At 37.0% G+C, this 121,032-nt stretch overlaps 5 protein-coding genes across 10 annotated transcripts in view; 3 read left to right on the plus strand and 2 right to left on the minus strand.

Moving 5' to 3' along the window:
* The window catches only part of LOC140332767 (survival motor neuron protein 1-like), a 6,919-nt gene extending 6,252 nt beyond the window's left edge, over positions 1-667 (minus strand). Inside the window, exon 1 of the mRNA XM_072413961.1 lies at positions 530-667. Coding sequence (XP_072270062.1) covers positions 530-652 — 123 coding nt within the window. The 5' untranslated portion in view covers positions 653-667. The remainder of the gene's footprint in view (positions 1-529) is intronic.
* A 3,037-nt stretch (positions 668-3,704) lies between these two features.
* SERF1B (small EDRK-rich factor 1B) lies at positions 3,705-6,754 on the minus strand. Of its 2 annotated transcripts, none has more exons than XM_072416232.1 (3): positions 6,626-6,754; positions 4,849-4,957; positions 3,705-3,977 (listed from the first exon to the last, which is right to left on the minus strand). In XM_072416232.1, exons 1-3 carry the CDS (start codon positions 6,630-6,632, stop codon positions 3,905-3,907), a joined length of 189 nt encoding a protein of 62 aa, XP_072272333.1. In that variant the 5' UTR covers positions 6,633-6,754; the 3' UTR covers positions 3,705-3,904. The 2 variants fall into 2 exon arrangements, with proteins under 2 accessions (XP_072272333.1, XP_072272332.1); XM_072416231.1 differs by lacking the exon at positions 6,626-6,754 and adding an exon at positions 6,089-6,252.
* A 2,836-nt stretch (positions 6,755-9,590) lies between these two features.
* On the plus strand, positions 9,591-56,615 carry BDP1 (BDP1 general transcription factor IIIB subunit). Of its 5 annotated transcripts, none has more exons than XM_072416233.1 (44): positions 9,591-9,837; positions 12,628-13,204; positions 15,812-15,921; positions 16,998-17,057; positions 17,819-17,944; positions 20,286-20,416; positions 20,537-20,631; positions 21,943-21,997; positions 22,443-22,583; positions 24,547-24,810; positions 25,990-26,184; positions 26,436-26,598; positions 27,243-27,363; positions 27,938-28,005; positions 28,425-28,656; positions 29,860-30,020; positions 30,952-31,096; positions 31,568-31,635; positions 31,963-32,173; positions 32,774-33,121; positions 33,310-33,434; positions 33,859-34,048; positions 34,188-34,330; positions 34,707-34,911; positions 35,339-35,523; positions 36,743-36,947; positions 37,582-37,718; positions 38,671-38,812; positions 39,447-39,538; positions 40,578-40,740; positions 41,894-42,060; positions 42,599-42,944; positions 43,590-43,682; positions 43,801-43,834; positions 44,592-44,666; positions 44,966-45,095; positions 45,763-45,907; positions 46,126-46,180; positions 46,677-46,848; positions 47,721-47,892; positions 47,983-48,010; positions 49,365-49,608; positions 49,876-50,119; positions 51,060-56,615. In XM_072416233.1, the coding sequence occupies exons 1-44, from the start codon at positions 9,632-9,634 to the stop codon at positions 51,210-51,212; spliced, it is 7,122 nt and encodes a 2,373-aa protein (XP_072272334.1). In that variant the 5' UTR covers positions 9,591-9,631; the 3' UTR covers positions 51,213-56,615. The 5 variants fall into 5 exon arrangements, with proteins under 5 accessions (XP_072272334.1, XP_072272335.1, XP_072272336.1 ...); XM_072416234.1 differs by having other exon boundaries at positions 44,969-45,095; XM_072416235.1 differs by having other exon boundaries at positions 40,578-40,731.
* A 3,420-nt stretch (positions 56,616-60,035) lies between these two features.
* On the plus strand, positions 60,036-92,041 carry MCCC2 (methylcrotonyl-CoA carboxylase subunit 2). Its single transcript, XM_072416238.1, has 17 exons — positions 60,036-60,257; positions 62,303-62,369; positions 63,979-64,063; positions 64,779-64,880; positions 65,510-65,637; positions 66,503-66,615; positions 67,009-67,122; positions 72,252-72,316; positions 75,241-75,340; positions 75,963-76,058; positions 78,278-78,350; positions 78,446-78,522; positions 80,709-80,775; positions 84,584-84,740; positions 85,193-85,307; positions 88,706-88,791; positions 91,830-92,041. The coding sequence occupies exons 1-17, from the start codon at positions 60,129-60,131 to the stop codon at positions 91,945-91,947; spliced, it is 1,692 nt and encodes a 563-aa protein (XP_072272339.1). The 5' UTR covers positions 60,036-60,128; the 3' UTR covers positions 91,948-92,041.
* Positions 92,042-97,460: 5,419 nt separating this feature from the next.
* Positions 97,461-101,295, plus strand: CARTPT (CART prepropeptide). Its single transcript, XM_072413793.1, has 3 exons — positions 97,461-97,617; positions 98,710-98,793; positions 101,048-101,295. The coding sequence occupies exons 1-3, from the start codon at positions 97,465-97,467 to the stop codon at positions 101,153-101,155; spliced, it is 345 nt and encodes a 114-aa protein (XP_072269894.1). The 5' UTR covers positions 97,461-97,464; the 3' UTR covers positions 101,156-101,295.
* Positions 101,296-121,032: the final 19,737 nt, after the last annotated feature.

Genomic DNA, 121,032 nt, shown 5'->3' on the forward strand with positions numbered 1-121,032 from the left:
GAGAGGGAGATCGACGGAGGACGACGCTGGAACACGAACACGACGCTGGATGAGCACAGCGGGACCAGGTAAGTGGGGATTTTAATGTAGGGAAAATCTCGGGGTTAACCAAAATAGCACTTTTTTTTAGCCCGTACCAAGGTCGGGCTTAACAGTCGGGAGGTTAATGAATTAAAAAATTATTATTGTATTGTTTGCACCTGAAAAGTCTGGGGCAGTCACATCATTGGTTGCTATCCAGTAGTGTAAGAGGATAACTGTGGACCCAGGAGTCAGCCATGTAGTCTTTAGTTGTGAAGATGGCAGCTGGGATGCAGCAATGGTAAAATCAGAGATCTGTCATTGCTGTAAAGTGCCTACATATATGTAAGTCTAATCCAAAATCGGCAGTCAGCTGTGCATTCCTGCTATTTGTGGCAGAAGATCACCGCCCACCAATGAGTACAGCTCCACTTTAATAATCAGAAAGTTATGAGCAGCTTATGTAAGATTCCATTTAATATAAAAAAAATCTGAGAAAAGATCAAACCTTAAATGAAGACACTGCTTTGTCATAGGCTTTTATCAAAGCTGTATCATCCCAGATGTCCGAATCATCACTCTGGAATAAAAGAGAAACATTAATACACAGATGAGTGGATACCTTGATCATATTTACCCTGTGAGATGATACTATAGGTATACTGCAAGTGACCTGATTGGCTCTATGAATTGCCTCCATTCATCTGATCTCAAAGCATATACTATTCTGCTGGAATCTCTCTTGCTATTGTGTTATACTTCCCCCACCTCTTAGATTGTAAGCTCTTCTGAGCAGGGTGCTCTCCTCCTCCTGTGACACTGTATCTGTCTGTCATTTGCAATATGTTGGCGCTATATAAATCCTGTTTAATTATAAATAATAATAATCTGAATGGATTGGCTCTGATGTCTAAGAGGTAAATAATGATCTGCACACTTGTCACAGCATTGTCACTGGAACCAATATTTACCATGTAACATGTGTAAGGTTCTGCAAAAGCTTACATTGCATACAATAAAACTGCTCACAGCAGATAAACAGAGCAGTGGGGAAAGCAAAACCAAGTGGACTGTGAGAGGGGTGACAGTGATCAGCATGGGACTTTTGTCTACAAGGCTTTGTTGGCTTCAGATAGATTTTGCATTCTAGTACAAGTCTACGGGGATGCAAAACCTGCTTGAAGGTCAACTGTCTCTGTCAATGAATTCTGAATCACATCAGAAGCATCTGAAACTAATACTATGAAAAGAGACCACTGTACACAATCACTACACAAACGACCATTTCAGAATATATGTATCCTGATATACGCATGTGATTTTTGGGCTCATCTTGACAAGCTGTCATGAACATTAAAAATCAGCGCAATACAAGTGTACGAAAATGTAATCCCAGCTTGAGGGAGATCAATTATTTCTAATAAATCTTAGAAGAAACTAATATCATGGACATTGTGTGTGTGTTGTATAGTGTGCATATATATATATATATACACAGGTAGTTACTGAGTAAAGGACATCCAACATATAGATGTCTCCTAGATACTCATGTGCAGGAGGCTTGATGTGGGGAGGGAGGGAAGTTTGCATGACTTGCAGAAGAAATCTTTTGCTAAACCCAGCCGAGGTTGTGGGTGATCTTAGGGTTGAGCTCTTTCTGCAGCCAACTCTTTAATGACCAAGTTGTTTCTTTTTGCATATCATAGCACAGCTTACTCCAGAAGTTAATGAATGTCCAGGCTCCACACAGTTTTATTTTTGCTTTGTTTGTGATTAGCTCACAATGAGGATTTTATACAGTAACTTACACCACGCTGCCTAATAATATGTTGAGACAAACATCTGTCCTAATTGCATAATTAAAATAATGTACCTGTTCCGACTTACATACAAATTCAATTTAAGAACAAACCTACAGTCCCTATCTTGTATTTAACCCGGGGACTACCTGTATCTCTCCCTAAAAATTGATCTTAGATTACATTAATGACATATGACTATGGTAGGGACATTAGATTGTGAGCTCCTGTGAGGGACAGTTAGTGACATGACTATGGACTTTGTACAGCGCTGCGTAATATGATGGCATTATATAAATACTGTGAAATAATAATAAGAATAATTGGAATGTGTTTTGTATACTGAATTGCAGTCTTATATTAAGGATATGGTCTTTTTCAGTAGTAAGAGTCAACCAAAAAAGTTTGACTAAATGCCTAGAAATTGGTGTTAGAGAAAATTTACTGCTTTGCATTATTTCCTAAGCTTAAAAGATGTAGCTTAAAAAGCTGTTTTTAACTAAAAAAGGTGTAATTTGGCCCTTCTGCCTCCAAGAACTGGTGCTGTAAAAGTTAGAAACCTGGAGCTGTGCACACTGGTAGAGTTGAGCGTAGGTTGGTAATATTTACTTATTTGGGGATATTTTTCTTCTTACCTCTGTGATGATTAAATAGCATTAATTACATAGGAAATGCAAATTGCTCAGCTAGGGTGTGAGATGGCAGATGTGTGTGTATATGCATTCTGGCCTTAGCAAAAGTCACATTGATAAGCTATTTAAACTACAGTGTACATTACCACAGATAAGGAAAAACAACCTAACACTTTCCCATATATTGTTGCACCACAATAAACTGTTCAAGCATAGGCACTTCTTACTTTATTGGTGTGTGCACAGTGCTTGTTCTTCATGGATCCCTCGCCGTCAATCTGAATGGAAGGGGAGAGAGCACAGCAAGGTGCCACTCCGTCATTCTCCTGTCTCTATAGAGCAAAATTGCGCCGTACCTACATGTACTTTCATGCATCGTGCAGTCTTTTGTTGTAGGAAATGATCATGAAAGATCCTTTCCATCAACAATTATTGAACGTGTGTTCATAGACAAACTCTGAGAATCTGCTCTCCAGCAAGGGTTAATGACCCTGTAGTAACTGCACCCTGCATAGCCAGCCTGCTTCTCACAAACATTGCAGGACGCCAAACTTTGAGAGCTGTGCCCATGGCATATTAACACTTAAGACCCAGGCTGCTGTGTTATGTAGACAGAGGAACAGCTCTCCAGCATGGTGATAGTACAAAGTATTTGACACTTGATGCAGAACTTTAAGAGCGTGTACAAGGAGTTTGGTGGTCTCAGGGGACAGGTAGGGGCGGACTTTTGTATTCTCCCTTCCTAACCAGGAGCTGTAGTCAAATAACCTAGACATTGTTAGTGAAAAAGTATGAACAGAAAACACTGCATTAACATAACTGAGCCTTTACTCACAATTAGCGACAGGTTGGATGGCATTCTTGACCAATGTCAAAAACACTTTAATGATTACAAAATCAGGGAGGTCATTATTGCAGAAAGGCACAGACACCTCTACAGTAATCCCTACTATGACTGATTGCACTAGGTTTTTGGCAACACAGCTGAGCATACCCAGCATTACCTTTGGTTGCCAGGCACTCAGCATTCATGGCATCTTCTGCTTATACTGAAGCAAATGAACTGAGCACCAGCTGGGAGGTTGGCCTGGCTAATCACAGTGGCCAATGCCAGCACTGAGAAAGCAAAGAAGAATGGCAGTACCCTGCAAGGAAAATGGGAGAGGAAAAAAAAGGGGAGTTTAGTTCCACAATAATGCCCACATTTCACTACAGTAGGTGGTTCCATCTCATAAATAAAACACAAAGCCAATCATTTTCAGTGTTTTATTACATATGTACATTAGATAGCCATATCACTATTGGAAAATAAAACAGTCCTATACATATTAAAGTTTAACATAAACTGCTGCAAGATTACAATAAAAGGTTAAAAAAAAATATAAAAGTGATGAGTATTCTGGTGGTCCTTTAGTAACCGTTTATTCAGGGAGAGGTCCTTATGCCAACAGATCACCTGGACCCAACTTGCATGGATTTCTTTTGATCAGCCGCCCTTTGTTTCATTTGCATTATCTCAGAATCTCTGCAAAAGAGATGAATGAATAGATATGCATTATAATCTGAGCACCTGTTTAAACAACCACAAACATGCATCCTCATGGACTGGGATCTGTGTTAACCAAAAACTAAGCACTTTACCTACTCTAGTACCTAACCTAAAAAATTAAAACACATCATATACGACACCACCACCCCCTTAACCAAGGCATACCGCAACCCCATCCACCATATTTACTAAACCTAGTGGCTATGTATTGCACATTTGAGCTTCAGACTTCCAAGGCCACATTCCAAGTCCAGACACTGTACTTCTGGACATCACTGCCACAGCTCTCATTCACCTAGTGCTGCAGCAATATCCCCCACCTCCCTCTGCTTCTGGAGCTTTACCAGCCTCAATCTTCAGACTTCTTACTGAATAAACAAGAGTGAACAAAGGCAGAGCATGAACACAACTCTGGGTGTATGAAAGCTGAAACTCTAACCTGAAGTACAGCAGAAGCTGTACCAATTTGGATATTAACCCCCCCGACCACTGAACTGAATGTGTAGTTATTGTCCAAGGTAGATCGCTGCAGTTTCTGATTGGGGGTGATGATTTGCAGCACCTCCCGCTTACCTTCTTCCCCCTCACTCAAAACAAGCACTGCTGCCTGTACCACTTTAATTAATTCCCCCCCCATCACTGGAAACAATTTTTACCAGTAACTAGTCTAGTGTCTAGAACATTTCTTGGGCAATCCTGCTAAATTCCTGAAGCAATTAGCATGCAATGTATATCCATAAATACAACGCTGTAATTTCCTCTAAGCAGCAGTATGCTAGACATACAAAGATACAGATATTCTTGTATTGCTAGAAGACCCCTGATGTAATTACATGAAAATACCCACCTCTGCTTTCTCTGTGCTGCAGACAAGCTATCATCTCTGCGTTTACCCTTGTTTTGATCTTGTGTTTTCTTGAGGTTCTTCTGGCGAGAAAGTTCACGCTGGTTTCCTCCTACAATAAAATCAACAGGTATAATAGTTAACATTACAGAACTGAACTATGGTAAGACTGTTCTAGTATGTCAATATAGATGTTGTATCCACTACAGCAAACATCCCAGGCCTAAGCCTTAAGAGTAATGTTTGGAAGCAAAAGGCCAGGTCTGACCTTCCCAGCCTGGATTATGCCTGCAAAGTTTTCTATGGCAGATTACATTATGGGCAGCATGGTGGCTCAGAGGTCAACACTTTGCAGCACTAGGTCCCAGGTTCAAATCTCAGCCAGGCTATCTGCATGAAGTTTGAAGGTTCTCCCTGTGTTTGCATGGGTTTCTTCCGGGTACACTGGTTTAATCCATCCCAAAAACATGCAATTAGGTTAATTGGCTTCGCCACCCAAAAAATTGACCTTAGACTATTAAAGACATGACTGTGATAGGGATATTAGATTGTGAGCCCCTTTGAGGGACAGCTAGTGACATGACTATGGCCTTTGTACAGCGCTGCATAAGACTGCACTATAAAAATAATGTGTAATAATATAATAAAGTGAAATCAGTTCAAGGCTAAATAATTGATCCTACATTTGCATGACAGATGACCACACACCTAAAAATATGCTTGCTGCATCAAAAGCCCTGTGCAAGCCAACACAAGAATGTCAAGGGGGTGTGTTCATTTAAAAGGGCACCCAAACATGTACCACATGTTTAGAATTGTGTGTAGTCACTTCTAATGTGGTAGGGGTAACTTGGCCATATCATAGAAACGCCATCACACCAGGGAGAATATTACAACACCTATAGATAGATCTCCAGTAATAATAATAATGAGAAAGACAAACTTACACAAGTGTAGTGCACAAATCAAACAGCAGGTGGAGACATCCTCAATGTAGAATACTCAGTATTCACAGAGCCCAATTGTGCAGACTTAAGTTCTATAATAGTGCATTGTATACACACACACACAATAAATGTATGCAGAACACATGAACCATACATCACTCCATGTTATACACACAAGTAACATCCAAATCATGTGTTCTACATACATCTGTGTGTTATACCTTGTGATTTGTACACACTAGGGAGGAAGTTGTGTGATTAGAGCTGTGTATGCAGCCTGATCACACCATACATACCTGGCAGAGCATGGAACACAAGCACAGGCACCCGTAGCCTCCATTCTTCTGCAATGCCTCCGGTCCCCAACACCCCCCCAATATGTGTCCATGTATACATCATACTCCTCTATCACCCCAAATCATTCCCCACTACCTCACCCTTCAAATATTACCTCCATGATACCATAGCACCCACATACACCCCTCATTCCCCACCCCCTTCACAATACCACAGCACCCATATACACCACCCCACAATACCACAGCACCCATATACACCCCCTCATTCCTCCCCTCCATGATACCATAGCACACATACATGCCCCTCATTCCCCCCTCCCCCTCTATGATACCATAGCACCCATATACACCCCTCATATTGTGCCCCCCCATGATACCATAGCACCCATATACACCCCTCATATTGTGCCCCCCCATGATACCATAGCACCCATATACACCCCTCATATTGTGCCCCCCCATCCCCACAGATTTATCCCCACTTTCCATCACCCGCCACTAACATTTCCCCTCCCTGGCACGCAGGACACTTACGGGCCATCCCAGGCAGAACCAAACTATGCAGCTATCACTCCGCCACCCTTTCCCCGTACAAACACCCGCTAGAATATTCTAGCTACTGATCGGAGGGCGGAGACACGGCGTTAAAAAGGTTACGATCTAGTGACGTCACCAAACCACACCCTTAACTTGTAAAAAAGGGAGGAGTCACGTTTCCTATATGTAGAATGGGAGCGGATCATGACGTCACGGTTTGGCTGCTGTTACCATGGTGCAGGATTATTACACTGCCAGAAAGTTATTTAATATGTGAAAATATTAAAAAAAGTGTTTACATCTGCTTTAAGACATAATGAACTTTAATGTGACTGGCAAAATGTGTCTGAACAGGTTTTATATGAACGGTATTTAAAGTTCCCCATACTGCATACTTCAATGAGGAGTAACAGTAGAGGTGAATGAGCTTTCCTGCAAAAAAGTACTGATGCAGACTTTCAGTCCTTGTCCTTTGTCCTTGGGATCTTTGCTATAGGGAAGGGTCAGTATGAATAGGAAATTCTTCTCGTTAGAACAGATTATAAATGATAGGAACAATAACTTTATCAATGAACCGACTGATCGTATTATGGAATTGCAGGACAATCTTTTTGACTTTTGTGACACTTGCCCCTTGCTCTATTCTGCTTGTCATCCTGCCAAAGTATGTGTGGGGACTACAGCTTAATGTCTTTTAATGTAAGTTTTTTTTTGTATTGTATGGATTTGTGTCTATATATATTTGTAGATCATGTAATTTAATTGTCAATGAAAAAATGTTTTTAATTATAGAAATTCTTCTGATGAAGTGGATAAGATCCAGGAAATGCATTGAGGATGTAGCATGCATCTATTTGTGCATGTCTTGAAACGTTGCAATTTTGGAAAAATTCTAAAAAATCATTTTGTCAATGTATATTAATGTAAAAATAATGTAAATTAAAGTCAATGTAAGTTGTTTGAAATTTATACGTATTTTTTGCCTTGCTCCTTTTTTTGGTTAGGAAAATAAATCCTAATGAAACCCACCGATTATGTAACAGTATTTTTTGTAGAGTGGAAATCTTCAAGTGGGAACTCTTGTTCTGATAACAGCTGTCAGAGGATTTCTTACTTCCTGTTGTGTTTTCAGAACACAAAGTAAATGGAAATCTCTCCGATGAAACATAAATGGTCCCTGACAGGCTTTAAACTCCTCACTCTATCAAGAAGCAAATGCATTTTGGCCTTTAAATAAATATTTAATCACCGGTAATTATGAACTTCAAGCATTAAGTAAAGATGACCTTTTGAACATGGGGAACCCCTGAAATCATTCTCAGGACTTAGGCAGCTCCTTCTAAAAATACTTTACTATCCACAGCTCACAGTACATTAGTGTGGTGGTCAGTAGGAAGAATGACTCGCACATTGCTGGCCAGTGTGAAGAATGTCACAGATAGCCAAAAAGATCATTGGTGTCACTTAAACTGACCTGAGAGGCACAAACTGCTCATTGTAAAAGTGTAACTAAACCCAAAATTAAAAAAAAATCTCCGCAGGTTCGTCGGGAGCTTTCTTTGTTTAAATCCCACATCGTGCTGGTATCCGTCTTTGGCCCGGCGCAGAGGAAGGGAGCTTCTAGGTTCTACTTCAATATGTCACCCAATCTCACACTGCACAGACGCGAGATTAGGTGACATAAATGGGGGAAAAGGCTGCTGATCTCACTGCGCATGCATGAGATCGGCAATTTTTTTTTATATTATTCTCCCTGGTGGATTTTTTGAGCATTTTTACATGTCAAATCGGTACATTTGACATGTAAAATTACTTCAAATTTTTTTTTTCCGGCCGTTGCCCCCCCCCCCCCTAAATGCACGCATGCCGCCCGCACAGACGTCGCATACCCAGCTGGTATCTGCATTCTCTAGCCTCACATCTCCAACATTTACATGCCAGTATGCGAGGCAAGGGGACGCCGGGCATCACCACATGGACCTAGATGCCAGCATTGCTGGAGGATGCCGTGGGCTTGTGAGGACCAGGTAAGTCCTCAATTCCAGCCCGAGTGTGGTTCAGGGCTAATGCTTTCTGTAAAGAAACTTCACCCCGAGACACATTTGGGAATACCACCAGGGGGGTTAGGGAAAGAGCTCTTTCCGAACATTATTATTATTAATAAACAGGATTTATATAGCGCCAACATATTACTCACCGCTGTACATTAAATAAGGATTGCAAATGACAGACTAATACAGACAGTGATACAGGAGGAGAGGACCCTGCCACGAAGAGCTTACAATCTAGTAGGTGGGGGAATTTACACACAATAGGAGGGGGATATGTAATGGTGGGAAGTAGTGATGATTTCAAAAGACAGAAGAAGATGGGTAGGCAAGTTTGAAAAAGTGGGTTTTGAGCGCTCTTTTAAATGAGCAGAAAGTAGGAGCAAGTCAGGCATGCACAAAAAGAGCCCTTTCCAGCAGAACTTTGTTTGTTGTTGTTTGTTTTCAGGAGCAGCCAGGACCCCCTTTAGAATGTGTGATGTAGTTATCCTGGGAGACTTGATTGCCGTGGCAAAAGGGGAGGTGCTGCATTTTTTTTTAAAAGGGTGTTGCGCCAAAAATACAATTTTTTAAATAAAAATGTTGTCTACCCTTTAATACAATGTAAAAATTTTGAGTTTAGGTCCACTTTAAGAAAACCCAGGCAACCTCTGGAGGAACCTTGGTTGAGAAACATATCTGTCCACCTTGTAAAGTTTTCCTTTTAACTACTTGGCCATGTGGGTTACACATATACCTCCTATTGAAGCCTCAGGTAGTATAATTCCCACAGAGAATAAGGAGTTCTCTAGCAACAAAACTTCTATCACTCCTTAGAGGTAACATGCCATTGGCGTCGCGAGAAGATGACGTAATTGTCAGACCGCTCTACTCCAGTCCATGATTACATGCCCACGTGACCAGTAGTGGGCGCGTGCTGGAGTTCTGTGCTGGGGAGAGCAGAGCCGGGCGCACCATGATCCGCAGAGCCAGGCTCAGCTTCAAACCCAATGTCAGGCCGGGCGGCCGGAGTGTGGGGGGGAGCGCTGCCCGGAATGAAGGATCCCTATCCCAGCCGGAGGAGCCTTCCCAGCCCGGGGATAACACGGGCCTGGAGGAGAGGGACGGTGGTGGTGTGAGCTCGCTGGGTGTATCGGGAGAGGCGCAGGGAGGCCCTGACATGTGAGTGCAGGACACACATCCCATGTAGAGAATGTGTACACAGGAACTACCACAACACCCCCCATGCTGTACCAGTGGAGAATTGCCTCTGTTTCCTGTTATGCTCCTCTAAATTTTAGGGATTGCCCCTCCTATAAGACCTTCCTTCTGAGTTTTTATTTGCTGTCACTTTGTGTTTTTGTGACAGTAGTCATCAGTACAAATATTCGGGTCACTTTCCTTAATGGGACTATGATACTTTACAGGGGGTGATGTCTGATTAAACAATTTACAGGAAGTCAACCCAAAAAACCACCCAAAAATACACTTTCTTTCCATTACCCAGCGCAGTTGATCCATCTGGAGGTCTCTTCCATCAGGTCCTGGAATCCATCTTCAGGCCGCCATCTTCTCTTCTTCCTACGTCATCCAGCACAGGCGTAAAATCGGCTGACGTAGATGGGGGGGAAAAAAGTTGCCGATCTCACGGTGCATCCGTGAAATCAGCAATTTTCTTTACCTTTTGGCAAAAGGGCCCCTTCTGCGCATGCTTGAGATGCTTGAGCATGTGCAGATGGAGCACCCAAGAGCCTCCTGCAATGTGTGACGTAGGTATACCATAGGTATTGCGCTTCCATTCATAGGCGATCGAGAATTGAGACCGCGGTTGTCTACCCTTTTATGTAAAGTGAAATTTCTGAGTTTAAGTACGCTTTAAGGTAGATTTTCCCTCACTTCCTGTTTTGGTCACCACAGTGTCACTGGACCTGGAAGTACCAGATATACCGATGGCAATAACAGATTTTGACATGACATCAGTTATTTGTTGTGGTCTGTATTTTAAGGTTTCCCACATTTCCTGCACTGGTGGCAATGTCATCAGAACTGAAGGAAGAAGGAACAGTAAATCTCCCCAGCTGGGTCTCCCAGATTTACCCCCTGCTCTGCAATATCCAATACAAAAACACATGCTGGGTGGATGTTCATCATTCTGACAACCTTGGCTTCAGCATGGAGCAGGCTGGGTTTCTGTATTTCTTTTATGATCTTTGTTTTGGTGATAGTTTTGTGTCTGTGGAAGCGATTATGTTCACCACACACTGATGTTTGTGCACCTTCCTATTCCCCGATCTGATTGGTCCCAGTGATTGTTACACCAATTTTCTTTTGGTCTTAAGCTAGGTACATACACACGTGCAATAATTTTCGTTAGAAAACAAACGACTAACGAATATGTACAATTATTTTGAACATCGTTTTGTGCACAATTCTGTACGTGCTTTAACAATACGACCGTTCAAATATATTCCACCAATATTGTACATGCTAGATAGGATTGAACGATGCAGGAAGTGACATGTAAAGGAGAAAGTGTACTGCAGAACCATCCATGATCACCGAACGACCGTACACACAATAGATTCGCCCAATCAGATTCGCCGGGGGGGTCGTTTGTTTCCAGCGACAATCCTCCATCATCACCGTTGTGCACTTTTTTTGTGAACGAGTATTAGACAAGTGGTCGTTAGTCGTTCATTTCCACCCAAAAACAGCTGGGTACTGAAAAGTGCCGGTTAGTTCGCCCAGGTAAAAGGAGCTGGGGAGATCACTGCGTTTGTGACAGCAGCACATTTCTAAAGAGCTTCTCTTTTATTAGAATACATCAACTCCGTACTTAGTGATGCAACATCATAATAAAACTTTAATTATTATAAAGCACCAACATATTATACAACATTGTACAGATACAAACAATGACGTGGGGAGGAAAGTCCTCCAAAGAGCTTATGTGTTCACTGTCATTTGTGTCTTAGAAGGGCCATTCCCCATCTGGAATGGCCCTTTACTAGTTTATTACTTTACTAGTTTATTACTTATTAGATTCATAGAATGTGAACAACAGGAAAATTAATCAGCAGTAATGAAACATTCACCCATGTTCTTTTCACAATGTCTGTTTGTTAACAATAGAACCTGACTACAGCCTGTGTGTGTGTATTGAAGGCTGAATGCATACCTTCCGCAGGTTCTGTAACATCTTTTGAAGCACTTTGTGTACATCAGGTGTAGAGCAAATAGATGATAATACAGAAGCTGCTCTGATACATAATGCTCTGAGTATACTCCAGTATTCACTGAGATAAAGCATCAGAAAAAGCCTGGATGTGCCTTAAAGTACAGTGTCTCCCCCAGCCACTTGGGTGCTTCACCCGGCACTTTTCAGTAACAACCCGGCTGTTTTTAGGTGGTTGCTGAAAAGTTGGGTCAGATACAGGGGTTGAGACCCACATACAATTTCTTCCCACCTATCTTTAAAAAAAATCTGGGTTCAACACTGAAGTGTAACCGGAGTCATTTTATTTAATGTTTGATATAGTAGAAAAAATCCTGACATATATTCCTGTTCTGGTGGCAACTTACAATTTGGTGTACACCTCACTTTAACTACCGGTGGTGATGGACAGCAGGGCATATGGATTAGTGGATCTTCCTAATACTACAGACGTCCCGATAGTATTTGGGCCAAACCTTGCTGTGTGACATCCTCACTTCTGTGTAGTCACTATATACTGTCATACTTGGAGACGTTCTAAAGTCTGACAGATACTATGGAAAGTAATAGGGCCCTGACTAGCTGAGAGCATAGCACAAAACGTGATATATTTGTTTTTGTTTTTTATTTTAATCATTTTTTTGCAGCAGATCTTTGTTTGTTTCAGTACATTAGTCTCTTCCTAGCCCTTCCAAATACTTAAAATATTAAACATGAGAATAAATAAATGGGTATTCATTGTATTATTTTCTTAACAGACCTGAGAAGACTGATGTGGCCACGACCAGCTTAAAAGAACCAAGCAAGCCAGCCGCTGCACCTCCTCAAAGGAGGAAAAGAATTTCTACTTTGCCTAACCTTGCAAAACCGCGAATCTCCAGTTCTGCTCCGGCTACCCCTTCTCAAAAACCTCAGCAAGTAGAAAGCTCTGCAGCTTTACCTGTCAGTGGTGTCCCAAGTAAGAATGAAGTGTCTCCACCTGAGAAGGCCAAGGTACAAAGTTCTCCAAAATCACAAGGATCTAATAGTGCATCTCAGGTACAACAAGTGGCACTTCCTGAAAAGAGAACACCGATTCCTCAGGTTCCCCAGTTTTCTCCACACAAGAAAGCCTCCCTTAACCAGCCTGAAATAAATCCTGTAAAGAGTGTGGACTTCACACAGAAGGGAGAGTTCAGTCCTCTTAAAGAGAGGCCGTCACAGAAACCTTCCACCAATGGATTAAAAAAGATTACACCTAAAAAGCTTGTTGCCTCTGGTAACCTGGAGAAAGAACGCCTTCGAAGAGCTCAAAAATTAAGAGAGTTACTGAAAGAAGAGTTGCGGAAAGAACGAGTAAGTATATTTTATTCGTTGTGTTTCCCCCCCCAGCCCATTTTAGTCGGGTGCTCAACCCAGCACTTTTAAGTGACCACCTGGCTGTTTGTGGTTGAGTGGTTATTGAAAAGTTGGGTCACAATTCAGTTTTTTCCCACCCAGCTTAACCCCCCTGACGGTGATCCCCAGTGTGGCTGGGGGTGAATTTTATATACTAAAAGCGGTAACCCGGAGCCATACTCTGGGTAGGAAAAAAAAATCCTACCTGCTCCCCTCGATCCAGCGGCGTCCTCGGCGATCCACGACTGTGTTCTGCATCACATCCTCGATGTGATGCGTGAAGCGTCGGTACGCTGGGGTGGCATGGCCGGACGGTAAATTTAAAAGCAGATTACATTATAATCTACTTTTAAAACTTTGATCACAGTAAAAAAAAGTTATAAAAAAATAAATCCAAATAATAAATTATAAATCCAAAAGTTTATTCTATTATTGTTGTAGCCTTGTTTAGACAAATTTTTAAATTTTTTAATATTATTTTTTATAATTATTATTAATTTTAATTCATATTTTTTATATAATTAATATTTTAATTTATGATTTGTGTTTCAAACCTATCATACCCTAGAGTTATTCCTAAGAAATACAGGCCTAAAATATGAAACAACCAATTTCCATTCAAAAGAATGTACCGCTTTTGACTTAAAAATACGGACATATTCAGACCGCCAGGGAGGTTAAAAAAAAATTTCTGGGTAGAAGACTGAAGTGCCAGTATTTTGTCCATATTAGTACTGGGAATTTTTGAGTTTGTCACCCCCTGATCAACTACCTTCAGAAGGAATCACAACTTTTTTGATCCTTGGCCATAATTTCCAGATACACAAAACAAAGCCCACTCCTGTCTCCTACTGTGCGCTCCTCCAGTGATGAGAACTTGTCTACCACTGCCAATTCTTCCTGCAGCATTCTTTGTCTATTGGGCAGCTGCTGATGTCTCTATAGTCTATTTATATGCCAAGAGCCAGATTTTATGCCATTTTGTTCCAGAGGCCACCAAGAATTTTCTGCATGGCTTTCTTGCATTGTAAATCTTTTAATAAAAGACTTTTGTTTGACAAATGCAAATCAGGTCAAAAATTCTAAACATGTTGAGTCTTTTTTACCTGGTGTAGAATTTGTGGAATAATCAGAACGGATGTTCCCGCCTTCTTTATCTCCTTTATGTCAAATGATTCTTATCCAGTATTTGCCTCAGGACTGATATCAGACGAGTATCTGCTGTGTGTACAGCGCTCATTGTTCTGTTGTCCGTCCTGGTGGATCCACAGATGATGAATGAAAATGAATGGAATAGAGTGCAGCGGGGGGAAGCTCCACCGTTCACCCCTCTCCTTAGAGCAGAATAGTGTTTTATGTACAGCACTTGTTGATGCATCTTTCAGTCTTTTGTCATTGGAAAGGATTGTGAAAGATCCAACGACAATTATTGCATGTGTGTACCCAGCCTAAATGTTGGACATCTGAAATAATAACATTACAAAAATAACAATAGAATCTTGGGAGCTGTTACTTTTGACCTTGATTCTTTAATGGTGCTGGTTCTTTACTGGAATGCAGATTGACTTTTATTCTAACTAACTAGTCACTTACTTAAAGCAAGCGACAACAATGGAAAATATGAATACTCTGAATTCTAATCCTACATTCTTGTTGTTGATTACCAATTCACTAGATTAAAAATGCCTGGATCAAGGTGGCAGCTCAGGGCCGATGCTTTTTAAAAGCTTTAAATTCAACAAGAGCAGTTCCAGTCTTTTTTGTCCTCATTACACTTTAATGATTTACATGGCATTGTTCTCCCTGGTCCCTTTTAACTGGGCGCACCATGCGGCACTTTTCAGTAACCACCCGGCTGTTTTTGGTTGGTTACTAAAGAGTTGGGTCACAATACTGCCACCTGCCTATAATTTCTTCCCACCCTTTAAAAAATGCCTGGGTTGAACACTGCATGCCCATGACTAAATCTATCTTGTAATACATAGGTGGCATATTTATAAAGCACTAATAATGACAATAGTAGTACCAAACATTCACTGCAGGTTAAGGTTGCTTGTGACACTTTAATAGACAACAAAATATTCATTACCGATAAACACATTTGCCACGCAGTGTCCACAGACTGCTGTTAGGTTCTTGCTGAACAAAAGATGGGAAACAAAAATAGGGAATAGCAATCTCTGGTATGATTGTTGTTGGGATCTTAAAACTTAGAGTAGACTGAGTGATAGAAACTGTATGGAGCAGATGTAACAAACTTAATGTTAAGTATTGTTTACTACTAAAAGGTCCCTGATCTTCAGTTTCCCTGATATCATCATTACTTGTCAGTTTTAGATTGTTGACTTACCATTGCATCACTCCCAGTGCACTTGCAGTGTACATAAATCATGACTCCTATTGAAACAATGAACCTGATTTATTAAAGCTTGCCAAAAAGCTTTCAAATGTTACCTGTTACTAAAAGAAACCATCAGGCTATGCACTCCACCCATAGGTAATGTATGATACGTTTACTAAATATATTCTTAAAATATTTATATTGCTATTGATTGATGTTTGCAGAAAGAATGGAAGGCAAAACATCCAGTTATAGCCGACACAGGAAACGTAGAAAGATCCAAGATGATGATGAGAGACTTCATTTACTTCATTCCTGAAAACAACCCTATGACGTAAGCCTTTCGTCTTCTTTATTGCTTGATGAAGACAGCCTTGCTCTCTTGTATTCCGTATTAATTTCAGCAGTTTTTTCCATGTGCTCAGCACTAATCGACCTGTCAACGATGATTTGATTAAGGCTTGAAGATTTCGTGTGTTGGTGTCATGAGCAGAAGAAAAATTTGACGTGAATTTACAGTAAATTAAGGAAGCATGTCAATCAATCGTATTGTTATTTTTTTATGACTCGTTGGTTTTTCTGTACTTTGCCTAGTTGCAGAGTTATAGTATAGGACCTCTGGGTGTGCTGGATCATTCTTTTTTCTGTCTGCAACAGACCAGTTCCCGATCATTTGGCTTGCTTTGTTTTTTTGTTTCAAAATTTTTATTAAAATTTTAAAACAAAGTAAACAATAACATTACACAACAAGTTTGCATAGAATAACAGAAAAAGAAGAAGAGTGCCAACCAGTAACCAGACATTAGTAGAATAATCATATGAGATCAAACATAGTTCAACACCTCTTAGTTTACAAAGTCTAAATACAGAAGGCAATAAAGTAATTTTCCAATATTTCCAATGAAAAATATAATACAAATAAGTACAAAAGTACAAAAATAGTGTTATTCACAGATTTAAAACGTGAGGTATCGCCTTGCTTTGTTTACTCTTATTGAGACTGTAATTTTGGAACATTTAGGTTGCAAGCAGCCAAAGCTGTTATTTACACATTAAATAGTGGTTGGTGGAAGAGCAGCTAAAGGGAGCTGATAAATCATTCTACAGGGTCATTTTTATTTTTGTGAAAAGTTGTCATGGGGACAGGTGGGGAACATTTCTAAAAGACGAAATGTGTTCCAATAAAAATATTATAGATGGCTTTTACTCGTATTAGATAGGGGACACGGCAATTAAAAGTGGACCATGATCATGTGACCTGTGTACTGGCACAGTGCAACATTATCTAAACAAGTCTTAAGCCTTCTTTGCTGTGTCAAAAACATAGTTTTATATAAACGCTTTTTGTTTGATTTTATTATACCTATGCTTTTACTTTCTTAACACTATTTTTTTTTATTCCTTACAAAGAGCTTCGTTTTCAGAGACAAAAAGTAGTGAAAAGATTTCTACAGAATCTCAGCTGAGTGGGTGAGTTACACTCATGTATCTATAACTGTAACGTACATAGCTTTAGTAGACCATTCCAGAATTTTAACCTAATCCATTTATTACAAATCCTGGCAGATGCAGCAACTTAGGAGATGCAAGATGATTGTAACATTAGTGTACAGCTTTTCTCCTTCACTATTCACTTCCTGTAGTATCCCACATGGCATTTGTGTCTCTTTGTACTGCACTATTTTTATTTTTTTCTGTACATTCCTGCGCCTGTAAGATTTTCTCGGTTTTTATTGCTGGCTGCATTCCCATTAAAGAGATTGTTCTTGTTTTGGTGACCTTTGTTAATTTGACAGTAAATGAAAGAAAATTTTGCCAATGGAGGCACAGACAGAAAGTTTCCAATCTTTTCCTACTTAAAAGATTTTCTGTCCAATATTCGTTCCTAAAGAGAAATTGGAAATTATTAAAAGCCCCTTGTATACAAGTTAAAAATTTGTTTTAAAAAGCCTATTTAAAAATAAAATCTCACCTGTATCCTAACTTGTTATTCTTTTGGGTGTCTGTCATTTTGCCTCACTTTTGGGGAAGCTTTGAGCTCAAAATCCTCCAAGAATACCATGCAGCATGTCTCTAGACCACATTATAACATGGTTTTGAAATCTCAGCTCTTTAGGAAATCAACAGTGAAGCACAATAATGTCAACCACATTTCACCTCATTTCACCTCAACCTGTGGAATTACTGATGACTCTTTCCCCAATGTGTCTTATTATTTGTAACCCACACAGGACACCAGTAAAGAATATTAGTAATGATGAGGACGATGATTTGGATGAAGAGGATGACGATAGCCAGAGTTTGGCACCGCGTGTGAAAGTAGCAGAGGATGGCTCCATTATTCTTGATGAGGAGAGGTATAAATACATGGTGCATTTCTCAGTACATGACCTTTCAGGCCTGGTTTAGAAAATGGGAAAATGAAAAAAATCTTCTTTGCCCAAAGAAATAAAGTAAATGAGAGCTCCTATTTTGTATCCTTGTATGGGAAAAATAAGTGGTGGTACCTATGACTTCTACAGACTCATTTCATTCCTCTTCTGTTTGTTTGAAAATGGTTGATTGACAGGAGTTAGGTGTTTATGTATGCATGTTTTGTGTTACTTTAGTTTTTGTTAATTGTTTGGTAATTGGAATATATGTTTTTTGTATGTAATAGTTTGTGTATTTACGTTTACTTTTATGGTTTATATGTATGCTGATATTTAATGATCTGCTCTGTGCATACTTTCTCCATGCATCTCCTTGCTGGGAGAATAATGACTGTATATTCATTCTATCTATCCATTCTTTGAAGTTAGTAAAGACCTGTGTTTCTCAGCCCCTTCCTCTCCTCCCTAACAATTAAGGACACAGCCGCCAGCTTTGGCTATTGCTGGTTCTGGAGTTTAGGTCTCTGCAACTCGTTTATTAATGTCCACAGAGTAACAGACTGCACTTCCTGTTTTTCTAAGTACCTCTGGGCTAAATTTCTATTGATCTTGCAATTTGTTGGCACTTCCTTTTGATAGGGTGACAATAGTCTTCCTTCATCAGAGAAAAAGTCTTCTTAGAAATTGGCATCCTATCTCTATAGCCATACATAGTTTGGCCCAGAGCCCTTTATCTGCAGCATCTTGGGGAAATGTATGCGTACACATTAGATAATCATCTTCCAAAAATGAATGATCGCGATTGGCAAAATATGACCGCGCTAGGCGAAATATGATGTGTACACCTGTCCCGGTTGTTGTTCATCAGTCTGTCGTTGTGGTGATGAATGTCCTATCAGGATTTATTAATGTTCACTCCTATGTGAAGGAGAGGAGAGGAGAGGAGGAGAGCAGAGCAGGGTGCTGTTTGGGAAGTACATTAAGTCTAGGGAAATATTGCCCTATCCCAGCCACTTGCAACGGATTGTATTGGATAATCTGGGGTTTTCACCTGGACTGTTGTCTAATGGGTTCGGTACTCTCGGGGAGAAAGGCCTAACCAGAGCAAGGCATTTTATGTCTGGTGGGAAATGGTGTACACAGAGGGACTTGCAAAACCCTTCTCTCCCCTATGAGGTAGACTACTGGAAGCTGGCACAATTATCCTATTTTCTTAAATCAGTGGAAGAAGATATGGTCTATAGTAGGCAACTAACGATTTATGAAAAAATGTTTTCTGGTGACATGAACTCTAGACATGCTTTGTCAGCTATATATTCTATGCTTAATGTGATGCCTGAAGGTTATACTTCTACTTACTTGTAGGGATGGGAAGGGGAGTTGGAGATGTGTTTCTCCCAGGACCAAAAGGAACAAGTACTTGATATTGTCATAAAAGCTTCATCCATAGGATTCTCAAGAACCGGGATATAAGATTCTCACACGCTGCTATAAGACAGCAGAATATTTGCATTCTGTTTTTTTGTACTGAATCAGATATGCGATGGAGATGCGGTGAGGAAAAGGGCACAGTGTTACATATTTTTGGGTCAAGTAAATGGCTAGTGGGGTTCTGGCAAGGGATCAGGAAGATATGTCAAGAAATGTCGGTGAGGTCAATTCCTAATGACCCTGGTTTCTTTTTGCTCCATCTAAATGATTGGCCCCAGAAAGTATATAAAAAATCAGTGGTGAAATTTTTGTTAAATGTGGCCAAGGCATCCATACCTGGTTTGTGGAAAAAACAGATGGCCCCTTCATTGGGTATGTGGATACGACGGGTAAATGAGAATAAACTAATGGAAGACCTGACCTTGGATATCCATTAAAGAAATGAGAGATTTCTGGACACCTGGGCACCTTGGATAATGTTCCAAGAATCATCTGAATATAGGAATATGCTGGGAGAACGGAATGATGTATAAGTGGTTTAGGTGAATGGGAAACTGGCTAGGTTTGAGGGAATAGTTCTGGGAAGGAAGGGAAGAGGCACTTGATAATGGTTATCATGGGTCGGGAGGCCCTGGCACAGCAGGCCCTGTCTTATTTTCTATCTGGGTCCAGCTGTAAAGATTCTATGCCATTTGTTGTCAATATATGGTTTTTGTTTTATTTTTTTATTTATATTTTTTCTTTAAATTTACGCTACAAAACAAATCGTTAGTGATTGTAAAACTGGATTTACTGTGGGTTCTGTATGTTTGTTTTTTGTTTAGCTGAAAGTTTAAAAAAAAAAAATCAATAAAAATAAAATGTTTTAAAAAAGGTCAATTCTCTGTATTTTTAGTTTAACTGTGGAAGTATGCAGAAATAAAGCTCCGATAGTGGAAGGAAATGATCCAATATTTGAGCGAGGCTCTACAACTACGTACTCTAGCTTCCGAAAGAGCAGCTACTCAAAACCGTGGTCTGATGAAGGTCAGTATTTGGTATTTTACCAGTCTGCTGATGCTTACATTTAGAATTTTCCGACTTTTCCTAAATCTTAAAGCCTAGTATGTCTGGTATTTCAATCCTGCCTTTTTACTTGTCTTTCAGAAACGGATATGTTTTTTTTAGCAATAAGTATGGTGGGAACAGACTTTTCAATGATTGGTCAGCTTTTCCCTCACAGGGAGAGGATCGAGATCAAGGTAAACCAATGGATTTATTTCACCTACCCATTTTGCTAATTGTTTATTTTTATGTTGATATAAACTTTAAAAAATAAATTAAAATGTTAAATGTGATATATTGTTGCTGTTTATTGGGTGACATAGCATGGGTTATATTTTGTTAAGCACAACACACAACATCAGTAATGGGTTATAGTGCATGACCACCAAAGTATAAATTTTGTACTTCATGGAGATCAGCAGTCGTTACTACAGCTCATTTCTTGTCATTGTAATATCTAATGGAAATCCGTCAAATGAAGCATATTTATGTCATCCAACAAAAAACACAGCTTAGGGTTTTTAGTCAGCTTTGTCACAGAAGTAACAAATGAACAATACCTTAACCCCTTAAGGGTTAGATTTTACCCGCAAAAAGCGGTAATTTGCTCCGTCGGCGTCCTGCTGGTCTCGGCAGGTCCTTGAGAAACATCTTCCTCCTCCGATCTTCAGCCGCGAACTGCAGAGACCATATCCGGGGTTTCCCTGTGACGTCGGTGCATGCAGCAGTGCAGGCGGGAAATTTAAATAATTTTGTATTGCATTCAATACAAAATAGCTGTATTGAGTCCAATACAAACAAATCTTCATATAATGTATATAATTATATGATATATATTATACATGTGACTGTACAGTTATATTACGTTTCACTTTTTTTTGTTTTAACAGATTTTTGTGTTTTTGTTATATTTGAAGTTTATTAATAAGTTTATTAAATATTGGACATATTTTGGTGAGAAATTTAGGCTACAATGTTAAATAAATTTCAATGCAAAAAAAATGTACCACTTTTTGCATGGAAATACAAACAGAATTAGAATGCTAGGGAGGTTAATACTACAAAGAAACATTTAAACATTGAACATTTTTTTCATTTTAACAGATTTTTGTGTTTTGTTATTTAAAGTTTATTATTAAATTTATTAAATATCAGTGAGTTATGTCTAAGAATTACAGCCTACAATGAAAAACAATTAAAAACCATTAACATAGTTTGAAATTGTGTTAAACCTTTGTATCTGTCTGAACATGCTAAAATGAATAATTTAAATAAAACACGTAGATGTCTTTTGTGTTTTTAGTAAATTGACACAAGGGACCTTTTGAGGCTTGATTTTCTATGTTTAAGTGTTTACTATGCAAGCCACAGGCACTTCCCAAGTTTGGTTATAGCACATAATGGTTTCTGCGTCCAAGACATGTTCTGGTTTCTCCCTGACATGAAGTATAATTTTACAGTTGTTGCTTTGCACTTTGACATAGATGCCTATGTTTTATTTTTTTTAGAACAAGTTTAAGAGGGAAGAACGCGCAAATAGTTGGAGGATAGACAAAGCTTTCAGTAAGTCTTGTCATAAAATCTTAGATTGCATTAAAAATCAAAGTTTGGCTGTAAAAAATGGAAAACAATTATTATATAGGTTGTGCTTTTTTCATATTAATGTGTAACCAGTGCACTCATAACTGTGTATACATCATGAAATATTCCCATTTCACTTACTGGTTTAAATTTTTTTTTTTTTTTTTTACCAAACCAGTTAGTTGCTATCTCCTCTGAAGTCCTCTGACTTCATCAGAAGAGAAGAGACAAATTCTTTCTTTAGAACATTGTTCTTAAGAGCCATGGCAATAAGATAATAAAGATGTTGGTCTCCCGATAATCCTTCATCTTGGCATTCTTCACGTCACTTTCATGCTTAGTACAGAAATCTCCGTAGATTATTTTGGAAAGTCATAGCTGTGGATTAAGTCCAAATGTTTATTGATATTCATGGTTTTCCTACCAGGTGAGAAGCAGGCCTTTAACTTAGAATTTTTTAGTAATCGTCTTGAAAAAGCTCTTGAGAAGGCAAAGAATAAACGTATGATGCCAAAACTCAGACAGCCGCGTGAAAAGAAAGCGACAAAGCCTCGAAAGAAACCTAAAGGTAAAAAATTATTCTTTAAATGTGCCACGATACCCATAGATCATTGTTATGAACATCATCAGCTGTCAGAAGTTTTATCTGCATTAAAGATGTTTTACATATATTGTGATTTTTTTTCTGCCCATGCTTTCGTTGTTGGAAACCAGGTCTCCCTTCTAGTCTAGCTTCTGATCGAAGTTTGTGTTCTGTTGCTTTGTTGGGGAATGAGATTCTCATGTCCTTCAATTTATGATAAACAAAAGAAGATTTTTGTAAGAACTTACCATAAAATAACTTTGTCATTGGGAGACATAAGTGCATTTCCTCTGTGTTTATGGTTGTGCTCCTGCTGAACCAGGCTGTAAGTAGAGAGGGTTCTAGAGGCTGACCCGCCAGTTCTTTGTTCCTTTGGAAAATGGAGTACAATCACCTAGCAAACATGTACAATTGGAAACAAAAGTCAAAATTGACAACTTAAAGTAGTAGTCTCTGTGCCAAAAAGAAGAGTAATAAAAAATCTCAGAAATATATACTAAAATTCATAGTAAGAAGAAGGTAAGGTCAGAGAACAAAAACTGGGTTTTGAAAGGAATACCGACTATTTAGCAGAAATAATCTGAAAGACAAAATAGGATACCAAATCAAAACATAAGAAAGAAAGGTAGGGTAAAGTAAAGGGAGGGAGCGAGGGTCAAAAGGTGAAGGTCATTAATCTACTAAAATTGTAGTATGGTTACCACCTTAAGGTGGTAGCAAAACCCAATCATTTAGATTCCTTATAGCTTCTTAGAATTAATACACCATGTCAGATTTGTGTGTCATTTGTTGAAGTATATCACATTTAGTGTTCCAAAAGTCATCACCCTCTGTGGTGAGTATATGTCTTATTTTCTGACATCATATTGATCATACTTCAGTTTATGTAGCATGCTAATTTACACAAAACATGTCACATATAGCACCTGGTAGCTGCAGAAAAATATGATAATTTGCCTCTCCTGTAGCATCTTTGGATTATAATTTTATTTTTTATTTAGTGAACAGTCGTACGTACTGGTATTAAACATTAAAACATACAAATCACCAACTGTGTTATCATCTTCCGCATCACAATCATATTATGAACAAACAAGCAGAATGACTGAGCACAGGCAATTTTCAAAATATTAACAAAAATAACCAGAGAAAGAAATAGAGAAATAGAAGCAAAATTGATAAAGAGGGGGAGGGAGAGGAGGGGAAGGGGCACGGCATTCCAGGCCAGATTGAAGAAAGGCCAGATTTAACACAGTAGGGAACACATAGCAATAGTTCAATGATATCCTCTGCATTCAAAACAGATCGTCGGCATTATCAGCCTCACTGTATACTGAAAGGTACGCTTGAGTAGTGGTATACTGAACCAAGTATTTCGGAATTTATCCAGTCTACCATCCCGACTGGTAATAAGGTCTTCCATTGCATAATGTCATTCACTATTCTAAACCATTGTAACAAGGTGGAAGGAGAGGATTGTTTCAACAGGACTGGAAAACAGGCCTTAGCAGCATTTAAAAGGTGTTTGAGTAAAGAAGCATGGTATTTCTTTTTAGACCAATCATTCAAATGTAAAAGGGCTAGCTCCGGGCTGTTACGTATATCTACCTCTGTCAATTCTTCAATAACCACCGCCACCCCTGACCAGAAAGATTGCAACTTAGAGCACTCCCAGAATATATGAAACCGGCTGCCAGCCGCTTCACAACGCCATCATTTTGGCTAATACAGTCGGCAATTTATAGTTCATTTCCTGATAAGAGTTGCTGAGAGCGGCTTTTTGAGCCATGTACAGAAGATGATCCTGTTGTAGCATTTTAATTTGCTTCCTATTGAATATTAAAACAAGATGCAGTCCTCGGGCTGTGGACTAATGTTTGTAGAGTAGAGTAGAGTTTGTAGGGTTTAAAAGTTACTTGCTCTAAAATATGTGATTTCTTATTTACAGATAAAGCTGCGGCAGAAGTTCTTAGTGATGGGGAGACAGCTGTTCTGTCAGATGTTGAAGGAGCTGATGCAAGGACAGAAGAGAAAGAGAATGAAAGTTCTGTGAGCATAAAGGAATGTTTGCTGCCATCAGACAACATCCCTGGGAAGAAAAAAAGGGGCAGAAAGAAAAAGGACGCTAAAGAGCTTGAAGAGGAAACTCAGGAGTCCTTGTCTGAGGCTACCACTGCATTGCCAAAGAAGGCCAGGAAAAGTGAGATGTTCTGTTGGTATTGTGTTTTATCATTTGTGTTGACTAATACATACAAAAAAATCACCTTTAGAAAAATAACCGCCAAATGATCCTGCTGTTGATCTGTTGATTTGTATTCCAACCAACTTGCACTTCTGAGGCTGGTAGATTCCATGGCTACGTTTGTTGATTGAACAATATGCTAAGCTGTAGAAGAGGAGCCACTCTATCTACCAGGGGGAATACGTTTTCACAGGGTTTGTAAGTCTACAAAGGGATACAGAAGAAAAACCACATTATAGTAAAGTGAGGAAGAAATTGAACTTCTCACATTGTTCTTAATTCTTTTCTGCACCTATATCAACCACCAGATCTATTTCTTGTGTGGGGATTTCAAATGATGTTAAAGTCAGAGAAAAAAAACATAAGGGCAGTTTTCTTTTTACACTTGAAAACTGGTTGATGTTAGGCTTTAAAGAGAAGTAACAAATTGAAGAATGAAAATTGTCATGCTGCCTCAAGGCATTGTATTTCAATAAGCAATAAGTCATATTCATCTGGACTTACTGTGTTATGTTGAAGTTGTTTTTCCATGAAAGTCTGATAACATGTTTTTTTTTTTTTTTTTTTTTTTAAACTACTGGTTGCTATAACATGACCGAGTTAAAGGAGAACACCATGTGGTCTATTTGTTTCGTCCAAGCTTAAGAACTTCAGGTGCTACACATTTTCCTTAGTAGGGCAGCATATCAGTAGCCTCAGTGGTTCAGTAACAAAAAGTACTGATACCCAGACACACAAAGTTTGAGTGGAATTCCATTGTGTGTTGTGGTGTGGCAAAGTTTTGTCCACATGCACCTTGTATACTTATTTACTGCATTTCCTGTTTACTCCTGTTAAGTTTTCTTGGGAAACAAAAGTAGCTGTGATCTATTTACATATCTTTTGGTTTTGGTTTAGGTTTTGATATCATTATATAAGTTTTTTTTTTTTTTAACTTACTAAGTCTGCTTACTAAATGTTGTATGTGACCATGAAATAGTAACATACTTTTTATGGATTTAAGTGTAGACCTTCAAGGTTGGAGGCAATGCTGAAAAATCTCTGACTGCCAAAAGATATCACAATATTTTATCTGTTCTGTATCTGTGTAGGGTGTTTCATTGTACAGAGTTTCATTCTGTTGGTTATCTTTGTTTCTTGGTAATAAAGGTAGAGCAGCTAACCAAGTTAAAGACTCTGAGGTAGCAGTGAACGATGATAATCTTGAAGATGTTCAGCCAGCTCCAGACACCTTGCAAGAGAAAAAGAAAAAATCAAGAAAAAAGAAGTCAGCGGAAATAGAAGCTGAAAATATTGGTGATGGTGACATTGACTTACCCCAGGGAGACAGAGTTGAAGAAAAAGGTAAGGCCAGCCTAGAGCACCAAGATAAACATCTTTTAGCTGGCCATATATGATGCTGATTCCTGTTCTGCCCAGGAAACTCAATGGGGAACGGTTCTAGTTTTGTTTTAGCATTGTCAGTTGCAACTTAAACTGTCTTGGGGTTGGGTTATGTGGTTATTTTTAAAGCCTAATTGCTAATTTATTATGGTTCTGGAAATTTTATACATTGAGCTGATGTATAGTAATTCAATTCTTTTTATATTATATAGCTAAAAACTCTGCTTTACCAGATGATGCTGACTCACTAATGTCTAACGAACCTCCAGAACCTAGCTTCACACAATCTGAAAGTCTTACATGTGCAGAAGAGTCTTCCCTGGTTCTCTTCACTGAAGAAAGCGAGTGCGCTTCAGAGCCCGATGAGATTCATAGGTATGCCTCCTATTGTTTCATGGACATTAGGCAAAAGTTTTTACATTTGCATTGGCCATCTTGACTTGCCTTTAAAGTTGAAGCTCTTGATCTGATCTGCCTAGATAAAACTAAGCTGATTTCCTCTGCTGGTCTTACTGCTGAACCACAGCCATTGTCATTCTGTACAATTCCGGTGGCCCAGCAATGTATATGACACTGTCAAAGGCCTGCCTACCCTCTGCTAAGCTATTTCCTAGACCAAGCTATCATTAGAACCTTGCTATGTTGTGTGTGAAAAAAAAGTTTTGTGTTTTTTGTTTTTTCGTGTTGTTGGTTTTTTAATTTTACTTGCCATTTGTAAGTTTGTTGCATGGTCTGTTTTTTGTGGTAATTACAATTCATAATGGCTTACTTGCAAGAGAATAAGTGTTATTGGAATAATGTACAGCGCTGCGTAATATGTTGGCGCTATATAAATCCTGTTTATTAATAATAATAATAATAATAATAATAATAATAATAATAATATTAGTAATAATAATAAATTGTGGATCCTAAAACATATGAAATCAAAGAGGATTTTCGAGTATTTAAGGTTAAAGGAAATCCTACCCTTTTTTCACAGACTGAAATGCTTACTACATTTATTCTTTTGTATTTAGCTTACAGGAAAGTCTGAGTGTAATACCTGAATCGCAAACACTGGCAGATCATAATGACACCTTTGATGTTCTAGTAGAAAGCAGTCAAGAGGATTCTGTCTTCGAACCTAGTCCTCACCTGGTAAGTATGTAGTAAGTTATATAATGCTTGCTTATTACCATGGATTTTCCAGCATAGATGTCCCTCGAAGATTGGACCCCTTCCTCCATTACTAATGTAGCTTTTCAATGCATGATTAAAGAATGAAGTATGTGAAGTAATTACCTGAAAGTGGTACTCCAGGAGGAGGGGGGAAATTAAGAGGGTTGTTTTGCATGTTTTGCCCAGAAGATGATAAAAGTGGTGATACATTAATTTTATTCCTCGGTTCTGCAGGCCTCCTCCTTTTTATATGATTAGTCCCCTGAAACCTCTTTACTTTGCTAGCCAACTGATGGCATACTAATATATAAGCAAGATAAACAGTCCTGCTTTGTTTGATATGATTGTGCGAACCCTCCCACATTGCCCCTTATGCAAAATGAGTGGTTAACAGTCCCCCACCCCCTAAAAAAACTCCCACAATTCAGCTTTTATACTCTTTTCTGTGGTATATTAAATTTGGTTGAAGTTGCCCAGTTGGGGATGACGACTTAAGGTCTAATTGCGGTTGATAATATATTTCTAATTTGTTTTTGTTTATTTGATTTCTTAGACTTCTGCCAGTCCTAAAGACCTACCTCTGGAGGAAAACATGACTGGGAATAGTCACACAGGGGATAAGTAAGTGGAAAGAAGACTACCCAACTTTGTAAAATGTTTCAAAGGGGTTAAAAATATGTAAAAGATGAGGTTAAATGCTTTACTGTTTTCTTGAACTGGGTGCCTTTACCAGTTTGAATTGCCTTACAATAAGCTGTTGTTGGCTCTGCAGGGCCACTTTTCTTTTTAACATATCCTAAAAGAAAAGTGAAACTAGGAAAACGTTTTCATTTCAAGGGCTTTTTCTATTTTGCTTTATTGTAGCTTGTTGATAATAGGCATATTGGTGTTGGGTAATGTTCTGAATTTTTGTGATGAAGTAAGCTGTTTATACTTGTTTACATTATAATATATGATATATTCTTGCTTTTAAAGTATTTTGTTTTTTAATAGGCCATCCCTGCTTGTTCATTTAATTTTACTTAATACCTTTATTCCAGACTTGAAGGATCTGCTGAGTCTCCGAAAGAAGTGAAGGAATCTCCAGTTAGGCCTGCATCTTTCACAAGAAGTAGATTTCAGAGACCAAGGCCTAATATACCAGTGAGGACATCAGCCAGACAGGAGAAAGCTATGATTTCAAATAAAGATGATGTAAATGAGGAAAGAAATGAGGTTACTGCTGATAATTCTCTATTACAGAGCCACCAGGAGGGCAGTGTGACTGAAAATGTACGAAAACTCATTCTTAAAGCTGGACAATATCCTAAAAACTTAAACCTAAAAGTAAAAATGTAATATATATTTAGTCTCTCCAGTCTTTAGGCAGTTTTACACCTTCCTCTTCATTGTGCGACTTTTGCAAGACTCCCCGTGGCTGGCACCTTTGCACATACACTGTAGAGCTGGTTCAAAATGAACCAGCGTGCGAACATGTGACAGCGGTTAACAGTACTAGTTCCGCACACCCCGCTCATTCTCTACGTCTCGCAGAGTAGCAGCGTTTCTTGGCACAAGAAAGTGGTAAAAGCCCCACAACCTTGCTGCCTTTGTGAATTAGCTTGTTTTCCTTTTTTAGCTAAAACCCCACAATTTTCATAACTTATCTAAGTTTAAAACCAAGTAGGTTCTTCTCCAGGCATATCATAACTTTTGGGTGGAGCCAGCAGGGTGCTGTACATAGCTTTTTGAAAACATCATGGTACCTGGTTTAGGTATCCTTTTAAGATAACTTGGTGCTGATGCAAGCACTAGTCTGCCTCTTGGAGGTATTTGTTTAAATATGAAAGAGGAGGGGAGGACAGGGCTAGATGATGCTTGATGCTTCCAGCAAGGCAGTGAAATCTTAGTGGGCGGTTTCCATACAGGAGAGGAGCATGGACAGCTGAAGTTTAGCTTTAACAGGCAGTCGGCACCAAATATGAAAAATTATTTGTTTGACAGGAAGTTCTGGGGTTTCTGTCCTACTCTATTTAAAACATCCCCCAAAAAATTACTACTAAAGTAGTCTCTACTACTTCTTCCCACTATTTAAATTTTTTTAATACATTCAAAACTCTAGAATTTTGTTTGCCTTGCTTTTTGGGTTTAGACGAGTTTCTGTTAGAAATCGATAAACAATAAAGCTTTAAAACACAGAAATGTGATGACCGAAAATAGTTTATTCAATCTTGTTTTAATTAATTATATATCTGTTTGTCCCAATGACATGTAAGTTCACTTACTGTTGAATCAGTATCTCTGCTGGAGGCATCAACTACACTTACAGTAAAATAATTATGTCCTGGAAAGCAAGACCTGCTCTTGTAAGAATGTGGAATGGTCTGCTCATTAGTAATACATAGTTGCAGCTTGTTTGCTTTGAAATGATTAAACTAGTTTTGTCAATAAATTGTTCTAAAGTTGTTTTAACCAAGTTGTTTTTTTATCTTTTAGCTGGTCAATGAACCAATGAAGGTAACAGGAACAGAATCTCCCAGAAAAGATGAGGTTTCTTCTCTTTTCCCTAAAGATTCATCTTCAGATTTTTCACACATACAGTTGGGAGACCCTAATATTGTTTCACCAGAGTTAACAGCTGAAAAGGATGATCAAAAGTAAGTTTGTTTAGCATTATTGTAGTTTTCATTTAGTGTGTTGACCTCCCCCTTCACAGATACATTTGGCCAAGATTGTATTGCTATGGCTTCGATGTTTATTTAAATTCAGCGCTGTTCTGGTTGAAAACACTTTCTTTCTGGCAAAATCTACAGCTATTTTCTGTACTTGCTGGAAAATAAAACGAAAGAACCAAGTCCATCTAAGGACTGTGTCAATGGTAAGTTGACAATTATTCACGACAACTTGTGAGGTATAGTAAAAGAATCAAGGTTTTATTCACGCGTGGGAAACTCACAACAGACAAGGCAATAGAGGTTGGGACTGTCCCTTCCTCTGTCTAAAGGAGTCTCTAAAAACTTTAGCCAAAGTCTATATTTTATCTACTTCAGTTCCTTGCGTCACCGGTCATCCAATTCTGGGCTGGTCTCTTCTTTAATTTGTCTGGAGACAGATGAATTATTATTTTGCTTTTTACTGCCGCTGTACATTCCACTTTTAATTGGTTTTCTTGGGAGGGTTATAGTTTCCATGGTCTCCTTATCTGCTGGCAGTTTCTATGGTCTTCTTATCTGGTTTCACTTGTCCAGGTGCAAGGCCAAGGCGCCTTCGGGAAACAGAAGTAAAGAACACAAATAATTCAGTTAGTCATTTTAAAACAGAATAATATAGTTTGAGTTAATTCTCAATATACTTGTGGCTATATATATTTTATATACATTCACAACTGTTTTTTTTTTTATATATATATTTATATATTTTTATTGTATATTTAGATTTTTTTATTTTGTGGTTTAGATATGACCAAGTCTGAACACTACAGTTACCCTGCAAAGTCTAGGCTCTGTATGGGTATTTACTGTAATCATAGTGGTTAATAATTTAACCCTTTGTGTGTTGTACTAATTAAATATATATATTTTTTCTTAGTAAACAGAAACCCTCTTTGCCAATAAGGGGTTGTCTGGTGAGACCAAAACCTAATTTGAAAAAAGCTCCAGTGAAGGAGAAACCACCTGCTCCCAAGATAAGTTCTCCTGAATCTGATTTCCAGGGCTCTGAAGAGATTTCAACGGTATGTTTACTGTGTCGGATTTACAAAAGTGTGATCAACACCAATTCAGTTCAATAACCCCTTTCAGCGTCTGTAAACGAGATAAAGGCAGTTAGCAAGTCAGGCCTGGACATTGTGTAGATGAAGGAGCTGCCCAGTGTAGGACCGTTATGCATTTCAGGGAAAACAGCATGCTATGCTGTCTGCAGCATATTTCTGTCATTTATCCCTTTTTGTGATATCTTCAAATTACCCAGTTCTGCTTTAAAACTGTAAGGTAACCCTCATAGAGGATTTTTACAGCCACAATTTATAGCAGTGGAGACAAAATAAACATAAGTAAACCCTGCCTCGTTTCACTGTGAACTTGTTATTCACGTTTTCTGCGAACATTGCTTATCCAATTAAATTACCAGAGTAGTTATTGACTAAGAAGCATGCTTGATGTATCTTCCTGTGTAATCTCCGTTATAATTTGTGTCTTTTTAACAGGTGCCCTGCAGTATTGTCCTGACACCCTTATGCACTCCTGTCAATGAAGAAACTGTTGTTCAGGAAAAGTAAGCTACCTTTCCTAAATGTTTCTTGTAAGATTTAAGTTAAGTACCTTAACTATCTGTGAATCTTTCTCACCCAACTCTCCCAAAAACCTTATCTGCTAATTCTGCTATGGTAGTATGATAACTTTATAGAGTTCGTTCGTAATGATCATCAAAATCCTGTAATGCATATAAAAAGGGAAGTACCAAGAACAGCATAGTTTTTTAACTTGCTAAATTTTAGCTACGTTTGAAGCCCTCAAAACCACTGTTTAGCTTGACACAAATGACATATCAATATGCAGCTGATGCTGAACTAACAAAACATGTTTATTTTTCAATATTTAGCCCCTCTCCTTTAAAGTCCTCTACCAGTCCAGAACAGGATACAAAATCTACCATAAAACCAGCAACAAAGCCCAGTACAGATGGGAGGATATCTGAGCATAAGGGCATGGAAGATTCTGAGAAATGTGATAAAGTTTCAGCTGATGATGCCACAGGAAACCTTGGCAGTAAATTGGACAGTTGCACACAGAATTATGCTGCCATTGGAAATGTATGTTATATTTTTTTTTAAATGTCATCATTGGCATCTGTTGAATATGTTTTATAATTATTCAAGCTGTATACCTTCACACTGCAAATAGAATTGTCAAACATTTGCATTAACAAATTTTGAGTAGCTTTTCATCTGAAACCAAAAAAAGTCTTGCTTTAATAGCAAATGGAGAATATTGTCAAGAGACATAACACGTTATTATTTCAGTCTTAGAAACCAATATCAATTACCCTTAGATCATATTTGTAAGCACCACATAATTATAGAGAGTGCAACTGAATTGTTAGCACTTATAAAGGATGATAGATTCAGAAAATAAAGATTTTTTTTTTTTTTTTTACTGTTGCAAAAGCATCATGACTGGAGTTCTGTTATGATGCTAATTCTGCTTTAAGGAATCCTGGTTTATTTTTGTTGGAATTGCCCCACTACTATGCTAAAACTTCTACTTTTTCGGTAATCTGACAGTTAATAAATTGATGGAGGCCGCTCTAGTTTTTAATACATTTACATCAGGCTATACATTTTATATTCCAAAACTTTAATTCACCTCGAAAAACTCCCTCTTTTTTTTTTTTTTCTTTGATTATTTTATAGCTTGAGGAACACGGTAACATGTCTAAAAATGAGGACACCTGTCATGATGCCACTAGCCAAGATTCTTGTGAACCGATTAAAGAGACTGTCTCCAGGCCTTGTGCTTTTGTTCAAGAAGACATCCCAAAACCGGATCGTGCAGTGAGCCTAGTGTCTGACTCTAACACCAAGGGTAAAAAGCCTGCCATTAAACTTGTTAAAGAGCAGCTGCAGAAACTAACTTCTAGTCCTCCGAAATCATGTGACCTCAATGAAACATCTGAAATGGAAGGAGACAAGGATACGGTTACTGAGAATCCTGCAGAGGTTTTGGAGGGCACAATGGATGACGGTTCTTACTTGGGTAAAGTAAGTAGCAGTACTGAATAAAAAGCTGTATTTATCTTACTAACATAGAAGTTCCAGCCAGCACCTGGATACTTTTATCCATGCCCCTTATGGTTTGGCTACCTGTCTTGGGAAAAATGTAAAAATAAATGCATCTGCTAAAGATTTTATTCATACAATGGATGTTAAAAATGTAATTATGTATTTAGCCCACAGATATTATAAACAAAGCCCTCACTCCAGATGAAAACTGTGGGCACCAGGAAAGTCATGTGAGGCCAGAAGAAATAAAGCAGGTTTTATCGCAAAATCCAAAACCTGAAATTGATGTAAGGTAAGTGTGTAAAATATTTAACAACATTGACTTTTTGACTAGGTTAACATTAAAGTAAAATGTTCAAATTTGTATTTTCAGATGGAGCATTTTGCTTCCATTGCAGTGAGATACCACACCAATACATCCACACACTTTACTTTTTAGTTTTTCCCTGTTGAAGCAAATTGTACCAAGTTTTTTTGCCTTCCTCTGGACCAACTATGTCTTATAGGGTTTTATATCTGGGATATGTTTTTTTCCCTAGTGGTTGAACTTGATGGACTTGATGGACTACTATGTAACTAAGTTCCACTTCCAGTGCATGGAGCGCTCTGTCTGTTTATTTACGTGCACATTTTGATTTTGGAGAAAATGCCTCCTAGGTTAAAATGTTTGTCACCCCTGTCTATAAAATATCTTATGTGCTGTGTTTTTGTTTTAGCATGTCTGAAGCTGTGCAGAAACCTGCAAAACCTGCAGTTCTAACAAGAGGACGGTTACAGAGACCAAAACCAAACCTGGGCAGAGCATTGGCAAAGAGAGGTGCCTTGTCTTCGTCAGATAATTCCAGAAAAAACACTGATGCTGAGGCCTGTGAGAAGCCCCCTGATACTAGTCAATCTGCCACAAATGTAAGAAACGTATCTCTTTAGGACTGTCCTTGAGTGTAAATTTTTCTTTACAAATTGCTACTTCGGTTTGTAGTTACTGAAGACACTTGTATGCCTCAGGGCAACTTTCCTCCAATAAACTTTTTTTTTTTTTCCCCAGTTGTCACAAAACGAAGGAGATATTGACCTTGTTAAAGCTACTACAGAAAAAGTACCCTTCACAGAAAATATCTGTGTCCTTCCAGTGGAGTCTGTTCCTCTTCTTGGTGTGAATCAGGTTGGGAGTGAGAAGTCTCTCTCAAGGTATTTTACGACTATATAGCTATTTTGTTCACTGTGTAAAATTGACGTAGATGTTCTCTCCCTTACCACACAGGGTTCTCAATGTGGATTAATTGGGAGTATTGCACAGTTCCTATTGATGGTCCTGTCTCTCTGCTTTAGTTGCCAGTGTGATAGTAGTGGAACTAGGGAGAATGCAAAAATATCTTCTGATGGCCTCAGTTTTATGTCACTAGGGTTTTAGACCATACTACACATATAGACCATATTCCACATCAATGACCAAACATTGAGGAGAAAGTGTATGAACTGCTAAGTTTGTTACCTTCTGTTAAAAAAAATTTCTTCCATATTGTTTTTGACCTGTAATTGAATTTCAAGTGATTTTTTTTTTCAGAATGGAAAAAGAAATAATGTGTTCTGAAGATGAGAAAAAGGCAGCACCAACAAACCCAGCTTTGACAGGCAGCGGTTTCCAGAGGCCAGAGCCAAATTTTGGTAGATCAGTTACACATTTCCCAGTATCTGCTCCTCAAAAGAGTGATGTTCATCAAGAAGAGGAAATCAAAGACGACAGTATCAAATCATCATCCATGGAAAATGTAAAAGTGCACATGATACTTTACTCCTCCCCCCCAAACACGTTTTAATTATTTGCTATAATAGTTTAGTTGCATTACATGATTGTTAAAGAAGACAAATAGTAGTAGCTTTAAACTTACATCAACATTTTATTGCTGTAGGTCACTGATGGATATGTTCATTCTATTTGTCTTGGAAACTAGAGTCTGTAAAACAGAAATGTTTTAGTTGTTTCCAAAGTAGGTGAGAAAAAACCATACAATGAGAGTTGACAGAATTTCAGTGACAGCTTTCTAAGAGCTACAAAAAGCTACATATGCATTTAAAAAACACAGGGAAGCCTTCATGTATTTAACACAAGACTTAAAAATATGCTAAAGAAGGACTTGTTTGTTAAGTTTTGTGGATAAACTTCCACCCCTAACAACTTCCTATTGTGTTTTACAGTTGTCACCATGTGATGCAGTAAAAAGCCCTGTATGTGCAAATACTGATACTGAAGACACTCCATCCCCTGGAGAGATCACTCAATCATATATCCTTCCACTGGAGACTATTGTTTTGCCCGTAGAAGATCAAATACAAAACGAGGAGTCTGTCTCAGTGTCTGCCGATGATTCTTCTCATGCCACGTATGTTCATTCTTATGTTTCTATACTTGTGCAGTGTAGCTTGAGTACTAGCTAGGCTCAAAATGAGAATTGAATATAAAGGGCGATGTATTGCTACTGGACTTTCCTGACAGCATGTATTACCTGACAACAAATACAAATTAATATTGTGCAGTCATGGTTTATGGTTTTGCCCTGCTTCTCTGTAGTTTCTAAGAATTTCCGTACTGAGCTTACAGAATGTTGAATGTTTTTTGGCATTTTTGTGGCCCTTTCTCTTTTCATAATTTTCCCTATAAATTCATTTTTTTTCTCCCATAAGCTAATTTTTTAGATTAAATTCTGCTGAAGGGTAAAAAAAGCTTAGGTCGCAAGGATTCAGGGATTGAATGCATACTAATCATTTTACCAATAAATGGACTACAAATTTTGATCTGCAGTGATTGGCCATGTTTAAGTTATTTTTGGTTGAGATATTTTTCTTACCCTTGTCTAAATTTTCTCCCCCCCCCCGCTTTAAAATTTGCCTAATTTTAAAATTTTATCTTATTGCTTTGGTTAAGGCCAGTTAACTTTATGCTCTAGTCAAACATGTATTTTCTTTCATTATCTTTGAATGCACCCATTTACTCTACACTGTTATTGACAGATGAAGTTTTATATTGTTCACAAAAGATTAAAGCCGCGTACACACTTGCAATAATTATCGTTGGAAAAAAACGACTAACGTCCGACAAAAAAAGTGCACAACAACACCGACGAATGAGGATTGTCGCTGGAAATGAACGACCGTCCCAGTGGATCTGATTCAGCGGCGATCGTTTACTATCTATTGTGTGTACAGTCGTTCCGTGATCGTGGATTGTTCTGTGATACACTTTCTCTTTTACATGTCACTTCCTGCATTGTTTAAACAATCGTATCTAGCATGTGTACACTATTGGTGGATTATATTTGAACGATCGTATTGTTACTACATGTACAGAATTGTGTACAATACAATCGTTCAAAACAATCATGCATAATAGTCATACAATCATAGTAATTATTGCAAGTGTGTACCTAGCTTTAGTGTGCTGATGTTTCTTAACCTATTTCTGTTTGCATTTGTTGAAACCAGTCAGAAAATTAAATGACTTTTTTTTTCTTTTTTTTTTTTTTTTGTATTTTCAGGATTAAAAAAGATTTGCATGTGTTGAAACCTAGACAGAATTTTGAATTACTTTTTTTTTTTTGTTAGGATTAAAAAAGATTTAAGTGGCTCTGAAGATGAGAGAAAGATGACACCATCACAGCCAACTTTGGCACTGAGTAGATTTCAGAGACCAATGCCAAATTTGGGCCGATCAGTTGCACGTCCAACTGTATCTGCTGTGCAAAAGAGTAAGGGGGAAGAAAAAGGGAAAACCAAGGAAGACAGTTCCAATGATTTGTCCATAGAAGTGGTAAGAAACATATCTAAAAAATCGACTCATGCCTGTTTAGTTAATGTGTTTTATTTTTATCACTCTTTCATAAAGTCTAAATTTGTTAAATCACCACCAGATATTGCTTTTGTGACCCAACCCTGATCGATGCTGAACTTTATTCCAGACATGTTTTGACAAACCCTGGATCATGATGCAGCATCATGTATTGAGCATATGCTTCCTGAAGCTGATATATTCATTTTTCAGCCACTCCCCACTTGCTTGCTGGGTGGGCAGTCTTTGAAATCCCTATTTATTGACCATTTACTGTTAAAACTGGTAAATATGTGCTCTGTCTTCTGAATAGCAACATTTCCCTTCTGTCAGTCATACTTCTGTATTAAGAAGTAACATAAAATTCAAGGTAAAACAGCCTTTTCCAGGTTGTGTCACTACAAACTGTGTGAAAAGAGGTAAATAATTTTATTATAATATATTGAGGGTTTTAGCAACATAGGTCCATATCAAAGTGAGTTTTGTTTACTGACTCTTAGGCACATTTTGTAGCTTTTTTTTTAATATTCAGCTCTGCATTTCACCTTGAATTTTTTTAATAATGGATTTCCTAATACCCACGAGTAAATCTGATTTTTTTTTTTTTTTTTTAAAGAGTGGCATTTCGAGGGAAAAACAGATTTTGGACTTGGCTCATGACTCTAAAGAAATGGATCCTTTCCCAGCAGAGGACCAGAACATCCTACTTGGCACAGAGGAATCACCGGGTTGTTTTAAAGAGGGGTCTGCGCAGTAAGTGGATAAAGACTATACAATCCCTGTTGAGTAGTGACATTTGTATATAGGTATACACAGGTAAAGATGTAATATTAACTGTTGATTGGCAGCTCAGAAAGTGCAAATAACAAGTTGACAAAATTTTATCATAATACCACTTTCTCAGTCCTAGTGTAGATAGAATACACACTACATTTTTTGTATATGACCCACTACAAAATTATACATCAGAGGACTGTGTGAATTTAGGCCTTTGTTGAGCAGTGTCCTAATAATAGTGTGATATAAGTTTACCTATTTTTGCACAAATTACCACCCCACTCTAAACAAATCGGAGCATAACAAACATCTGGTGTATAAGTCTTATCACAGAAAATGGGCAGGAATATAAAAATCTAAACCTGATTGGCTTGTATACCGGCCTGCACATTTAATAATGGCTTTTATTAGCTGTTTTCTAGGAGGTTACACACTAAATTGTTGTCTTGCAATTTTTAGTTTCAGGGGGATCACTGCATTTTACACTAAACAGTCAGAGCAAGAGATTCACTTGAAAGCCATAAGCCAGCCTGTCCTAAGCCATTTAAAAGTAAGAAAAAAACATAAATGAACAGAAATCTCAGCATTTTATAAATAAAACCTGAAATCATCTCCTCTCATTCAATGATTTTTAGTTTTTGGTCAATCACATGTAGAAAGCACGCATATAGAAAGAATTAGGAAAATAGTCATAAAACATATCACTTGGGCCACATTCTTGGAAACGCAAACAATATTGAGTGATTTTTAAAATGTTATGTATGTTATAGAAATTTGTTGAAGAATCAACTAGGTTAAGTTTAAAAATGACCTTAAAAAGTCTTGGTATCTTCACCTATTATTCCTTTGGTTTTCATTAGCTAATTTATTACCTTTCAAATGTAATCTTACAGTATTTATTGCTAGCTTAAAAAATACTATTGTATAGGCTTGGAGAATCTTCATACAGGGCTGTGGAGCAAGTTGAAGGGTCTTCTGCAAAACCTTTGCGAAACAGATTTCAGAAACCAAAACCCAACCTGGGACGAGCTTCTGTTAAAAGAGAGTCAAAGACAATTTCTTCAGATCAGGTAGGTAATAAGTTTTGATATGCCAGTTTTTTTTAAGGAGAACTAATAATTTCCCAATACTTGTAGGGACCTTAAGAAGTTCCTATATACATTCACCTCATTCCACTGCAATCTGCTGTCAGAGGCTAGGCAATACCCTGTACTTGCGGGTAGAAGGGACGTGCAGCACACTTGATTACACAGCAATTTCAGACCTTCTGGTGAAGGGGGAGAACAAATATAGATTAACTTGGTTATGGATCCTTCTGTAAAATAAACATATTTTTTAAATCTGTAAAATGAAGGTGCTTTTCAACAGCAGTTGCCTTGAACAATTAAGTAGAATCGGAAAGAAAATGCATTCTGAGGATTGAAGAGAATTGCAAGCCAATCAAAAATGAAAGTATCTGGAAAATAGAAACGTATTCTTTAGGACACATTCTTGGATACGCAAACAATATTTAGTGCTTTTAAAGGGCTATATTATAGAAGTTTGTTCCACAAAAACGAAGTTGATTAAGTACCTTTAGAAAATGCATTCTGATTCTAGTTCTTGATTGCTAAACCTTAGGGATGGCACTTAAAAATAGTAACTTTGTTGAGTTAATCATTTAGTCAATCTTTACATGGTTTTGCTTATTTGGTCCTTGTATAGGAAAAAGTAAGCTTGGATTCTAACAGCCAAAATGCAGAACATATTGAAAACAAGGAATGCCCAGATTTAACCATCATCAAAGATGCCGCATGGTAAGTTGGGAAAAAGTATACATTTGAAATACTGGTTTGAATGATTTAAAATGGGCCTCTGAAACCCACTTTCACAGACCTTTATCTCCTGAAGCTTAGAGCCTCTAACTGATACTGAGTCCTGCAGCGAAGTGCGGAGAAGTACTTGTGTGGTCTAGTTGCAGCAATCCTAAAGTCAGTTTTTGACTAGGGTACTTCCCAATTGACTCTCCCGTTTTTTTATTGCAGGGCAATTCCTTCCCCTCAGCTTGCTCAGCAACATGTATTTGCATTTCTTTGCTCCTGCAATGCTATATTATAGATACATCGGACAATATTCTTTTTGTCTTGAATGTGTAGATGATATTTTATGTAAGGTAAGAAAATATTGATTGCCTAAATTAAAGGCGTCACCATAGCTAAAAGTAGTTATTCTGTAACCATATTTTAGCCACTACATATCTTACACAGTGTTCTATATAATGGATGTGTAGGCCCATGCTAGGAATTCTTAATTGCCATTGTTGGCATTGTTAACTAAACCATCAGATTTTCTCAACATAAATTCTATAAAGCTTCAATCAGTGGTTTTGTTAGTTATGTATAGTGCTTTCAAATATGCCATGTTAAGCTTGTATCCCTCTATATTCTTCTGCCTGCAGCTTATTTCTGTCCCAAATGCCCCTTTGTATAGACTTTTATGGGACTTACTAATATTGTTGCAGAGTATCACCCCATGAACAAAAGCATACTGGAACCATTATCAAGCTTCCAAAGCCAACTTTTACTGAAAACATTTGCTAGCTGACTGCACAGAAATAAAGGTTATTTACATAACTATAATTACCATCTCCCACATCTACAGAAGCTCTTTAAGAAAAATATAATATTGTTGGAAAAATGGTGCTTTTTGTTTTAAATGACAAAAACTGCAATAAACAGGCATATAAATTTATTTTCACTTGTCAAATAAATAAATAAATGTCAAACTGCTGTTACTCCCTTGACCTCAGTTTTACCATTTTGTAATGATTTTTCATCCACCGCCTCTTACATGTAGGAGTATTAAAGAGGAGTCTGTACACACAACGTTAAAACCAGCACAGCTCAGACGTGGAAAGCTGGTGAGACCAGTGCCAAACATTGGAAAGCCACCCAACAAGAGGCTGAGTGCACTACAAAGCAAAACAGACAATGAAGAAGACACATCTCCAGTAAGGACTGTAAGCTTCCCCTCACTTATTCTATTACCTTTTATTGGTTACTCATGACATTTGGAGCCTATTTTTAAAAACTGATGATTAGCTCAAAGACTGCCACTTTTTGCTTCCTTGGTTTTTAAGGCTGGTGGAACACCATTTTATTGCCATAATACATATAACCTAAATTGGTGATGGAAAACTGCATTCATTTGAATGTTCATTTAAATACTTTTTTTTTCAAGGATCCACATGTGCCAATTGTGAATTTTATGGCAGTGTATTACTGCATATTACTAAGCAGCTGCTACGCAGTACATCAATAAATATCAATGTTTACGGTCATAGTGTTTTGCTGTTTTGGGTTAATTATAATGGTTCGCATGCTGGTAAATAATCTTTTATGCATCATTGTTGGCCACCAGTGGGTGGTGGGGTTTTTATCACTGTAATTATCACTGTTGCAATATACTAAATATACCAAATTTTTTTTTGTTCAACTTGCCATCAGAAAATGGAAACTTTTTATACTTGAGTTATACCAGTAGATGGTGCTGTGTCCTCATGTAAAGTGTGTAACAAACTCTTTCTGGTAAAGCAGGAGACATGAGATTGTTACACACTTTACATGAGAACACAACACCATCTACGACCCAAGTATAAATAGATTCCATTTTCTAATGGCATGTTGAAGAAAAATATTTGGTATATTTAGTATATTGCAACAGTGATAATTTATTACCATAGTGTAAATATTGGTATGCTTTTGGAAGTGACTGTAAACTCTTTGAAATATATTATTAGGTAACTAGACCCATGAAGGGCTTCTTAATTTTGGTTGTAGTGAACACAGGTTTTGATACATTGATGATGATTTTTCATCCCCATCTCTGTATTTGACCAGTTCTCGGTTTCCTTAAACCCCTACCAAAAAATCCATGAGGTTTACGATTATCTGTATGTGTCTTAAACACTCTAATTTGTTTTTCCATTAAATAAAAAGTACTGAGAAAATGGCAAGTAACAACCATATTGCTATTTTAAAAGGGCCACTTCTGGGCCTGCGTTTCTGGAAACAGTTTAGTTGTTTCAGGGGAAATAATCCTATACAATCCCATCTCAGGCACCCTTAGATTTTAATCTTTTTTTTTTTTATTTTTTTTTTATTTTAATAAAGGATAAAGATTTAGACACTTCTTCAAACAAGAAAGAAGTCTCTGAGAGCTTGTCTGAATTATCCCCTAAGAGGAGTTGTCTGCCTGACACATCTCAAAGTTCATCAGATTCTAGATTGGACAATGTCCCCTCTGATGTGCTGGAAGACACTAAGCAACAACATTCCAGGTAACCACAAAACCTACTATTTTATTTATTTTCTGGCAAAAATATAGATTTGGTTGGTTGTAGGAAAAAAACGTTTTAAATGTTAAACAATGTGTACCTGTACCAAAAGAAAAGGTGAGGGCAAATCTGTTGCTGCTTTTGGAGAGTATCAGTGAATGCCTTCTGTTTATGATCTTCCATTTGTAATGAGAAAGGTTTACTTATATCCTTTAAACCTGTGTATTATTTGTAATTCTAGTTTCCTCATAATGGTACTAGCAAAAAGTACCAATAAGCCTGCTATTTGCAAACCTGAGTACCTAAAGCTGAAATTTACCACTTCATCTAACCACTGTTCTGTCCCTTTCATAACTCATTGTCCTCCAGGAATCTTTTGATAATGTTTTACATTTTTCTTTTATACAATTTATGTAAAATATGTGTATTTGTATCATTAAAAAAAACTTAAAAAAATAAAAATCTTAAAACTTTTAAAGCTTCTCCTATGTTTTCTGAAAATGTTAAAATACTGAATAACCATGTATAATTTTTAAACTAGATTTGGGCGACCGTTGAAAAGGCCAGTGTCCACAACCCCACCCATACTAACCAAGCTGTCTGAAAATGTAACTGAATACCCAGAGAAGGAAAAGAAACCTAGAAGTGTTAAACCTGTTAAAACCCAAGCCAAGCCAACATCCAGTAAGAGTAAAGGGAAGACAACTCTAGTGAAGATTAGAGCTGTAAACCAAGATGAAGATGATGACGACGATGATGCAGCAAAATTGGATTATGAAGATTATGATGTTTCTCCTGATAAACTGAATCAGGCCCCAGTCTTTGTCCCCTTCAGCCTAAGGTCACCTAAACCTGTTCCTGCTGAGATTGAAGAGACCGTAGAAGAGGTATAGTCTTAATTTTTTATGTTGGGCTAGGTCATTATTAATTTATCCCCATTTTCTGTTTGGTATGTTGAAGGCAGTCTGATGCATCTACTAAATTTAGTAGACTATCTGCTTGGTTTAAAGGATAGTTTTACATTTGTATAATTTGCTATCAAAAATGATACTCTAAGCCAACAAAATAATCCGTGTTAAAAATGTTTTTTTCCTATGGTTGGTGCAGACTGTCAGTTGGCCCATGTGCTAATTGCGGCATGTTCACTCTTTGCAAATGGGAACCAATATAAACACATGAGATAAATAATGAAAAGATGCAGGTGGGTTCAGTCAACAAATGGCTTTTTATATTCGTAATAATTTCTTACTGGCATATTAGACACCACAGTGGAGTTTACTTTGTGTGGCTGAAGATTCTCAGTCATTTTGCTGTGTTTGGAAACCTAGAAACAAAAGACCTTATGAACGACCTTGTTTGTGATTCAGTTGGCATAACAGGAAAAAAATGGTAACAAAAAAGTCAGGTGATGAGTTTTTCTTGACCTATTATCAGTATCACATTTTGTAAAAGGTGGAAGCCTGTTTTTTTTTCTAACTTTAAATAAAATACTAATACTAAACTAATAACATGTTTATATATGTCTTGCACAGCTTGAAATACCAATGGAGGATTTAGGTTTTCCAACCAGCACTGACCACGGTATAGGATCTCATTATTTAACTCTACCAAATTCTTCTCAATATGTAAGTTTTTTTTTCTTTTTATTAAAATGTCATATTGCATTTTAATGTTATTGTTTCCATATGTATTTTTGAGCTTTGTTCTGGGCCATTAATGGTTTTTTATGTGTTCTTTTTATAGGTATCCGTGTCTCAGGAAGTCCCCAATAATAAAGGTAAGATGAAAAGGCAGCTGTCTAATCAAGCTTTCCCTTACTGCATTTTAAAGTGCTATTACTAAACTGACTATTCAGAAATGAGATTTCACGTTGGCAGCACTGTTAGGTGCTAAGAGAATTCTTAAATCCTTAAGATCCATATTACTGAACTGCTGCATATTATGGATATGTTTAAAATGTTGATTCATTTTAAACTGAATTTGTTCATGGCAACCAATAGGCATTATAATATATTCTCCGGCAGAAATTAAATACTAATTATCACTAGAATATATTCTCACCAGTGTACATCTTCTTGACAATGTTCATAATCTCCACACAGCAATATATTTTAATATCTACAAATTAGTATGTGCTTGGTCAACATAGCTGCAAACAGTTCTTTCCACTTCAACGAGCAAAGATTGACGCGATTAATAACATAGTTATGTGTCTGACCAGTCACATAATTAGGCTCTTGCTGTTAAACAAACAACTCCATGGGGCTACTGAAGCTGATTCAGAGCACATTGCAGTGCAGAACAACAGTAAAGGTTTCATGTGTCCTTTTTTGAAATTTGTCATTCAACAGTGACAAGTAAACAAAAAAACAGAACACAAGTTTGTTTGTATTAAGCATATCCATGCTCTGCACCTCAGTGAACCAAAACAGGGTGAAATAATTAGTCCTTCATAAATGTGGATTATGTACTGTATTTATTATCTTGAGTAATCATGTAGCTATGTTTCATACATTTTTTTTCTCTTTTCACAGTACATTGTGATGGAAGTACTGAAGCAGCTATGACATTGATATCAATGGGCAATTCTGTCTTTAAATCTAATTTAGGTATGTAAATGCTGATTTGAATGTTACTTTTTGAGTTTTTGTCTGGGTGGAGTAGATCTGGCTTGTCTTCTGCATTGTGAAAGAGATTTGAAATGTATGTGTGTGATTAAAAGTTTGTGTAGGGTTCCTGGCAAAGTCTTTCGGTTTTGGATTTGGTTAAATATACTATTTGAAACCTAAAGCCTGGTGTGTGCATAGAATAAATGTGACCTTTTCTTATGATACTACTTTGTGATAGTGCACCAGCTTAATTTGCTTGATAACAGTATACAGTGCTTAATTTTATTTTGTTTTGTCAGAAGAACCTCTGGATTCTAATCAATGCTCAGAGATCCAACTGTCCACCAATACGGATTGTACAGCAGAAACCTCGGGGTTGTCAGTAGAGATTATTTGTGCATCTGAAAATGACACTACATTAAATTCAAGGTTAGTACTCTCTACTTTTTTTTTTTTTTTAATATTGCATCTGAAAAGGTTTAATTTGTATGACATTTGTCATCTTTAGTCATTAGGTGATTCAGTAGTTAATTTATAAAGCAGCAGTGTTACATCTCTCTCTAGTAAAAGTACATAAAGACACAACTCCTTTCAAATATGAGAAAGTTTTATTGCTACTGTAAACTCTTGCACTAAGCAGTATCTCCACCATTTCTTTCATACATCACATGGTACATGGAAAGGTTGTGTGCTATTTTTGGTGCTCTTCCTGGGGTTCCCCTCACTTTTTAGACTAGTAAGTTGGTGAAAGTTTTCTGGAATACAGAGTCTGGAGCACTTAAACCCTATACATTTCCTTTATGAGGTTTTCTCTGAAACTGTTTTAAACCCCACATAGCATCTATAGCTCAATCTAGGGGTCATTGGTTAAAACAAAAAACATGCACTCATTTTACATTTCATGTTTCCAACGCATTAACAAACTACAACATGTTTGCTCCTGATTTTCCATGTCCATGGGGCTATTACAATATGGTGAAAATATATTAAAGTCATAGGCTTATCTGTCATTTCAGTACCCTTTGGTATGTCCATGGATTACTTACAGAACTATAATTTTCATAATTTGATATTTGTTTCTTTTTACTGCTTACAGGCCAGTGGGAAATTCTCAAAAACATGAAAATGGAGGTCTTTCTGATTCATCATATCAACAAATTAATCCATTTGTTTCGGATCTTCATACATCTGTACAAGCTTCTCATCCTTTAAATGTCAATGTAACCCTTCCTGAGGAGCAGGTATGTGGAGAGGTTTTCATACATAAGTATGCCACTGTAAAAAAAAAGAAATAGGACAAATGTAAAGGCTGTATTTCCAAACATTTTTTTAGAATATCTGTAGTTTGAACAAGTATTTTTTTTCTATAATGCATGTCAGAGATTTAGTTTTTCAGCGCTTCTACAGTTTAGCAAGCAGGCTGGTATTCTCACATGAATTTACTTCTTTTCTATTGCAGACAAACTACCCCAATATACTAGAAGATGTACAGCAGCAGGATTGTAGCATGTCAGGTAAGCTAAACAAACAGGGATGCTAAACTATTTTATTCTCGGCCACTGTTATAAATTTATAATCCTTACACATGGCAATAATTAGAATGTAGTCATTCCTTTCTCTTGCCATGTGTCCTTCCATTCATGTGTTTTTTTTTTTTTTGTTTTTTTTTTTTACTTTTTAATTATTTCTATATTATTCTTTTTTTTTTACTTGATGCTTTCAATGTATTTGTCTATCACTACCCCCCCCCCCATTATTAATGCTTATGTTTTTCTCTCAGTCTTTATTGTGTCTTTCACTTGTTTATAACATTTTTTTCTACTTCTCCAGGTGCCACTTTGTAATTTATGCCTCATTGAGAATGCCAGAGCAGAGCTTACAAACTTCCTAATATTCCGTTCTCTTTAATATTCAAATCCTTACAATGAGAACGTTAAACCCTAGTGAATAAAAGCACGTACCTTCCAACCTTATGACATATTTATCAGCTTTGTGTGTTTTTACTAACAGGCCATTTACTTGAAGGCGGAGGATCAGAAGAGACAACATTTATTCTTACTTTGGTTGAAATTCCAATTAGTGACGGGTACCCCTATTCATGTGAAGAAAATTCAGCAGATATTCTTCCAGCACCTGTGTTGGTCACCTCAAGTTCTTCCCAAGTGTTAATTCCTGAACAGAGGTGAGGTGTCCTACTTTTGATGGCTACCTTCCTATTTGAGTGTTTGTAAAACTGAAATCTATATCACAAGTCTGTTCCCCCTTGTGGAAAAAAAATTTTTCCTCTTTTGTCCCATAATGTGTATTGATTAATCTGTAGAAGTTTCATCCCTATTCATTTTTAAAACCGTTTTTGATTTCATCATAATATGTGAATATGGCATACCAGGTAGTCTTTTCCAATGGATTAGTGTTTTAAAAAGTTCTTTTAACAATGGACATTGTCCTGTCCATTGTGATTCTATTACATAGACATCCGCAGTAAACCAGAATATCACAACATTCAATGCACATGTGCATATTCACCAGTAAAATTAAAAAAAAAAGATCAAACTTGGATTACCTAATTAAATAAACCTAAACGTCTTGTTAGGGGGGAATGCATTTCTTTAGGACCAGAAGTCAAGGAAAACTAAAATTCGTTAAAAAGAAAATGCTTAAAAACCTCACATTCACGTGTTGATTGCCATTTTAAATATGTATATTTTTATTTTGGTAAAAGACATCCCATTTGGCTACTGTGGTGAATTTTGTTATACAGTTGTCAATTCACCTATATGATTCCACCTTTTTAGAAACTTCATAAACATGCTCTGTATTATTTGGGGCAATATTTATTTTTTTTGCTCAGGATTGGGGAGCATGTTATGTAGGCAAGTAAAGTGTTTGTGCAGTATCATGGAAGTTCTTTAGCTGTGTCATGAAATGGGTAAGCCGACTTGTTATTCGTCATTGGAATAGAGTAACAGGTGACCTTTGGATGTAAGGATTTATTTAGTTGAAAACAAAACTTGTACCCCAATGTTTTTTTTTTATTCCTGTTTTGTTCCACAGTTCTGAAACTACTACAATGTCCACACCTTCCTCTTCTGAATCCTGCCCATCTGGACAAGGAGAGACTGAGTTAATAACGAGTACGCTTTCTAGGAAGAGAAGTGCCAGCATTTCAAGTGAAAAAGATATGCTACAACCTTGCAAAAAAGTGCTTTTGTGTACCAGTGCTGAGGTAACCTGATGTTTTCTTTTAAGTATTTTCCTGTGTCAAAGGCATTCTTATGCTTTTTTTTTAAAAATCTTGTCTTTTTTCCCCCCACAGCAAGAAGATCACAGACCCAACACTGCAGGTAACTACACACAATACATATTTTCTACAATTTTAATCTGGCTATTAAAGAACATTTGATGCTTGAGTAATCTTTGCAGTCATCATTTTATTAATTAGCATTTTGTCACCCATTGAACACCTTCAATTAAATGATGAATATTTTTTGGTAACTCATCCAAAATGATTTGTATATAGAGATGAGAGATAGATTAGTGGTTCCTAGTGTATCGGTGAATATTTGGTTTGACATGTAGAGTTGTGTATTTATTGGTATAAATTGGTACATGTATCCTCCTCATTTACAAATATATTTTGTGCACCTCTGATAAAATGTGTAATACGGAGATAACTTAACAAGGACATTTCTTTCGCTGCACTACGTGATTTTTTTTTTACTGTACTTGTTCCTAGAGAGGAGCAGCATTATCACTACATTATTATCACTAATATGACTTCAGTGCACCCCACTCTTTTATAGCATGGCTGGTGTTCTTTATTTCCAACACACTTCTTGAGATAATATTACAGAGTATACAGACTACAATGGGTTACTGTCAGGATCACATGTTTTTACACTTGCTAAATGGACATTTACATCAGTGTTTAACAGATCAAATGGCACCTAATAACGAAATGTTAACAAAATGTAACAAAATAAATGTATCAACATATGAAGAAGTGGATGTATGTCTGTATATTGTAATATAGGGACACAGTGGTTCCCATTCTGGGGCACTGCAAAAATTAATGTCTCCTACTTTACTTTTTAATATGATGAACATTTATCTGCACATACCCATTTAGTCTATATTTGGGATGTGACATGTGGGCATTTAATGCAATATATTGAATGTTCGCCAACCAGTGAACCCTTTATTTATATAAACTGAATATAGACCTTAAATACATAAAATCTTTCACAGTGTTCATTCCAGATTAATTCTGGGTTTTCATGCTAGCAATAGTATTTTCTACCTTACCTTTTACATTGTTTTTTTAGCTTAGATTTTGTTACCATATGTTGATAGAAGATTTATTACCATTTATTTGGAAGTGAAGTTTGGAAGACAAGTTCCATAGCCTATCTTCTAAAATAAACCCAGCTGCCTTGTAAAAAGCTATCAATCAGTGTTGTCTTTGTTTTGCTTATTTCTTGCCATTCCACACACTTCCTGGGATGTCTGTCTCTTCTCTTCCTTTTATGTAATTGCTCATTGTTGGACTGGCTTGTCTCCTAACATTCGGACCTGTACAGTCTATCATTGGCTGACTTCCTTAATACTTTTTGCTAAATAGTCTTAACACCATATTTTAAAAAGAAAACTATAGTGGTTTGTACATAACTATAACTATATGACGTTTTGACTTCACAGCCTTGGAAGAAAATGACAAAAGCAGCAGTAAGCTTGTTGAGATCAAGGGTGAGAAGACCAAAGAATCCCATCAGCACTCTACTGATTTAGAAAGCTCATCCACAGGGGAAGAAAAGGTGCCACAATGTAATTCTGATACTGTAGAACTTAGCACTGAGGCACATATAGAGGAGCCTACAACTGCCAGTTGTAATTCACCGAGTCAACGTTTACCTCTGTCATCTCCTAGAACATCACAACAAAGGTAAGTCTGACTTCTGTTATATTTATACCTCTCTAAAAAGATATTTCAGTATAGTTATAAGGAAGTCGGTGACTATGGGGGGGGGGGGTATAAAGAAACGTATTCATGTTTAGAAATTTGTAGGTATTGTGTGGGGTTAAGATGTTAAAAAATCAGGTAAATTAAAATCCTAGTAAAAGATAGTTTGAAAAGATTAAATGCTTAAATGCATTGGTTAATGTAATAGTTGTGATTTTCACGTATTGTCTAATGTTCTTGTTTTATCAGGCCTGGGAGAAAACCCATGGGCTTTTTATCTTTGGTCTGCAAAGAAAAACAGTCTAAGAAAACAAAAGTGACCAGTAAGAAAAGTTTGTCAAAACCAAAGTGCAAAAAGGCCAAAGTTCAGAAATCAGAGGAGCAAAAGCTCTCAAGAATTCATGAAGATGCCCCAAGCAGTGAAGTGCCTTCTCAGTCTTCATCTCTATCAGTAACTTCAACAAATACAGAGACCATCCTCTCCACTTGTCAAGTAAGTGATAAGTTGGTATTTCCATCAGGACATATAAGTGCGTGCACTATGTATCTGTTTGATAAGTACAAACCTGTTGGCCATGTCAGCAATTTAGTTCTTTTTGTGGTGTAATCTCATGTAGTTATGAGCCCAACATCCCTAACATAAGATGTGTTACTCTCAGGATTTCCAGGTGAAACTAAAAGGAAAATGCTTACAGATATAACTAATTCAGTCACAACATCCAAAAACTGATGAACGTTAGAAAACAATAAAACATTTTCTTCTTTCCTAAGCTGTCACCCCTACGCTCATTGAAGGTGTGCTATGAAATCAATCACAGTATAAACTACCTAAAGATTGTGTTCTTTATGATAAAACTGTGGTTAAGTGGCAGGTCAAAGCATACTTTTTACTTTAAAGCTTCATCATATATTTGCTTTCCTTCACTCCTACTTTGCACTATTTAAAGTTGTGAGTAAGCAAAACAATCCCTATGTAAGCTTCAGTCAGATCCTAAAGCATGCAGCTTGCAAAGGTCTTTACTGTATGTAACTGTTCTGAGTCAATCCCCTAGCACCAGCACTGTCACATGGAAGGAAGGAAGTGGAAGGAAAACAAGTCTTGTAATCCCAGTACTTGGAAGTCCTGGCTAGTTCTTGATCTAGTAAACGGTGCTATAAGCCAGCAAAGTAAATCAAGGAATATGCAGGGAAAGCCAGGTATTAATATTAACATGTTGTTCTCCTCTGCATGGGAAAAAGATTCAAGTTTACTCTGATAATGAAGAAACCCATAACTTTTACTAAGTAGCAGAGTGCTAACACAGTGTGGCCCCTAATGCATTGTTATGAAGTGTGCATATTGTATATGACCACCTTAGTGCATATCTAATTGTTTATAAAAGGCAAAATAAAACTACTGTTTTTTAACTCGGTTTATGTTTGAACTTTTTAAGGTTTCTGAAACTCTGGACACCATAAATGTTTCTGAAAGTACAGAAGCCACAACTCAAGAAGCACCCAAGTTACCGGACCTTACCACAGAAGATGAGGCTGCTACAGTGTCTGAGTACTTTTTCAGTGATATTTTTATGGAGGTGGATGAATAATGAAGCCACCAAAAATGTAATCACTGTTTTTTCATTAATTCATACAGACCCACCTTTAGATTGTTTTATGTTTGTATATATGTTTATATAGAGCTTTATGTGCCTTGTCACTAATGTAAATTTTAGAGAACAAGCAAGCATTAATGCCAGATGAAACCAGAACCTCTTTTTATAACTATTGTGTATAGTCCAAGAATGTGAAAAAGTTCTATTTATTTATTTAAAGTTAATTTATTGGCTCCGTTTGAGCTGTAGGCCTCTATATGTTGCTGTGCAATGTATTGCAGAACACAATACTATGGGATTCTATGGAGTCAACTTGAATTTAAACATTGTATTACAGTAAGCTGCCTGTGGTTTCTTTCTAAAAGTTTTCCTAAATATAAATGTATATATATTTTTTACTTCCACTTTTCCACTTCACACCTTGAATCATGATACTAGATCTCCACAGGCTATAACACATGCTTAGGTGCTTCCAAATCAGCAGGTCCTTGTACCTGTTCAGCAGCTTCTATACCCTGCCTTCTCCCGGGACTGTATTTGTCAAGTATTGGTGGAGCGGTGGATGACTACAGACCTTCATCTAGACCTGTAGTGACTTAGCCTTACTTCAATTTTGATGATTTTGTTTTATGTACAGTTTTTTTCAAGCAACATTTACCTATAAATCATGAAGAAACAACATTAATAATTCATATTATTCATTTGTGGTTCTGCCTTTGTAATAAAGTTCAAAGAGGAGGTGCAAAAGTATAGAGTTACACTTTCAGCTTTAGGAGACCTTCTAGGTTTTCTAATTTGAACTGATTTCTAACAATATTTTGGAATGAGCATTTCTTTCATGCAACTCTATTGCTATTGTTATAACCTAAAAACTGTCCACTTTGGGAGCCAAGCAAGACGTACTTCTCCTACTGCTTAAGTCTGGGTTTAAAAAACAAAGATTTCTTTTAACTTCCAGCACATTTCTGATGCTTTTAGATACCTGGTCCCTGGTCTGAATTATGTCTTGTTTCACCAGCCACTTTAGTAACACATGGCCAGCTAAACTAATCACAGAGCACATTGGTATCCAACACCTAATTGTTTATTGCAAGATAATAAGTAAGCCCCTTTCTTTAACCCAGAAAAGTTTTGTAGGGCAAGTATTTCTTTGCAAGGAAAGACTGCTTTTTAGGTTTTAAAACATAGAAACAATTTAAAGTTGACTGACAAGCTTCTTTTAAATGTTTGAATATTCTACAAAATGTTTGGCCTTATTAAAAATTTACACTGTGTGTGAACAGTTTATACTGGTAAAGTTTTAGTTTTTCTTTTGAACTTATAGCTGTGCTGTGCTGGAAAAATTTACTTGGGTCTTTGTTAACCTTTCTCTTGATTATGGTATAGTACTGTGAGCAATTCTGTCTCCACATGCACTCTGTATATTAAAGGAAGCCCATCACAAAATAAATACAGGGGGGAAAAATAGTTGCCTTACTTTTTATGCCCCAGAACTCAGGAATTTTTCCCAAAGTGTTAAAGCAAGAGAATCAGAATGTCAACCAGGTAACTACATTTTTAGTAAGGCAGCCTACATGTTTCATGACAGCTTTCCTTATATTTTGTAAAGTACAAAAAGATACTAGGAAGGAAACATTGTGGAACAGCACATAATGTACATTAAGTGTGAACACTTATGGAAACAATGATATTGTAAAGTCTGACAGCCTGTGAATGCTGAAGGTGATCTGGTGAACAAAACGTATACTTATTCAGATTTTACCTGTTTACTGTCATATTGGATACTGCAGTATATGGCCCTATAATGAAACCATAACGGAAATCTTTATGTAATTCTGTAAGCCAAACCTTTACCACTAGCAATGGCTGTATTGCTGGACGCTTGTTACATCTATTATTAAACTGGAAAATGTGACATTAAAATCACATTTTCAGATGCTTAAAATAAATAAAGAAAGAAAACATATATTATCTCCATTAGAGAGCAATGCCAGTGTCATTTTCAAGGTACTTTTTCCCCAAGTCCTAATGGTGGTAAATGTAAAAATTCCTACTTCCCTTTCTCTGTACTTATAAAATACTCTTGTAAAGGAAATGCTCAGAGAGAAATCTCATCGGGACAGAAATTGAGGACATTCTTTTTAGATATTTAGGTTTTCTTTAGCTGAGTGTATAGTGGAGCTCTTTTTACTTTTGTTTTAATGCAAGCTGTAACCTTTTCAAGGAATTTTAATCATTCAATGGATTTCTGCTCTAATTTCTTTTTGGCAAAACCATAGTATGCCAGGCAAAACTTTCCATGATTTTCTCATTTTCAGGCTAGATTATTTAGTTGCAATTACACTTTGAAGGGCTCTGAAGTTTCTGGACGGGGCTGGTTAAATAAATTATGTACTGTTAAGTTTTATTACTATATTGGGGTTAGTGTGTGCTTTTTATGTAGTATGTAGTTTTGTGTGTTTGGAAGATATTAGTACAGATTTGGAAAATAAAGTGTCTATGGTCAGTGATATTGACCACAAAGGGCGCAGAAGTAGCAGAAGAGCTTCAGCCACGAAATGCCTACATTATGTCCAAATTACTTAACTTTCACCTTCACTTTCAGTGCTCAACAAGAAACTTTTTTAAGCTGCGTGGGAAGAAATTGAAGAGGGGTGGTGGCTCCTGTATTGTGATCCCAACTTATCAGTAACCACCCAAAACAGTCGGGTGGTTGCTGAAAAGTGCCGGGTGGTACACCCGGGTAAAAGGGTCTGGGGAGAACACTGACTTTTCTTTCAGTAAACCCTATACCAATCAGGTTATTTCAGACTGAACGTATGATGAGTCTATGCCTAAAATTTTCTAGGTGGATCATGTAGTCCTATTTATCAGAGAGGAATGGTTAGGACAAACATTTTGGTGTGTAACGTTCAGGGTTTTCTAATATCAAAGCTGCCTCTATCTCCAATACTACTACTCCTAATATTCCAATTTACAATGTTTAAACGTGGTTTCTTCACACAAACATGCTTTAAAGTAAACATGTGCCAGACTATGCATATACTAATGCATGTGGATATTCCAAAACACAAAGCAGATATTTCTAAACTATTAAAAACCTAATGAAACCTAACATAAGAATCTTAATTGTTATTGTTTAGAAATTTGAAAGTTATTCTTAAATGCAGCTGGAGAAGCCCAAGAATAGCTTCTTTACTGCTTTTGAAATCAGTAATATACTTGCCTAACCTCCAGCAATTTGATGTCTGCTAGTTCCTATATCAGCACTGAGATCTTTACCTGGTATTTTTCAGTGTTAAGGATTTTGGTTACCTTCATTGGCCACAAAGACATTTTTGAACTTTTTAATTTTAGGGTTATTAAAAAAATGTAGGGGTATCTACAAATTTAGTCTGTGAATACCATTTTAATTAGGAACTACAATTTTATGTTTTTGGTGCAAAAATGTTTTTTTTAATTGGCCCATCAAACCAAAAAAAAGGATTTCATTAATGCAAAATTGCAATAGAAGCTTTATTTCATAAATGCAGGGCAGGCTATGCAAAGCTGCAGATTACACACGGAATATGACTCTTCCAAAGTAATCATGAAAGCTGGGTGTCATCTGGGTGATATATAGCAGACATTTGTCTCACTGCAGTAGAAGGAGGTGGAGCAAGTTACACAAGCAGAACTACAATCTCTGTGTAAATCTGCAGGACTGAGCTGTCTGACTGCGGAGTCCTGCATAGGGCTGGACCTAGCTGGGCAATGTGTAGACAGGTGCGCCTTCTACCTTAGTCTTCCGTAAAAACTTTATTATCCATAGTCTGGGCAGCAGTTCACTTTAAATTTTCTCCTTGTATAGTAATATGTGCTTTAGGTTGAGTGATTTTATTGTAGGTGACCTCTACACATTTGTTGTTTAAACCATGTATTCCAACACACTTGCATTTTCAGTTCTAAAAAACAAAGTTGTTATCTAATGAAACCTCTGAGAAATTATCTTCCCTTATCTGAGTCTGCTCTGAAGTGCTGGATTTTTGAACTGTATTACTTGTCCTGCAAATGTATTTTACTGGGTGGATGGGTGGGTGTTTATGCTTTAGACCCCAAAATATTAGCAGGTTATGTAGTTCATCCAGCTATAACAAGAATACTGTACAAGGTATTTCTTTTATAAAGGAACACTCAAAACAGATTAATCAGACAATAGATTTCGTCAGCTCTTGCATGTTATGCAGCTGTGGCTCAGGATGTTAAAAAAAAAAAAAAAAATGAGCCCAACCATGATCGTGTTTTATATCCCAAAGAATCCCTGCACACTTAAAGCTTTCAGTGGTCTATATCAGCTCAGATTGTATGGTTGTAGATAATAAAATGGTTAAATGAATTAATCATTAGCAAACTGCAATAATTTACCTTTTACCGACAACTGTGTAGAAGCTATTGACAATCTATTTTGCTATATTTCTAATTGCCTAAGACGCGTTTCAGACTTGCAATTGACCGCAGTATTCTACTGCTGGCTCAACTGCACTCCTATCTAACCATGAACCACTGGAAACCATTTTGTGCATTTGATTGTGTAACAGAAACATTGTCAAGGCAGCTACCATATTATATTTTGACAAGTTCATCTTAGTCAGGCTTGTAAGCAAGGGTTCAGAAATTGGCCTCGGCTCTGTTTGGGGAGCTAAATATGCCAGGATATCCTGCTAGGTAGCATCTGCAAGGACATACATATTGCCTTGGCAGACGAAATTGATGATGCCTTATGTTAACAATTGTATTTGTTTTAGATTTCCCTTTATAATTGTTTTTTCACGTACAGGTCTCCTCTGTCAGTTGATACAGCCCATTCAGTAACTGTCCAAATATTTCTTAACATCGGTTTTTATGCAGAATCTGGCAAATTACCTATGTTTCTAATGTAAGAGGCATAGTAACATTGAGGCACAGAAAGGGTAGTTCTGGTAGTTGAAAAAATGAGCAGAAATGGGCTGCCATTTGAATCACTATTCTTTAGGATATGTTTATACTTGAGGTCCAACAAATTATTTTAGGTTTAAGGAAAATGTAAAATTGAATGCTTTGCTAAAAAAATAAGAAAAAATTCATCTCTAGTTGTATAGTACATTTTGTTCTTTTTGATCATAATTTATTTAGAACCAAGCTTTTAACCTCATGTTTCTTGGAGTGAATATGTTCCGTTTGAAATGTAATTACTGAAAGAAAATCATCTGGAAAATGACACAACTGTACTTTGGTTTCATTAAAAATGTGATTACTTCTGTAAGCAATTTAAGCTGCCTCTTTGATGCTAAACCATTGAACTATTTTTTATTTTGTTTTGTAAGTGTAACTATGTATAAAATGTACAGTGTTGAAAAAAATTAAATTATTTTATAATGTTCTGTTTCTTTAATGTTGTTTTTGCACAGATGGTATGTGCTACTAGAAGTTCTATTCTAACCAACTATTACACTACAATCCAATTCTGCAACATTGTGAATTAAATCAGTGTATGAACTGACCAGAGCAATTGCAGCTTTTTTGTTTTCATGTTACTTTATTGCTGTTCATACTGAAACATATGGTCCGTTCAAATTAACAATTTGTTACCTGCTGCTGCAATATTTCCATTTGTGACTACATATATATTGCAGTGTAAACGTGTACATTTTAGGGTTTTTTTAAATTTGCTTTTAGGACTAATTCATAAAAGCTGGGGTAGGTGGTGTTTCTGTCCCACTCCTGCCTTGCAGTACCAGAATAAAGAAGCCTAAATGGGGCCAGGTAACCTACAGTTACTTGTGAACACCAAAGCCTCTGGTTTAAGAATCAAATGTTGGTACACAAATAGGTTGTCCGTTTGCAAAATAAAGGTTTTTTAAAGTTTTTTTTCAAGGAGAATGGGCAACATTTCACCAGCTACCACTTTCTACCAGGCTTTGCATGATGTCTGTGAGAGCTGCTCTCATTTGCAGTTTTCTGGATGCCAATCATCTATGACTGATGAGAGCTGAACCTAGGCTTTGCTGGACTGGACATGTTTGGTACAACCAAAAAGTACCTTCAGATGCTACATTCCATGTACTATATAAGCATTTTGCTCACCATGATTCACTTCCACTGCTACTTATGACTAGTATGAATGAGTGGGCTTAGTTGTATTTTAAACTTTTTATTAACTTTTTAACATAAGAAAAAGGTTTTACAAACTTTTGAGCACAATAGAGAACAATATAATCCTTTATGGACAAAAAAAAAAACAAATAAATAACAAAATACAATATAACAATATAAAATTTATATTTCTGAACAATATATATATGATATTGGACATACACAAAATAACAAGCCATTGTGAGAAGCAAGGGGAGATTGATTTCCAACTATTCAAAAATCTTCTTGCATCAATTAGCCTTAAATTTCGTGTACCTGTCATGTCGAGCTGTATGACAACCAGGGATTCCAGGGCAGTTCAAATTCATCTAGTTTATCCGTGAGCTTCTCATTGACCATAATCCAGTTTAACTTTGCCCTTATAAGTTCAGTCGGAATTTCCACCTGTTTCCAGGCATGAGTAGCCTAGTTGAACCATGCAGAGAAAGCTACCTGTGTGGGTCTGCTGGGCACTTTTGCAAATTTCCCACTTGTTTGGCCCCTGAAGGGGTTTACATCATCCAGGAGTATACAGGAGTGTTGACATCATCACAGTAGATGGAATGTCCTACACGTTTTTATTTTCTATTAGTAGTAATATTCATCTTTTCACTGTTGCTTCCACTCTGCAGATCATTCTGTCCCTGCTGCCACTGTGACCTGGCGACTACTGGACCCCGGATCCCATATCAACCAGTTAGGTTACTTGAATGTGTGTGTGGTTGTAACATGTCTAATCAGCTCTCACTCCGCTTCTACCTTGGCTAAAAATATGACTGAGGCTGAGACTGAGGCTGACTGATGGTGTCTCACCTGCCTTATTTCCACCTACCTTTACATGGTGAACCAGCAACCACTATTTTCTATATAAACCTTTACATGGTGAATCAGCAACAAGTACTTGGGATGACAGTTACACTGCTTTGCAATTGCATTAGAAAATTACATTCTTCTATTAGTTTAAAGCATCTTGTGACTTAAATAAGTACATGCCTTTCCTATCTAGATGGATTCATACAAATTAATACATTCTCTATATTCATTCAATATCTTTATACCTCAGGAAAGAATATTCAAAAGAATAATAATCTTAAGTGTCATATGTTGCTGAAAACATTTCATCATATATAATCTTCCTCCCCTCTATTGGAATAAGCTGGCATGGAAGTCTTGCAGATGTTTTTATCTACCCTTTATCACTGTGATTACATAAGTTTTTCAAGTCGTACTTCAATCTCAATTCCCCCCTGAAGAAGCTGAAGGGCAAAATGCGTCGGGCACTTGATACTTCTTTGAACCTTATGCCGATATACTTAAAATTTAAAAATGTAATCACAAAAAAAACTTTCTTTTGTATCACAGCTTAGTTGATCTATGTAAAGTATAGGGATATACTATACATTAATATAATATCAAAATTCACCTTTGATCCTGCCTACACAAGCCTGTCTATCCTTTCACCCTAATAAAAATCTAACTCAGGCCAGGCAATTTAAAGTACTACTAAGGATTTAATGTAGGAACCCCACTGGTTACCCATCCCTTTATATATATATTATTAGACTGAGTCTCCTGCCAGGAAGGTTGAGGTGTCCAGGACGGTCCAGTAGAACTTTATAGACCATTTAGCAGTACTTATAAATGTTCTGCCGAGCTTATGTCTGCCGACCATTGGATGTTTCCCTTGCTGACTTTCAAGGGGTGTTTTTCTGAATCTGCTTTGAATGATATCATCCAAGACACAAATGAAAGAACAACTTGCTTCCTCAGCAGAACACATGCCATTATTTCCTTTTCTTTGTTTCGACCCATTTGTCATCCAGGCTTCTTGACATTAGTTTCATTCAGAAAACACACTAATGTTTACCAATAATAATAATGACAGCTACTTCTTTTTTCAGTTTTACATAAACCTGGTAATATGTAGCTACAAGAACAATGATTTTCAGCCATATAGCCCTAGCAATAGCACAGCAGGTGATGGGCATAAGTGGCCAGAATAACAAGGGTAGCTGAAAGGAATATAATTTTGCTGAGTTTTGAATTTAAGTTGTTTTTGTGGTTTTTGCTATATTTTGCAGATAATTGAGTTGTGTTGAAACTAGTTATATCCTCCTTATCAGTAGGTCAATATTTGCTCCATCCTTACCTTGAAGCTTCTTACCTTGAAACATCTTGCTCAGCGAAGTTGTTAATTAAGTTTCTTGTTACTGACTACTAAGCGTCTTCCACCTGGTTGTCTGACTATATAAACTGTGATGTGAAAATAAAGTTTTGAGACAGGATATAACTATATATGCTTCAGTTGCGTGTTGTGTTTACCACTGCTCCCAAAGCGTTGAAAACAGAGGTCACGATAGAGAGGGAAATATTGGTCTGGGATCAATAGGAAATCGCCTTAACAGTAGCAAAATAGGATGTTGATGAAATCATGTTGTGGGGAATGAATATAGTGCTGGGTGTCAGTTTATGGACGATGTGTAACATATGAAGCAGTGCAGTTGTGTCAGTGCAGGATACAAGTGTTGGCAGTACAATCATTGTGTTCTATGCTTCCCATTCAACCCTCCTACCTGACCCTGCACAGAATGACAGGAAGGGGCGGGGATTTCACACCGAGCCACGCCATTGGCTTAGACGGTGGGTGTAATATAGCCTCGCCGTCCAGTCACATTCCTAGGTGGGCGTGTTTTCGGTGTGTGCACCGTCCTGAGCCTTGTACCGGGCTGCTCGGTGTACTCGGTGCGGCCTCGGTCGGTCATGCTGCACTCTATGTGGCCCCGGTGGGCTCTCCTGAGAGGCTCCATTGGCTCTCTCCGGCGACTCTACCATGGAGACAAAGTGGCTACAATCGGCTCCAGAGTGGACAGTAATTCCCCCGTATACCAGGTAGGCCTGACACTGTGTCAGGGTCACACAGACTCTGCTGCCCCACACACTGCTATGGAGGCCTGGGAATCAAATCATGGAGGGTGACTTATCCATGTACCTGTCAGCACAGGTATTTATAATATAAACAGTCTTAGTTCCGGTTATTTGGGGTCCTTTTATTTCTCCTGATTATACCAGACATGGATGAGGATCACCAGCTCCCCTCCAATGACAAGTGCGCATAAACTCTGCTTCTGATTGGTTGGAACCAACTTTTTGTTTCCTCCTAATAAAACTACAGCTCAGCAGTAATGGAAAAATGTTTTTTTAATTATAATTTTTGTATAAACCAGAGGGCTCCTTCAGATCTGTGTACATTTCATTAATAAAAGAAACGCAGCTTCCTTTTCTCCACTGGTGTTATTTTCCCCTCTGATTGCCTGTATACAGCGATCTGATTGCAGTGTCCTAGGTGTTCTCCAAGGACGTCATGTCATTGCATGTCACCATTAAAGTTCTGGTGCACCAGTTTTTGTAAAGGACTTTTACTCCGTGTGTCCGGAATCTGTCCCCAAAGCATCAAATAACATTCTCCAGTTCTTGTAAAGGACTTTATATTCTGTGTGTCCCCAATCTGTCCCCATAGCATCCAATCACATTCTCCAGTTCTTCTAGAGGACCTTTTTTTCCACGTGTCCCCAATCTGTCCCCATAGCATCCAGTCACATTTTCCAGTTCTTCTAAAGGACTTTTTATTCCCTGTGTCCCCATAACTTACAATCACATTCTCCAGTTCTTGTAAAGGACTTTATTCCGTGTGTCCTCAATATGACCCCATAGCATCCAATCATATTCCCCAGTTCTTCTAGAAGACTTTTTATTCTGTGTGTCCCTAATCTGTCCCCATAGCATTAAATAAAATTCTCCAGTTCTTGTAAAGGACTTTTTATTCTGTGTGTCCCCAATCTGACCCCATAGCATCCAATCAGATTCTCCAGTTCTAGAGGACTTTTTATTCTGTGTGTCCCCAATATGTACCCATAGCATCCAATCAAATTTTCCAATTCTTCTAGAGGACTTCCATTTATTCCTTCTCCCATATGTCTCCAAACTTCTTGAACGCCTTGTCTACAAAAGACTCACCCATTACCTGAGCGCCAACTCTCTCCTTGACCCCCTCCAGTCTGGTTTTAGAGCTGCCCATTCCACGGAAACAGCCCTTACTAAAGTGGCCAATGACCTCATCAGAGCTAAGTCTCAAGCCAACTTTTCCCTGCTCCTTCTCCTTGATCTTTCCTCTGCTTTTGACACTATTGATCACCCCCTTCTAATACAAATCATGCGCTCCATTGGTATCTGGGACACTGCTCTCTCTTGGTTTGCTTCCTATCTGTCTGACCGATCCTTTCAAGTTTCTTTCAATGGTAACTCCTCCTCGCCCACTCTCCTCCCTGTTGGTGTTCCCCAAGGGTCAGTCCTTGGACCGGTTCTCTTTTCTCTGTACACCTCCTCTCTCTCCTCCTGTATCACTGTCTGTATTAGTCTGTCATTTGCAATCCCTATTTAATGTACAGCGCTGCGTATTATGTTGGCGCTATATAAATCCTGTTTATTAATAATAATAATAATAATAATAATAATTCTGTGTGTCCCCAATCTGACCCTAAAGCATCCAATCAAATTCTCCAATTCTTCTAGAGGACTTCCATTTATTCTGTGTGTCCCCAATCTGACCCCATAGCATCCAATCACATTCTCCAGTTCTTCTACAAGACTTTTTATTCCGTGTGTCCCTAATCTGTCCCTATAGCATCAAATAAAATTCTCCAATTCTTCTAGAGGACTTCCATTTATTCAGTGCATCCTCAATCTGACCCCATAGCATCCAATCACATTCTCTATTTGTATTATAGGGAAATGAAACAGATGACAACAATAGCAACATTCTCAAACATTTTGCCAAATGAGACATATTACCTGTATTTGTCCTAAGAAAGTAATGCGTATATTTGGCGTATATAAATATACATTAATCCTCTGCTTTTATTTTTCATATTCACCAGGAAAGTTATGACAGAATGAAAGCATTAGTAACTGAACTGAAAGAAAAAGCAGAAAAGATACGTCTTGGTAAGTGATACTTGTATACATGGCTGGTACCCTATACACCAGGGTGGAATGAGTTTTGGGGGGGCCCTAAATCTGTATTTGAACAGCTAGATCACCCCATAGACTGGTATAGTTATATGTTGTCAGGAATTGCACCCAAATTCACATTTAAATGTGTTACAGTTCAACAATAAATACAGACATAATATAGGACCCATCCATTTGAGCATTAAAAGTATTGAGGTTCACAAAGCTATTACCTATACCAGTAGTCCCCAACCTTTTGGAGCTCCGGGACCACTAAGCTCACTGACTCCAGACTGCGCATGCGTGGGGAGCCGTGTGTCACTCAAACGGGAAGAAACTTCACCCAGAGTGACTTCTTGATGCCAGAACTCGCCCACTCTCTCATCGCAGGCTCAGAGACACAACCTGCCCAAAACTGAGCCTGCTTTGCTTACGGGAGACATGGTCCACGGCTCTGGCCGGTGTGCCATCCCAAGCGGGGTCCTTATCCTGACCTTTACCACATTGTTTTGTATACATTGGAAATGCTGACAGTTTTTGGATGAGACATAAGAGAACCTGACCCTGTGCCTCTTTACATCTCTGTCATGTAATGGCACCTGGTGGATACATTTGTGGTTCTGTTTAATCAACTAGCAAGAGTTCTTCCTTGTAAAGCAGAAAACACAAACAATGTCTGTGATAGGAATGCGCTACTTACAGTAAACAGACCTTGTGATAGAGGAGGTTGCTTGAAGTGACAACCACGGATGGAGTCATGTAAAACTCATAAAAAGAGAAGATGACGTCCCCAGGACTCCAAAGTGCAGGATTTTTGAATCATCGTACTGTCACATGTTGGGAAGCCAATGATTCGTGTCTGCAAAAGGTCCCTTCCTCAAGGCAGCATAGTGACTATAGGTGAAATTTCACATATGATGTTTTCTTCCATTCCATAAAAGTTTTGGATGTAGGCATGATCCAGCTTCCTCTGTCTGCTGGATGTAGGTAAAAAAAAATTTGCATTTCTGAAAATATACCTTTATGCTATTGAGAAGGATGGCTAACCACTAGCAGACCACTCTGGTACCATCTTATTAAGGGAACGACGTCATTGTTGTCTGGTGCTGTCCATAATTGTACATTAGGAGCATCCATTCTCATGACCTGATATTCTATTTACAGATCTATCCATTGCTTATAATTGGGATTGAAGTGCACGTTGGTAATATAATGTCCCCAACCTTGATCCAGGAATAAAATTGATTAAAATACAGGGATCCAGTTTTTAAATCAAACTTCAAGTCTCTTCTCAGATATTTAGGACTTTCATTCTACTTCTATGTAAAGTTTATTGAAAAAAATGCATTAAAAATGGATTGAAACAAAGCTGCTGTACCACCTACGTTTCAGAAGTGTTTTGCTTGGTTCTAAAGTATTCCTACAGGGTGGTGATAATCTTTACCTTTTTCTTTACCTCGGCAAACCCTGACTTGAGGGTCAGTAACAGAATTTATTGTTACACGTACCTCTGGTTTCATGACTGATCTACTAATGTTCTAAACATTACTTTCTTTTACACACTCATAGATGGCATGTTATTGAATATATGACCTTGTTACAGGAGGAGGGGAAAAGGCCCGAACACTCCATACCTCAAGAGGTAAACTGCTTCCAAGGGAGAGGATTGACAGACTTTTAGATCCTGGGTATGGACAATATTTTTATTTTTATTTACAAGGTCTCATGCTTCTCAATATATTTTTTCCTGCTTGTAAATCAATGTCAGCCAGGATTTGGTATATTGGCCTGTTTTTTGTAGTTAGCTGACAAAAAAGAAATTCAAAGCAAAAGTTGACATAATCTCAGCAGTTTTCTCCATATCTGGTAGGATTGTCTATTGTTAAATGGTTTAGGAGTAAGCTTTCCCTTCATTTTGTGGAAGGTGTCCGTTAAATTATGGATACTTTGGTCTTAGAGACGTTGATGGCTATATTGAATGACTTCGCTGCAGTTCACCAGCTACTGTACTGACCAGATATTTGTGAATCTGTAGCCCCAATATTTGCTGTACTGGCTATGGGGTTTTAGGGGTTCTACTTCTGATTCCCATCTCCCTCCCTAATCTCCCCTTCAATTTTTTTGCCTTCCCCCTACTTTTTTCCTCTTTTTCTCACATTTCTTCTAGTTTGTTCACCAACTACTTTGGCATTGGCTTTAATTTGTTTGACCATTTGTTAACATAGCTCATATGATTGACCTGACTTAACTAAACTGATCCTGATGGTTTCACTAATTAGTCGTGTGTACCTTCAGTCAAGCCAGTTTGCTTTCAGAGTATCAGAAAACTCCCATTAATATGAAATACATTGTTTTCTTGCAATTAATTATTTTCTTGAAACTGAAACAGGATTTGTTTTCCAGATCCCCTTTCTTGGAATTCTCCCAATTTGCTGGTTACCAGTTATATGGTAATGAGGAGGTTCCAGCTGGAGGAGTCATTACTGGAATTGGTCGTATCTCTGGGTAAGAGGGTCTCAGCTCTGTGGCATTTTGTCCTCATTGCTAAAAGATTTTTGACTAATTGCTGTAATGTGTTTCGGACATACGCTTCCTTGGATTTAACGTTAGTTATGTGATGTTAAGAACATCTTAACATCGCCATTGGAAATCCACCTTGAAAGGAATACAAATGGAAAGAAAAATTCAATACAACAAAGGAATCCATGCATATCCTCCACGCTAAAGATGATAATGTATAGGCTTTGCTCCTATATTATCTTACAGTCATGAAAAACTGAATAGCAGGGACACTGGTGGGTAATTGTTGCATTTTATAAAAGTCTCCATTGCATACTTCTTACAATATCATAGTACAAATGACATCAAAATCTAGGCCTGTAATGCCTAAATCTTTTCAAATTCCATCACTAGGCACGGGTTACATCCATAGGTTTACTAGACCATAATGGAGCTGATGGCTAAGGTTGCTTAGTGTTTTTCCCTTATAATTCCATGTCAAGGGTCTAAATTTTGTGTACTTATAAAGGCTGATGCAATAGTATTTTAGTTAGTGTAATATAAGTAATAATAGTCTTTTCACTGAGCCCTGTGAATTTTACTTACCGATCTTGTCTCATGCGTTCTTTTCCCAGGTTAGAGTGTCTAATTGTAGCTAATGATGCAACTGTGAAAGGTGGAACTTACTACCCCATCACAGTAAAGAAGCACCTCCGAGCACAAGAGATTGCAATGCAGAATCATCTCCCATGTGTATATCTGGGTAAGCTATATACTTCTAGTTTTTTTGCAATAAATGAAACTTTAATAGTGAGTCAAACAATGTTGAAATGTACTGTTCCAACTCCCATGCGATGTGGTCTGCAGCCTATTTATATAAATAGGCAACCCAACTCACCACATCACAAAAAATGCAGTGCATTCTATGCTTTTAAAAGCGCACAGCAATGTATTAGTAAGGTAAATAAGAATGAATGACCACCCCACATGCCAATGCAGGTATTGTGTATTGTGACATGCAAATGCGTTAAAATTTCAACACACTTTTTTTGAATATTTTATGATACCCATTGATGTTTACACTTCTTGCCCTCATGGTAAATAAATATTTTTACAATTCTTTATATTTAAATAATTTAAAATACATATCTATCTCTGTTCAGTCTGGTATTGGATAACACTAAACTGTATGGTATTTTATTTGGCAAGTAGAAGTTGAAGAAATATGATATATGTTTATTTTCCTAGTGGTTGAAATTGGTGGTTGAAAATTTTACACCTGACTATGTAACAATGTATAACTAAAACTGAACTATCCTTAGGCATTTGCTTAGCTATGGAAAATGTTTTAAGCTGTCTAAGACCAAAAGCACAGAGAGAAATGCCCTCTCTGCCCCCATTGTGTTTACCATTGCATGGTTTCCAGCAATGCAGCCCTGCTCTATACCTGTGGACTTCCCTGCTTGAACAATCCAGCTGTTATTTGAGTGGTTGCCCAGGGGCAAGGACCAGTCTATTTACAGTGATCATGCTTTTTTACTATTATTTGAAACTCTTGTTTTTGTAAAATATTTATAGGATAATACAGCTGATTACTACATAAATAGGTTATCATTTTACAATTGCAGTGGATTCTGGAGGAGCTAACCTACCTCGTCAAGCTGATGTATTTCCAGACAGGGATCATTTTGGAAGAATCTTCTACAACCAAGCAAGAATGTCTTCCCAAGGGATCTCTCAGGTAACTGGACATGATCCTCATCAATAGCGGTGTATTGAGACAAATCACTCTGCAATCAGTTGCTAGTTTTGTTAACAGAAAGGAGCTTTATAATTATTTGAACTCCTCATGAAGAAGAAGAAAAATGGAGATTGCCATTGTTAATGTCTCCCAATGAAAATAGTAGTTAGGGTAGGTAGGAGGGTCGGGGTAGATAATGCATCAGCATGACAGCCAGGCAGCTAGCATTTCCATAAAGAATAGTCAGTAGTGTCAGTGTTCATAGTCCACTCACGACAGGTTTCTTTTAAAATGCAAACCTTGGGTCAGCCTTAGTTTCAGCGTTTTTGTATGTTGTTATTTCACCTAAAGTTTACTTGTTTCTTTCTGATTTTTTTTTAATATAATTTGCAGATAGCCGTAGTGATGGGATCCTGTACGGCAGGAGGAGCATATGTTCCAGCCATGGCTGATGAAAGCATAATTGTTCGAAAACAGGGAACTATTTTCTTAGGGGGACCTCCATTAGTAAGTATGAGTTTTGTCAAAAAAAAAAAAATCTTCTTGAATGTAATAAGTGTTGTATGAATTTAGGTTGACTAGTTCATGTCAGATTTTTAACCAGTAGGTCCAGTGGTAGGATCTTCTGTCAACACACCTGAGCCCAACAATTCCCAAACAAAACCTGAGTGTATGTTTTAAATGACAAACATATTCCCATAGATCTATTTTCACAGGTTCTCTTTAAATGATAAGAAAGACATAAAGGTTTAAACCCCTTTCCATACACAACCTGTATATTAACTTTCCTCCGCACAATGCCCCATGCTGGGAATAAATGAATCAAAATTCTCCCAGTGACTCTGTGCTTTTTTGCTAGTTGGCACTAAGCATGTCTATCTTCACTAAAGTTTGAAAACCAAAACTGTGTAATGTCCGTATTCTTACATTTCCTATTTATTGGCCTGCCTGTGATAAAACAAAGAGCAGCCTTTTTTTTAAAAACCAAGTAAAAGTTATGTCATTAATATACATTCGTAATGTATTCAATGTGGCATATTAGACATCAGGTTGTAGTTAAAAATGGATTCTAAATTTAGTTTGGGCATCTAAGCTTCGTTGATCTCTGGGCATGAAGGGGTTAAATCATTGTGGCTGTAATGCTATATAGATTTGCGTGAAGTATACAACTTTGGCTTTTTAATGCTGTGTTGTTTTGCCTAATGTGCTTGTTTCAATATTATGGTGTTGATGGGTTCATGATTGAACCCACCAACTCCATAACAAAACCCACAGGACACAGGCTGTTGATTCACCAGGAAACTCTCTAATCGGTTTAGATACATCTGGCTCCAATTATATGTATACAACATTATTGAGTGGACCTTCTGATTTGTGCAGTTTTAGTGTTTCTGCATTGCAGTGGCAGTGCATAGAAGTTATTACTTATAATTTGGATTTAGTTAGTAATATAAAGACACTTCTGAAAATAATAAGGGAACACTGAATTTACATCAGATCTCAATGATTGAAATATTCCAGTTAAAAATCTTTCATAATATATTTTGTGTATATCGATGAGAACAACATGACATAAAAACAGTCAATGGGAACCAAAACTATTATACTACTGAGTGAAACCACTCCTGAGACTGTACCGGGAGACACAGCAAACTGTCCTGACACAGCAGGTACAGTATAAATGTGAAACCTGAATGGGGGTTATAGGTGAGAAGCAGCAGCCTAGAGCAATTAGAGAATTAGCTACCAAGTTCATCAGTTGGGGTGTGCAGCTAGGATTACTAATTTTCTTTTGACATTGTGTTTTTTCTTGCCTTTTGGAAACCTGTAGGCACAAATTCCCTCTAATAAAGAACTGACAAGTAAAATCATCCATGCCATTGCTTCTGCTATCCCATTTATTAGTATGTGTGTAAATTTAACTCTAGTAAGGTTTTTTTTATTGCTCCCGCTCTACTCTCACAGCTTTCTGGCAATCTGCAGATAGCAGCTATGGACGATCTGTGTAAAATTTTTTACTTCAGAAATCTGAAGTCTGTGTACAGTAAATCTGTTTGTATACAGTGACAACGTCCCTTTACTCGATTAAATTGTCTTTTTTCTTTTCTATTGGCTGACCTCTGCACTGCGTAATATGTCAATGCTATTAAGAATACTTTGTCATAATAATAATAATTATAATTATAAAATGTAGCCTATCTTGTGATTGGTATTCAGAGAAACCCTTGATTTTTTATTTTATATTGTTTTATTCTTATCCTTCATGTTTATTGCGATTTTATTGTAATGCTTTTTGGAACTTCTTCCTGTAAGAAACTCAGGCAACACTGTGAAATCTGTATTCATGGGCTGTGTTATACAGATCTATATCTGTCTTCACACTGATAAATATGCAAGAAACACATTGATTTCTTTTTCTTTCTTCCTAAATTTGTTTTCAAGTGATAATTAAGCTTCATTTCTGTTGCCATTCTCCCTTGTGTTTACTACATAGTTCTGTGCTCTGGGGAAATAGTTAAGTCAGAGCCACCTTTATATTGATTTTTACATTGACTTCAATTAAACTTGTGGAAAGAAGATCATCAATATGGGAGCAGTAATGGGACCAGAAGGAAACCCTATTCATGGAGACACAGCCACACTTACAAAGCAATGTACACAAATAGAGCTTGTAGCTTGCTGGAGAATGATCACTTATTGACACCAGTGTTAAAAGGCATTGATTTAAAAATTAAAAATGACACATTTATTATTACAAAGCAACAACAGAAGTAAAACAAGTTGATAGATGCATCAGGGATAGTAAAACATGTTTTAAGAGAATGAATGTCCTGTCTAACAGGATTACATTGTTTCTAATGCGCTGTATACTTCAGCAAACAGAGACCGGCCTGAACAATGAGGACTTTGGTAGAGCATAAAACATGTACAGATAAAAATAGAAATTTAATACATTGCAGCTTACCAATTCTTTACTGTGGTACTGATATTTTTGGCTAGTACCAAAAATTCCTCTTTGGTGTCACCAGAGATGCAGCATTGTTGTCACTTCCGGTGAACGGAAAAGAATTTAAAGTAAAACATTAAATACATATTGTATTGGCATTCAACCAATAAACAAAAGATAATCGCTGTGTTTTTTTTTTTTTTACTTTGCAACACAAATAAAGCCCCAGTAATATTGCACATTATTTACCCTGCGATATAGTGCTCTCTATAGTGAATAAAGCACACCAGACATCCAGCACCCATCCAGAGTCATGTCTCACTGTACACATTGGTGCCAGATGCCTCACTTAGGTGTGCTTTGTGCAAAATATTATATATTGAATAAGTAAAGCATGTACAGTTAGGTCCATAAATATTTGGACAGAGACAACTTTTTTCTAATTTTGGTTCTGTACCACAATAAATTTTAAATGAAACAACTCAGATGCAGTTTAACTTTAGACTTTCAGCATTGGGAAGCGTTTCACTATACAGATGGACAATGACCCAAAACCAATGAAGTGATTGTGTAAAAAAAAAAGTCTTTAGTTCCTCACATTTTTATGCAATCTTTTTGTTCAACCCACTGAATTAAAACTGAAAGTCTGCAGTTCAACTGCATCTGAGTTGTTTCATTTAAAATGAATTGTGGTAATGTACAAAACCAAAATTAGAAAAAAAGTTGTCTCTGTGCCAATATTTATGGTCCTAACTGTATCTTCCAGCTTTCTTTGATTCATAATCCTGTATTGCTTGCATTCAGGCCAGAGTTGTGTTTCACTCTAGTGGATTTGCTTTTGCAGTGGGGTATCAGTGGTAGGATTTATTTTTGCATTTTGATGACATCTTCCAAGCTGTATTGCTGCTTAGTAGTTTTGCAGCTTATATCCCCCCAATTGAACATTGTTTTTTGTTTCATGTTCATGTTTCCTAAATTTTATGCTGGGTGTTATATTTGCACAGCACTATTTGCTTCCTACTTCGAAAGCCCAGCACTACTTCATCACTAGTTTACATGAGCAGTCAACAATACATCTAATTAGCACAATGCCTTCTAAAGAATAGAATGGATTAAGTGTGTACCAGTTTTCAGCTGTGTGTGTAATGTGATAATATATAATTCTACACAACAGAAGGAAAATATATGCCATCTTTATATAATTTGCCTTTTAATAGCACACACAAAGCTGAGATACAAGGCTACCCTTGGCACTGATGTAGCAGACTGCTTATGTTCCCTTGTCTACCCCTTTTTGCACACATAGCAAATACAAATTTTGCTTTTCAGGTCATGTAAGAATCCCCAATAATATTGTAATGTTTGCTTGATGTTTGTTAGGGAATGGTAAAGTATCTTCCTTCTTACCGATATAGTTATTCATCACATTAGTCACTTGTATCTAGAATATCCCACTAGTGCACCTGGTTTCTTGCCCAGGAGTGGCTGATGAATTCAGCTTTTTTTGAAGGTCATTGTACTCTTCGAAAATAGGAGTACTTATTTTTATGTATCTCCAGGGTATATCATGTGTGCATATAACTGCCCTATTTGTATGTATAGGTCAGGGGTTCTTGGCCTTATTGAGTACTTCCTAGTAATTCTGAGAAAATAAAAACTGGGATCCACTACACGGTGATCAAAGAATAATGCTTCAATTTACATAAAAACTCTGTTGTCTGATCATTGTAGATCAAACTACTATCTGCATTCTAAAAATAATGGTTCCCTGGTAATATTTGTTTACATGAGAAGAGTTTTTTTCTGCCTTACCTAATTAGCCAAAGTTTTAATGGGATAACCTCACAGCTATCATATGTGTGGTCAGAGGGAGCAGTATGTTTGGGGTAATATTCCCCACATGGGCACATGAGTTCTTGTCTTTCCATGTGCTATCCAAAACGTAACACATTTTTTGCTTATATTCAAATAATTTATTGTTTATGTTTTTTCTTTATTGTGGTCAGGACTGAAAATAAAAATAAAGACTTTTTAAGCAAGGATATATGTAGCATAGGTTTTAGCAATATTGTATTTTTATTTACAACCAGCAATCAAGTCTCTTCTTATACTCTTTAAAATATTTCTCTTTTAAAAATCCTGTTGTTCACTGTCCTCAAAATCTAAAGTTGAAATACTGTATACACACAAGTGTAGACAATACTATCAAAATAGTAATTTGACTTCCCCTGTCCTTTCCTCTGTTTGGCATGTGGTTTCACTGAGAAAGGGAATATCTGAAAGGAGACTGCCAATGATTTGCTTTTCAGCAGAGAGTTGTATTTTATAGCTACACCCTTTAAAATATTAATACAAAAACATGTTTAAAAAAAAAATAAAATTATATTTAATTTATATTTAATGTAAAATTAAAATTTTTACAAATCTAATATAATTTCCCTTTTAAGCTTTTTTAAAGTTGTAAGTTTGTAAGCTCTTTGGGGCAGGGTCCCCTCCTCCTCCTGTGTCACTGTCTGTATCTGTCTGTCATTTGCAACCCCTGTGTAATATGATGGCGCTCTATAAATCCTGTTTATTATTAATAATAATGTATGTTGATTTTGAGAAATGTTTTGGAACAGAACAGGGACACATAAAGCCTAAATGTGGTTACATTTCTACTAATTCACCTGGTGTTTTGTTCAATCAGGTAAAAGCTGCCACTGGGGAACAAGTATCTGCTGAAGATTTAGGAGGGGCTGATCTACACTGTAGGTAAGACTTTCCATATATAACAATATATATATATATATATATATATATATATATATATATATATTTATTTATATTTAACATATTATATTGCAGATTTTATTTCCTAGATTGCTTACAAAAATCACACAGTAATTTATGAAGATACAAACTTCTGACATGTTGTTATTGAAAAAGAAAATTAGAGGTGTTGGTATAGAGGCATTTTTGAACATTAGTTAAGGAAATGTAATATAATATTTTCATCTGTGACATTGATGATTTTTTTTTCTGTCATTTTCCATTCTGGAATTAATGGAAATCTTGTGTCCTATTTTTGCTCTGACAGTGATGTCTATGATTATTGCAATGTTTGATCTATGCAGAGATGTTTGGTATGTTCATTGCCATATTTGGTAGGGATTTTTTTTCATTTTGCCTGAAATCATACATGATTAGTAGTTTCCTTTGTACTGAATTGACAGTTGAGTATCAAACAGTGGTCATGATAAAAAAAAAAAGGTATATGTTGACTGGGCTTAACCAACAACACTGTCGGTAGAAAATATGTTACCGTTTATCAAGTATAAAAAAGGATTGTGGAGCTCCTGAAATATATCGGAGCTTCTTTTACATATTGAGACTTGTTGATACACATTGTATATAATATATTTCATATTTAGTGGTTCAGAGTTTAGCACTCTGGCCTTTGCAGCGCTAAGTCTTAGGTTTTGATCTCGCCCAGGATCTTATCCACATGGGATTTGCATGTTCTTTGCATAGGTTTCCTGCAGGGACCTGGTTTTCCAACACATTACAAAAACATGCAGTTTGGTTATTTGTCTTCTCCCCAAAATTACCTTAGACTGTGGTAATGACATATGGCTATGATAGAGACATTAGATTATGATCCACTTTGAGGGACAGTTAGTGACATGACTATGACAGTGCTATATATAAATACTAGTTAATAATAGTGATATGACCTTTGGCTGTATACATCTTTATAAATTGACTTTCTTCATTAGGGCCTACAGTAGGATGTCATTCTTTAGAATTCTTACGTTTACAATGCACAAGTACTAATTGAAAGAATTCTGGTTTAACCTGCTGCACACTTATTTTGGACTTCTGACTTTGAACGTATTAAAATTAGTGGACCTTTTTACCAACTAGCAGAAAGATGTTAGCAATTACAGCGTAAATACTTCTATAAGAATAGGTTTCCTTCAGGGAAGTTGTTTTCAATATGTTTCCTATGCACTGTTTTCCTTTTGAATTGCTACAACTGGCAACAGAAACATTAGTAACATGATACAAAATAAAACTCTAAAGCTACGTACACACTTCCAATAATTATCGTTGGTAAACGAACGACGAACGATCCTGCACGATATCGCCGAACGATAGTATAGCACCGATCCCGTACATGCAGATAACGACACGATCGTTCGCAGATATTGTACACACAATAGATGCGATCGTTTGAGCGATACAGGAAGTGACGTGCACGAACGTTCGTTCATCACACATGCTCAGACCATGGACGATCAATGAACGACCGTACACACGATAGATGGTAAACGATCGTCGTCCAATCCGATCCGCCGGTCCGGTTGTTCATTTCCAGCGACTATTCTCGTTCGTCGGCGTCGTTGGTTACTTTTTTTATGAACGATTTTTGACCAATCGATCGTTCGTCGTTCGTTCGTCGTTCATTTCCAACGATAAAAATTGGAAGTGTGTACGCAGCTTAAGGCTATGTTTAGTCTGGTGACGAGGTTGTGGGCAGTTTTGGCTTTCTTGTGCTCGTAAACCACTGTGCAGCCCAATGGATATTGAATAGGAGGCAGTAGTGAGAAGTTCAGTACCACTCACTGCCTATTGCTGTCAAATTTTCAGCGGTGCAAGCTACCAATTGGCTGGCAGGATGCTAGTTGCCTGGAGCTTTGTAGAATCGCATAACCTGCCATATTAAAAAAAAATATGAACTAATTGATCTACAGACAGAATGACCCTGGTGATATTCCTGAGTTACATGAAAACAAGAACATTGGACACACTCCATCTATATCAGAAAAAAGACCATCCAGGTTTACAGCTACCAATCACAAAATGTTTTTCTTTATTAGTTGGTGAGGCTTAAAATATCAAAAGTTCTTTATATGGGTCTTTTATTTTACAGAGATGTTCTAGCACAGTGGAATTATTTAGAAATATTTTCATTGCCTTGTAGAAATAGCTTATAGCTGAAGGATGTTAAATACAGTTTTCAGCATTTTGTTTTGGAAGGTTCGATGTTTTAAAACCATGCTATAATATTTCTTTTTCAAATGTACATTTCTTTTATGCTGGGGCTGTTGACTCACAGCATCTCCACACCGAAGTTCGTAAGTCAGCTGTCGTCACCAGTAAATTCAATTATAAATTTCCCCAGAGCAAACTGTTTGTCCATCATGCAATGCTCTGTGACGGAATCACAGAAGAAATGGCTAGCTACTCTGAATTTAATGTGCAAAGCAGAAAAAAAGTCATCCACAAATGTATGTGCTTTTTACTGTCACTGGTCATTCAGTGATTACACCGATATACTGGTGTTATGTGCGGAGTAAGAATTAAAATGTTAGCCTCAGGAGAATCACATATATCTTTTTTTTTTTAATTAACAAACTAAAAGAATCAAATATAAATTCAGTATTTATTTTATAATAATTTTATTAAAGCCTCCATTACCTTGAAGAAGATCCACCTTGAAATCAAGTGTGCATATAGTCCCAGTGAAACAAGTCGAAAAAGACTAGAAGAAGCGTTTCTGGCTGATAAATGTTATGGTAAATGTTGTGGCATCTGCATACCTGGGATTTCTGACCAGAAGAAAACCATTATAAAAATGCTTTATTTAGTTTTATTGAAATTGTATTGTATAACTTTACCTTTTCTCCTTTCAGAAAGTCTGGTGTCACTGATCATTATGCTTTAGATGACAGCCATGCCCTTCATCTTGCTCGGAAAGCAGTGCGAGCTTTGAATTACAAAAAGAAGCTAGATGTAAGACACAGTATGTTCTTGTGTGGTGTGCATGTTTATTTGCTACATAAAGCATGGTAAATAAAAATAATTATTTTAGAAACTTATGCTGGCCAGAAATTGGGTAATGTGCAAAATTGTGTAATATTTACAAAATATTTAACTGTTACAGATGTGCAGTAAAGCATGATGTCTAACTCTGCTAATTAACACTCGTCACAGACTTTATGGCGTTATGCTGTCTGGATAATGAAAATGAAACTTGGTGATTTTACAAGCATTCACACCTCTCAGAATCTTTCCTTACACATATCAGGACACAGTGGTTAGTTTAATTCAGATGACTGTGTTGCTTTTACCACTGTTAAGTGGTAAAAAAATACCTCAGTAAAATTGGAACTGAAAAAGCAACTTCAATGAATTGTGATCTGCATTTAACAATTAAAAGCATGTTCTGTTAAATGTTACAAACTACTACTAATATGTTATGATCTGGATTAATGAGAACCTTCACAGTCTGTCTGTAGTATTTAGTAGCTATTGTAGTAGCTTTAGTTTTGCTGGCTTTTGTCAGATGTCCCCTCTTAGAAGCAGATGATTTGGTAAATACATATTGGTGGGTAACACTGTTTATTGTGTTTAGGTTACTGTAGAAAAACCTGCAGACCCTCTTTTCCCAGCTGACGAGTTGTATGGAATCGTTGGCGACAACCTAAAGAAGAATTTTGATGTTCGAGAGGTATACCATTAAAAATATACTAAATAATCATTGTACAAAATAAGGACACCAAATAACAAAACACTGTGGGGAGGCTATTGGGCAGTCTTAGTAGCATTGTGTTTTTAGTGGGAGGTCATGAAATATAGATTTCAGTTCTCTTCTGTCTTTTCACTAATTGCTCCAAGAAGATAGGCCTGCCCATTCTTTAGTCAGCCCAGTGGCCTGTATCAGGGTGTGTCCAGAAAGAATTGCAATGTGGAATAAAAATTGTTCTGAATTTAGAGTGAAAATGTGCTTTTGTTATAGAGAACACAATGTAAGCAATACCCTAAAAGACATACCTTTTAATCTGAAATCTTCCTGAAATAATTTTAGTGCACTTCCTATCATATGGGTGTACCTAGGCTCTTTGGCCCTGATTTATTAAAGCTCTCCAAGGCTGGAGAGGATACACTATCATCAGTGAAGTTGGGTGATCAGGCAAACCTGGAATGGATTTCTTCAAAGCCATTTGCTAACAAATGCTTTATATTCTGGACCAGATCCATTCCAGGTTTGCTGGATCAACCATCTTAACTGATGAAAGTGTATCCTCCCCAACCTTGGAGAGCTTCATTAAATCAGGCCATTTGTGTCTACAACCTCATAACTGCAAATGCTGTTTGAGAGGTTCTACTGCCTGTGACTTCTTGTCCTTGGTGATGTAATTACGGTGATGCTTGATCCAGAGGAGGCTGTAGCTGAGGATCTGTACTTTATGCATTTCCAGCTTTAAACATTTATTGGATCTTCTTTACTTACACTTGTCTTGCTTTACATTAGGAGATAATACTCTGCCTTTTTCCAAGGTGGCCACCTCCATCCAGACACACCAGGCATGGTTAGTCAGTAAAGAGAAAAAGGTCAGCTGCAGGGAGAGCCCCTAAACAGTATATTGTTGACCTGGAGGAAGAAGTTATTTTTTTTTATGTGACCAGTTAGCCTTTTATTACTACCAATTTGATTTGACAGGTTAGTAAATGATAAAACTGTCCTTTGGTACAGCTAATGTGGATAAGTACCACCTGTACCTGAAAACTTGTATATTTAATAGCTATTTTTATGCCTTCTGCATTGCAAACCATTTAGACTACTTAAGTCTCTTACTTAGGTGTGAAAAAATCCTGCTGTTAGCTGCATTGCTAGCAATACAAGACTAGTATAAATTAATGTATTTGTAGTGACACTGAATGATACTGGACTCGGTATAGCGTCATTTAGAATGAATCTTTAGCACTGCAGTCCTCCCCACCATGAAGACTTCTCTTTGCCTGGTTTTGCTGCAGGATTTAAAGACACAATATCTGCCCCATGGTGAACCTTTGAGAAAGGCATTTTGCAGGTTTCAAAGTAATTTCGCGTCTTTATTATCAATTAAAATGCTGTTTTGGACTAAGCTGAAAACTGTCCCTTTATAACCATGCTTTTGGAGAATAGTAGCCTTTTTTCTCTCTCTGTATCCTTCATAGTCATTTCCATTTAAGTGACATTGTAGTTGCAGTGTCAAAACAGCAAATGCCTGTATAAAGATATATCCTGAAACCACAGCTGCTGCAAGTTTTCAACATGACTTGGTGTGTGAATCCTGCTACCTCTGATGAAACTACTGGGTTTGGCAAGGTAAACAGGTTGTGAACTCATCTGGCAGGTCAAATACCTGCAGCAGATGGAGTGCAGCATCAAGACAGAGACTGGTGATAAGTAAGGTAAGATACAGGCTACTGGATCCTACCTGCTCAGTTTTCTGATGGTTTATTCAGACATAGCTGTAATAGACTGAACCTCACTCCCTTATGTCTGTAATCGAGCTAAGTACTGCATTGTGGTCAGGGATGAGTGGAATGATTCCCAAAATTGTTTATTTCAGTCTAAATTTTTTTGCAGCAACAAAAACATTTGTTTTGGACATGGAGTTGCTTAGATGAAATCTATGTTCAAAAATAAATATTTTTAGTGTTTTATTTTTTTGTATATGTTTTAGTTTATTTTTTTTGTGTTCTTTGTATTTGTGTGTTTTTCTTGTTTATGTGTGTGTGCTGATGCATTATATTTTCCATTTCATTTTCATATAGTTGCTAAATAGTCAATAAATTAATACATTATCTGGGTGAGTGTGTTTGAAAAACTGTACAGAACTATTCTTTTTACTTCTGCATGTTTTCCAGTAAAAATACTTCCATGTTTTCCTTGTTTTATAGGTCATTGCCAGGGTTGTTGATGGTAGCAAATTTGACGAGTTCAAGGCACTTTATGGAGATACACTAGTAACGGGTAAAATCTACTTACCTATCATATTATACAGTAGTATGTCTGCATTTCTTTGAGTATGTCGATCACTAAAATGTTAACATTGCTTACATTTGAAGGTTTTGCCAGGATATTTGGTTATCCTGTTGGTATTATTGGAAATAATGGCGTCCTATTCTCTGAATCTGCAAAAAAGGCAAGTATTAAACATTGTGCTTTTTTATACATATTTGGTATTGATGCATGGTATTAAATATTTTTGGGTATGATATTTTCAAGTGAATTTTGCTATTTTTTTTTTCCACACATTCTGATGTTTGGGGACATAAGCTCCAAACCTTTGTAGATTTTTTTTTAAGTTTTATTTCCTTTTACTACGCGGAGTGGCAGTTGCCATGGCATAAGCCTTAAGGGTGCTGGATGGGCCAGAAGATAATTTATCAAGGGTGTCCTTTAGATGAGAAATAGCTATTCACAAAGCAACAGAGTAAATGTGCTTTTGACAAGAACACAATGTCACCCCACTTATTGTGCAGGCTCGTTCAATAAACAGCTGTGCCATACACCCACTGAAACTTCATGCCATACATATATGTATTTTATTATCAAGAATTCAATTTAACACAGACACGTTGAACATTCAGGGTTTTTGTGGAAACTGTATTTTTTATGTGAAATACTTTCACTGACTTTAACCCATTCCAGCTTTTTAGGTGCCTTAAATGCTAATAAACTCCTAACAAACACATGATACAAAGATATATGCAGATGTTGGTCCGCATTATTAAATAAACAGTCACAGTGCAAATTATTATTTTAAAAATAATAAAATCTAATTCATCTAAAACTAAAATAAGAGGGTGGAGAAATATATCACCTTACAGTTCATTATATGCTCTGTTGTATTTCTGGCACTGCAGAAATTGGAACAGTGACTTTCATTTACCAGAACAGCCCTGTCGTTTGTACTACCCTATCTTTCATTCACTATTGACTGGCTAAGAGATTGGCCAGTGGATGGATGACTAGGGGGATTAGTATATATCTGTTTCTTTACATAGACAGTGAAAGGAATTGGAGGGGGGGGGGGGGGCCGGTGTCACACCAGGGGAATTGAATTAATTAATTAATTTAATGTGTGCCTTATGTGTGTTTAAGTTTCTAGAATCTTATTGCCTTTTGCATATCTATTTTATTTTGAGAAAAATGCAACAGGAGATGTTTGAACAAACAAGTAGGCAGAAACACCCCAAACTTGAGTATGAATGGGAAAAGAGTTAGGAATTGTTTTTGGATTTGGTGTCTTTTTGCTTTCTTGAGAGAGTTTGTGCTTTTGATTTGTTACTTTTATGGTAAACCTGTCTCCAAGGAAAGTCAGTGTTCAGTTTATTAAATACTTTATATGTCCCAGGAAGGGAGTTTACAGACTCACTTTGCAAAGGTGCCTTGACAAAGCAGTGTGGCTTTCACATGATGTTTCAAATGTATGCAATAACAATTTGTTTTTAACTATACTGAAGAGGTTGGAAAGTAGATTAGGGAATGTTTGTATTATCCAGAGTCTGGAGTCATGATAGGGAGTTTTTGCCACCACATTAAGGAGCCTCAAAAGATGGCATGATTGTTCTACCCACCAGTTTGAACTTTAACTGATATTGTAGTAAATAGTTGTGTAGGGTTTGTGGATTTAAGCTGATGATGGTACATAATGACTTACTGGCTCTGTTCACAATTTTCAAGCATTACAAGCAACCCACACTTCTGTATTTTTATAGGGAATTACCTGGAATCAAAGGCAATAACCCTGGCAGAGATTACCGGAGATGTATAGGCAGCCAATGGATCAAGCAACAATCAATGTCCTCTTAAAACTTAATGATCAGTTTGTGGGTAGACGGTCTCAACCATATTACTCAAATAAATGGCTCACTACCAGGGGCCCTTGTACTCCTTTAAGGATAAAAATCATACAGCAGAGAAGGATCCTTGCTCTTTGTGGAGGCAGTAATCTATTTGCAGAGGTCCAACACACCCCCCGGATTACTTTGCTGGAGTCTTCCCACTCTTCAGCTACCAACAGTCTTATCTAGTACTTTTTAATATAAATAAGTTGTAAGGCTTTGCACACCTTTTTGCTTTATGAACCTGTAATGTTTTTAGGTTTAAACTTAAAGTTCAGGCTTTAGACTTGAAAGTGGGCTTTAACGCATACAAAACACATGAAAACTTACTTATACAGGCACAATAAAAGTGTCAGAATGCATCTATTTCAATTGTGTAAAGCCCCCTACAATGGTTTTCATGTAGCCTGGATACGAAATAGATTTTAGCTAAAATTTTAGTTGTACAATCTATGACAGCCCAACAAATTTGTATTTACAGGGCACTCACTTCATTCAGCTGTGTTGTCAAAGAAACATTCCTCTCCTTTTTCTGCAGAACATCACAGGTAAGTGTTTGAATATTTGTGCCTCTTTCTGTTACTTTACATATGCTGCTGGTACTCATTTGGTAATAAGGCAAATGTCTCAGCTATCTGATTTAAGCAGAATACTAATTCTTTTTAATCTAAATGTTGGGCTCTCCATCATAAAAAATAGTAGACTTTAAAAGGACTAATCCAGACACAATCAGAGCTTTAAAAATATTCACTGTCTTTCTTAAATCGACACGTACTCAGGCTATGTTCTAACTGGCTATGAGGTGGGTTAGGATTACCGCTTCCTATTGTCACCTAACTGCTCCTTTGGGGCAGACGCTACAAGTAATGTTTACCCATGGCAGCCAATAGAGAATGAATGGGGGTGGCAGTGAGTGGTACTGTAACGCTCACTGCTTCCCGCTGTCAAATCTACCGAAAGAGCATTGAGATGCAAGTAACTGAGCAGCTGGCAAGGTGCCAGCCACCCAAAGACACATGGGGATCACTTGATCCCAAAGGCAGGTCTGAAGCTGCCCTTAAATTGGAAGTGTTAGAATGCAGGTTGTTGAGCAGCAAAAGAGGTGCTTGTTGTTCAAACAAAAAGAAGGTACAGTGAGGGCATTACTTTCTCTTACTTGGGGTTCCTTGGTTGCTAATATTTAAAAAAAAAATGGGGTGTTTATTCTCTCCAAAAATGTTATAATTGCACAACTGGGATGTTTGGATATAGACAGCACATATATTGCTTTCCAAATCTTTTGTCAATAAAAAAACAAGCATATGTGCACATATCCTTAACGAGTAGTAATGAAGCTTCAAAACAAGCTTCAATGACCTTAGTAGTTGCAGGCACTGTGGACGTATTAATCTTCAAATTTTACATTAGAAGCACTGAAGATCATCTGGTTTGTTTTTTTTAAAAGCTCAGCTTCCCCGCACCTCCTCTCAGTCACTCAGTCATCCTTTTAATCTCTAATGTAAACATAGAGCGTGAATCCTGGAGGTAGGGGACAGTTGAGCTGATCTTCTTGTTCTTTGTTTAATTCTTTGGTTTCTTAAGGGTAATGTATAGGTGGTTATCCAGAAATAACTGTACAGAGGAGCTGTTCATGAATAGGAGCCAGAAGATTGAAGAAAGCAATTATTGAGAGTTTTATAGAAGTACAAATGTGCACAAACTTAATATATATATAAGTGCAACAGCACACCTGCAAGTGTAATAGTCTAATAAATATATTATTCACTATAAAGCGTAAAGGCGCTTGCCTAAAGTAATCACATACCATAAAAACACTGGTAAAAACTTTAGCTCACCACTTCTTGGTGAACCTCAAAATAATTTGTCTAACCTAGGTTTCCAAGTGCCTATAAAATGTCTTTAGCATCTCACAAAATCTATCACTCATGCAGTGGATGTGGTAGATTTGTGGTGCCTTCCATAGGGAGGTTGGAATTTGAGGACAACTGAATACAAAGGATACAGTGTCTTTGCTTATTTATATTTTTCTCACAGTCACAGAGGATTTAAAACTGTAAGAGTGATTGATTTTGTGATATGATAAAGTTATGGGAAGTACCTTTATCTAGTGTAACTACAGATCTAGGCACCATAATGCAGAAATGGGACCTGGGCCCCTTCTGTGGAGACTCTGCACCATCACTGATGGGTCCATTGATCTGTAGCTAAAAGTCCCAGTGCTAATTTGTGGCAAGCAAATGCCATTTAAATGTACCTTCTTCACATCAACAGGCTGCATTTACGTCTTGTCAGCCTTGTACATCAGAACTCTACTTCTTACTCCGTCAGACTTCTTTTAGCACAAACCCTCAGCAGTTCAACCATGAGAGTAACTTCACTGGCCACCTACTGTTGTAAATGGTGCCAGCAGAGAATCTCCTCTACTGCTGTCTTCCTGTGCTGGGGTCTGACAAATGACAAAAGTCACTGTACATAATCATTTCCTGGCAACTGCTGGGACAGTTAAAAATCACCTGCAGTAATTGACCTTGTCATTTTGAAGGTCTACTGATGGATCAAATGTCAATATTATGTTAAAGGTCTACATGTGTCCCCAGTACAGAAAGGATCGTGTCATCCTCCTTACTTTTTGGTTTTACTGCCAAATATTGCACGAGCAAACAAAGGTCAGATATAGCTATTCATAGTTTCATAATTTCTAAAGTGTATGCTTGCCAGAAGTTTTCTTTTCCACCTCATATGGTTAAGTGCAAACAACAGACCTCATAACTTCTGCAATAAAATTCTGAAGAGAGCTTCTAGTAACAGAAGTGGCCTGGAGAGGTTGTATCTAAATGAGTTTCTATATAGAATCTGCAATTTTATTGCAGTTTTTAAAAATAATAAACAAACATAACAGACAAAAATAACCTCATACATGAAAACAGAAAATAGGAAGGAGGTAGAATGAACAAACATGGGGGATAGTAAGGAAAGGGTCAGGGAAATGGTTTATTGGTTTTGTACATTTATGTAATACAATTTAATAGATGACAAGTACCTTATTTAATCCAATCGGCAAGGGGCTTCCCCAGAATCCGCAAGCTTCAGTAATTTCAATACATTTGTATAGTTAGGATGCCAGGGTTAGATACTCTCTGTATTAAGGAGACTCCTGGAACTGTAACCAGTAGAACCAGGTATTACAGAACCTCTCCTATGTGCCGTGCATGGATGATGTGAGGTCTTCCATGAGCATGAATTAACCGAACCTGTCATCTTCCCTGCCATCCTGAATTGTTAAAAACCCTGCACTTCCTGCTATAGGAGAATATGTGACATTTCCACAGTAAAGTACTCTGTGCCAGTTATCCGGCTGGGATATTAGAGAGTGTATATAAAGTCCTCATCAAGTTTAGACATGAATTTCTAGATGCTGCTAATCAGTGGATTAGGTTTATAACGAAGGTATAAACTCCTGGGGATGCCTGTTACTTTCTCTTATCAGGTCAAAGTATAAGCTTGCTTAAACTAAACTTTTAAAGCTGAACTATAGTGCAGCTCCCAGGATTTGCAAGGTATATAGGCATTCCCCAGGGCTGCAGTAATAAACAGGTTATTGTAAAAAAATTGTGTCCAGACAGGTCCTTTTTTACAGTAAGTATAGGCAATGTCTCTTCTGCATTAAAAAAAGATAAACATATTCCATTTTATTTAGGCTCATCTGTCCTTGCTCCATTATGGAAGCCCCCATATTCCTCCATTCCTTTTCTGGGGGTTGGATCTTGGACCACCTTGATTGGCCAGGTGGGAATGACAATCAAAGAGATTGCAACAGGCTGGTAAATTTGTCCCCTCTGTGATAAAGTTCCTTCCTGTTTGCAATATAGGAAAGTTGAACTTTAGTTCTGCTTTGAGCTCTTATATCTTTCTGAAGTGACTCCAAATCCCTGGAATATTCTCAGATTATCTAAAGAGCACCCTGGAATCCATCTCTTCTTCTGTAATCCTTTTCTGGCCTGCCTCCTCAGGTTTTTGAAAGTGATTTTATAGGTCCGATAAATCTATTACTCTAAAGCTGAACTGCAGGCTAATATAAAATATCTAATGAATTTAGCTGTGTTATCATTAACACTTTGAGACAGAACTGTATAAATCTTGGCGTTGGGTGAACTGAGATACAAGTTGTTGGGCAGGTAAATCGACTGTAACATAAGTTTTTCTTTATTGTTTATCAGGTCTTGAAGTTTAGCTTGAAAAAACAGAGACTGTTGAATATGTATATATTATGGTGCCAAAATGCAAAGAAATGCGGCTTTTCCTATAATTGGAAATGCACTCATCTCATTGCCAGCAATTATTCTCCTATTTTTTCAGGTTTTATGGTTGGACGTGATTATGAAGCTGGTGGCATAGCAAAGGATGGAGCCAAAATGGTGACCGCTGTAGCCTGCGCCAATGTGCCCAAAATTACTGTCATTATCGGAGGCTCTTATGGGGCAGGAAATTATGGAATGTGTGGCAGAGCTTACAGGTCAGTGTTCAGTTTTTTGGAGTTCTGTCAATGTTCAAATTAATTAGTAAGCAGTTTTAAACATTACAAACTGCATCTTGAATTTATGTTTTTTTTTTTTTATTATTAGCCAGTATTTATATAGCACAGACATATTACACGGCGCTTTACAAAGTCTATTGTCCTATCACTAACTGTACCTCAGAGGGGTTCACAATCTAATGTCATAATCAAATGTCATTATTGTAGTCTGAGGACACAGGGAGAACATACAAATTGCAGATAGAGCCAACCCTGCTGCCCATGGTTTTATCCAATCACTGGGAAAGGACGTACTGAAATTGAACTTTATAAAGAAACAGATTGGTGGAAATGTAATTAAATAAAAATGTCATGTTATTTGTGTGAAGGAAAACAGAGGTTTTGTATATTTTCAATAAAATGATTAATATTAATTATCCTCATTTTTACAGCCCACGTTTTCTTTACATGTGGCCTAATGCAAGAATATCAGTGATGGGTGGTGAACAGGCAGCTACAGTATTGGCTACAATTGCTAAAGATCAGAAAGCAAGAGAAGGAAAGACAGTAAGTATTAGAAAACAGATCATACATTTAGAAAATGTGGCATATTCTGTTAAAAAAATCTCTTTAACAACACAAGGAATAAAACAGAAAAAAGGGTAGGTTTAAGATGAGGGTTCTTTCAGGTAAAAGCTGTGAATGGTCTAAAAATTATGCAAAGTCAAAGCTTGATACTCTGGGATGGTTAGATGACTGTAAGTAATTTTAACCATGAACTGAATCTGCTGTCAAAATGACAGCTAAGTCTTGCCATAAAAATAGAGAAATATTTGCATCAGCTTGGATGTGTATGCCCAACATGCTGAAATTATTTTGGCACATATGCTAAAGAGAATTGGTTAAGATGACATATAAATAAAATCTTTATTCTAATTGATTGCTTTTGTGGTTTTTTGTAACCACCTTTGTTTGTACCATGTTATCAAATCTGTCATAAGTGTTTCAAGTACTTCTGCATCATAAGATCGTACTCAACTGTCCTTGCTGCACTACACAAGTGTTTCCTGCATCAGCTCTGAGTCATTGCTGTTGTCTGTAATATGGAACAATGGAACTAAAATAGGCACTAACCAACCACCACTGTTCTAATGATGATCTACTAACCCAAAATTCTATAAACATTTATTAGCTGTTGTAAACTCCTGTTTAGTTTTCTTTTACTATCTGCTAATAATTACCTGTTTCTTGAAATTAATTTGCAAGATGATGGCTTCTCAGTGATTACTGGAGCTCGCTCAACTTTTTTCTAATTTTGGTTCTGTACATTAACACAAATATTTTTTTTAATGAAACAACTCAGATGCAGTTGAACTGCAGACTTTCTGCTTTAATTCATTGGGTTGAACAAAAAGATTGCATAAATATGTGAGGAACTAAAGCTTTTATTTTCACAATCACTTCATTTCAGGGGCTCAAAAGTAATTGGACAATTGACTCAAAGGCTATTTCATGGGCTGGTGTGGGCAATTCCTTCGTTATGTCATTATCAATTAAGAAGATAAAAGGCCAGAAGTTAATTTGAGAGGGAAGGGATGCTTGTATGTGGAAGATTTTGCTATGAACAGACAACATGCTGTAAAAGGATGATTATCTGACGACCGTTCGTCCGATAATCATTAACAAAAAAAAAGTGCACAACGCTGATGAACGAGGATTGTTGCTTGAACGACCGTCCTGGCAGATCTGATTGGGCGATGATTGTTCACAATCTATTGTGTGTACGGTTGTTCAGTGATTGTGGATGGTTCTGCAGTATACTTTCTCCTTTACGTGTCACGTACTACATTGTTAAAAACGATCATATGTAGCGTGTGTACATTAATGGTGGATTATATTGTAACGATTGTATTGTTACAGCATGTACAGAATTGTGCACAATACGATCGTTCAAAATTATCATGCATAATCGTTAGTCGTTCGTATTCTCAAGACAATTATTGCACGTGTGTACCTAGCTTACTTAGGTCATTGGGCCTGATTTATGAAAGCTCTCTAAGATTGGAGAAGATAGACTTTCAGGGGAAAACCTAGGTGATGCAGCAAACCTAGAATGGATTTCAAAAAAATCATTTGCTATTAGTTGGCAAATGATTTCAGTTTAGATCCATTACAGATTTGCTGGATCACCCAGGTTCTCTAGTAGTCTATCTTATCCCATCCTGGAGTGCTTTATTAAATAAGGCCTATTATCTTTTAGCCCTAAACGCTTTATTATAATCAGCAGACCTCCCTTCTGCTCAGCCAAGATAATTGGTCCTTCATGAAATTGGTAATCAATTAAAAGCATTATGCAGCATTTTAGGGGTGAATTGTAAATGTGTATACACAGACTGCACAGATGAAAGGAAAATCACTGAGTTGTAGAACGTGCAAAAATCTAGAAATCATTTGCTAATGTTAATGTGACAGTTAAACTACGTCCTAAGCTCTAGCCTGCTTTGAGTCATGTAGATTAGCAAATATAATGACAATTGTTGGATATGAATTGCTTTAGAAAAGTTAATACATCATTCAGGTATTGTTTGCGTCTAATTTTACTAAGCTCAATAACCAATCAATCTTTTGGTTGAGTACTTGCAGATGGCCATTACTGTTTTTTTTTAAGCGATTGGTTGTCCTTGTGAAGCAGCTTTACTTTATATATTTATTTATATATTTACAAGTTGGTATTCTTCCATCAAAAGCTCTGATTTTTGTTATTAAAACATACAATAAAATCAGTCATTTTGTCAGGCTTTGAGGAGAGAATGTTTTACTCATTTAATAAATGAATTTAGGCTCCCGTCCGGTTTCATTACTTAAGATGTTCTATATGTCAGATTGTGTCCACTTGTTTGCATTAATTTTACAAATGTAATTGTTTGCCCTGTGGCTGTGTTTTGCGATATACTAAACAGGCTTTTCATTTCCCTGGTTTTTAGCAGCAGTCACAGTGATGTTTTTATGTCCAATTATATCACAGAAAATTATTTCAGATCATTTCTTTGTGCGCTGTTCAGCATTTGGAGTAATATTTAATTTGCCAGAGCCATGAGTTCTTTTTTTTTTTTAATTTCTACCCACTAGCCCATACACATACGATCATACCTTCCTATATTTTAAAATTATGGAATGGGGAAAAGATTAATAATATTATTATTACACAGTATTTATATAGCGCCATATTACGCAGCGCTTTACAAAGTTTATAGTCATGTCACTAGCTGTCCCTCAAAGGGACTCACAATCTAATGTCCCCACCAAAGTCATATCACTTTAACACAGTCTAAGGTCAATTTAGTGGGAAAGCCAATTAACCCAGAGAAAACCCACCCAAACACAGGGGGAACTGCAGACTCCATGCAGATCGAGTCCTGGCCAGAGAATTTAACCTGGGACCTAGCACTGCAAAGGCCAGAGTGCGAACCACTGAGCCATTTTGCTGCCCATATAAAAGATAACACCAAACTGTTTTTTTTTTCTTTGTTTGTTTGCTATGGTAATGATTCTTTGGCTCCTCTGTCAACATATTCTCCAACCTTTGTGACCAATGGTCAGTTTTCATGTAACAATTTGTAATCATATAAAGTTATCATGTCGGAACAAACCAAATCTGAAAAGCTCACAGAGAAAATTCACAACCTGTGTTGTCTGAAGAAACTAATTTGGATGATAAATGCTCTACAAAAAAGTGCATTTCTTCTGTGTGATTATATTAAAGGTAATAGGCCTTTTGGGTCAAAAGGGAAGCAGGGAAAGTGAAGGGAGGTTCCACCTGACTTCAGTTACTGATGTCAGTATATGCATATCAGGCCATTGTCACTGTGGTGTCTAAGTACTTGCAAAGTAATACCATGCTCTGCATTTCATTCCATGGGTTAATATTATATTTTTAATTTAATTTTTATGTATTGTTATTTTAGTTTTCAGAAAAAGAAGAAGCTACTCTGAAGGAACCAATTATCAAAAGATTTGAGGAGGAAGGAAACCCATTTTACTCAAGTGCAAGGTGAGATACCTGAAATATAAAGATGGACCTGTCCATGTATGGGATCTCCTTAGTTAGCTACAGTATATCTGAGTACAAATAAAATGTTAAATGATATTTAAAAGGTTACATTTTAAAATGATTAAGTGCTAAATGTATGATTGTGATTTGTTCATCTTTAAATTCAGCTTCATTTTCAAGCTGGATAGACTCTAAACAAATATGTTCCTACCCTTCTAAACTGATAATATTGTTGGGGGGAGTACTGTGATCCCTGTAAGAGGTATTACATTATTTGTAAACTTTGCACATACGCACATGTAGCATATTTTCACTTTTGTTCCCAGTTTCCTTCCTTCAGTTTCAGGTAGATCCTTTTACTTGACTCTTGCAATATAGTTATCAGGCTCATCAATATTTGTCCTCTTTTTTCTTGTATTTTAATTATAAATCAAATTAAAGGCTAATGTTCTTTTAACAGCCTGTATTTATGAGAGTAATTAGCAGTTGATTGTGCTATTAGTATTTATCAACTTGTCTACATCTCTTTACATGTGCTGATCAATTTCACTACATTTCAGAGTCTCAAGAAAGATTTATGTAATGAATATTTTATACAGTGAATTATGAATTATGATCTCCCGGTTGGAAGATAGCTGAAAAATTAGAGGGTCTTATCAAAAATCAGTCCTGAGGAAAAAAGATGGCCGTTTTCTAGAAAGCCATGTACATGGCTGTTTTAAATATATTTTATTATATCTCTGCCAATTTCAGAACAATAATATAAAAAATGTTTTCAATGCAGTGGCTTGTGTACAGAGGTCACCTGATGTCGTTCATTAGTTGCTGCTGGCAGATTGATGAACAACTGGTCTAAAAGGACGACGTTGCTTTCCAATGAAGGAGAGAACAGCAGGGTGCTGCTCGCTTATCTTTCTCTCTATATTGAATAGAGCAACTTTGTGTGTACAGCACTTCTTTCATGTCACTGGAAACATTGTTTCCAGCTACAGTGATTTGACGTCTACCTGACGTACATTTGCACAGGGCTTAAGGCTCCTGCCAACAAGAGCTTGTGTAATCAAATCCTTAGGGGTCAGATATAAAAATGGCTGTGTTAAGCTTTTTCTTTTTTTTTCTTCTTTTTTCTTCAAAAAAAAGCCAGATCAAAAGCTCATCATGTCATGTCTTGTCAAAGACACTCGACCATCACTTTTTCAGTCATAGTTCCTATGTCTTTTCTTTTAGGTAGGGAGAAGTCCGTAGAGCATTGCAGGCTGTGCACCTCATTGTGGATTTTTTGATTGGCTTATAAAACAGTACTATAGCATGCCAAAATAGATATTCAGTCCATTAATAATGCCAAATTTGCAGTATTATGCAGTAATGCATGCCAGCCATGTATGAGCTTTGTATAAAATAAATTGCTTGATATGTCTCCATAACCTCTTCCCCCGGCTGTCCTTACTATTATGATAGCTGTATGATTTCAAAACATGTCAATACTTTGATTACTTTTTTTATCATAATATTTATATGAAAATGAAAATCACAAATATACAAACTAGATACAACTAGTGATATTGTTGGTTTTGTGCAATACAAACTATGAATGGAGGTATAGTTACTGACAATGTTACTCACATGTTTGACACAAGACAATTATCTTTTTTAAGTTCAAGGTTTATTAATGCAGGGAATCCAAATTCTGTCATTTGGTTCCCATACCCCAAGAGGTATAAATACACCCTTACTTACTGTAAGAACCCATTAGTGATTGTTAATTAGTAGACATGCGTAGAGCAGACACCTGACAATACTTCGATAACTTTTTAACTTTTTGTAATTTTGTACTTTTTTTGTACAAATTGTCTGAATTTAAAGCCAGAACATGACAATTATCACCCTCATGTGCTCAGAGAGCGTCTTAAAAGGAAAGCAACAGGCAAGAGTTTTAAAATGGATGTCATGTAGCAGGGTGGTCAAGAATTGAATCCACAAGGTGTGTGTGCTGCCCTCAGGTAGCCTGAATACTTAGCTGTTTTTATGCCTTTTTCAGGTACATTTAGAATTATTATCTACCTCTTCATCCCCTGACGAAGCCAAAAATGCTGGATTTTTTGGATCCATGCATTTTTTGTTTCTCTACATTACCTACTATATGAGACATGTGAGTGAGGTTGTTGCTGATCATTCCATTAAATAAGGTTTTCAGCTATCTTAATGTTGTTATAAGCAGAACTGTAGCTAAAAATTTAAAAATGGTCACCAAGAACATCCAAAAGAGATAGGTGATGTCCTGTCTGCAATAAAATAAACAAAATTACTTGATCATATGTTTTTTTTTAAATACACCCACCTTTATTTATTCCATCATGGATGCTGCTGTGTTCTTTGGGTTTCCTGATATCTGGTCATTGATTGGCTGGGCCGGGATAATAAATATTCATATATCTAGCATATCCACACTTTTTTTTTTTTTTTTAAAGAAGATGGAGAACAGATACCTAAGTAAAATAATATTTTATTACAGAAAGGGTGTAGTCTGTCCCTTTCTGTAATAAAAGTTGGCTGCTTGCAAATTTTCTAAGCAAATATATAAATCCACCTAATTATGTCAAAACAAGAAGGTTAGATTGTAGTTGGGTTTATTGTGACATATCAGAACATGGCAAAGATGCCAAATGTTCTTTCCTATGATATGTAATCCATAGCAGGGCTGTCCAACTCCAGTACCAGAATATGAACACATATTTAGTAAAAGAAAAAGGCAACTTTTAATCCTTCCCCACACAATAAAATCCTTACTGGAGCTCTAATCCTTTCCTAATTCATAAAAAAAGTATAACTTAAAGGTTTTTTGTGGCATTGGTATTACTCTTTTCTAAATATATAAAAAAAGAAAGGAACCTTTAATAATTTAGTTGGATAAGTTGGATCAATCAAATTCTGTCCTGCATTCTGTTTACAAATTTATAACAATAGCACAATAATGTCTATGCACAATATATTCATGGAAGATATCCTTCACTTGGCAACTCCTTCTCTTGTATCTGCAGGTTATGGGATGATGGGATCATTGATCCAGCTGACACCAGGCTAGTTCTGGGACTGAGCCTCAGCGCTGCTTTGAATGCACCAACACAGAAGACTCAGTTTGGAGTTTTCAGAATGTGATTCACTCCAAAGCCAAATCCACTACTGCAGTCTGTCACAGACCTCTCCTTTCTAAGAGCTTTTCATTCTGTAAAATAAAAGTTTTTATACAACATTTTTGTGTTTTATTATATAGTACAAATATGGTAAGAACAGACTTAGTGACCTGTTTGTTATCCTTAAATCTTACGTTGACCATGCACTGTATTTTATGATTTGTCAGGTTTTAGATCCTAATTTTGGCTGCAGTAATCTAAAACATAATCCAAATTATCAGTAACAATGAAATGATGACACTCCATCAGGAAAGATGGCCATGTAAACAGAAACCCTTAGGACAATAACAGATATTTTTTAGCACTAAGTTCATGTTCCAGGACTGGCTTTTGGGAGCTCTACTCTACTTCATTCTATTCTTTCTATTGGATCTCCTGTGAGCTTGCCCTAAAATAAAATGATAAAAATAGAAAAGTAACTGTATTTACAGGTGCACCAATACATATAAAATATATCATGCAATCCATACCCAGCATTTACATTACAGATCCGATGTATGCTACAGAATGCTTCACATTTTTAAGAGATTCAAGGTTTAAATATGAAAAACAAATGGACATATTATTCAAACTCTAGAACCATTTTCCTGTGTCATTAATGGGTGTAAAAATGTATAAATTCAGCAAGATCATTACTGAAAATCCTGATCTCAGGCTTCCAGAGGCTTGGGAAGGTGGATGAGTCTGTGGGTCACACATCAGGTAACCAAGGTTTCCACAACATGACTTCGTTTTAAAATGTTGTTAGTAACAGAGTTTCTTAAATTATTAGAATCAAAATAACCAGAGACTTTTTTAGCAAAACTACTTTCCCCATATTTATGCCACAAGACTGGTATGATCACTGATGTACAATATTCTGTGAAAGCTGAAATTGTACCCCTAAACTGTCTTTAGCAGTTTAAAATTCAATGACATCCATCAGTTAAGTATTGGGAATATTTACTGGTGCGGTTATAACTGAAAGGTCAGTAACTGCTTTAGATATTGCGAATTTCCTTTAAGACCTCTATTGACCTTCTAATGTACAGTCTTCTCCCAGCTATAGTATTAGACATTAGAAAAGTGATTATTTCAAGATTAAGCTGTGAAGTTCTTGTCTATATTATATTTACAAGACCACATCTCTTCAGCACTGCATTTTATGAATATTGAATTGGTCCTGGAACACGAATGTTCTCACTGTCTAAATAGAAGCTATTTACTGCGTCACTGCCAACGATTATCGTCTCCTATGAGTTAGGTGTCCTGTAATTGTCTGTAAAAGGCTGTAAAGTTTAAATATCCGTATCCATAAAGTTTTATCCACCAACATAAAATATGCCTTTGAAATGAGAACATTTTATCCTTTGAGAATTCCATTTACGTTCTGATAACACATTGTTCTGTATCAGGCCACCAATCTATTCTCCATTTCCATTGTATAAACATCTACTTCTCATCTCTGCTGATTTTCAGAGCTTCTGATGCACCTGAGGTCTTGTTCATCGCTTAGAACTGGACAGCTAGAAATTCTATTAGAAATAAATCCAGAAGTTGTAGCAGCTGTTGGCTTTTAACCAGTTAAATAACTTGAGCTGCGGAAATGCATTTCCTTAAAGCGGTTATTCCTTAACGGCATCCACTTTGAACCTAAAAAGTGAAGATTTGCTTTGTTATAGTGGACTGAGAAATGTTAATTGTGCCTAAGCTGCACCCTGAAAGATATACTGGGCACTTTTGCACCTATAGACTCAGCACAGCTATATAAATGCAGCATTTGATCAAATCTGGGGAGATTTTACAGATTTGCTAATGCTACTAATGTGCTGCCCCCATTCTATTTGCTGGATGATCCAATGTAAGAAAGCAAAGCCTACCAACATCTCTTTCTAAATCTCTACCAAGAAGGTCATTACTATACAGAGACACAATGGGGAATAAGGAATGGTAAATCTGTAATGAGGATAAGATCAGCTTTAGGAAAACACATGCACCACTGGTGACAAGTTATTTACCTTCTTAAGAAGAATAGTTAGCATTAGCTGCATATAGAAAAATATCCACTCGCCCCACATTGCAGCAGTAGATTTCTTCTGATAAACTACTCAAACTTCTCATTCCTTTCTATAAATGTTGCTACTGGGTCTATTATGGTAAAACTTATTTATGACATTTTGTGATCAAAGATGTTGGAATCACAGTGGGGACATTATCAAAGCTCCTGGGACTAGTAGTCAGAGGCAGCAATGCCTTAAATATCATATTGCAGTGATACGGCTGTGAGGATCTAGGCACAAGAAGTGCACTAATATTTATGAAGAGTAATTCAAGAGAAAAGATAAAACTTTTAAGTTGCTGTAATTTAGGCACAATTAACATTTTTAGATATTTGCTATAGGTTCAAATTTTACTTTTTTAGGTCAAATTTAACTAAGCCTGATGCAACCACTGTTTCTCCATCATCATTTGATTAGTGACCATGGGGAAATACAAACGGTTCATATTGGAAAAATCACCATATTTCTAATAACTGTATTGCCCCACAATCATATTGAAACATTACTTTGTTTAAATTTTTTAATCTGATCACTGGTTCTCAGGCAGCACAGGCTGTTCTTATTGAAGTCACATTCTGATCAACGTGTCACTTCCTACATATCTTGGGATAAAGAGAAAATTGCAGAAGTGCGACTGTTTAATTCAGATGTTATAAAAAACATCAAATAAAAGCTCAATGCCTAATCGGAACAAATTCTAAACAAACAGATGGCTCCTCATTTTAAATTTTGGAGGTGAAACAATTACACATTGAGGTGTTACAAAACCAACATAAGGACCTCATCACACCCAGGCATATACTATTTTACCCTAGGTTTATTATAATATTGTATTGTATTGTATTTATGTGCTTTTTGTGTTTTAAAATAGATCTAAACATATTAAATCAATAACGTGTAATTTTTCTACTTAAATTTAAAATGCAATTTTATTATTTTTTAATCTCTGTTAAAATAATACCTGATTATCCTGCCATAATGATTTCTGTTCACTTTCTGTTACAGGGGTCTATACTTGTCTCCCATTTGTGCTTCTGTGTTGTCACCCTGTCACAAAGCTTCCAGTAGTGATTGCTAGTGATCAGTCTGACACTTGTGTAGACATTGTCTGTCCCAGGATGACAATCCAATAAAATGAGGTTCAACCAACTCTGCAATGAATGCATGTGGACAGAAAGCCACTGAAAAAGACTAGAAGATACATGCACTGACAAACAAAAAAAATGAAATAAAAAATTTTTTTTTTTAATAAATTAGAAACATGGCTAACTTGGGCAATAACATTGTTAAACAGAACCCACACTGTCTCATAAATTAGAATACAAATAGGAAAGTTACCCATTACACATGCAACAAATAATTGTGATACATTTGCTAAGAGCACTCCAAAGCTATACACATGATCACTGCCTTCCGGATGACAAATGTGTGCAAGTCTAGGTGGGATTTCAGTGTCATTTATATTGTAATTAGCCTACGCAGCTCCAGTCTCCCAGGAATTGCTCTTTAAGAGTTTGCGTATCTGTTGTTCAGGTTGCTTTTGCTGCGTTTCCTAATGAGCTCTTATATTATTACTGTTTCCAATTATCCACTATGTTGACTGATGACAATCAATAGGAGACTGAAAAGTAAAATTCCACAACTTGTCACTTCTTAATGTACCAAATGATTTCTCATTTTTCAGGGCCCTAGAAGTAGTGTGTTTAAAATATAGACTTAGGCTATGTAGACACGTTAGATAATTGCCATAGGAAATGAATGATGACCAATGCATCTTTAGGTAATTGTATATAAAAATGTATTCAATGACTGCCGAAAGTGAACAATGAACAATGATTCCCACTTAAAGCGGACCTATCATTACATTTTTAGCATTGTATAAAATGGTTGCTTTTTCATTTTTTTGGGGAGGACTGAATGGGAAACCCAGAGCCTCCTGGGATGCATATGACATATATCCCAGGAGCCATTGGGCTGCTCCTTCTGTGCATGCCAGATCTACACATAAGGGGCTTTCCTGAAATTTTTAGAAAGAAAACTTGAAAGAAAAAGAAGAAAAAGGAAAAACTTGAAAAAAAAGAAAACTTGTATGAAATCAAAGTAAATAGATTATTAAATCACATTTTTTGTTTGACTTTAATACAAGGGCATTGGAATGCCTTTATACGTGTACACAGCTGGTGACAGGTCTGCTTTATGGGTACAAAATAAACCTGAAGTTTTCCTTGAGTGCTGCAGAAGAAATTCATTTGCAATGCAATGGCATTCTACATATTTTTGCAGCACACATTTCCTTTAAAACAAGCCAATTGCAGAGGCTGTAAACTTTTTTCTTTAATTTTCATTAACCCTTTAGTTCCATACATGATTGGCTGTTAAGGAAAACATCTCCATTTCAAGAAATATCAAATACAAAAGAAAGAACAAAGTTGCCTGAAGACATATGTGTATAAAATGCACAAACTAAATTACAGAGGTCCTCGATTAAGGATACATGCACCCTTCTCCAAATTTGGGGAACCAATAAAACTGTACAGTTATTAAACAACCAAAAAAAAGACAAAACAAATCCAGAGGAGGTGCATCTATGACATATGGGTTGCCTCTTTAACCAGCATAGGGCTTTAGAAGATGGCAAAGGCAATTGTAACTATAAAAGTTTTACCTAAAACTTCCTTTGCCTCTGTGTATTTGCTGATTGTGTTGACATTCATTTATCGCTATAGCTAACCTTGGATTGTTCATCTTTTCATTACATCCTCAATCTGAATTGTAAAGCTGTGTGCAAGGTTTATGTTAAAAGGTGTACACACTGTATGTGGTAACTTTATAAACTCTCCCTATAAAAAAATATATCTTGTTTTTTAAACATAGCAATTCCCCAACCACCAAGCACATTTTTCTGCAGGTTTCAAATCATGGAACAACATAATATAATTTAGGGGGTAAGTGTCACTGGAGTAAAGGAAAGTGTTATTACTAACAGCAGCCAATCAGCTTTCACTTATTTAGCAGCACAAGTTTAGAATGCAGAAGCAGCTGTTATAAATAAAATAAATAATGTGCTCAGATATAAGACACATAACTTCAAAAAGCACAAATATAACATACTTTAAAGTGCAAGTATTTCCATGTGTACAAACCATGGAGATAATCTGCAGCACTGACATAGTCTGGTAAGAAGCTATATGAACCAGGATAGTGTTGTAGGAAATCATGCACAATCATGAAAACCTTTCAATTGATATCATTTATGCTTATTAAAAGAAATGTGATTTATTTGTATGGCAATATATCCAATGTACTGTAGGTGTGCAGTGTGCTCATCACTTGGGGGTGTCATGCTGTGAATACACCATGGTGATGTCAGTAGAGGCTGGACTGCCACCCATATAAATAGTGTGCAGGGCTGGGAACAGGAGGACTGGAAAGAACTCAGCACCATGGACAGCTCTCGTCGCCACCTCTTCACTCTGCTCAGCTCCACATTCCTCCTGCTGGTGTTCAGAGCCAGCTGCGAGGAGACAGACTACCTGGAGACCAGATCCCTGGACTTCTTCTCCCCCATAGACAACAGTGTCCATGAGAAGGAGCTGGTAGGTGCAATCTAGGACCTGTATGTGCCCAGGGACTTTCCTATCAGTCCTGGGTACACATAGGAGTGAGTATTGTGCAGGAGAATAGAAATGTGTAATAGAAGGGGAATATGAGGCTGGACACCTCTTGGGTCTCTTTACACTCAATATATATATTATTTATATATATTATCCTTTATGTTAGCCTGTGTGTTTGCATTAATTGTAAGTATGTATTTGTGAGTCCAGGAGAAGGGTGCGCCTACTGCAACCTCAGCCTAATTATAATTGTAATTTAGAGATAGTCTTTGATGAGATCTCTTTCTTCATCTCCTCTGCAAACATACTGACCATGTTGTATCAGCATAAGTGACCTGAAAATGTAGAAAAAGACTTGGTTTTGTTCTAACTTTCATCTGACATTTTTAGCAGGGGGCTGACTGGCTATTAATATATTGGTACTCCTGTGTTTTCACAAAATTGTTTGGTGTAGTTATACTGAGAGGAGGACATTGATGTTAGCTTTAACATTTCGGTGTTTGTGTAATCCTAATAAAGAAATGGTACCAAAGTCTGACAATGACATTTAAATATTTCTAAATATTTAAAGTGCAATTAAAGAAGAATAGATATTCAGTCATTTCAAGATAAAATTGGTTGTAGACATCAAATTAGGGAAGTGTGTACTATAGAGCTGGTAAATTGATTTTGTTTTACCTATATACACTTCTAATACAGCACAGATCTACATCCTGATCAGACCCCGGTAAAATTAGCCCTACCTTGGTGAAAGAATAGAAATCCACTGTGAACTTTTCCTTTAGATCTGCTTGGTGTTTTTACAGGGATCCATCTATACCTGCCTACAGTGTGATCACTGATTCCACAGAAGTGTTTAGAATCCGTGAGCATGGTCATCTCACTATTAAAACCTTTAAACTGCAGATTTGTGTAAAAAAGGAGTTTTGATGGAAGTGTAACATTTCAGCTTTAGTCATCTTCTATGTCAGTGTTATGTAGGTGGCTCGTAAAACATTCCTGTAAACTGAATTGTAAAGACTTCAAGCAGGCATTAATTTATTTTTTGGTAATATTATGACATTTCTCTTTAAGATTGATGCTTTGCAAGAAGTGCTGGAGAAACTTAAAAGTAAAAGACTTCCATTGTTTGAAAAGAAATACGGACAGGTGCCCATGGTAAGTCATGTTGGCTGTGAACAGTTCATTCTGTAATACTTCACTGATAGTGATTGTAATTATCATCATTGTCATTATCCCCATATTATCTTAATTATCAATGTGTGTTTACTTTCTAAATTATGTTATGAAATGTTAATCGTATTGTCATTGTCATATGTCTGATTAACACCAATTGGTAATTATTCTGAGCTGGGCTAAGAGGAATAATAAATACAATTCCATGAAATGTAGTATGCATGTCACTGACAATAAGCAATTACAAAACAAGAGAGGTAATATAGATCTAATATTTCACTGAGATAAATGTCAGATGGGAGATTGGACTGTCAGCTCTGTGCAGAAATATTAAAAGGGAAGGGGATTGGCTTAACAGTGATTGTAACTTGCTAATCACCTAAAAATCCTCACTCAATTTCAACATAATCTCAGTATAGAATAAAATAATCTCAGTAGAAAAAAAGCCACAGAAAAATATCTTTTATTTTTCATTTACACCATTTACACCATTATGTTAGAGAGGATCATGTTTTTATACAGCCCTAGATCAATCATAACTGATATTGCTGTCATGGGTTAGGATTGAATGGTGATAATGGGGATAATCTATATACATCTTTTATAATTGGGAAGGGAGGGGTGTCCAGTATTGGGATGTCTTTGTCAGGTTTTTTCTGTAATGGAGCCCCATGCTCCTGACTCCGCCACAGTTCCAAAAATATACAAAGTAAATGCTGTTTTATAAGAAAAATCAGAAAATCAAACACTGAAGGTGAACAAAGTGATCTTTTGGAATGTGTGATAAAGGGCATGGAATTCCTGGCAGGAAAATCTCTGATACTTTATCCTTCATACATGTTACAAATTCATGTCTATGGTTAACAGTGGGAATGTGGTTACCTGCTGTATTTAAAAAAAGCAGAATTGTAGAATATCCTGTCTGATATCACCCTAAGACTCTACCAGAAAAAAAACATAGTCCAGCATATTCATTAAAAGACAAACATGAGGGAGGTATTTTATTACAAAACACATTTCCTAACACTCTTTATATCACCTATATCACAACATATTTACCTTCTGAAATCAAGTAAAATGAAATATACTGTTTGCATGCATTTAAAATATGTGAATGCCATATTAAAAGGACCAACTAGGTAGCTCAATCGGACGTTCCTGATGTTGTATTCCTGTGCTGTGACCACCCACTATGTCATAAAGGACACTGTAATTCTCAGGCTGCTTTTACCTTTGTGTAGTCATAGTGGTATTTTTGTGAACTGATTAAACTCTCTTGTTTTATTTAGTAAGACTCTTCTGTAAGTTTGACATTAGATATCCCATAGCACCTCCGGCTGGTGCCTCTCCTGCCTCAGCCTGTCCCTGATTATTTTACACACTAAATGAAAGCTCTACAGACTGAAGGATGCAAATGTCAAAAAATAAAGATAATAATAATTGTAAGCTTTATTATGGGCTTGTTAATAAACTTCTGCCAATACATTTCAACACTAGGAACTCTATAAGAGATAAAGCAAGAACAAAAGATGATGTACCCACTGGTGCCAAGTGAAAAACATTAATATAACATTCAAATAAAGAAGACCTTTACGGGCATAATATAACATATTTCTTGCAAGGACATGAATACATTTATATACTATATTCCTAACAGAGGACTATAGTACAATCCATCCCCAGAAGTGATTGCTTCTCAAATATCCTCTAAGGTCACAGCAAAGAATATTTAGTTAGATTCTAAATCTTAGAAGCTCATTCTGTGTGTACATTAGAGAAATATCAGTCTGCAAACATAATAGACATATAATAGAAAGCTTTTTATTTCTCTGTTGTAAATTGAACATAAATGTGCATAGTCTGGGTATAGGCTGACTTTTTGAAAGCTTTTAAAAACCTGTAAACACTTATTTTTCCATTATTCTGTTCATGCATTGTATACATATACATTGTATATGAATCATAGAAGTATACATGATTTCTACCTCATCAGAGGAACTTCTTCATTTGGCATGTCCTACCTACCTAATTGTAAATTGCTGATATTAACAATTAGCCGCACTGGGATTGCTTCTTTTTAATGAATCAGCCAGCTTACAGAACTGCATTGTGAAAAGTCCCTAAGAGGAACATGAAGATCAGGGGGTGATTACACTTCTTGCATATGTCCAGGACTAGTTTGAGGTGAGCGGTGGACCCAGTGTTCCGGAAAGTAATGTCTGTGTTATTATTGCAGTGTGACGCAGGAGAACAATGCGCTGTCAGAAAAGGAGCGCGGATTGGAAAACTCTGCGATTGCCCTCGACGGACCTCTTGTAATACATTCCTTCTAAAGTGTTTATGATTTCCTTCTTCTCTTCTCAGACCACTTTTCCAGCTGACATCCTAATGAGAGTCTGATACGAGGCCCTATAATGGATTTTTACATAAAATATTGTATTTTTATTTTCATTACAATGACCGTGCTATACTATAAAGCACTTTTATGTTAAAACTCTGTACTGTATGATTTTATATGTTCTATGTCAGTAAATATATTTTAATGCATATAATCAAAAAGTGTAATAAAGTTTTTTTTTGTTTTTCTATTTTTACATTGTATTCTCCCCCAATCCTCATGGCTGGTGTGTCCATTTCCGATTGGATGTTTATTATCCATATCTACCCCTACTGAAAAATCTGCATATTTGTCAGGTTATCCATTGTAGAAAGAAACCTGCATTTTGTTCATTCTACTACCAGATTGTAAAAAACTGCCAAATATGCAGATTTTTCAGTAGCTTTGCCCCTTCTGAATCTGTAGGTCAGGATTTTGGGGCTGTTCTCATCTGTCTATCCTGGTGCATTGTGATAAAGCACTTCATATAACATATATAACATGTAAAATAATGAAATGAAAATACTGCCAATGCAAAAATGAGACGTGCAGTTATTTTCTTCAACAGCACACCAGTGCGCTACTGGGCATTGAGTTGGGTTACTTTAGTATGTTGGGTCGCTACTCAGAACAGATGGCCCTGCAATGCACTAAACATGGATTTACATGTGTTAGAGTACAATGCTGACAGATATAAAATGAGTCCTTATAGAAAGGCAGAGGTCCAGGCATAGTGTGGAGTGAGAGACTCTCTTTGTTTAATATTTGCTTGTCACAGCTCTAAGGGGTCTGTTTAAAAAGCAGTGAACGTTCACATTCACCAAAACATTCTCCGATAAAAAATCTTCCATGTCCACGTGTTTCAATAGCAGTGACTGATTCTCCAGCAGGGACAGTTTGGGAGAATGTCAGATGCATTGTCTTATAAATAGAACCCTAAGAATTTAGACGTTTTATTGTCTGTCTTGGTGGAAGTGGTTGGCAGGTGAAATAGAGGAGTTCCCCAGTGGGCTCAGAATACCACCTAAAATTTGGTTTAACCCTTCAAAACTTAAAAGTATTCACTTTAAAATACCTCCCTTATGTTTTATAAAGTAATAATATCACTGTGGAGGGCTGACACTCATATTAATGAAAATACATATTTCTCGCAAGTTTAAAGGAACTTTTATTAGTTTGTAATTGTAAAGATTTCCTATGTATAGCCAGATGGCAGAAAATATATTGCAGTATGCACTGGGTGGCCACTTAGGATATATTCACTTTATAGTGCAAAGAACAGTGAATCATTGCTTTAATTTGCTTCACTGCTTATTGCAGTTCTGAAGTTGTTAAATTATTGCGCTGAACAAGGATAAATATCAGCCTTTATGCTTTTATGGATTGGAAAAAAGTCATTGGGAATGCAAAAGCATCTCAGACTGAAGCAGCTTTGTGTGACTTAGAAAAAAGTCAGAAGCACTTTGTATTGCTAGATTATTAAATGTTTTTGCATAATTTGTATTAGGTTTGAACTATAATTAATTGACACAACATAATTAGAAGTAGCTGCTTTGACCAATCAGCCTAAATATAAGTTACATTTTGGGTCTGCTTCTCAATTCGAAATGTAAGAGAAAGCTGCTGAGGTATTACTTTTATCATATACCACCAAGGCTTAAAAGGTGTGCAGACAAATCAGCAGTCTGTAGGTTGGTCTTGATATGATGATCACTGGGAGAGAGACCTGAGATGGCTGTTTCTGTAACTAGTCATCCCTTTTAAGTAAATATTATTTTGCATTCTTTTTTAATTTGTCCCACTATGTGTTTTTGCACTGGTACTATGTCGGAAGCATTTATCAGTTTCCTTGGGAGTCACATGAATTAGGATAAACTGTGCTAGGCTATGGTAGATCTCTTCAATATATGATCATTAAACACAGAGGGACCACAGAAGTGTCTCATACTGAACTAAAAAGTAAGCTGAATAAATCTGCAAATATTCTACATTTGCTCATCTTCACAAACCTAAGCACATGTGCATAAGTATTGATTTACTGTTTTCTATACCACTTCTACTGGCAATTAGTTCCAAGTATCTGTTACATTAGCAATGTAATAATCAAAACTATTGCGCTTTTACCCTCATAGGTTCAGATAGTTCCTCCTTTAACCAGACTAGAAAATATTTCCTTTTATAACGTAATTGAGGCAATTCACCCACTGGCTATACAGACCTTGCTGTGGCGTCTCACTATGCTCTGCCATCTGATAGACAATGCTTAGCACTATAGAGTGGTCACACTACAGCTGCACATCTGGTTTCAATTAGTAGTACTTAAACTGAGTTCAGAACTTTATGTCCACATGTGATCAAAGGTGTGCTACCTGTCTGGCTCTTTCTGTGCTTTAGAATGTTACAATATGGACTCTGTCTTTGTCTTTGTCCCTTGGTTATGTTTAGTTACCTTCAGCCCTGACCACCAGCCTGCCCTGACCTATTTTTTGGTTTGGCATTAGGTACAAAGTTCTGTTCTGTATTCACCGGTCAGCTGTCACTGTTTGTGCTATCCTACATGTCATGCACAGTTGCTGTCCACTGCACAACAACAACATTTAGTGGCTCTGAAAAGTTCCTGACACACTAGCTTTATACCTTGGTGAGAACTTTGAAAAGGGATTCAAAAAGTCACAGGTAAAAAATAAAAATAGGGTTGTCAGCTACCTCCAGTGTGTTATAGGAATCTAAATCACTAGATGAGATCCGCTAAATTACAGCTCCTTTGGCACATAATATATACATATATATGTTCTTTTTTTCCTTTGGCACATAATATAATATATTATAATTTATGTGTTTCAACTGTGATTTATGGTTACTGTTGGGGCTAATACTAGATTAAGGATTATTGTTAGGGTCAGTGCACAAATTAGAGTTACCGTTGAAGAATATAACTGGGGTTAGAATTTTTTTGACCCAACAATAGGTGCAGAATAGTTTAAATGTACTTCTGTAACCCATCACGCCACTAAAAACCATCACAAACATCACTACAAAGCATTTCTCGAAAATGTCCTAATTCTGTGCTAAATTTGCAGTGATACAAAACCTCACAATTGTGGGGTGACATGTCTTAGAGTTTTGTATATAAAAGCTTAGCAGACAGTTCTAAGTACAGAACACACAGCGAAAAGCCAAGTGCATTCTGTAGTCCATTTATTGAGCAAGCATGAGCACAGGTTGGGAACTAGACAATACCGATATGAAGATTTAATTACTGAAGAGATTGTAGATCAACATTGATACTGGAGCAGAGGCTAATAGGAAGGTAATTGTAATCAGCCCTCATTTGTAATCAAATCTGCCAGCAGAAAATGCATCTACGGACATTAAAAGCATTCACATCATTTTACCTTGGTAATTCAAAGTGAAATATTTCAATTTTTCTTAATGTATATTTAGTTATGAATGCATTGAATGTCTTATTGGTGTATAGCATGGTAATAGGTGTTTGGGTTTAGTGGTCAATGGTCAGTGTTCAATACTGATAGGATTAAAAAGAACTTAGAACTACATTCAAATGCACATTTCAAAGACTTAGAATGGCTAATTCAATTCGGTGTTACATCTCTGAGACTTATATCCTTGCATATGTGTTTCTTTATAGGGGATGAAAAATATTCCTAAAACTCTCTGCTTGTCAATTCAATATTAGTCACTAGGGGGCGCTATTGGTTGACAAAATGTCTGCAATCTGTTCAGTAGTGATCTTTTGTTTCAGTGATTTGGTTCTAACAAAGAATTAGTCTTTTAAGTGATCAAAGCATTACATAAATTATGCTCACAGTTAAAATCAAGATTTAAGGTATTTTCACTGTTTTTTCCCCCATTTTTTATTTGACCTGGAGACCACGCAGAACAAAATATTGTAAGAAAACTAACATTTTACAGGTATTTCCACAGCAAGAATAGAATAGAATCTTCTATTCTATAGAAGAAGAATAGAAAAAAAATCTTCCAATGCATTGTTAGCACATGTTCTGTACTGAGAGGGGATATTTCCTAGTAGTGGCATCAACACTCATTGCCTGTTGTGTCTCTGTCAAATAATGGAAAATATCCCCAATGAGGCATGGGCATGAAAACAAGGAAAATCAATGCAGCCACGACACGCAAGCAATTCATGAATTGTGGTCATTACAATGCTGGCGCATTGTCCTGATGAAACAAAACCCTTTTGTCATCTTTGTTTTAAAAAAAAATATAAAAGATACAAATTTCATCTAAGGCTTTATGTTTTATTAATTTACAGAGTTTTTACAAATATTTTTATTATTTATATATGTTAGGTACACTTGTCAAACAGCCTTGTATATTACATTTTAGTTCTGGGTTGGGATACATTTTGATTGCAGTAAAATATAGCAAATAAAATGTATCTTGTGCTAGTCTACTTTGAGCAGACCTAATTCTGATTGGCTGCTGGATTACTGCACTTAACAATTTGCACTTAAATATACAAAATTTGTCCTCTGAGTGATGTCTGATTTAGAGTAAAGATTATTAATCACTGATTGCTCATAAGGTTTTAGATACTTGTGACATAAGCAGAAATTTCAACTTCCTTTGGCAGCATCTATCCTCTGACCTATAGGTAACAACCTGCCCACCTTCATTTCCAGGGATGCCACAGAACTAATATATGGCCATAAATCAAGAACTGACTGCTGCTGACTAAGGTTCAAGCTTGGCTGTATTTGCTGTGTGCCAGATGGAAAAGATGTAATGTCTGGCTAACCAGGCCGTGATCCATTTCTAATAAATCAGTGCCCAGCCTTCCCATCCTGCGGGCACCATTTAGATATTCATCTTGTTCTTTATTGCAGCACTGGCTGGCTGTCCCTTGGAAAGCTTCATGCATTCTTTATTGGAACTTTTAGTACCTGCATTATCAGTAATTCTTTTTTTATACAGTAGAAAAGATCTGACAATGTAATAAACAGCTGTGACTTATATCTAAAGCCAAAACTTCATTTCCTGACAGCTCCATATCAGCATAGGAATGGGTTAACCCCCCCCCCCCTACTCTCAGGATAACTAGATAAATTCAGGATGATCTATTTACCATCTTCTTTTATTACCTTCTTCATTTTGGAAAATGTTTCTTTTTTTTCCTCCTATATATTCTCAGCACAGGTGTGGCCACTTACCTGGCTGGAGTAAATTTTGGATCATAATATAAAAAAAAGGGATACCTTCATCTGGACCCTCATCTGACCCTAGCCTTACTTTTCACCATTCTGGCTTTTCTACTATTTTTTTTATACTTGTTTTTTTTCCTGATGCATTGTCTCTATTTAGGGTTGGGGATTGTTATGGGTCACCATAGGCTTCTACCCTACTTCTCAGCGTCATATAAGTATTATACCCACTGAACCTACCCGGTGCTTGTCGAAGAGGAGCCATTCAGTTTTGTAATACTGAAAATGTCTAATGTAATTTCACTATAAGTTCATATTTGCTTTGTATTCATTTTTATATCTAAAACCTATAAAACAAAAAAAAAACAGAAAAACTGTTTTAACAAATATAATTTTACCTGCCATATTCCATTAAATATACCCAAAGGATCAACAGTATATTTGGGGACTGATAACTGCTGGTGATGTCTAATCATTCTTAATATGAATTAAAAATTATATAGTTAACCTTTTGCATTATGTAGGTGAGGGTTCTCATTTCCTAAGATGGAACTCTAACCAAAACATGTTCCTAGGTTTTCTTAGAGAGGAATTATCTGTTTGTTTTTTATTATTACTGTGACCCCAATGAAGATTTTTCCCTGTACTTCCTATCCACCAAAACAGGACATGGAGGAAATCTCCCCAATGTGAAGGTACTTCCTTGTTTGGGGTATATTCACCAAACAGCTCCTATGGTAAGGATTCCCTTTTAGCTAGAACATATAGTAAAATAAATCTCCCTAATGCGCACAGCATTGAACCCAGGGCTGATGCTGTTTGCAGTCACTTGGCTGTGCTCTTCTATCTCTCATCTGAACATTGCCTAGTGTAAATGGTTCCCGGATACAGATCATTCAGAGCCAAGGCCCCTGAGAAATCACACAATGACTACACAATGGGAGGACACAGACAGGAAGACTCAACAAAGAAGATCAATATTATAAACTGCGGACATTTCTGTAGAAGACCCCCTTCCTCCAAACCATGCCACCTGCACCCATTACACTTCTGTGTTCCACTGCAAAACAACCCATAGTACAAAATACCTTTACTTGGCTTTGAACCATGTCTGCCAGCAATTTTTTATGTGCTTCTTAAAGTGTATGGAAAACCCCCAAAGACCGGAAGTGTGCTAGGACTATAGAACATCTGCATCTCTCATTATCTCTATAGCATATGGGGAAGTGTTTTGTACAATACATTGTAGTAAGCAATGGCTTTACTCCAGCCGACTGCAAAGCAAAATCTGCTGCTCGGAATACTGTTTACATATCATTTTTGGTTGAATAAAAGGTCTGTTTTTCTAAAACTTAAATCATGGAAATATTGTGATGATCTGATATCAATATTTCAGTGTTTATGTTGTCTGCAATGTGTCAGAGTTCAAGCCTTCAATGTCCTAAAGTAGGATGTGCTAGAACTTAAAGCATAATTAAACCCCAATATACTTACGTATCTCAGTTCCATTGCAGGGTGCCGCCATGTTCCTCCTTCTCTCCCTAGATAGGTAAAGGTCAGAACTTAGGGGATGGTATGGGACCTTCATCCCGTCCTTGAGTGAAAGGGTGAAATCATGGAAAATATCTTGGTAGTTGATCTGAATCTGTATTGAGAACCCCTGTCTGTATCTCAGATATATAGTTTCTTTTATCATGCAAAAAAAAAAAATGATGATGATGTCACAAAGCGCAGCAATTCCCAGCAGCCAATCATAAATCATCTTTATCATGTTATGACGTCAATGCTGTAAAATGATTTCTCCCTCTGTGGGTTGCTGCACTCACCATGGAAGTGCTTGCTCCTTGCAATGCCCTATTGACAGACTGATATTCATGTAACAGAAGGGTAATGCGATGGTTCTTGCAGGGCCCTCAGACCAGAGCGCACGGCCATTGGATTAATCCACATAAGTAAAGCTAATTCAGCAACCAGCCATGTTTGATTAGTGTATATGTAGCCAATTACAGAGCAAGCAGTGTGTAGAGGACATGCTTCATGAATATGTGATTCAATTACCAATGCAGCAGCCAGACACAGCCTTCTCCATCATTCTTAACAATTCAATATCCTGTGTACAGCTAATGTCTGCAGATATGAAATCAGTAAAATGGCAGGAAAGGAAATCCAGATGTAATCCAGTGCAGATAGCTGGGCAGCACATGGTATACCATTTAATACAATTTGAATGAAAAGTTATAACGCTAATAATCTTAATTCACTAGAGTTCTGAAAAAGTACATTTTTTTTTTCTAATTTTTTTTCAAGGCCAAACGCAGAGTTCTACTAGCAGGTAGCATGAGCTTTACTGATCGCAGCTAAATGACTATCTGAGGTATTCTCAGAAACTCTACAGAGAGATCACAGCTTACCCACAGAGACCAAAGGTCCCATTCTACTGCTGGTAGGGATCAGGCTTTTCTACTCAGGATCTGGCTGCTTTAGAAAAGAAAAAAAAAACAGCCTTTGCTTTGACACAGCTACAATAGATTATTTTGCACTTATCAGATATATAAAAATCATTTCAAGGGTATATTTAAAGTGGAACTATAGCTAACAATTAAAAATGTTATCAGTCAGGTTCTATATTCACTTCTGCAGGGACAGGTATCTGCGCGCTCAATTCAGGTGTGTGACTGAAACTACTAAGCCCAAAAGATCAGCTTTACATCCAGGCAGTTAGCATTTCCTAAAATGAGTTCAGCAGTGGCAGCTTCCATTTTATCTAAACTAAAAATGTATATTGTGGCTTAACAGGTTGTAGTGGTTGCAATATTTACCTTTTTTAAAAATAGAACAGTTTCAGCAGGTACAAATACCCAATAATTCACTCTAATTACCACCAGCATGTCAGCTTTTGATTTGTAAACCAGTTACCCCATCAACTACCATGGAATAGAGATAAACAATGGCAGAAATATTTGATGTCCAGTCTGTATGAAAACCACAGCTCCCTCAAAAAAAGAAAAACATAGGTGTTTCTGCAGGTAAAATCATGGTTAATAGCCTGAAAAAAAAACAGGAGAAATGTAGTAACTTCATGATTGATAAGAGGCAATATACTGTATTACATTTTTGTTCCTGGGCTTTGACATGCTGTAATATCAGAATGTTTCTCTTTTTTTCTTTCCTTACATGAAAAAGCTCTGTGACCAGATTAAAGTAGCACCAATCAAAGTGGGGTGCCTTTACTTTGTTCTTGACGAGCACTGCTAGAACCCCGCTATGTACAATATATAACAGAATAAAAAATAAAACTTTTTTAAATGTTTTCCAATGATTCATCCAACTTTAACCCAAAGTTCAAATTTTTTACACTGAATTTGAAAATGTGTGAATTATTTTTTTACCTATAATTCATACATATTTCTAATTGGATTCAGTGAAAAAATTGTTATTTTTGAGAAAAAGTGAAATTTTGGCTTAAACAAATATAAAGAGAACATGGGGTCCCATTTTTTTTTTAAATATGGAATCTGACATTCCTTGGTGGAAATCAATTACTGCCATTGAAACACAAGGACCTAGAAGATTCCCAAGTAAGAATGTCAGATTCCCTGCTCTTAATGTCTGATCACTGCATTATATTTTACATTGTAAGTAAATCACTTGTGTTTAATAGTCCTGTTAGGGACCACATGTGCAGTATGTGTGATGATACCGATTACAATAGTGTGAGGATTTCCTTCCTTATAGATATAAGGAAAAGCAGAATTTACTTCTACAATTATTGTGTTCATTCCTGCTCAGGTGACATTTTTTTCTGTTCCCCAGGAGCAAGGTCAGTACTTCTGACTAATAAATAATTTATGGTTTACTGTTGAACAGAAGGACAACTCTCTGCAAATGTGCATCTTGCATATTTTAGAAAGCTTCATTATTAAAATAGAGATTTATGGGGCTTTAGAGAAAAACTATGAAATTAGAATCTGTGCAGTTTATACATTGTACACAGAGTACAGTAATCAGGAGTATGTAATGTAAAAAATAATGTATGCAATGCAGAATATACTGCATAACACAGAGTCTTGCAGGCATTGCATACAAGGCGTAGTATTCAGGACTATGCAACATAGCCCACAGTGTATACAGCCACGGTACCCAACTTGCCCCTTGGTACTGAATATGCCAATCCTGAGCCCTAGCAATCAGTAGTTGGAGCAATGACTGGTGAAAGAAACTGGCAGCAATATTTGGCAGCCTCTTATCACTGTCCTAGTCTCTTATTGTCACAAGTCTGATTGGATCACGTTTCATATCATTATTCCTGGAATGTCAGCAGTCTCTGATGGCCCATTATATCAAGGCCACAGTAAAAAGACACCAAAAGGGAGAAATGCCACATTGGTTAGTTACTTACCGTAACCTGCACAGAGATCAATCTGCCCAACTGTGCTAGTCCCAAGGTAAGTAGTAGGTTCAATCAATGAACGTCCAATCACAGTCAGCTGCCACTCAAAAATAGGGTTATAGGTGTTTGGCAGTTCACAGCATTATGTGGCATTTTTCAATGATAATCAGTATTAAATTACAAGCTCCTAGCTCCAGAGGGCCATAGGACTAGTTGCGTTCATAAAGAATTGAATTTTCTTCGGTGCATGTTTATGTAAATGGCTGTTACATTTAGTGTATTCATCACAATGGTTAAAATAGTTGAATTTGTTCCTTTTGGCTGAATTGCATAAAAGACCCTGCATAGCTGCCACTTTTCCTTTTGGACCCTGCACCCAATCTCTGTGGGGATCACACAATCATGGAACTGACCATTCTACCTTAAATTCTCTTATATCTTCTCTTCCTGGTTTCCACTAAACATGTTGAGGAATGAACAAAGATCAATTAAGAATACAGAGAGATTTATGTAAATGATTTTAAATGATTTGTACAATTGATGTGGTATGTCAATCAATAAATATTTTAATCATTTGAAAATTTGTTTTTCAGCCTCTTAACCTCCCTGGGGGTATGATTATTTTGTATACTGTTTTGTAAATACTTTTAATTTTCAAATTTCCCACCGGTCCCGCCCTCTGATGCACACTTGCCCCCTCACACATGATGCATGACCCGGCTGGCATCAGCATCCCCTGGCCTCGCATTTCCAATGTTCACACATCAGGATGCAAGACCAGGGGATGCAGATGCCAGGTATCGCCAACAGGACGCCGATGCTGGACGAGCATCACCAAGTTGACACAGATGCCGGCATGGCTGGAGGACGCGGTGGGAGGACCAGGTAAGCCCTCAATTCAATCCATAGTGTGGGTCCGGGTTACCACTTTCTGTAAAGAAATTTCTCCCAAAGCCACACTCGGGAATACAGCCAGGGGGGTTAAAGTCCCTATTTTTTAAATAATAAAATTACATTACAAGCATTAATATGCAAGATTTATCTCTATTATGTCTCTTAGTTGCTCCAAGCAACCATGTGAGAGCTTCACTCACCATCTTACATTTAAAGTGGCATTTTTAGCACTATGTACACTTTTTAAGGTTACTTGTGTATGTATTTGGAAGGGCCCACCTGGCCATTTCCCTTACGGCAGACCTAAACTCACATTTTTAGCTTGGGTTTATGAATTATATAAGTCGAAGTCACACTGATCTTTCTGGGCTTTACTTTTGTGTAAATTTCCTAAACTGCCACGGCAGTGAAGAGAAGACTGCAGAAGCTTATGGGAGATTGACATCATTCAATCAATCGTCAAAGTGGTTTAGAATCACTCCCACTACCATCCTGATTGGTCATCAAATTTAGTCCTTTTTATTTTTTTCTCTTTTCCCTTGTCATGTGATGATGCTTGACCAGTGAGGGAGGGCTGTGGGTGGAGAAGAAGGTCAGGACTGGAAGCCAAGGTCAACCTGCCACACACAAGATGGCCACTTCCATACAAATAAAGAATGTTTTATTTTCCATGGAGGCAAGCTGAGACAGCCAGCGCCACTACAGAGGACTGACATTTCAGTGCAAGTAAGTAAGAATGTATATCTAATATTAAGTCTGACGTTAGATTAGGTCCACTTAAATCTGGGACATCTCCTTGGCTCTCCCAGCATATCTGAACCCACTTGCCCTAAGATACAGTTCCTATATTGCTGCCCTCTCAGGATGCAGGACACAAGCAGCCTCAATGCCTGAGCCCAGTCTCAGGATCCAACTCAAAGTTTCAAAGCCAAATGACAATTTATTTTATAAGCCAGAGGCTCCAGAGCCACCTTAAATTCCTGGCATGGTGGGGCAATAGAGCGTTTGGCCCACCCATTCCATTCAATATACTCTGGAGCTGGATCCCAGATAAAGAACCATATACTAGTAGCACAAATATTATCTGCAGTATTATCCAGGTCTTTTCATCCCTTTCCCAGGTAAAAAGAAGGAAGATATTGCTGATATCATCTAAACTCAGCCTTATACTTCGGACTTCACAATATAGATCACAATATTCAGGATGTTTGAAGGAGGCATTGGGACATAAGACACGAAGCACTGGGACATGGGCTGAGACACCAGGATTTAATTTAATATCCTGGATAGTCATGGGGTAAGTACAGCAATTTGGGGGGGTGTCAGAGAGTGTTATCTGATTGAGAAAATAAATAGACTGGGATGACTGGGGTTTAGAGAAAGTACGGCAAAGTCTAAGTTATTCCAGGGTTGGACAGGACTTCTAGTAAAAAGTAGGTTTATTAACATCCACATTCTTGTGATTTATACAACACTCTCTAATGGCCCAAGCACATCAAAAATCACCCCACCAAATTGTTTTGGGTAGGGAAGAAGTCCTTTTACAGCCAGGACTTTACTGGGAACAATTGATTTCGCTTCCTGTTCCTGTAAGAAGAAATGAAGGGGTTTCCCCAGGACAGGAAGACGAACTGTTCTAAACTTAAAACTAAAAGATTGTTGTTCGTGTTGCCTTTAAAGACAATATGTGTCACTTAGTAAGAAAGGAAAATTGGAAATGGTAGTTCATGAAAATCTGATATTTGTCTTTTTGATAGTCTCTAATCTTTGAATGTCAAACCAAGAACAAGTCAGCACTACCTCTGGACTCAAGTTGAAAGTTGTGTGAATGAGGCTGGCATATACTGACATTTGGAAGGACTTTTAATGAATAGCTTTTGCTGCAGGCTTTTATTCTTTGATATTGACATCAGAATTCTGGCTACTAATATGTGGCTACATTTAAATCAGGTGGATCAAAAACAAGGTTTATTGAAAAAATTTGGATTATATATGTTTGTATATATATATATTAAAAATGACTTACCAAATAGACGATGGAAGACATTTATGGGTATTGTCAAATTTTTATAATAATAGTTTACACTGCCTGTGCAAAAACAAAAGTCCCCATGACTGTGTGTGTTATGATCTGGGGTGCCTGTGGTAACAGTGGTATGAATTGGGGTGGCTTCAGTTGGTCAGGTCTAGGCTCAGCAATGTTATGTTTCTAAAAATGAGTCCAATTGAATATACTAAATGACCAGGTTTTTCCAGTAATTCTTTTTTCTCTTGACTGATAGCATGAACATGATAATGCCAGGGTTCATTGGGCTCAAATTAAGAAAGAGTAGTTCATGGAGCATACAACATTACTTTTACACATGGATTGGCCACCTCAAAGCTCAGTCCTAATCCTATTGAGAGCGCATATTATCTGGCTACTAATTATTATTTTATTGGGCTCCTTTGAGTATAAATGCTCTTTTTCTGCCTAATTTAGAGGAATATTTTCTTTATATTTTCACCAAGCAAATTCTGCAAACAATCAGTTCATTGTTGTAATTTACATTTACTAAAGGGGAAGCGCGATTTCTATTTCATTTAAAAAAACATGAGAAAACAGTGACTTGAGTCAGGCAATGGTCAGAAGGTCTGCGGGCATATTGAATGCATATGTACTTTAGTTTTTTATTCTAGTATTCTGCTGAGGAAAATGTTATTATATCTATATTATTATATCTGTAATGTTCAAGGGTATCGTTTTTTAATCTGCTTGTAACCTTTAAAAACAATCTGGCTGGGAGCTTCTAAGCTTCTGTGTGCTCTGTGTATGTGTTTGTAAAATTCTCAACTCAACTCTGTGCTTCTGTAAAATCAGGTCTACAAAAATGATCAAAATACCCAAGGGAGGAACCCTTGAATGCAGTACTTTACCCACTATTCTGCACATCCTGAAATTTGTGAAGGTCATCAGGTAGGTGTTATGGTTCACATTACGGGTCCCACCCAAGCTCTGCACCTTGACATGTCTTATCTGTACATGATTTATGCTGAAGTTCTTTATTCTAACCAGGGTGTATAGATTCTAACATGTGTCCTGCATGAACACATATTTACCTCCCAATTTTACATCCATGTTCATATGGGGGTGTAAACCAAGCAAATGCCCAGGGCATCCTTCCTTTCTTGGTCCCCGGTTGGCAGAATGGGGAGGGCGAGGGAACAGGGATATGAAATGCTATACATTAAGACCATCAAGTTCATAGTTGTCCAGGTCCTCATTTTTCTAAAATTAGTCCTGTTTGCCTGAGCTTGAAATTTACTGTGTATTTGGAATTGTTCTTCTACATGGCCATAATATCTGGTTTTATGATGTGATTGAATCTCAGTTATAGGGATTCATCTTCTACTAATAGACATGCTCAATGTCCCATGGCACAGTGAATAAAAATAATATTGATAGAATCTGACTTAATGTCAGTGAAGTATCCTGGCAGCACAGCTGTCATTCTTGCTCTCCGCTCGCCTCCAGATTGCGCAGACATTGGAAGCCAATGGTTTGTTGCCAGGCAGAAGAGAATACTGAATTCCTCTCCATGAGTGTAAACTCTAGATAACTGTCCTGAAGCCAGTTCAATGACTTCTCCCGCCAGCACTTGTTATGCACATTATAATCAATGCCATGACTGTAGGGTAAAAAGAAAACACATAGTTCTCAAAAGTTATCTGGAAAATTAATGACTTTGTCACCAAAAATTTTCAAACATTGTTTCACAGTAAATTTAGTATTTCACAATTTGCCAGTAAAATGTTCTAAACAATTCAAATTGTTAGGGAAATGTAGAAACGTATATGAATGAATATCAGAGTTAATATATGTCTGAAATATCTGACATTAACACTTGCAGATGTGGGATATATCAGGTGTAGTATAAAAGATGAAATCAAAATTACAAGGTATTGGTACAGATTAAAACACATAGAATATAATGTATTACAAACAGAGCACGTAAAAGCTAAAGCGGTCACAAGTAAGTCTCTACAGGGCATGATTGCACAGTGTGGTCTTGTTTTTTATCTGCTATGTCTAGAAGAGGGATGGTTTAAAATCCATATCAGGTTAGTTTTTCTTGTTTGTAACCCACTAGGGAGATTTCCCTTCACATACTCCCCTAAAGGCACAACAGGAAATCTCCCCTAAGTTACCAAAATTTTCTTCCTAGAAATATTAAACAGGTGCCCTCATTACAGGATTTATTTAAATTTCATCTAATGCTCTAAAGACAACTTTAGGTGCCACCTAAACCTCCATTCCATAAACACATTAAATGCTTTACCTAATAGGCATGGATGCTACCACTGCTGACCACATCTTCTGAAAATATTAGTTCCCTGGTTGGCATAATATTCAATTGACTTCAGTTAAGTCATTGATTTTGAACAAGTATGCATATGGCTAACATGTGAAACCCATTATATGCTGTTCTGCCTATATGTTGGTTCTGAGATACTCACAAAAAAAATTGCACATCAGGAGTTTTGACTTCTAAATTTTGAGTTACTGACCCAGTACAAGCCTGCCGTGATGAAAGTTTTAAATTTAGGGACAGTCTGACAAAACAGCATTTTCAGAAGTAGGTCAGCAATAGCAGCCCCTGTATTTTTGTTGGTGCAAGACTATATCTTATTTATACTAGAAACCTTTAGAAATGTCAGAAGGAATGAAGTGTCTAAAAGCCTCATTGGGCCAATAAAAGACCCCATTGATCTATCTGGAGCTTTTTTTCTATACGGTTACTTGCTTCGTTACGGTTACTTGCTTCGTCGCAGCGTGGAGGAAGCACAGGTCATTTTTGTTGGTCTTCTTTCTTCTTCTGCCTATGTCATCTGATCTCTGGTCTTTTTTCTAACATAGAAAAGTCCCTTCTCCGCATGCCCGATATTGGGCATGTGCAGAAGGAGCAGCCCAAGCCTCCTGGGATTCGTGAGGTGCGTATGCCAGCAGGCTCTGCACTCCCTTTCAATCTTTACCGCTACAATGATAAAGACAGACAGGGAGGGGCTTTGCCTTTTTTATTATCTAGGTTTTTATCCATAGTAAAAATTGTGGTGATAGGTCCACTTTAATTTAGTATCAGCATATTGCAGTCCCTGTACAGAACTATAACTAGGAGCCACCAGGGACTACTAGGAGCCAGTTAAATCTGCTGCAGTGCAGGAACATACTGATAGGTGGGGATAGCATAATAACAGAGACATGAGTTCATCAGCTTGCTTCTTCTCCTCTCATATATGTATGTATTTAACTGTTTACTTGGAGTTCAGCATTAATGGTTATACTTGGAGGACCCAAAACACAAAACTGCATTCTTGTACACAGCCCAGTACAGGTAGTCCCTGGGATACATACGAGATAGGGACTGTAGGTTTGTTCTTAAGTTGAATTTGTATGTAAGTCAGAACAGGTACATTATTTTAATAAATGCAATTAGGACAGATGTTTGTCTCAACATATTATTAGGCAGTGTGGTGTCAGTTACTGTATAAAATCTTCACTGTGAGCTAATCACAAACAAAGCAAAAAAAAAACTTTTTGGAGCCTAGACATTTATTAACTTCTGGGGCAAGTTGTGCAAAAAGAAACTGCAGAGTTTGTCTTGGTCATTAAAGATTTACAAGAGGTTGCAGAACAGCAAAATATTTCTTCTGCAAGTCATGTGAACCGCCCCCTCCCCCATCAATCTTCTGTTCGGCACAATTCGTATCTAGGAGTCGTCCGTATGTTGGATATCCCTAACTCGGGCACTACTTGTAATGGCTTTGCTATGGGGCCTCATGACATGTAATTCACCCATGTATACAATTCATTACTAGCTGAAATATTTTGTCATTTTCATTTGAAAGCTTTTATATAAGTCACTCAAATTAAAATCTTTTCCTTAATTCAAATAATCCCTTAGATGATGTTGTGCTGCCTTGACTTTGAAATGAATTGTTTCCCAGTTCTAGAGTACAGCGTCCCAGGAGGTGGGCACATAGCATATGACACATATACAATTATTCAGGCTGCATACATTTAAATAATCTAATGCAGGTTTTGCAGTAGTGAGCAGAGCAGCTGATTAATAACACAGGAGACAGAGGACAGAGAGCTATTGTCTGCTCACAGTGGAAAACCATGTTCCAATGCCAGAAGAAAAGTGTGGGAGGCCTTTTACAACACACCACTAATGACCAGTTGCCAGTTTATATCCTAAGGTATATTATATGGCATTGGAATCTAGGATAAACAAAATATGGGGAAATGCTAACCAATAAGTGTGTGGATATTGTTCAAGAAGTGTGGGAATGCTGGAGCCACTAAGCATTATTTTTTGGAAGCTACTGTATAATTTATTAGATTTTCCTACACAACACAGCTACTGTGCCAGACACATGTACTGAAATCCTCACATTTTATTTATCCCTTTCTTAAAGTGACTCTTCTTCTGCATTGCCTAGGCATAGCCTTCTCTTGTGGTGACAGGGCCACTTTTAAACAACCACTATACTGGAACTGCCCATGAAACTTGTCCCTGTAATGATGAACATAAATAATATTTTTTCTTTACGTCACCCAGTCCACAGAATGCCAGCTAAAGTCTTCTCCTGAAATGAACACTTCTCGGATCCTTGATCTCTTGGTACCCCTATTATGCTCAGTGGTTCCTCCTGCTGACTTTGACACTGCATCCTTTAGTATGCTATCGGCATAAAGAATTTCTTCACTGGGAGATCTTTTTTGTTTCAATCATTTTTATTGAGGTGTACATATTGAAAACATACAAAAAATTTAGAATTGCACATCTAATGCTGAACAATATAAATTAGGGTGAAACTGTAATACAGTTTGTGGAAGTTATGGGGGGGGGGGGGGGGGGTGATATGTTGGTTGCAGCACATGTATTGGGAATGTAGCTTTAGATATATGGCAAACATCACTTCAATATATACACAAAAATAAATTTGTCTGTGAGAACCAGTTTGCCTTAAGGTTAACCAGAGTAAACCTCCATTGTAGAGTAAAGTCAAAAATATAAACCATTTAGAAATAGGAAAGATACATAACACACTGAACCAACCAATAGATTGTAGTTAATGTATACATTTTATTAAAATAGATTTGGGGGTTTACGGAGCGGACTGGAAAGACTAAGAAGTAGGAAATGGGATTTAACCTCCCTAGCGGTAACCCCGAGAGTGACTCGGGGTAGAAAAAAGTTGCTACAAGTGGTAACCCCGAGTCACTCTTGGGGTTGGAACACCTAGGAAAGGTTAGTAAATAGAACGCTTACCTGATCCCCCGGGGTCCCGCGCCGTCCAGCGCCGCGGTCTCCGTCTTCTTTCTTCTTCCTGCTTCTGCATCCGATGAGTCACCGGGGGAGTTCCCGGTGACGTTGGTGCGTGTGTACATCCGGGCTGGGTGGGGCGGGAAATTCAAAATCCATTTGTATTGCATTTAATACAAAATACCTGTATTGAATGCAATACATTGGCTTTTTATGTGTAAAAGCAGTACATTGTTTTCAAGAACATTTATTTTACAGTATGTATAATACTATAGGGTAGGAGTATAATATGTATATATAGTATAATATGTATTTTTTTTTTATTAAAAATTTTTTTTAATTTTTTTTTAAATATATAAATTTTTAATTTATTCAATTTATTGTTTTTAAATGATTTTGTGTTTCAAACTTTATTATACTCATACTATTATATTATACTGTAAAATAAATTTTCATGAAAAACAATGTACCGCTTTTAGAGGTATAAAACCGGATAGAAATGAACCGTTAGGAAGGTTATTAATAGGAGGAAAGGGGGTTCCAGAGTATAAACACAAAAGATTCCTTTGAAATAATGACATATCAAGCTTTACAGAACTGGTAGTGCTTCAGTAATGCCTGTTAGCTTTAGGAATGTTTTTATATATGTGTGAAGAATGACAATGAAATATATTTGCTCATATTCTCTGAGAGGCAGAAACAAGCCAATTGTATCCTCTCAAACCCTGTAGCAGTATATGAGGCAGTGTCAATGAAAGCCCATTTAAAGAACTAATGTGGTAATTCTTATTCATGAAAGACACAAATGACATGCAGTTACCAATATAACTATTTAAATGGTTTTCTCAGAAACACCACCATACATAATGGAATAGAGAGAACACAAATAAGATATCCAATTGAAAAGCAAAAGTATCTTTATCTGTACGGCTAAAAATAACAGCCAGGCCCTCAGAAATCACCGGGATAACTTAGAAAAGCATAGGGCAAACACATGATTCATAGATATATTCATTACCTAACATAACCTAAATGTTTCTGGAAGTTTTTTATGCAAGCATTTTGCCTAATAGCAACTAATAGCATTTTATGGAAATGGGCCATGGCTGCATACTAGTTACAGGACGTTCAATTAGGAAGCACAAAAGGTGTCCACAATTCCAGCATTTCTACGATACAGAAAAATCTGTGTGTCTACATGTGAAGGCAGGAAACAGGTAGTGAGCAATTATAAAGCTCTGTTATAAAATCTGTTAATTGTAAACAAAAAGACATTGGAGGTCCTGTAGCACAGCACAGCTATACAATTAATTTTTAAATATTACTGTTCAGTTTAAATGGTAAACTTATCATTTACACTAGACAACTTGACTGTTTTAAGAATTTAGTTAGTTTATTTTTTGCCTTTGGGTGGGCTTTATTTTTTGCCTTTAGCGGACCCTATTTATACTCCCTTGTCCCTGTTCCATCTCCAGCGCCACCATCTTCCTCTTTCTTTTCTCCCTTGTTCTGTCCTTTGGCCATCCCGCAGGTATGCAGGAGTTCATACAGCTCTAGCAAACACAGTGGAAGCCAAGATATTCCAGGTATCCCCACAACCAACACTGAGCTGTGCAATTTGACAAATGAAGAGAACAGTCGGGCAGGTAAGAAAGATTATTGCAGAAGGGACATCGCCTGTTGCTTTCTGGTATACTTCAACTTTAAATTACCTAAACCTCCATCTGATCCAGCCATTTATTGTCCAAGCAGGACATGTTAATATATATGTAGGCTTTCAATATATTTGTAGGCAATCATCCCCTTCCCAAGATTTCTTTGGAGTGGAGTTGGCTTGATTTTTTTCAGTAAGTCACTACCGTGTTTCCCCGATTTTAGGACATCCCCATTAAGTAAGCCACCCCCGATTTTAAAAAAAATAATTAAAATAAGACACTCACCCGTTTATAAGACAGCTCCAGATATCCGATCCTGCGTGTGTGTCCTTTATGCTGGCTGCAGCGTGTGTGTCTCTGATGCTGGCTGCAGGGCGTGTCTATTCCTGAGCCAAACTGAAAGTAAAAAGCC

This window comes from Pyxicephalus adspersus, chromosome 6 (genome assembly GCF_032062135.1).
Source record: "Pyxicephalus adspersus chromosome 6, UCB_Pads_2.0, whole genome shotgun sequence".
Classification (NCBI taxonomy): Eukaryota; Metazoa; Chordata; class Amphibia; order Anura; family Pyxicephalidae; genus Pyxicephalus; species Pyxicephalus adspersus.

What these genes read in the sequence shown, in the direction of transcription:
- MCCC2 (XM_072416238.1), top strand. Translation starts at nt 60,129, where the DNA reads ATGCTGCACTCTATGTGGCCCCGGTGGGCTCTCCTGAGAGGCTCCATT. An exon ending in GGAATTGGTCGTATCTCTGG is followed by an intron (nt 64,881 to 65,509) that starts GTAAGAGGGTCT and finishes TTCTTTTCCCAG; the next exon opens with GTTAGAGTGTCTAATTGTAG. An exon ending in TGGAGATACACTAGTAACGG is followed by an intron (nt 78,351 to 78,445) that starts GTAAAATCTACT and finishes TTACATTTGAAG; the next exon opens with GTTTTGCCAGGATATTTGGT.
- CARTPT (XM_072413793.1), top strand. Translation starts at nt 97,465, where the DNA reads ATGGACAGCTCTCGTCGCCACCTCTTCACTCTGCTCAGCTCCACATTC. An exon ending in GTGTCCATGAGAAGGAGCTG is followed by an intron (nt 97,618 to 98,709) that starts GTAGGTGCAATC and finishes TTTCTCTTTAAG; the next exon opens with ATTGATGCTTTGCAAGAAGT. An exon ending in AATACGGACAGGTGCCCATG is followed by an intron (nt 98,794 to 101,047) that starts GTAAGTCATGTT and finishes TTATTATTGCAG; the next exon opens with TGTGACGCAGGAGAACAATG.
- SERF1B (XM_072416231.1), bottom strand. Translation starts at nt 6,191, where the DNA reads ATGATGTATACATGGACACATATTGGGGGGGTGTTGGGGACCGGAGGC. An exon ending in TGTGTTCCATGCTCTGCCAG is followed by an intron (nt 4,958 to 6,088) that starts GTATGTATGGTG and finishes ATTTTATTGTAG; the next exon opens with GAGGAAACCAGCGTGAACTT. An exon ending in GCAGCACAGAGAAAGCAGAG is followed by an intron (nt 3,978 to 4,848) that starts GTGGGTATTTTC and finishes TCTCTTTTGCAG; the next exon opens with AGATTCTGAGATAATGCAAA.
- BDP1 (XM_072416233.1), top strand. Translation starts at nt 9,632, where the DNA reads ATGATCCGCAGAGCCAGGCTCAGCTTCAAACCCAATGTCAGGCCGGGC. An exon ending in AGGGCAGTGTGACTGAAAAT is followed by an intron (nt 28,657 to 29,859) that starts GTACGAAAACTC and finishes TTTATCTTTTAG; the next exon opens with CTGGTCAATGAACCAATGAA. An exon ending in ATCATCAAAGATGCCGCATG is followed by an intron (nt 39,539 to 40,577) that starts GTAAGTTGGGAA and finishes TCTTACATGTAG; the next exon opens with GAGTATTAAAGAGGAGTCTG.